This window comes from Toxotes jaculatrix, chromosome 13 (genome assembly GCF_017976425.1).
Source record: "Toxotes jaculatrix isolate fToxJac2 chromosome 13, fToxJac2.pri, whole genome shotgun sequence".
Classification (NCBI taxonomy): domain Eukaryota; kingdom Metazoa; phylum Chordata; class Actinopteri; family Toxotidae; genus Toxotes; species Toxotes jaculatrix.
In genome coordinates, this window is record NC_054406.1 from 7,892,317 (window position 1) to 8,018,591 (window position 126,275).

General features: G+C 35.8%; 3 protein-coding genes across 11 annotated transcripts; 2 read left to right on the forward strand and 1 right to left on the reverse strand.

The window, feature by feature from the left end:
* The first annotated feature begins 24,125 nt into the window (after positions 1–24,125).
* Positions 24,126–30,206, forward strand: si:ch211-288g17.3 (origin recognition complex subunit 4). Its single transcript, XM_041053892.1, has 2 exons — positions 24,126–24,261; positions 25,859–30,206. Exon 2 carries the CDS (start codon positions 25,900–25,902, stop codon positions 27,670–27,672), a length of 1,773 nt encoding a protein of 590 aa, XP_040909826.1. The 5' UTR covers positions 24,126–24,261; positions 25,859–25,899; the 3' UTR covers positions 27,673–30,206.
* Positions 30,207–30,952: 746 nt separating this feature from the next.
* On the forward strand, positions 30,953–80,411 carry LOC121192404 (transmembrane protein 79-like). 5 transcript variants are annotated; one of them, XM_041054090.1, is made up of 7 exons: positions 31,023–31,086; positions 31,389–31,458; positions 32,306–33,126; positions 76,267–76,461; positions 76,580–76,802; positions 78,714–78,926; positions 79,943–80,411. In XM_041054090.1, the coding sequence occupies exons 3-6, from the start codon at positions 32,400–32,402 to the stop codon at positions 78,904–78,906; spliced, it is 1,338 nt and encodes a 445-aa protein (XP_040910024.1). In that variant the 5' UTR covers positions 31,023–31,086; positions 31,389–31,458; positions 32,306–32,399; the 3' UTR covers positions 78,907–78,926; positions 79,943–80,411. The 5 variants fall into 5 exon arrangements, with proteins under 5 accessions (XP_040910021.1, XP_040910024.1, XP_040910025.1 ...); XM_041054091.1 differs by having other exon boundaries at positions 79,995–80,013; XM_041054086.1 differs by having other exon boundaries at positions 31,026–31,086; positions 78,714–80,410.
* A 5,562-nt stretch (positions 80,412–85,973) lies between these two features.
* Positions 85,974–109,866, reverse strand: LOC121191484 (myocyte-specific enhancer factor 2D homolog). Of its 5 annotated transcripts, XM_041052642.1 has the most exons (13): positions 109,671–109,866; positions 101,438–101,826; positions 98,490–98,693; positions 97,974–98,111; positions 96,983–97,199; positions 95,918–95,974; positions 95,083–95,264; positions 93,757–93,786; positions 90,991–91,120; positions 90,584–90,788; positions 89,457–89,525; positions 87,832–87,882; positions 85,974–87,326 (listed from the first exon to the last, which is right to left on the reverse strand). In XM_041052642.1, exons 2-13 carry the CDS (start codon positions 101,489–101,491, stop codon positions 86,846–86,848), a joined length of 1,818 nt encoding a protein of 605 aa, XP_040908576.1. In that variant the 5' UTR covers positions 101,492–101,826; positions 109,671–109,866; the 3' UTR covers positions 85,974–86,845. The 5 variants fall into 5 exon arrangements, with proteins under 5 accessions (XP_040908576.1, XP_040908577.1, XP_040908578.1 ...); XM_041052643.1 differs by lacking the exon at positions 93,757–93,786; XM_041052644.1 differs by lacking the exon at positions 87,832–87,882.
* Between the last annotated feature and the right edge of the window lie 16,409 nt (positions 109,867–126,275).

A 126,275-nucleotide genomic window follows, 5' to 3' on the forward strand; every position in this document is an offset into this window, starting at 1 on the left:
TGTTCTTTCTGCTCGCTCTTTGTCTGTCTCTGTCTCTCTCTTGTGTGTCTCCTTTAGTTAATCTGTCTGTCCGTCTTTCAGTCACGCCATCTATTTTGCTGTCCTACTTTGCCTCATATTTTTCCCACTCCTCTTTCTGTCTTTTATTTGTCCCTGTGCACTTTTTGCTGGCGTTTTTCATCTTCAAATATTCATGACTTTAGGTATTTATACTCCAGACATCATTATTCTGTCATTGCTGTCTGGTTTATCCATTCTCCATCCCTTCACCCTCCTGTCTTTCTTTTGTATTAAGTCTGTTCCTCCCTTTCTGTCTCACTCTTTTTCTGTGGCACATTGAGTTCAGTGCTGCAGGTGCTTTCAAGAGGACATGTCGGGAGTGCAGGGGAGTGAGACAAAAGAAGATGGAGACATTTACATTCTCTATATGCTTGTGAATATGACACTGGCATGCTTGTTATTAATGCAGTGCTGTAGCATGCATATGGTGCCTGGTGGTGCTGGTCATGTATGATTTATATAGCGCGTTCCCACACACAGGCCGAGGGCTTTCATACCAGCTATCAGTATTCCTGAGTGAGGGAGTTTGCAGAGTCTCACCTCGTCATTGGCTGACAGCGGGGGTGACAGACAGACCCCCATGTACAGGAGTGTTTCCGCTGATGGCAGATGTGGTGATTTGACACAGTCTGAACCTTGCCCACATGTTCTCTGAATGGAAGCACATTTCTCCCTTTCACACAGATGTAGAGTATGCGCAGCTTTATACCTCATGCAGAGGCAGATTCATCTGGAGATTCTCATGTTCTTTTGTACACTACATCCATACACATGTGAAGTGCTTGTGGAACATGATTTATTGTTTCGCTTTACTCCACAGACAGATGTTCATGGTTTGCTATATTAGGACTTATAAGGACTGTGAAATTAGAAGTCTCAGATTTAAAAGTCATTTTAGTCCGTTACTGACAACATACCACACCACCTGAACTACTCTTTGTTTCCTATATGAACAATTTTATCATTTTAAATTATTGAATGTTCTGTCATGCCCACCTTGTAGTTAATTTAGGTCAAGACTATCTGAATTCCAAAAAAAACATATTAACCATTTCAGAAACTGACATTTAAACACTATACTGCTATAACAAAAACTTCTATCAAAGCAAGAGCTTAAACAATTTGTCAGTCATTTGGTTTGTCAATTGTTAGAAAATTATCACCAACAATTTTTACTTTAACTGATTAATTGTTTGAATTAATTATCAAGTGAACATACGAAACTTATTCTCTGGTTCTAGTTTCTCAGATATGAGGATTTATTGCTTTTCTCTGTTTTAAAATACTGTAAATGAAATATCTTTGGGTTTTGCACTGTTAGTCGGACAAAAAAAGGCATTTGAAGATGTGAGTTTGTCCTCTGGGAACCTGTGAGGTGCATAATACATACACCTATACATGCACTACTCATTTTAACATAATTTGCCGTTTAACTATTCTGTCGTGTTGAATTATTGACTGCGCTGTCATGTCCATCTTGTAGTCCTTTTAAGCTAAAACTAACCAACTGAATTATTTAGTGAAGATATCAGCACATTTCAGAAACTGACATTACATTAGGAGCTGGAACGATTAGTTGATTAATCAGTTACTAGATCAACAGAAGATCAATCTGCAACTGTTTTATGAGTTATGAATCGTTGTATTTTTAAGCAAAAATTTAAAAATTTCACTGGCTTCAGCTTTTTAAATATTAATATTTGCTGATTTTCTTGGTCCTCTATAATAGTAAATCAATTATTTTCTCTATTTTCAAACATTTTACTGCCTGAATGATTAATGGATTCATTGAAAATTAGATTGCAGATTGATAAATAGTTAAAGTAATGGTTAGTTAGCCCTAAAATGTGTGTATGCATATAAAAGTCATTTTAGATACATTACTGTGATTGACAGTGTCATAACTGTTGTGCCATGTTAAATTATTGATTGTACTGCCATCAGTGTTTTGTAGTCCATTTAAGTTAAAACTAGTTATCTGAATCAATAATTTAACTCCTTAAAAAATATTTTAAAATTTGGAAACCGTGACACAGTGATTGCTCTTAGTGAAGCACTAATATTTGCATATACCACGCTAAAATTATTTGTGTCAACTGTATGCGTGAGACTGAACTACTTTAGGCAACAAAAATCTCCAAATGGGATTCAGAATTCTGAGCTCTTCAAATAGTATTTCATTTAGCTCTGACAACATGGGTGAAAATCTGTGTTTGTTTGTTTGTTTGTTCATCGGCCCGCCACCAAGCACCTAAAGCCCTGGCAGTTTCAGACAGTGAAGGGAGGTGAGACGTGAGTAATAACAGTGACTGATGATGTCACAGACAGCATCGCGCCGCTTCAGCTACCCCCATGACCCGGCTTTAGGATGGCGGCAGCAGCATGCAAGCACCCGAGGCTAACACACGCCAAAGCACATTAGAGGCAGGGAGATGGAGAGAGGCGGGGATGGAACACACAGAACACAGCTCAGGGGGACAGAGAGAGAGAGAGAGGGACAGAAAGACAAAGAGAGACAGAGAGACAGACAGTGAGGGGAGGAAGCTGTCACATTAAAGAGGGGAAAGAAGAAGAAAAGCTGAGAGACATGCCGATGTTTGCCTCTCCATGCTTTTTTTTTTCTTAGCAGACTGTCTGGTTGGAGTTGATGTCCTACATCACTGCCTCAAGTGTCTCTCACTGTCTTTCTCTCTCGCTCTCTCTATTGGTCTCTATCTCTCTCGGTAGGTTTTTCTCTTCCTCTATCACTTAAGTTGACATAGAGAATGAGTTTTTTGCAAGAAAAGAAATAAAGGAAACAACAACCTTTATGTTAAATAAATTAACATTTGCTGGTTTCAGATTTGCTGGTTCTCACCTTTTGGCATTATTTGAAAATGGACACCAGCTGATTAATAGAAAAACAATCAATGGATTAATAGTTGCAGCCCTACATAGGGTGTGTCTCACTCCACTAGTCCTTTTTGTACAAATAACACACATTTTATCTGCAGCATCTTTGTCTCTCTCTGCCTCTCTCTTTATCTCGTTTGTCTCCATGGTCACTGTTTCTCAACTCCACTCGCTGTGCAAAATTGCCAAAGGTGAAAATGATAGTGTGAGTTCAACAAGGGTGAAATGAGCAACAGTGATGTAGTTGAAGGACTGCTGATCTCACTGTTTCAGACATTATTCTCCACACAAGCCAGTTAGAATTGACTCAGAAGGCAGCTGTCACTGGCTGCAATGCCTCTTACCAAGACCCTCCTTTGCTCCTCCGGGTCCATTGTGTGCTACAGAATATGCAATTTATGATGATTCATATGAAGCAGGAGTAGCATCTGTGTGGCTCAGAGATACACTGAAGGACAATTTAATGTATTATCAACATCTAGGTATGATATACGAGTCAATATTTTGATGCATATAAAGTGAGTGAAATTTAACATTATTTGATATTGCTGTGGCTAAACCCAAAATCCACATTATATGACTACAGAAGATCTTATACTAACGTTTAATTTAGAGCTTAAATAATTTGTTGATAAATTGATTTGAAAGAAATTTTATCTGCAACACTGATTGTTTTTTGTTTCACTGGTTCTAGAGTTTCAAATGTTAAAATTTGCTAGTCTTCTCTGATAGTAAATTGAAAAACTTTGGATTTTGGGCTGTTAGTATTCAAGTCAATACAGGTATCCTCTTGAACTAAACAATATCACTTACACTATACGGAATATTCCCTACATTATAGATAATGTATTCAGAGGTAACTGAGACATTTATCATTGAAATCCACCTCAAGAGCCGAGGAACCTTGAGCTGGAAGTGAAGAGTGCCCGTTCACAAGCACTCAGCAGCCATGTGTTTGTTTTCGCCACTATCACTTCAAAGTCTCATTCAGTTCTGACTCCCAAATGGCTCTTGATGCTTTGATCTCAGAGCCGAGAGATGAGCAGATACACAAAGCCAAGCAATCCTGTTTGCAATTTCGAGGCGATACTGCAAAGCAAAAGAATCAAATACTTTACAGCATAGGTGGGAATCGCTGCTCTGCTATGTTACACTGTATCTCTCCAATAAATGGACGTAATGCCGATAAATGTAGCTGAGATAATGAATATACAGTAAATGAATTAAACAAACCACATAAATCGATGTAATTGGTCTAAATACTATGAATATTTTGCGACACTCAAAAAGACCAAGAGGATGATATTGATACTTCTGCAATCCATTGCATATATATTGCTCAGCTCAAAATAATGTACTCTACTCAAGAGAAATATGATCAAATCTCTGATGATTTCTCACAGTCTAGACAAATATAGTTGACTGGTATATCATATTTCACCAGAGGAGATAACATGTGCTGTTAGGCAGAAATACAGCGTCAATCAGGAATTTTAGACAAGAAATCTGTGCCCAAACCCAAGTATTACGTTTTTTTTTGTGTGTGCAAAACAGATTAAAACCTAATAATTATAATTGACTATCGATCTAATTCAACTATTGTAAATTCAGTAATTTTTCAATCAAAGTTCCTCAAAGATCTGCTGATTTTCTATATTTCATTTTTTGTGAACTGAATATCTTTGGGATTTAGACTGATGGCCTAAATAAATGAATAAATAAAAATGAAAGAGGTCAGGCTCAAAAAAATTTTAAAGCCATTTTTTTGCTATGTTCTGGCATTTTATAGACCAAATTGATTAAAGCAAATCATTGACAGAACAATCGACTATAATTATGATTGAGAGATTGATCAAAAATAACATTGGCAAAGATTGTTTGGCAGTAGTGTAAATAGTTTTTGAAGCAAAATGGTAAACAAATGAAAAACAATGAGAAATCTGAAGTCTGGCCCTCTTCCAGTCTGAGCGCATTATGTCCTTATAGGTTTGGCTGTAAATGTCAAACTCCAACTGGGAGTTTAAGTTGAAAGGTCATAATTAAATCCTGTCTGGCCTGAGATTTCTAATCTTACCATGCTAGGCGAGAATGAAATGTGTTATTTAGGTGCAGAATAGAAGCAGAAGGGTCAAAGTTCACTTTGACTACAGCTGCTGTGTGCAGACAGTGGCAGATGTTGTTGCTGTGAGATCTGAGATTGAGGTTTGTTTATTTACAGCCATGACTCTCTCACCTCAGTCATCACCAGATTTGTCTCTGACAAAAAATAGGCAGTTTAATTGTGTAATAGCAGTATAATACTAAAATACTATAATATTAGAAAAACACTCTCAATCGTTGATTATTGACAGCTGCATAAAGCATTAAGAGCATGAAAAATAGTTGAAAGACCGAAGAAAGGAAAATACTAGTTAAAATGTTAATACATTGAATTATTTTATTCAGGCATCATTTTTAGAGCACATTTTAAATGGCTTTGTGTGAATAATAAAATGCAACAAAGAGAGAACAAATACGTAACTTTATTTAACCAGGAAAGGGTCTTCTGTATGAAGAATTAGAGACACTATCTAGCCTTCTTTCACTGCTACTGTCCACTAAAACCAAACACCACCAGTGATGCAGGAATTTCGGACTTATCTCCAGTGCCCTGCTGCTCTCATGTCTCTTTCTGTTTTCTCTCTAACTCGCTTAACCATCCATTTTAACCATCAGTGACCTCAGAGCGCTGAGGTTTTGGCTGTAGAACTGAGTGGTCTTTCCCAAGTGTGCAGTTAGTCGCTGTGCTGCTGGTAACACATCACCCCTCCAACCCACCAACACCACCCGTCCTCCACTTCCTCCTCCTCCTCCTCTCTGCCGCATCACCCCACTCACTCGCTTTCAATCTCTCCTTCTCTCTCTTTCACTCCCTGGCTTCATATTGATCTGAATTCATTTGTTTCCTATTGATCTGCCACTCCACCCTCTGCCGCATTGAACAAACACAAGGACACACACCATGTGCACACAAGCCTCATACACGCACTCGTACAGAGAGAAAACACCCATTTACAATACTGTTATACATAAGCTGCTTTGGAGGTCAATATGCACACTCATACGCTGCCGACAGACACACCTGCAATCACCTACTCTTCATGTGAGAGATTTCAGAGGCTGAAAACAGGAAGGTTTGGAGAGGTCTCAGCTCAAGCATCAAACAAGCTAATGACATACAAAGGAACCTGGATTCCATATTGATCCAACACCTCAGGAGGGAGATGAAAACACAGGCAGTCTAGGGCTGGCACCGACAGGCAACACAATTACAGCTGCAGTTCATTTCTCAGGTCTGCTGAATTGTACTCAGAATAATTAGTACAACAAATGAGAGGAATGCAGTTTGGTGCCAATTATTCAGAGAGGTATGTGAGCCAAGGCATCATTTGTGGCAGTAATTGTGTATTTCCTGGAAATCATTTATGGTCTTCAGAATAAAAAAAACCCCATCAAATTAAGTCATTCAAGTTTGAAGCTACACTACGTTCATTGATGGGCTTTCCCAAAACCGTATCATAAGGAATGGAAGATGCTGGAATGTAAGAATGGGATTGTACTGAGAGTCCACAGCACAAACCTAAAAAAATCACAATTTTATAGAAATAATATGTAATGTATAAACTTGTTCAATTTATTGCAAGGTTAAGGCTCACATTATTCTAACCGTCGACAAATCCCATAGAAAAGCAAAAATCAAAAGTGTTAGCGGGTGTTGAGACTGAAAATAGCCTGGCCTTGTATGTTGATTCTGGTATTGAGCCAGAAAATCCAGTTTAAGTAACAGTCTGTGAATTTGAAGGCTTATTGGATCCCAAAACACTGCACAATGGTTTTTAATACTCTGACAAACACAATGATCACTGATCACGGCGGAAATTATTTTATCTTTTGTTGCGACAATCGCACAGTTAACAAAACAAATACTGTATTCACATTAAAAAGTAATTTACGAGGAATGTTCGCTTTCATGTATGTGATTTGCGTTTTGTGGGAGCTGTGGTCCGTCAAAGTTGAGCCCTGTTAAAATTTTTAGCTGGATGGTTAGATTTTGGATTTTGGACTGTTGGCTGGACAAAACAATGCATTTGATGGCATCTCTAGGAAACCCCGATGGACATTTTTCACTTTGTAAAAATATTTGATTGATAGATTAATTTTAAAAAAAACTGATGAAACCACAAGCACCTCCAGTGCATCGCCAGATTGGCTTAATTCAAATAAATGAGAGGCTGTTTTTTAATTTTTTTTATTAATTATTTTTTTATTCAGACTTCAGCGCTTTGTAAAAAAAAAAAAAAAACGGCCTTAGTCTCAGTACTTTCCAACGTCCTTCCCCTTCCCTTCCCATCTCTGACTTTATCCCACAAGTCTTAGTTTCTTCTGAAATAGTAAATCTTTAAAAATGGTTCACAAATGTACACTTAAATAATTTTCTAAAAGAGCTGGGCAATTTGATTTTAGGAAATGTTACTCAATATAAACACACGTAAATAGTGCGTTTATATTGAGTTACAGATGTTATGTCACCATAACGTTGTATGTGTGGTCCATTCAAAATTAGCTATGTTCATGATAATGAAGGAACATGTCATCCAGTGCAACAGTGAGCTTCACTGATGTGTTTTTAATAGTTTTTCTAAAGCAGTGGAGGTTTACTGAGGAATAAAATCATTAGTCATTAGGATCAATTCAGAGTTGGTTGTGGTCTTTCCGTGGCACCTTTTCATACAAAAATTCATCCTTTCAGTCTTAGTGTTTAATTCAGCATCTCTGTCTTCAGTAACCTGTGGCAGTTTGACCAGCCTTTCCTGCAGCCCCTCCAGCCACTCTCAAGTTTTGGTTGGTGGCATCAAGTTGCCATGACACCAGACTGTTTGTCCTGCCCTCTGACCTCCTTTCAGGACATGCTGTGCTCAGTCAGACTGCATCTCCAGCAGCGGCTTGAGTTCAAAGGGCCGGGGGGAAAAGAAGCAAGGGGAGAGGCTGTGGCTCCTCTTGGTAATATTAGATAAGATGCACCACAGGCAATACTCGCTCTCCTTAAGTGCATGCAGACTCATATATACGTACACATGTGGAAATTAATGAGCACACACCAACACAAAAGCCACAAATCTCCGTCTCTGTTGTCTTTCATTGTGTTGCAGTGTCATAATTATTGCATTTGTTTGGCTCACTGCTGTTTAATTTATGATGTCTGATTGTATTTTCAAGCATTATTAATGTATTATTCATCACCATTGTCTTTAACTGTCTCTGCTGTACATGTATTTTTGTACCACCATCTCATTCATGCTTTGTTGATGGCACAGTATTCATTCTTACCATTATGTCCTACTTAGTTAATCCATTTCATACTCCGCACACGACGTTTTGATGCATTCTCCGTCATAAATGCATGCGTTTCCATTCATTTCTTTGTGCTGCCAAGTGCTTCATCTCTAATCAGGGATTGGTCCATTATGATTTAATTGTCTTGGAGTATTCTTTCTTGGTTGAGTCCAAAATAATTTTTGCTGAAAATGGCACCACTAGGCTATGTGGCCTGGACAAAAGCCCAGATATGGTTTTGTCTGGGTGGCTGACTTTATTTATTTACTTATCCCAACTTCATGGCTCAGCGTGTTTATTGATGTTCCCCTTCCTATCCTGTGGTATGCTAATAATCTGCATGATGCTCTGCTGATTTCAGGAATGCCGTGGTCAACCATAGAAGCTCCCCAGTGAGAAGAGAGCCATGGGAAAAACCTCAGACTAGATCCCGGTTGTGAGGTAAATGCTTTGGCAACATCTGTTCCTTCCCGTTTATACCAACAAAGACTCTTTGAATCTGACTGAAATGAAAGAGAGAGCAAACAGCTTGAGAGATCAGAGCTAGTGATGGAGAACGTCAGCTCCAAGTATACAGAGAGACACTAACATTTCTGTGTCTCTCAGGTTCTTTTTTTCTTCTCTGGCAGTCTCTTTCTGTCTCCTCTCGTCTCTTTTATTCTTACTCACATCATAAAAAGCAAGTTTGTTCTTCTTGACAATGCATAATGAAGCAAAATTGTTATATTACCTCCTCTATAAACTACTTCCCAACTGTTAGCTGTCACACAATAAAACCTGTTGAAAAAAAGACTAAAGCTCTGAACCATCATGCATGTTATTCAACATAATTGCATATATATGGGACCTCATATAACTGCTTGCATGATTATTCTCTCTCTCTTTGTTTCTCTTAGACAAACACACACTTGAGCAAGAAAAAAAAAGATTAGAGTGTATTATCCAACAAAAGCTGCCTCCCATCATTTGTCACCCACAGAGTCTAACCAGCAACGAGAAAACCAATTCAAAATGGTACAGATTATTTAAAATAATGATATATTGGATGCATATAAAGCCCACATTATGGAATAAGAACATTAAATTTTTATGTACACTTTTTTCAGGCTGAGACGTGGTGTGTGCATTGTCCACTTTTGAGAGCATACATACACAAATGTGCACACACTGCCTCTCCTACTCTCACACAACAACACACACATACATGCAGGACATGCACACACACATACTGGCCCACACAACCCAATAGCCACTGACAACAGTGCCCTAGCAACCATTGGGCATCATGCCAAGCCACTGAGGTTGCCTAGTAGTGTGTTCCCATGGTAACGTTTTCTGCCTTTGTAAATAAGGTACGAGGAGAGTGAAGAGGGGGTTTGGGAGAAATTGCACTACAGAGTCTCATTCTATCCTGAGAGAGCTAATAATTTATGGTTGGTGAGTAGCAGATACTTATCCTGTCCCTGCACCAAGCTGTCATCTGACTGAAGAGGTGTATTAGCATCAGTGGGGATCTCAGGTCCAAATCCTCACCATACGGGGTCAGATTTAGGGGGACCAAGGAGAAGCACATAATCCCTAAATGACTTACTTCTAAAAAAATTTACTGGCAAAGAACTAATCACAGTCTGCTGTAGGCACTGGTAAAGTTAAATGTCAATTTTTGAACATGTTTTCTGAGAATATTTCATTTATGGATTTTTGTGTGTATTTCTGTTTGTTCATCCACATCTTCATTTTTTTCTCATCACGTCATCACTCATTCTGGTTTTATTCTGTTTTATTGTAGTTTTCATGAGATTTTTTGGAATTATCTTGATTAAGAACAATTGTGTTTACCAAAATAGCATGTATCCCTCTGTAAAATCAACTAGACCAGCGGCAGTCTTTGGCCTAGAGTTTGAGAACCGCTTTCTGAGGCCCACATTCCTGTTGAGGCGGCACTTGCCAGACGATTCATAGCTGCAGTTAACAGTTTATTTGCTGTCACTGGGCAGATTTCACTCCTCTGTGCCCCTACATTTTTTGAATGGTAGTCTCTGTGCGTCACTTCTCAAAGACGATGAGTGATTGAAAGCCGACTAAAATCGTTGTTCTATCTTTGACGGCAGAGCCTAAATGTTTTAGGTATTTTCTTTTAATAGTGGTTTCTTTAATTGACAGAAATGTCTTGTTGCGAGGCAGCGTTGTGCTCGATTTAATCCTCTCTCATTAATTATCTCTCCAGTTAGTCAATCACACAGTTTTGTTTTTTTTTTCACGTTTCTCATGTAAAATACTATGAGGTCTTTTCCAATTGATGGCTCTCCTTTCTGACTCTAGACTGTTGTTGAAACAATTTTCAGTTCATTTTCAACAAAGAAATTAATTATAACCTTTCATGAGTATGTTTATTATAAATTATTTACCTTACTTGTCAGTTAAAATGAATTAATCAAAATCCTTCTTATCTAAGAAGCAGAGACTTTGTTGAAGTCCTAGTGGATAAACGCCTGTTGCCAGTTTTCATACAAAATCTGAAATGCATTCAGTGGATATTCCTTCAGAATACACCAAATTATTTTAGAAATAATGACTGAGAGAGCGTATGTTGTCACTCGGTTTTGTCTCAGCTGTTGTTAGGCAAGATTAACACATGATGATCATGTGCATGATAATCCATATCCCCAGAGTCATTATTGGATGTGATAAAAACAATTTAAATTAAATTAACAAACTGAATTACTGATAAATTTAATTTGAGAGGTTTACATAAACACAGTATTTGTTATGATGCTCATAATGTGGGCCAGACCGTTTCTTGTCAAATACTTTGTTGTTATAAATGATGAAGATGATATATATATATATATATGTGTGTGTGTGTGTGTGTGTGTGTGTGTGTGTGTGTGTGTGTGTGTGTGTATGTATATATGTATATATGTATGTTTGGGACTGTGATGCACTGGTAGCACAAATTTCAAGTTCAGTACAATTTTGGTGATTTTAGGCGTACCTAGATATATACTTTGGCTCAAAATGATTAATTTTTTTTTTACACTCTCAAGAGGGCGAATTGTAATCCTCACAAAGCTTCACCTGACCCGACACCAGCCGAGCTTCGGGCTTATATGCCACCCTGGCCTCCAATGCAGGGGCTTCCCACCAGACTCACATTGGCAAACAAACACACCCAGGCAGATTGGCAAAGAGCTGGCATTGGCACAACCATGCCGCATTCATGCGTGATTCGACTGCGAATGAGACGGTGAGAGAGGTTTAAAAAGGGGAGGAGAGGAATCTAGGGGATGAAGGGGGGAGACTTAGTTGGTATGAACAGAGAGATTGTCTGAGAAAAAAAAAAGTTGTAAAAGATTTTGAGGCCTGAAATGTTCAGTGATGAAGGACAAATAAGAGGAACTTAGATAGGCAGGAGGACGGCCAAAGAAAGAAAATGAAGGGTAGGCGGAGGGTGGGCTTTTAGCATGGCAGAGGGCAGTGGAGAGAGGCGAGGTGAATGGGTTTGCATTTGGAAGCTGGCCAATTAAAAAAAACAATCTATGTCTCCATTAAGCATATGGTGCTGCCGTACCTTCTGAAATTAAAACTTAGTTCGCTCATTTTTCACTTAATGATAGTTAAATGGTAAATCTTTAGTAGAGTTAACAGGTTTAAACTGATTTCAGATGGCTTTTATCCCCATAATGTAATTGAACAAGCATCTTGCACACATTTACGTGCAAACATATTAATATGCAGTTCTGGTCCTGCCAGGCAATAGAGGGAGTTACCTTTTTGAGGAGTCACTGATATTTCACTAGCGTGTTTGAATGCAGCTTCGTCAGTGAGGCCCCATGACTTTAAGGTTGTATTTTTGGTGCATTGACCAGGCTGAATAAGAGGCCTAGCAACTCTGCTGTGCAGCAGCTATCAAGTAATCAATGAGTCCTTGAGGCACACAGAAGGAGTGTCAAAACACCGCCATTGACTGCTAACAACAGCCAATTTGCTGCTTTTGCAGGAGATCACCTCAGCTAGATGTCGAATGTGTGGGTGTGCCCCATTATTTATGGAGCATAATGAGGAAGATTGACTGGATAGTGCTGTTATTCCAAATTGTCATCCAATTACTCACCCATTAGATCCTAGTTGTTACATTGAAAACTGCTCCACAATACTTCAGTTTCTGCCATACCCTGAATGTTCCTTGTTAAATAGTTTGAATCAGCTTATCGTGTTTAAATGTGCCGAGAAATCTGACACCATTCCTGAGATTCTGATGAAGGAAGAAGTAAAAAAAACCAAAAAAAACAAAATGGCAGACTAAAACTGGACACAGTCTAGATAAATCCTAAATTTATTTGTATTTACCAGCTGAAAATACAAAGTTAATTCTTCCACTTATTCATGCACTCGCTCCAGCCTCTCTATGGCTAGTAAGATGCATGGCCATTTTTACAGGCGACACTCAGCCAGCATCATTTACTGGCTTCTCTCTAGCACTGCTTAACTCTGTAAGGTGCTTCACATCTGTGACACAGTTTGGCCTTGTTAATACAAAGACCTGAGGGCAGTGATGTGTTCACAACTGCAGCTATTCTGTTAGGTAACACTTGATGATAATCCACCGCCACAAGGTCAGTTGTTCCTTTTTAGGAACACAAAGCTTTTTGAAGAATGTTTTTACCTTGATGTGGTTGCTAGGTGGAGACAGAATATGAGAAAACATACAAAAATGGTCTTAGAATACTTCAAAGGAACCAGGGGCCTTTCTTATAAAAGTGATCTGCGAGCATGAAAATTTCAGACAATGGCAGCATCATGTTTCATAAATATCATTTTCAATTTACAGATAAATTTGTAAGTCCTACAGGGCTCTCACATGCTCATGCATGTGTCACAAGTGTGATGTTTGTTTTCTAAAGGACCACACCTGAAGGAGGAGCAAAAAGCTGGTCATAGAGACGCAATGAATCGTACAAATTTGGGATAATGAAACACGCTTTCGTCCAGTCTCTCCTCAAAGGCATTCGTTTGCTCTGCTCACTTGTACACGTATAGAATTAAAAAAAAAAAAGCTTGCGAGAGAAGTTCAAACCCTGCCTACTTTCACAGCTCTGCACACATGGCCACATGGGTGTGATGTCTGTTTTGGAAAATTACAAAAATGTTTGGACACTGCTTCAGGTGTTTCAGACGATTAGACTAGCACTTAATTTGAATCCTAAACAAGGGAAGGCTTGTTTTTAATAGCACCTTTCAACAGGGCAATCAATGCTTCACATAAGACATAAAAAGACATAAAAGCAAGATATAAAAAAATACAAGGTGATATATAGTAGCCAGACACATATAAATAGAATGGAATAGATAGAAGATAAAAATAAGCTAAACTTAACCAGTGGGGTTTAGTTACCTATTTGCTGGTTCCAGCTTCTCAAATGTGAGGACTTGCTACTTTTCTTTGTCTTATAGGAAACTAGAATAAATATCTAGGATTTGGACTTCTGGTTAGATTTCACTGGACTTGTGGTCGACATTTTTAGCTATTTTATAGGCAAAAAGTTCCATCCAAAAAAAAAAAAAAAAAGGGAAATCAACAAATCCGTTGATAATGAGAAACCATGTGCTACTGGTGAAAAGTTTTCTAGTTTTTGTTGAAATTTAAGATCTTCAAGTCCAGTGGAAAAACTTGTGATAAATTGTCCAAGGTATAAAAAACAGTTTAGGTCACCAAGAACTGAAAAACAGACCTTTTCCCACAGATTAAGAAACTGGTCAGCTGTTACTACACCTTCGGATGCATTATTAGGACAATACTGCACTGCAGGACATAGTACTGTATATTTCTATCAGGTGAGAAAAAGGCGAGTAACAAAGGAAGACTCTTCCTACAGCAAGATAATTACCCAAGACATTAGAAGAAAAGAACTAGACAGTGACTTTAAACGATGGAAGACCAGCATGGTCTCCAGACTTAAACCCCATGGAGCTGGTCTGGGATGAACTGGACAGAGGGTGAAAACATAGAAATCTGCAAGTGCAACACATTCATGAGAACCTCTGCAACAGTGTTGGGACGAACTTTCTGATTAATATTTGATTCCCATTGTAGAAAGATTGTCACGAGTGTGTTCGGCTTCCATGATTCCTTTTAAAATCTCCAATTGTTTATTTGGTCAGTGCTTTAATTTCAGAAACACAGACATTGAATTATGTAAATTTAAATAACTGGAATAATTGAGGTGTTCTAAAACATTTAACTGGTAATGTAGACAAGTAAAGAATCCACAGAACAAAGAGAAACGATGCTCCTTTGACCAGCTAAAGATGTGATATCTAACTTAACTGATGTTTTTAGTGAAATTAAAACAGAAGAAGAGTATTTGACTTTAACCTCAGAATGACAATAAAATACTGCTCAGTAGTGCTGAATGGAGTCTTTGAGGATATGGAAGATTCCACCAGCTCCACTAGCAGAAGTAGGTCAGGCAAACGCCTACAGTAAGCAACTGCAGGTTAAGTGCTTGTCTTTGTATTCAGAGACAGCCTTGGCCTCCAGTGGGAGGGGGGTGGTCTATGTTCCGTGTCTACCCACAAGAGGGAGACAAGTCCGCAAAAATGGTAGTTAGTGAGTCTCAGCTATTATTCCCTTAAATTCCAGCAATATCACTGTGTTAAACTTTAATCTTGTAGCCACAGACTAAGCTTTTAAAACAATAGCTTTCCAACATATTATTTTATTTGATTTTGGGTGGAGCTGCCACAGTCCATTTTTTGTGATAAAGATAATATTTTAATATTCTTGGAATATATACTCAAATATGTAGTGACTATGTTAATCTGAAACATAGCTTTATATTGAATGTCAACAGTTAGGAATGAAATGTGAGATAAGGGTGGGACATATGTCAGGTAGAGACAGGCAAAGACAGACAGATAGACAAAAGTAAAAACAAGAGGTCTGCGTGGAAGAGGAACAGACTCCAGCATTGACCCTGCTCCGGTGCTCTGCAGTGTGAGGTAGTTGGTTGTATGGTTTCGCATAATAAACAGCCTGGAGATAACTGTACAACCTTCTAGCTTTCCCTGCGGTGTCACCCAGACTTCATATGAATGCCATCGACCTTCATGCCTCTTGAAGTGGTAAGTACGAAGACTGACATGAAAAAGGACAAAAAGTTCTAGAAAATACCAACTTTTTATAGGAATAAAGCTAATAATTATGTATTTTTAAAAAATAATTTACAGTACAGTTTATATTAAAAAAAACCCACAAAGTAACACAGAAAAAGCATATCGGGGTTTTTAGAGCAGTAAACTACATTACACAAGATAATATGAGGTTAATCCTATTTTTAAGGTGTGAAGTTTCATACCTACAATGGTTTTGCCTCTATTACTTTTTCAAGGTCAGTTTTACTAAATGTCTAGTGGATGTATTTTCTAGTGATGGACGAAATGAATGCACTGACAGTTACTACCATAGAGATCACATCCATTATCAGATCTGAAATAATTCTACATTCTTCTACATTCCTTCATCAGATTAGTTTCCAAACCCATAATAATAATGACAGAAAAACAAGCTACAAACTTGTTTCTGCACTGACTTTAAATCTAAAATATCTGAAATACAAATCAGGTTTTGCTGTCGAGGTCCAGCTAATCCAGACATCAATATACCCACCTTGCTCTGCAGAGCTGTTTGATTTGTTATTTGGTGCAGTCCAATGGGGTATAGAGCGAACTATCAATAGCTGTTTGTTCCTTATCATGCCGAGCAGAGAAACGCAGAACGTCTTCTCCCCCCCCCCCGTAGAGAACTCTCTGTTTAAAATAATTACATTGTGTGACAGGAGCATTTTTGTTGTTTGTAAAGTAAGAAGTGTTAGTTTGTTCATGTTGTACATCAGGTTTGGATCAGTTTCAAGATAGAAAATTTAAACTGCAGCCTTGGATTTTTTTAAATTTTCATTGCATTGAATACTACACAAATATATATAGTTTTATTTATATTTAGTTTTGCAAGCTGTTTTCTATGTGTATTTATCCATTTGATTTAACAGTCTCCAGAGTTAACTGTCCGTGCTGCTCTCTGTCGTGGCACATAATGACAGAGTGCTTGCATATTAGTATCACTGTGTCCTGAAACTCGGGGCTGTATGTGAACTTGCTTACCGCCTCCGCCTCCTTCCCTTCTCCTTCCCCTCTCCTTCCTGCAATCCCCCCACCTCCCCCACCCGCCCCTCGCTCGCCCCCCACCTCCCTCGCTCACCCCCCACCCCCGCTCTGTCCCCCAGTGTGTCTGGCTAGTGGCTCAGACACTCAGTATCCGCATTGCGTTGCAGTGCTCCAGCGAGGAGGGGAAAAAAAGAGCATATATCAGCAATCTCTGCCGAGCACTGCTCTTTTCTGTACGCACACAAAGAAACGGCTCCCTGGCATGTTCCAACTCAAGAGGAAATATAGCCGTCACAATAGAGCCGCCTGCCACTCTCTATGTTATAAAAGGTGGCCGATTCTTGCATTTGTTTTTACATTTAATGCTAACATTTCATATATGATGCTGACTGATTTTTTTTTTCTAAAAACAGCTCTATTTTCTTGTTAATTCCTCTTAGGCTTATTGTATTATATTCTGTTTTATCACTGCACAACTGCAATTTTTATTTTATTTTATTGAAAATTGTCACAACAGATTTTAAATTCTCACACACATTAAGTGTAATTTTTTGAGTTTTTGTTTTAAATATACAAAGTTCACCCTAATGGATTAAGCAGTATAGAAAATGGATGGATGGATATACAAAGTTCAGCCATGAGATTTCACAATTACCAACAGTTTTCTTATCACTCGCCATATGATTGTGAATGTTTGGGAATTTGTGCAACAAAGGCAGATAGATAGATATGTGATGAACTGTGCAGATAGCAGACTGCTGTGTTAATGAAATATGGAAGAAGAGCAGCAGTGTTGTGGTCAGAACGGCTGGGAGGTTAATCACCTTTGGGCTTGCTGTGGCTTTGATCCTCATGCTGTGTAAAATCCACAGCCTCCGTCTATGAGATCCCCCCAACCCCCTTCCCACCCCCACCCTCCGTTCCCTCCCTTCCTCACACACACTCCCTCTCGCACAGATGCATGTGTGCACAGCGGTGCACGAGGACATGTGCGCACACACACGCGCCTCCCTCCGAGCACGTTGACTCTCTCTCCTCCAGATGCACGAACATAGTTCAAACACACACAAACAAACACAAGAGTAACAGACACCCATGTAGAGAGGCACGGCATCGTGTGAACGTAGGCTGCAGGATGGGCGAGACGGGACGTCACGCCTGGAAAAAATGTAAGGGGTTAGAGTAGGAGAGAGAGGGGAAGAGAAGGGGAGAGACGAGGAGGGAAGGATGAAAATGAGGGGAAGGGCTGAGACAGAGCAGGGGGAGGCGGGGACAGAGGGATAGAGAGTGTTCCGGCAAGAGAAGAAGAAAGAGCGATAGCTGGAGATACTGCATGCTTGCATAAGTGGCTGTGAGTGTGTGTGTGCGTGCATGTGTTTGTGGGTGATGTATGTAGGTGACACAGATTTATGAAAGGAGAGGGTCATAGATGGAGGCGCTGTTGGTGGTTGTTGGGGGTTGGGGGAAGTGGGGGTGTTGGTACAGCACCAGATAATGGAATCAATGCAATTGTCTGTGTGTATTTTGGTGTGTGCGTGTGTGCGTGTGTGCGTGTGTGTGTGTGTGTGTGTGTGTGTGTGTGTGTGTGTGTGTGTGTGTTTGTGTGTGTGTGTGTGTGTGTGTCTGCGAGTGTGTGTGTGTGTGTGCAGCGTACCTGCCTCATAGACATTGCTTGCTCGGACTCTAATCGCCTGGAGAATTAGTGATGTGACTTGGCAGAGGGAAACAGGCACAAAACAGAGCCAGGGACAGCGCCTGAGAGAGGGATAGAAGAAGAGGAGAGACAAAAAGAGGAGAGCGAGAGATGGAGGGGTAGCGAGAGGGGAATAGCTTTTCTGTTCGCCGCCGTGTACAGCGCTCAGAGAAAAGGAAGACTGAAGATGGGGCAGGATAGGTTTTATCAAACGATATTTTCTTTACCACTGGATTAATTGATGGTTTTTTTCTCTCGGGGGGAAAACGGATCAATAACTCATCGTAAGAGTGTGTTGCATTATATGTGCGTGTGTGTGCTTACCTGTTTTATGTACACGCACTTGTTGTATGCATGTGCACATGGACATGAGTACAAATGTGTGTGTGTTCATGTAAGGAACACCAGGCAAAGGCAAATGGTGAGTTCAGAATGACTTGAACGGGCCAGATAACAAATTGAGACAATTCGACTGACCACGTCCACCCGCCATCTTCCTTTCGTTTGTGTCAACCTTTCGTTTGTGTTTATTCTTTTTGACATAGGTTATTTTTTACATGAGAATGTTTCACCTCATTCTCCCTTTTAGCCTCTGGTTTTCATCCTCCGGTCTTTGTCTCTGGTGCTTTAGAGAGCAGCAGAGGAGCTCATAAAACTGGGACAGAGGAAAATATCTCAAAGCACAGAGACAAAGAGGAAACAGAGAGAGGCAGTTTAATTTTTCACACAGGCAGCAAAAGGCTTCATGTTCTGTGTTCCTTTGTGGAGTTGCATGTTAGTCTGCGTGTGTGTGCACCTGGCCACAGACAGATTTTTTTAAGTTAGAGACATGTTCGGGATTGTTGGTGGACGATAAAGCTGTCGTCTGCACAGACTTGCGCGTGATGCAAACAGAGCTTTTCAGCTGTGTACCAGTTGTTTGAACCCTGGCTTATATTCTTCATGTGGCATCTGCAGTGTCAGGCTTGTGTGACATTTATTTTGTCTGGGGAAGAGTAAATCAGTGTTACTCCCTCAAGGCTGAACATCTTTGTCATGGGGAAGTGATTGCATAATCCTGTGAGATCACAAGGCCTGTAGGAAATATAAGACGACAGTGTTGTCTGCGGCTCCAGGCACAGCTGTCTGTGGATGTTTCATGCATGTGCACAAGCAACGAGTTGAGTATGTGTGTGTGTGTGACTATGAACTGTATGACCGCTCGATTGGAGCTTAATGCTCATACAGGCCAAACGGCCTTATGTTCATCCCATATGCAAATCCTGATTTATACATTAAATTTGAGCATTTTCCTCTGCGTATGTGTGTCTGTCAGATGCTTTGTCTATCTGTCTGCCAGCAGGGGGCATTTTGTTTGAACATCTTAGTGCACAGACCTGCACTGAATAACAGGCGCTGGCTATGTCAGGAGGAAAGACAGTGAAAGGGCCCCGAAAATGAAATGAACGGATAAATAACACTATGAGAATTGATATTTATATATTGAGCAATGTATTTTAGCATCTTTCTCCTTCTTTTGCAGGGTGTGAGCCAGTCCGGTTTGTGCAGACGTGCCAAGACGAAACATTTCGAGTCGGACTGCATTCTCATCGATAACAAACAACGGTAACCATCAAATATGACGTATAAACTGTTTCTCATTTTAGAGTCTGTTTTTCTTATAAGATTCTCTGTATCTATCAGTAATTAAAATTTTTATATGTGGGTTTTATAAAAGTTAATCTCACTGAGCTTGCATAACAAAATATTTTTACAGTGAATATACCTGACACATAAATACGTCACTGAAATATATTTTCTCATTTTAAAATATCACATCTTCCAGTAGTATTTAAGACTTCGGATTTGAACTGCGGACGAGGCGGTCTGAGCAGCTGATTGTCAGCTCTTGTCTTTTCAGTCCAGCAGTATCTGTCGGTGTGCTTCATTGTCCCTGAGACCCTTAACCTGTGATGATATGAAAGGTCACAGGTGAGGTCCTTGGGAACAAAGGTGCATGCAGCTGCTTCTGGAGACCACAACACCTCCTGTCATTAGACTGAGAGAAGACTTCTTAAATTGCCAGACAACACAGTATGTACTTTTCAAATCATGGGATTTTGACAAATATCAGAAATATATAATAGGTCCGAGTCACTCCGCAGAGCAGCCAGAGATTTAGACGTTTTGACTGCATGAAGTCATCTGGAGAGAATTCCCCAAACTTTCCAGACATCAGGGAACGCCAAGGAGAGAGAACGTGGTTCTCTGGAGGGGGCAGTACCTTTTGGCCGACTTTGTGCGATGAACGCTTACACGGTTCAATAAGAAGACAGCCAAGGGTCGTGACCCCGATATATGATTCACATGGGATTTTTAAATCTGTTCACAGACTCTGAAAATTACAACACTGAAGACCTGTAGTCAGGACACAAGAAACACTTTGATGGTTCCTTTTATATAAAGACAGACCAAGTATCGTCACCTTGATATTTATCAGTAGAAATTTTCCTCACAGTCCTCACAGCAACTGATATGTATTTAGTTATTGTTAGACAGAGAAAAAAATGTGGATTTTCACAGGGCTGCAACAAACAATAATTATAAATTAATCTACAAATCATTTTCTCAATATAGAATGTCACCAAATAGTGAAAGATCCCTGTCACAGTTTCCTAGAGCTGAAAGAGACATATTCAGTTCAAACCGAAAATATATTTAGTTTACTATCTGATAAGACAAAGAAGAGCAACAACTGAGAAGCTGAAAACACATTTGTGAACATTTTTGAATGATACTCTAAACAGTTTATTGATTATCAAAATAATTACTTATTAATTTTCTGTTGTTTCATTTTCATAATTTCTATGGATAGTGATTTGCACCTTTTTTTTATTCAGTGAAAATGTGACAATAAAATTCAAGAAATGGTAAAAACTTGTTGTATTGTTTTTTGATTTAAATTCCATGTAAATCCAATAAATACTGAAAAGTATCTTTAAAAATGTAATAATCTGTTTTCTTTCAGTGGTCTTGCTGGTATCATTGTGGCACATAAGCAGCGTAGGAAACGTTCTTGCTCAACCAAATGTAAGACACACGTTGCAGATGAGTGTAGTAAAGCATCAGCATGTGATCCTACAGAGAGCACAAATCACGCGTCTTCACTGTCTCATTTTTCTGACCACTTAACAAACCGCCACAGCTGGCAGTTTTCAGGTGAATAAATGAAAGTGACGTGGTCTTTTTTCAGGCTCTCGTCCTGACGCTCAGCCAGGGTCTCTCAGTGTTCCCTGGCTCTCAGCCCTCCATGTGTTTGTGCATCCCAGGACAGTTGACATTGATTGTGCAGGAGACAGACTGAGACACATTAGTACCCAGCTCGGGACTGCTGCTGAAAAACACATTAACTGGCTGCATTGGGAGCCCTGTCTGGTAACCATGGCAAAGCACACAGGGAGGGAGGAAGGGAGGGAGAGAGGAGGAGGGGGAGGAGGGTTGAGACAGGGCAGCGGGTTCAGCGCACAGTCTCTCAGGGGTTGTCTTTCTCAAACGCTCCTTTCCTTTCCTCCGGCCACGTCTGTCATTTTCTCTCAGCCCCTCTCTCCTTCTTTTGAACTGACAGCTTCTCTGTCTCTCCCGTCCTCACACACATATAAACACAATTTGCATATTTCTTTCTCTTCTCTTGCATTCTTCTTATTGATGCTGACCTCATCACTCTGCCCTTACCTCATCCTCCGCCCCCTTAACCAACTACCCTGTGCAACATAATCTGCCTCTCTCTAATTTGCCTCTGTTTCCTAACCTTTACCCCCGCCACCCCCCCCCCCCCCCAGTTCTTTTTCTTTCATTGTCAGTATGATTCCCCTCTGCATAGAGGCACAGGAAAGGAGCTGATACTGACAAACCATCTGAAGAAGGACAGATAAGCTGAGCTTTTCCACAGTCAAACTCATAATATCATTGTATAGAGTTAAATTCTTTTTACATTTGTTTTTTCAAACTTAAAATATAAGACAAGGTGACTTTTTAAGGTGTCTAATCTATAGTATTCATCTGCTGTCCTTCTTCAGCTGCTGTGACACTTTACTTTCCTTGTGTGGATCAATAAAGTTTATCTTATCTATCTAAATCAGTCACACCCTCTTTAAATAAGAACTGGGCTTGTCTTTTGTCATGTCATGTAGATTGACTCTTTTAACGGAAATATGCATCTCAGAGCTACACACAGACTGACTGACTTAAAATAAAAATTCTTTGGTGCCTCTAGTTACGGGAAAAGTGGTGAAACACTAGCTCAGTATTTATTGTCAGTTACACATTAATATATAAAGTTTGTAATAAAGATTTGTTTTATTAGCCACCCTAAGTCACTGGTGATACCAGACCAAATAAGGCTGGTAGCAGCAGCCTGGGTGTATTGAATTCACCAAGGGTTGCTGTGCAAACAACTCCCGTTCCTCAAATAAAATCTGCCACAAAAAAAAGATTCCCCTCCTAGAATACGACTGAAGTTTTTCATAATCTTCCAGCTAGAAGAACTAGAAGCTAGAAGAATTTTACCGAAAGGTAAAGCCCTTAAATCATGGACTTTGTCTTAGGTTTTCCTTATTTTCCCCAACAAACAGCCTTTTCTCTTTAGTGAAACCATTAAACTGATTTTGAGACTATGTAATTTATTTTTTACCAAACATTAACAGACCACGTTTTCTTAAACTATTGTTAATATTAATATATTAATATTAGGAATTCTTATTTTTAGTACTAGGGAAATAATGACATAATGTAAACATGTTCCTTTGAGTAGAAGTCAGAGTTTTTATGATTGTGTTACAGAGTTAAATCAGAATATTTCCGTTACTTTCCTCCATAATGGTAAATGTTCCACATTATATTTTGTCCCTCTGTGCACCGAGCATAATGATATCACTGCTGTCCAATATTTTTTTACACTTAACAGATTCATCTGTAGGGGGCAGCGCTGAGTTACAGTCCCACAGTGACAGTGCTCCGTTGGTGGAAAAGAAAGTAAAACATTGTATGCAATTCAAATTTTAATTTAGATAAATAGTAAATAAATAAAATAATAAATCAGTACATAATATTTCACCTATGTATATCAGTTTGTGATACCATTTACTCCATATTAGACCCAGAGCCAGACAGATAATGAAGAGGAACAGACTGGGCTACCTTACATCCTGGGTAAGTTGTAACAGGTAAAGTATAACATAATCAGATGCTGATGAAGTGGATATTTAAGATAAAAACACTTTTATAAAGCAAATATTGAAGAAATTTCAATTTGCTCTCCACAGAATCAGAAAAGACTGTTAAACGTTTTTTTCTTACACTATGTGAATATCCAAGACCAAATGAAGCATCTTGAACTGATCACAATTTTTTTTTTTTTTTTTTTTGCCTGGGTTAGGATTTTACAGCTCAGTTTAATTTCAATCACATTTTACTCCTGATAGGTCCATGTGTGGTCTTCTTTAGTGCAGCCTACTGCTGCACACGATGTCTGCAGGTATTATAAGGATCATTGCATCAAGTTTGGAAGGATGTTCTCACTCCTGTGACTGTGCAGGTGTGGGCCTTGGTTAACTATCTTTTAACATAAGTGTTATGGAGGTGTTGTATCCTTTCATGTTTATAGACGAGCTAAGATAGGATAAGATGAACTGAAAAAAATGAAGCTTGAAAAAAAGACGGTAAATGACGGTACTAATCACTGTCCACACCTACACAAACTTTAAAACTGTAACTTTAAAGTGTATTTGAGCAAAATAATCACAAAATGAGGAGACAAGGAAATATCTATGGAGTAAAGAAGTGACATTACAAATGCGGGTATAAATTCTGCACGTGGGCAACAGTGTATATGCGAGGTCACAGTAGCAGCCTGGGTGGGGAACTGAAACTGTGAATTGCTGTTTCCTACGGAGCCTCTTAAACGTCACGGACGACCGGAAGCGGTCGCAAATTTAAACAGCCACCGCAGCAACAATAAAGGCGTACTTTCACTTTACGGGCAGTCTGATGAATCAGTGTTTGGTGAAAAATTAAACTAAAACCGAACAAAGGATTTCTTTAAGGTGAGATATGAGCTCTGTTAATTGCAGTATTTTATCTGATTTGCGCCGCTAGCTACTCTTTCCATCGTCGTCGATTTTGAAGCTGACTATTACCTGGAAAACAATCTGGTCCGCAGTCATCGCAATTGTTTAGGGCCCTACATTTGACCAGATTTATAGTCCTTCAGTTACCGCTGACAATGCATGGGGTCTATAGGATTTTTCAAAAAAATTGCATGTTTTTCCCATGTGTAAATATGCAGCCTAAGAACACAAAATTGCTAGTATGCTAGTATGCTAGTATGTGCATGCAGCGACGTTAACTGTGCACATGTTGTTGCTAGCCTCCTGAACACTTGACCATCGTACGCCTTCCCGCCGTTGGAAGATTGTAGTCCAGAACATAGACATAGCCAAGTAAAACCCAGCTTTGTAAATAATAATAGCAACTATGCATATTTTATTAAATGCTTTCCAATTAATATTTAAAATTCTGCACGTGTTTTCTGTCTCACTCTACAGAATAGGTTTTTTTCTGTAGATAACATTTGCTCCCCTTTCTTTTGTTAAGCTTAAGAGTAATAATAATTGTATATCTAGAAAGGTGCTGTTTAAAAAAAAAAAAGTTTTTCTGAAATTGAATATTGTTTTCAAGTTGTTATGAGTGCAAAGTATTTGGTTGTTATACTCCTTAACTACAGACAGTATTCAGGTTTATAGTTTGAAAATTTTTTTTAATTAATTATAAATAATCAATGTGTTGATACAAGTTAATTGGTTTATGAGGACACAGATTTAGATTGTTAAAATGGTCTATATTACTTTTGAAACAGGTGTCAGGTTTTTATCCTACTACATATTTCAAATATACTAGATGTTAAATTTGACATTTAATTTTTCCTGATTAATACATCATATTGCCATCACAAAAAAAACAAGATAATTTGCTCAGTCTCTCATTACAAGAGTATTTTCTTGTTTTTGTAACACCATATTTGTTTGTCATTTTATTTAAGTTTAACAATGTTTTTTGCTTTTTAAAATATCTATTTTGTTATATTGCGTTACTTCATTACACGTCTACTTAAAATTTACTTAGTAAAAGTAACTAGCAGTTACTTTTTATGATTGATTAATGTGCAGGTTATTCTCTTGATTAACTTAAAAAAAGCATCAGAAAACCGAAAAATATTTTTCACAATATCCTAGAGCACAAGGTGCAGATGTCTTGTTTTGTTGGACAAACTGTCCAAAACCCTCAAGTATTAAATTTACTAAACATCAAGTGTTTGGAATTATTGCTTGAAAAATTACTTAATAATCAAAATCAAAATAATCAAATGATTATCAAAGTAGCTGTCAATTAATTTTATTTCAATCAACTAAGTGATTACTAATTGCTGCAGCTCTATTTTAAACAAGGAACAGTTTTTTATTTCAGTTGTTTGATTTCATGACTTTACTATTGTTCTTCCCATATTTTGTTATTTTCATGACAAATAAAGAATTGTGAATGTAGTTATCTAATCAATATTAAATGTTTATTAAATACTTTAATGTTCTCATTAACTTACTATTAATTGTATATTCATTGTGGTTTTCAATGTTCAATTTACAGGTGCCAACCTAACAGACGTAGTCCAAGCTGAGGGCAGAAGGATGGAAGAAGAAATACGGATGGAGACAGAACAAGGAGATGGTGTGAGCAATGAAGGAGAGCCCAGTGTGGACATGTCCAACAACAATCCAACTAAAAGAGGAAGGGGGAGGCCACAAGGCTCAAAGAAGCTGAAAGTTTGTGTAACAGACGTAAACCTAATGGAGCTGGTCTCAGGCATTTCCAATGGTGGGTCTACACAGCCCCAGAGGGGAAGAGGGCGTCCAAAACTCTTGGGCACAAAAAACACAGTGCAGGAGGGATCAGGAGACGACCATGCTGATAATTCTGTGCAAACTCATAGAGGTAAAGGGAGGCTGAAAGGGTCCAAGAAACAGGCCAGTAATGGAGACAATACTTTGTCAGACCATTCGCCTAAGAGAAGAGGCCGGCCCAAAAAGTCTTTCAGCAAAAGCACCCCTGAAAAGGCTGCCACTGAAAACTTACCAAACGGTGGCTCTGATACACCAAAAATGGGAAGGGGTCGCCCAAAAGGGTCCATAAAGCGCAAGTCAGAAAGTTTAACAAGTGGTGAGGAGGATGAAGGTAGTTCTGTAAAACCTAGGAAAAGAGGTCGGCCGAAGGGCTCTATCAATAAGAAACCCAGACTGGTGAGAGACGCAAGCAGTGAGGGGGAGGCAGAAACTGATGGAAGCCTTAACTCACCAAAAAGGGGGAGAGGTCAGCTCAGGAAGGCTGAGGTGAATAACACTGGGAGGACGACACAAGATACATCGAATGGTATCTCAAACATGCCTCAGAGAGGGAGGGGAAGGCCAAGAAAAAGTATACAACAAAAGAGCAGAGATCAACAAGAACTGGTCACAGATGGTTCCCAGCCAGCTAAGAGGGGAAGAGGCCGACCCAAAGGCTCTTTAAACAAGAAACCACCTTCATACAAGGTGCACAGTAAGATTGGCCGGCCTCGGAGAGTACACATCCCACCCACAAAAGGGAAGCGTGGTCGTCCAAGACAACAACCAGCCAAAAGGGGAAGGCCAAGGAAGTACCCTCTGCCATCACCTGAGGAGCTGAAAAAGCCAAAAGTATGGAAGCCGCTTGGGCGGCCGAGGAAATACCCACGTGTTGATCCTCCAGAGGGAGCTCCACCAGTCCCTCGCAGAAGCCGCGGTCGGCCTCGCAAGTCTGATTCTAAGAAAGGTGCGCACTTGCGTAGGAGTTCGCCTAACACTCCATCCTCGCCACGCAACCCTGGTGATGGACCCGGGAGAAAAATTGGCCGCCCCCCTAGCACTGGAAGAAGTGAGGATGTCATGCCACGGAAAAGGGGCCGCCCCAAAGGTTCAGTCAACAAAAATAAAGCCAGTGAAAGTGAAACACCGCTCGACAGTGCACTCCCCACTGCACTCGACAGTGCACTCCCCACTGCACTCGACAGTGCACTCGACAGTGCACTCCCCACTGCACTCGACAGTGCACTCGACAGTGCACTCCCCAGTGCACTCCCCAGTGCACTCGACAGTGCAGTCGACAGTGCACTCCCCAGTGCAGTCGACAGTGCACTCCCCAGTGCAGTCGACAGTGCACTCCCCAGTGCACTCGACAGTGCACTCGACAGCGCACTCGACAGCGCACTCCCCAGCAATTCAAAAGAAGAGAGTATATCATCTGCTGTTGGGGTGGAATGTGAAGGAGAGCCGGTAGAAGAGGAGGTGGAGCGTGACACGCAGACGATTCCCACCGAACACGGTAACAATACTGAAGAAACGCTCATCGAACAGGATGCAGGCTTTGAAGTTAGTAACCAGGCTTGATGAACGATCCCGGTCTGACCAAAAAAGTTGCTGTAGTAGTTGCCGTTTAAAACATAGAATACAATCTTTGTCAATGAAAAAACACGTTTTTAACATTTTGTCAGTCGGGTAGGCTAGATATTCAGCAGTTGCTCTCTTTTCCTAACTAACTTGTTCATCTAGTTTTACTGTGCTTGATTATTTTTAAGAAACTTTATTTCTGTCATCTGAGTAAGCAGTAGTATTAATAATCTTTTACTAGAACTGGCATGTAGAGTTTATTATTATAGACTGTTCCAGTTTTAATTTAGCTGTCAGTGTTTGTCAGTTTAAATGTGACAGTAAAACAGTTGCTAGGGAATGACTTGGAGGGGAAAAAAGTCCAAACAGATGCTGGAAAGATAAGAAAAAAAAGAACAGTGAAAATATAGAGAGCCAAAGTCCTGGCGTCACATTCGGGCTACGGCCTCTGTTCCACCAGCTTCTGTAACTGTAAGTGTAATCTCTCATGTCTTTCATTGGTATTTCTGGAAAAAATAAAATGTGTTTCTGGGATTTACTTTCCATATTCTTGGATAAGCTACCATATGAATATAGGGTAATATGCGCAATATTTGCTAACTGACATCCACACACTCTTCCTTTTGTAAGGTTATGTAAATCCCCTTGAGTTTAAAATGAGCCAGCAAAATATTTTTGTGTTTTACAGGAAGAGAGAGTAGAGGAATATTGACAGAAAGATACTAAAAATTATTTTTTTAACCTATATTTGGTACATAACAAGAGGTGAATTAAATTTGGACTCGAGAGGGCAACCCAGTTTTCAGGGTGCATACCACATGGGTGCAAAACGTCTTGAGCAATGGTCCCCAGTTCGACTCCCGTCCAACTGGGCCACTACCGTGCTGCATATCATTTCTCTACTCTCTTTCCCTTTTTTTCCCTGTCTGTCTCCACTTTTGGTATCTAATGAAGGTATAAAAATTCCCCCAAAAATTGACACAAGGACACAGGATTGGAACTTGCAATATGTGGTTTTTTTAAATTAATTAATTTACTTTTTATTTCACTGTCTTTAAAGGGGCTATAATAATTATTTTTATAATAACATCATATCAAATGATTGTGAAAACAATGTCACAGTGTGAAAGGGGACTCTTATGTTTAACCTACAGAGAATTATTTCCTGAATCTTCCCTCTGCCTTACAGAGCTTTATAGTGAGTTTCAGCTCATGTAAATTTACTGTTGTGGTTCACTCTCACCACTCTTGTAGCATCTTTTTCAGTTGTTTTTGAGACACTGTACGCCGACTGCTGTCCACAACGCAGCGCACACAGAATCAGTGAGCAGCTAAAGAGCCAGACATTACCCCCAGGAGTTGATAGAGACCAAAACCAGAGCTAAAAGAGAGTGAATTTTGGACTTACATTCACTAAACTTGACTCCAGATGAATGAATGATCATGTTGCTCCATAAGTGCTGGGTATGTAAATAGTTCAACACTATCAACTTAAAAAGCGGTAGTATTTCAATGTTGTGTCTCCGCTGCACCAAAGGGGCTAAAAAAAACGGTTATAGCAGATCCATGATGGTCTGTGGCTTATGAGAACTTAAGGGCAGGTTAAAACAGAAATACTGACAACAACAATTTTAAAACCAGACTCTGTTCTGAGACCAGACTTTTACTTACGCCTTATGTGATTTCTGAATGAGGTGGAACAGAAGCCGTAAGCTGCGGTTTCACTTCGGCTCTCTATTGAGTATCTGTGGGGAGAGTTTTGGGGTTTTGAAGATGAAATATGTCTAAAGGATGTCCTTGTTTTTCTTGATGCTATTTTACAGTTTATCATGTCATCATATTTGTTTTGCCTTAATTGTCAAAGCTTTGAATGTACCATCAGTTTCCATTGATTTCAATCAATGAGTTGTCCTTCTCAGAGCAGCCTCTCAACTTTTGTTATGTGCATTCCTCGACTGGACGACGAGCTCCGTATCAGACGCCTTCCCGCCGCTTATAGTCGCCTTCAAGATTTCCTCCTCCACTTGTAGCATTTACTTTTTTTAGTTTCTGCTGTTATCGAGTTGCAGTCGTTTTTTCACCCTTTTCTCTATTGTTTACATGTAGCTGTGAAACCTTTTTTTTTTTTGTCTTTTGTTTTTATAACTTGGGACTGTCATGAGATTAAATTCAAGTGACTGGATTGATTTCACAAATATTAATTGACTTGTTTTTGAGCACCTTGTGTAAAAAAACTTGTGTCATGACTTGCAGATCGTTATTCCAGATATTAACACCTTTATGTTTGGGTCAAACAATTGAAGTTTCCAAATGCCAAACTGTGCTTCTGTGTGTCCAGTTAACATATGTAAAATAATGTGAGATTAGGATGGAAATAGCTTAAGGTTTTTTAAAAAATCACAATGAAATTCGATCTGGCTCTGTGAAGTCAAATCATTTTAAGTGGACATATTTGGATTTTGTGTGTTTTGAACAAGAAGCTGATAATTTGTGAGATTATGGTCTTGAAATAAAATGTTGATCTTGCCGTTTTATTTTTCACAGTTTGGTGTGATGTTTGGATCAGGTATGAGTGAAGTACTTTCTTTTCCTGTTTATTTTTACTCTGTTGAATAATTTAACTCCAGACAGTTTATATAATGGCGAGGATGATGATGCAGGCAAATCCATAGGCAGTAATTAGCTGTGCTGTAGCTTTGTCCGCAGCATCTACACCCTCACATCTCCTGCTGACGACTTGCTGTCAAGCCAAATCAAAGGTTGTGTGTGTTTGACAGATGAATCACTACAAACTGTAAAACGAGTACAAGTCAGGGTCTGTGAAGTGAAAAAAAAAAGTCAACTTGAAAGAATAAATTATCATCATGAATTACAAATTTGAAAACCGATTATTAAATGGAAAATGCAAACGATTAATTCAAGAACAAGGAGTTTTAGATAGAGTGTGAACTATTTAAACATAAGCACAAATTATTAGTTCAAACATAAAATACCAGTTAAGGATAAAATTGTATCAGTTACTAATTCAAGAGCTGGTTTTGTAATTAGAGCACAAATTAGCTGATTAAATGGAAATCACAAATTATTAACACAAATTAACCCTTCAAGCACAAATTACAAATTTAAGCGCTGATTGTTAAATTGCGAGCATCAGCGACTAATTTCCGAGAACAAATTGTTAAATGGAAAATAGCACCAATTACCTACGTGACGTGTTTTTTTTTTTGTTTGTTTTTTTTTCACCTGGAAATAGAAGCAGAGTGATGCCTCTTTGCCGTTTCCTGTTCAAGAGTGGCTTGAGCAGCTGGTCACACCTGCCAGGTAACTTCTTAGTTCCCGAGAGAGAAACAACCGAACTCGTGCTTTTAAACAAAGTGACGGATTGTTTCGGTGATGTGACCGAAGTTAAAACAGGTACGTTAACCATCAACGATCAATATATTTCCTCTGTTAAATTATCAAAAGTGTCGGTCGTAAATAGGAAGTTGCTAAACAAGTTTTAGCTCCAGCCCGAAACTGCATTCCTGTGTGCCCTGCCTCAGGTCTAATTCACTACACCTCAGTGTGTACACGGGATTAAAGAAGCTGTGTTAGACCTTCACTCGTCGCAGCAGTCTCTGGATGATATGATAAACAAAGGCCTGTTTTTGAGTGAAAATCCAGCAGTGGACTGTGTTGACGGTAACAAGCTCACTGTGTTTTCTGTGTTTGTAAAGCACTGCGTGGTATTAATGTAGGGCTGACTTGAACAGAAGGCAAGAAAAGCTGTGTTAAGTAGACACTGAGGTAAGGAAATACATTATAAAAGCAAGGATTACCTGCAGGTTCATTAATAGTCCCATTTTTTAAAATGGACAAAGCTCTCCTGAAACTAGACACAAGCAGTGGTTAAACTTGTATATAAAGATTTAGATCAAACATGAAAAAAACTGCTCTTTCCAGCCACAGTTTTTACCTTCATCTTACAGGTACAAGAACTTTATTGCAATTACCATAATTTTAAAGATATTTTAGCTGCAGCAGTATTAGTCTAAAGTATATACTTGTACTGTAGCTGATAACTGTAGTCCAGAGAGTTGCTTGTTTTCAGAGAGAGGGAATGTGGCTGTGTTTATATCACTTGTTTTCTGTTAATAATTGGCTAGTTAGAATAACTTTAATGATATCTCAGTGTGGGGGAGAGACTGGTTTTACACACAGGAATTTCCTAGAACGCCTCTGCATTGTTCTGTAAAATCTAGTCTAGTTAGTGCTTCTGTAGTTTTAATGGAACTAAGATTTAGTGTTGCCTGTCTAGTCTGAAAGCAGGGATCAGGGAGTGTTTGCCTGATATATCTGAGAATGCAGTCTGCTAATTTGAAAGAGGTGGCATATTTTACATATTGTTTGGGGTCTTAGTTTTGAAGAGTGCTGAATCTGTTTTAAATAGATTTGCCTGATTTCAAACAGGACTGACAGCTGAAAAAACCCGAACTTACTCTGTACACTCTGCTGGTTGGTGTGAGGGCAGAACAAGCCATATAGGGCAACACACCCATGATAAACAGTGGACTTTGATTTTTTTTTTTTTTTGTGCAGCTGAAGGCAGAGCAGGATGTCGTTTGAAACTTTTTTTTTTTTTTTAACCTCACAGGGAATTACCAAAAATGACTTTTAGCAGCTGGAAGAAGCTTTGCTAAGAATCAGACTCAACAGGTATTGACTGAAAAGAGAACAGTTTTACAATAATGTCTGGCCTTGGTGGTTTAACCTCAGAATTAACTGAAGATGTGACACAGTCACCTGATGGTCCGATTGCAGAGCCACCAATAGCTGCAAATAAAAAGCCACAAGAAAACAACAGTGTTGAGGAAACAAACAAGATTACACATGAAGAAGAAGAGTCATTAAAGGAGGAGGAAGATCAAGAAAAAGAAGAGGAGGAGGAAGAGAAAGTGACCAGCTCTGCTCTTCTGGAGCCGAGCACTTTACCATGGCCTGGAGACAGAGACAAGAGGCCTCAGGCGGACATTGATGATGGAATCTGGTCAGAAAGAGGAGTTTCAGAGCCTGAAGAGAGGGACACGGGAATCAGTGGAGGAAGTCAAGACCTGTCAGAGAAACAAAGTCAGGCAGAGAGTGACAAAAAGATCAAAGCCAAGTGGAGGGAGAGCATGCCTGAGGGAGAGAGGTGGAGGGATGATGAGATCAAGGTGCATCGGGACAATGAAGGGGACAGCTCAGAGGCAGATGACGAACACGAGGAGGATGAAGCAGAAGAAGAACTGGATTGGATCTCAGAGAAGGCTGCTCTGGGTTTCACTCCACAAGTCACCATTGTGCGACCGTCCAGCAGAGAACATCCTGAGGAGAGCCTGCTCTTCATAGAAAAGGACATCGAGAAGGAGCTGCAAGTGGAGTCTGACTCAGCAGTGCAGGTCTATGCAGAGTGGACGGAGCAAGATGACAAGTACTGTGAGTACACAACGCTCACCAGGCCCATATTTATTCACAGTTTCTGTAGCATTCCTTATGACGTTTTTTATGACATTTTGAAGTCATGCTAAAATATGACTTTTTTTTGACCGATTTTGACGCCTTCCTGTACTATGACGTTTTTATTGACATTTTGAGATCTTAAAAAAATATTACTTTTTTGGCCGATTTTGACGCCTTACTATACTATGACCATTTTTATGACATTTTGAGGCTAAAAAAAATGTTGACTTTTTTTGTCCCATTTTGACGCCATACTATACTATGACGTTTTTTATGACATTTTGAGGTCAAAAAAAATTTTGACTTTTTTTGTCCCATTTTGACGCCATACTATACTATGACGTTTTTTATGACATTTTGAGGTCCAAAAAAATTTTGACTTTTTTTGTCCGATTTTGACGCCTTACTATACTATGACGTTTTTTATGACATTTTGAGTTCAAAAAAAATTTTGACTTTTTTTGTCCGATTTTGACGCCTTACTATACTATGACGTTTTTTATGACATTTTGAGTTCAAAAAAAATTTTGGACTTTTTTTGTCCGAAAAAAACGCCATACTATACTATGACGTTTTTTTATGACATTTTGAGGTCAAAAAATTTTTTGACTTTTTTTGCCCGAAAAAAACGCCATACTATACTATGACGTTTTTTATGACATTTTGAGGTCCAAAAAAATTTTGACTTTTTTTGTCCGGAAAAAACGCCATACTATACTATGACGTTTTTTATGACATTTTGAGGTCCAAAAAAATTTTGACTTTTTTTGTCCGATTTTGACGCCTTACTATACTATGACGTTTTTTATGACATTTTGAGGTCAAAAAAAATTTTGACTTTTTTTGTCCGATTTTGACGCCATACTATACTATGACGTTTTTTATGACATTTTGAGGTCCAAAAAAATGTGGACTTTTTTTGTCCGATTTTGACGCCTTACTATACTATGACGTTTTTTATGACATTTTGAGTTCAAAAAAAATTTTGGACTTTTTTTGTCCGAAAAAAACGCCATACTATACTATGACGTTTTTTTATGACATTTTGAGGTCAAAAAATTTTTGTACTTTTTTTGCCCGAAAAAAACGTCATACTATACTATGACGTTTTTTATGACATTTTGAGGTCCAAAAAAATTTTGACTTTTTTTGCCCGAAAAAAACGCCATACTATACTATGACGTTTTTTATGACATTTTGAGGTCAAAAAAAATTTTGACTTTTTTTGCCCGAAAAAAACGCCATACTATACTATGACGTTTTTTATGACATTTTGAGGTCCAAAAAAATTTGGACTTTTTTTGTCCGATTTTGACGCCTTACTATACTATGACGTTTTTTATGACATTTTGAGGTCCAAAAAAATTTTGACTTTTTTTGTCCGATTTTGACGCCTTACTATACTATGACGTTTTTTATGACATTTTGAGGTCAAAAAATTTTTTGACTTTTTTTGCCCGAAAAAAACGCCATACTATACTATGACGTTTTTTATGACATTTTGAGGTCAAAAAAATTTTGGACTTTTTTTGCCCGAAAAAAATGCCATACTATACTATGACGTTTTTTATGACATTTTTTAGGTCAAAAAAATTTTTGACTATTTTTGTCCCATTTTGACGCCTTACTATACTATGATGTTTTTTATGACATTTTGAGGTCCAAAAAAATTTTGACTTTTTTTGTCCGATTTTGACGCCATACTATACTATGACGTTTTTTATGACATTTTGAGGTCAAAAAAAATTTGGACTTTTTTTGCCCGAAAAAAACGCTGTACTATACTATGACGTTTTTTTATGACATTTTGAGGTCAAAAAAAATTTGGACTTTTTTTGTCCGATTTTGACGCCTTACTATACTATGACGTTTTTTATGACATTTTGAGGTCAAAAAATTTTTTGACTTTTTTTGTCCGATTTTGACGCCATACTATACTATGACGTTTTTTTATGACATTTTGAGGTAAAAAAAAATTTTGACTTTTTTTGTCCGATTTTGACGCCATACTATACTATGACGTTTTTTATGACATTTTGAGGTAAAAAAAAATTTGGACTTTTTTTGCCCGAAAAAAACGCCATACTATACTATGACGTTTTTTATGACATTTTGAGGTCAAAAAAAATTTGGACTTTTTTTGTCCGATTTTGACGCCTTACTATACTATGACGTTTTTTATGACATTTTGAGGTCAAAAAAAATTTGGACTTTTTTTGTCCGATTTTGACGCCTTACTATACTATGACGTTTTTTATGACATTTTGAGGTCCAAAAAATTTTTGACTTTTTTTGCCCGAAAAAAACGCCATACTATACCATGACGTTTTTTTTGACATTTTGAGGTCAAAAAAAATTTTGACTTTTTTTGCCCGAAAAAAACGCCATACTATACTATGACGTTTTTTATGACATTTTGAGGTCCAAAAAATTTTTGACTTTTTTTGCCCGAAAAAAACGCCGTACTATACTATGACGTTTTTTATGACATTTTGAGGTCAAAAAAAATTTTGACTTTTTTTGCCCGAAAAAAACGCCATACTATACTATGACGTTTTTTATGACATTTTGAGGTCCAAAAAAATTTTGACTTTTTTTGTCCGATTTTGACGCCATACTATACTATGACGTTTTTTATGACATTTTGAGGTCAAAAAAATTTTGGACTTTTTTTGCCCGAAAAAAACGCCATACTATACTATGACGTTTTTTATGACATTTTGAGGTCAAAAAAAATTTGGACTTTTTTTGTCCGATTTTGACGCCTTACTATACTATGACGTTTTTTATGACATTTTGAGGTCAAAAAAAATTTTGACTTTTTTTGTCCGATTTTGACGCCATACTATACTATGACGTTTTTTATGACATTTTGAGGTCCAAAAAAATTTTGACTTTTTTTGTCCGATTTTGACGCCTTACTATACTATGACGTTTTTTATGACATTTTGAGGTCCAAAAAAATGTTGACTTTTTTTGTCCGATTTTGACGCCTTACTATACTATGACGTTTTTTATGACATTTTGAGTTCAAAAAAATTTTTGACTTTTTTTGTCCGATTTTGACGCCTTACTATACTATGACGTTTTTTATGACATTTTGAGTTCAAAAAAAATTTTGGACTTTTTTTGTCCGAAAAAAACGCCATACTATACTATGACGTTTTTTTATGACATTTTGAGGTCAAAAAATTTTTTGACTTTTTTTGCCCGAAAAAAACGCCATACTATACTATGACGTTTTTTATGACATTTTGAGGTCCAAAAAAATTTTGACTTTTTTTGTCCGATTTTGACGCCTTACTATACTATGACGTTTTTTATGACATTTTGAGGTCCAAAAAAATTTTTGACTTTTTTTGTCCGATTTTGACGCCATACTATACTATGGCGTTTTTTTATGACATTTTGAGGTCAAAAAAAATTTTGACTTTTTTTGTCCGATTTTGACGCCTTACTATACTATGACGTTTTTTATGACATTTTGAGGTCCAAAAAAATTTTGACTTTTTTTGTCCGATTTTGACGCCATACTATACTATGACGTTTTTTATGACATTTTGAGGTCCAAAAAATTTTTGACTTTTTTTGTCCGATTTTGACGCCATACTATACTATGACGTTTTTTATGACATTTTGAGGTCAAAAAAATTTTTGACTTTTTTTGTCCGATTTTGACGCCTTACTATACTATGACGTTTTTTATGACATTTTGAGGTCCAAAAAAATTTTGACTTTTTTTGCCCGAAAAAAACGCCATACTATACTATGACGTTTTTTATGACATTTTGAGGTCCAAAAAAATTTTGACTTCTTTTGTCCGATTTTGACGCCATACTATACTATGACGTTTTTTATGACATTTTGAGGTCCAAAAAAATTTTGACTTTTTTTGTCCGATTTTGACGCCATGCTATACTATGACGTTTTTTATGACATTTTGAGGTCAAAAAAAATTTGGACTTTTTTTGCCCGAAAAAAACGCCATACTATACTATGACGTTTTTTATGACATTTTGAGGTCAAAAAAATTTTGGACTTTTTTTGCCCGAAAAAAACGCCATACTATACTATGACGTTTTTTATGACATTTTGAGGTCAAAAAATTTTTTGACTTTTTTTGTCCCATTTTGACGCCATACTATACTATGACGTTTTTTATGACATTTTGAGGTCAAAAAAATTTTTTACTTTTTTTGTCCGATTTTGACGCCATACTATACTATGACGTTTTTTATGACATTTTGAGGTCCAAAAAAATTTGGACTTTTTTTGTCCGATTTTGACGCCTTACTATACTATGACGTTTTTTATGACATTTTGAGGTCCAAAAAAATTTTGACTTTTTTTGTCCGATTTTGACGCCATACTATACTATGACGTTTTTTATGACATTTTGAGGTCCAAAAAATTTTTGACTTTTTTTGTCCGATTTTGACGCCATACTATACTATGACGTTTTTTATGACATTTTGAGGTCAAAAAAATTTTGGACTTTTTTTGCCCGAAAAAAACGCCATACTATACTATGACGTTTTTTATGACATTTTGATGTCAAAAAATTTTTTGACTTTTTTTGTCCCATTTTGACGCCATACTATACTATGACGTTTTTTATGACATTTTGAGGTCAAAAAAATTTTTTACTTTTTTTGTCCGATTTTGACGCCATACTATACTATGACGTTTTTTATGACATTTTGAGGTCCAAAAAAATTTGGACTTTTTTTGTCCGATTTTGACGCCTTACTATACTATGACGTTTTTTATGACATTTTGAGGTCCAAAAAAATTTTGACTTTTTTTGCCCGAAAAAAACGCCATACTATACTATGACGTTTTTTATGACATTTTGAGGTCCAAAAAAATTTTGACTTTTTTTGCCCGAAAAAAACGCCATACTATACTATGACGTTTTTTATGACATTTTGAGGTCCAAAAAAATTTTGACTTTTTTTGCCCGAAAAAAACGCCATACTATACTATGACGTTTTTATGACATTTTGAGGTCCAAAAAAATTTTGACTTTTTTTGCCCGATTTTGACGCCTTACTATACTATGACGTTTTTTATGACATTTTGAGGTCAAACAAAATTTAGACTTTTTTTGTCCGATTTTGACGCCATACTATACTATGACGTTTTTTATGACATTTTGAGGTAAAAAAAAATTTAGACTTTTTTTTCCCGATTTTGACGCCATACTATACTATGACGTTTTTTATGACATTTTGAGTTCAAAAAAAATTTTGGACTTTTTTTGTCCGAAAAAAACGCCATACTATACTATGACGTTTTTTTATGACATTTTGAGGTCAAAAAATTTTTTGACTTTTTTTGCCCGAAAAAAACGCCATACTATACTATGACGTTTTTTATGACATTTTGAGGTCCAAAAAAATTTTGACTTTTTTTGTCCGGAAAAAACGCCATACTATACTATGACGTTTTTTATGACATTTTGAGGTCCAAAAAAATTTTTTGACTTTTTTTGTCCGATTTTGACGCCATACTATACTATGACGTTTTTTATGACATTTTGAGGTCCAAAAAAATTTGGACTTTTTTTGTCCGATTTTGACGCCTTACTATACTATGACGTTTTTTATGACATTTTGAGGTCCAAAAAAATTTTGACTTTTTTTGCCTGAAAAAAACGCCATACTATACTATGACGTTTTTTATGACATTTTGAGGTCCAAAAAAATTTTGACTTTTTTTGTCCGATTTTGACGCCTTACTATACTATGACGTTTTTTATGACATTTTGAGGTCAAAAAAATTTTTGACTTTTTTTGTCCCATTTTGACGCCATACTATACTATGACGTTTTTTATGACATTTTGAGGTCAAAAAATTTTTTGACTTTTTTTGTCCGATTTTGACGCCATACTATACTATGACGTTTTTTATGACATTTTGAGGTCCAAAAAAATTTGGACTTTTTTTGTCCGATTTTGACGCCTTACTATACTATGACGTTTTTTATGACATTTTGAGGTCCAAAAAAATTTTGACTTTTTTTGCCTGAAAAAAACGCCATACTATACTATGACGTTTTTTATGACATTTTGAGGTCCAAAAAAATTTTGACTTTTTTTGTCCGATTTTGACGCCTTACTATACTATGACGTTTTTTATGACCTTTTGAGGTCCAAAAAAATTTTGACTTTTTTTGTCCGATTTTGACGCCTTACTATACTATGACGTTTTTTATGACATTTTGAGTTCAAAAAAAATTTTGACTTTTTTTGTCCGATTTTGACGCCTTACTATACTATGACGTTTTTTATGACATTTTGAGTTCAAAAAAAATTTTGGACTTTTTTTGTCCGAAAAAAACGCCATACTATACTATGACGTTTTTTTATGACATTTTGAGGTCAAAAAATTTTTTGACTTTTTTTGCCCGAAAAAAACGCCATACTATACTATGACGTTTTTTATGACATTTTGAGGTCCAAAAAAATTTTGACTTTTTTTGTCCGATTTTGACGCCTTACTATACTATGACGTTTTTTATGACATTTTGAGGTCAAAAAAATTTTTGACTTTTTTTGTCCGATTTTGACGCCATACTATACTATGACGTTTTTTATGACATTTTGAGGTCCAAAAAAATTTTGACTTTTTTTGTCCGATTTTGACGCCATACTATACTATGACGTTTTTTATGACATTTTGAGGTAAAAAAAAATTGTGACTTTTTTTGTCCGATTTTGACGCCATACTATACTATGATGTTTTTTATGACATTTTGAGGTCAAAAAAAATTTTGACTTTTTTTGCCCGAAAAAAACGCCATACTATACTATGACGTTTTTTATGACATTTTGAGGTAAAAAAAAATTTGGACTTTTTTTGTCCGATTTTGACGCCTTACTATACTATGACGTTTTTATGACATTTTGAGGTCAAAAAAATTTTTGACTTTTTTTGTCCGATTTTGACGCCTTACTATACTATGACGTTTTTTATGACATTTTGAGGTCCAAAAAAATTTGGACTTTTTTTGTCCGATTTTGACGCCATACTATACTATGACGTTTTTTATGACATTTTGAGGTCAAAAAATTTTTTGACTTTTTTTGCCCGAAAAAAACGCCATACTATACTATGACGTTTTTTATGACATTTTGAGGTAAAAAAAATTTTGGACTTTTTTTGCCCGAAAAAAACGCCATACTATACTATGACGTTTTTTATGACATTTTGAGGTCAAAAAATTTTTTGACTTTTTTTGTCCCATTTTGACGCCTTACTATACTATGATGTTTTTTATGACATTTTGAGGTAAAAAAAAATTTAGACTTTTTTTGCCCGAAAAAAACGCCATACTATACTATGACGTTTTTTATGACATTTTGAGGTCAAAAAATTTTTTGACTTTTTTTGTCCGATTTTGACGCCATACTATACTATGACGTTTTTTATGACATTTTGAGGTCAAAAAAAATTTGGACTTTTTTTGTCCGATTTTGACGCCTTACTATACTATGACGTTTTTTATGACATTTTGAGGTCAAAAAAAATTTTGACTTTTTTTGTCCGATTTTGACGCCATACTATACTATGGCGTTTTTTTATGACATTTTGAGGTCAAAAAAAATTTTGACTTTTTTTGTCCGATTTTGACGCCTTACTATACTATGACGTTTTTTATGACATTTTGAGGTCAAAAAAATTTTGGACTTTTTTTGCCCGAAAAAAACGCCATACTATACTATGACGTTTTTTATGACATTTTGAGGTCAAAAAATTTTTTGACTTTTTTTGTCCCATTTTGACGCCATACTATACTATGACGTTTTTTATGACATTTTGAGGTCAAAAAAATTTTTTACTTTTTTTGTCCGATTTTGACGCCATACTATACTATGACGTTTTTTATGACATTTTGAGGTCCAAAAAAATTTTGACTTTTTTTGTCCGAAAAAAACGCCATACTATACTATGACGTTTTTATGACATTTTGAGGTCCAAAAAAATTTTGACTTTTTTTGCCCGATTTTGACGCCTTACTATACTATGACGTTTTTTATGACATTTTGAGGTCAAACAAAATTTAGACTTTTTTTGTCCGATTTTGACGCCATACTATACTATGACGTTTTTTATGACATTTTGAGGTAAAAAAAAATTTAGACTTTTTTTTTCCGATTTTGACGCCATACTATACTATGACGTTTTTTATGACATTTTGAGGTAAAAAAAAATTTGGACTTTTTTTGCCCGAAAAAAACGCCATACTATACTATGACGTTTTTTATGACATTTTGAGGTCAAAAAAAATTTGGACTTTTTTTGTCCGATTTTGACGCCTTACTATACTATGACGTTTTTTATGACATTTTGAGGTAAAAAAAAATTTGGACTTTTTTTGTCCGATTTTGACGCCTTACTATACTATGACGTTTTTTATGACATTTTGAGGTCAAAAAATTTTTTGACTTTTTTTGCCCGAAAAAAACGCCATACTATACTATGACGTTTTTTATGACATTTTGAGGTCAAAAAATTTTTTGACTTTTTTTGCCCGAAAAAAACGCCATACTATACTATGACGTTTTTTATGACATTTTGAGGTCAAAAAAATTTTGGACTTTTTTTGCCCGAAAAAAACGCCATACTATACTATGACGTTTTTTATGACATTTTTTAGGTCAAAAAAATTTTTGACTTTTTTTGTCCCATTTTGACGCCTTACTATACTATGACGTTTTTTATGACATTTTGAGGTCCAAAAAAATTTTTGACTTTTTTTGTCCGATTTTGACGCCATACTATACTATGACGTTTTTTATGACATTTTGAGGTCCAAAAAAATTTTGACTTTTTTTGTCCGATTTTGACGCCTTACTATACTATGACGTTTTTTATGACATTTTGAGGTCAAAAAAAATTTGGACTTTTTTTGTCCGATTTTGACGCCATACTATACTATGACGTTTTTTATGACATTTTGAGGTCAAAAAAATTTTTGACTTTTTTTGCCCGAAAAAAACGCCATACTATACTATGACGTTTGTTATGACATTTTGAGGTCAAAAAAAATTTTGACTTTTTTTGTCCGATTTTGACGCCATACTATACTATGACGTTTTTTATGACATTTTGAGGTCAAAAAAAATTTTGACTTTTTTGTCCGATTTTGACGCCTTACTATACTATGACGTTTTTTATGACATTTTGAGGTCAAAAAAAATTTGGACTTTTTTTGTCCGATTTTGACGCCATACTATACTATGATGTTTTTTATGACATTTTGAGGTCCAAAAAAATTTTAACTTTTTTTGTCCGATTTTGACGCCATACTATACTATGACGTTTTTTATGACATTTTGAGGTCCAAAAAAATTTTGACTTTTTTTGCCCGATTTTGACGCCTTACTATACTATGACGTTTTTTATGACATTTTGAGGTCAAAAAAAATTTGGACTTTTTTTGTCCGATTTTGACGCCATACTATACTATGATGTTTTTTATGACATTTTGAGGTCCAAAAAAATTTTGACTTTTTTTGCCCGAAAAAAACGCCATACTATACTATGACGTTTTTTATGACATTTTGAGGTCCAAAAAAATTTTGACTTTTTTTGCCCGAAAAAAACGCCATACTATACTATGACGTTTTTTATGACATTTTGAGGTCCAAAAAAATTTTGACTTCTTTTGTCCGATTTTGACGCCATACTATACTATGACGTTTTTTATGACATTTTGAGGTCCAAAAAAATTTTGACTTTTTTTGTCCGATTTTGACGCCATGCTATACTATGACGTTTTTTATGACATTTTGAGGTCAAAAAAAATTTGGACTTTTTTTGCCCGAAAAAAACGCCATACTATACTATGACGTTTTTTATGACATTTTGAGGTCAAAAAAATTTTGGACTTTTTTTGCCCGAAAAAAACGCCATACTATACTATGACGTTTTTTATGACATTTTGAGGTCAAAAAATTTTTTGACTTTTTTTGTCCCATTTTGACGCCATACTATACTATGACGTTTTTTATGACATTTTGAGGTCAAAAAAATTTTTTACTTTTTTTGTCCGATTTTGACGCCATACTATACTATGACGTTTTTTATGACATTTTGAGGTCCAAAAAAATTTGGACTTTTTTTGTCCGATTTTGACGCCTTACTATACTATGACGTTTTTTATGACATTTTGAGGTCCAAAAAAATTTTGACTTTTTTTGCCCGAAAAAAACGCCATACTATACTATGACGTTTTTTATGACATTTTGAGGTCCAAAAAAATTTTGACTTTTTTTGCCCGAAAAAAACGCCATACTATACTATGACGTTTTTTATGACATTTTGAGGTCCAAAAAAATTTTGACTTTTTTTGCCCGAAAAAAACGCCATACTATACTATGACGTTTTTATGACATTTTGAGGTCCAAAAAAATTTTGACTTTTTTTGCCCGATTTTGACGCCTTACTATACTATGACGTTTTTTATGACATTTTGAGGTCAAACAAAATTTAGACTTTTTTTGTCCGATTTTGACGCCATACTATACTATGACGTTTTTTATGACATTTTGAGGTAAAAAAAAATTTAGACTTTTTTTTCCCGATTTTGACGCCATACTATACTATGACGTTTTTTATGACATTTTGAGTTCAAAAAAAATTTTGGACTTTTTTTGTCCGAAAAAAACGCCATACTATACTATGACGTTTTTTTATGACATTTTGAGGTCAAAAAAATTTTTGACTTTTTTTGCCCGAAAAAAACGCCATACTATACTATGACGTTTTTTATGACATTTTGAGGTCCAAAAAAATTTTGACTTTTTTTGTCCGGAAAAAACGCCATACTATACTATGACGTTTTTTATGACATTTTGAGGTCCAAAAAAATTTTGACTTTTTTTGTCCGATTTTGACGCCTTACTATACTATGACGTTTTTTATGACATTTTGAGGTCAAAAAAAATTTGGAAATTTTGTCCGATTTTGACGCCTTACTATACTATGACGTTTTTTATGACATTTTGAGGTCAAAAAAATTTTTGACTTTTTTTGTCCGATTTTGACGCCATACTATACTATGACGTTTTTTATGACATTTTGAGGTCCAAAAAAATTTGGACTTTTTTTGTCCGATTTTGACGCCATACTATACTATGACGTTTTTTATGACATTTTGAGGTAAAAAAAAATTGTGACTTTTTTTGTCCGATTTTGACGCCATACTATACTATGATGTTTTTTATGACATTTTGAGGTCAAAAAAAATTTTGACTTTTTTTGCCCGAAAAAAACGCCATACTATACTATGACGTTTTTTATGACATTTTGAGGTCAAAAAAAATTTGGACTTTTTTTGTCCGATTTTGACGCCTTACTATACTATGACGTTTTTATGACATTTTGAGGTCAAAAAAATTTTTGACTTTTTTTGTCCGATTTTGACGCCATACTATACTATGACGTTTTTTATGACATTTTGAGGTCCAAAAAAATTTTGACTTTTTTTGCCCGAAAAAAACGCCATACTATACTATGACGTTTTTTATGACATTTTGAGGTCCAAAAAAATTTTGACTTCTTTTGTCCGATTTTGACGCCATACTATACTATGACGTTTTTTATGACATTTTGAGGTCCAAAAAAATTTTGACTTTTTTTGTCCGATTTTGACGCCATGCTATACTATGACGTTTTTTATGACATTTTGAGGTCAAAAAAAATTTGGACTTTTTTTGCCCGAAAAAAACGCCATACTATACTATGACGTTTTTTATGACATTTTGAGGTCAAAAAAATTTTGGACTTTTTTTGCCCGAAAAAAACGCCATACTATACTATGACGTTTTTTATGACATTTTGAGGTCAAAAAATTTTTTGACTTTTTTTGTCCCATTTTGACGCCATACTATACTATGACGTTTTTTATGACATTTTGAGGTCAAAAAAATTTTTTACTTTTTTTGTCCGATTTTGACGCCATACTATACTATGACGTTTTTTATGACATTTTGAGGTCCAAAAAAATTTGGACTTTTTTTGTCCGATTTTGACGCCTTACTATACTATGACGTTTTTTATGACATTTTGAGGTCCAAAAAAATTTTGACTTTTTTTGCCCGAAAAAAACGCCATACTATACTATGACGTTTTTTATGACATTTTGAGGTCCAAAAAAATTTTGACTTTTTTTGCCCGAAAAAAACGCCATACTATACTATGACGTTTTTTATGACATTTTGAGGTCCAAAAAAATTTTGACTTTTTTTGCCCGAAAAAAACGCCATACTATACTATGACGTTTTTATGACATTTTGAGGTCCAAAAAAATTTTGACTTTTTTTGCCCGATTTTGACGCCTTACTATACTATGACGTTTTTTATGACATTTTGAGGTCAAACAAAATTTAGACTTTTTTTGTCCGATTTTGACGCCATACTATACTATGACGTTTTTTATGACATTTTGAGGTAAAAAAAAATTTAGACTTTTTTTTCCCGATTTTGACGCCATACTATACTATGACGTTTTTTATGACATTTTGAGTTCAAAAAAAATTTTGGACTTTTTTTGTCCGAAAAAAACGCCATACTATACTATGACGTTTTTTTATGACATTTTGAGGTCAAAAAATTTTTTGACTTTTTTTGCCCGAAAAAAACGCCATACTATACTATGACGTTTTTTATGACATTTTGAGGTCCAAAAAAATTTTGACTTTTTTTGTCCGGAAAAAACGCCATACTATACTATGACGTTTTTTATGACATTTTGAGGTCCAAAAAAATTTTGACTTTTTTTGTCCGATTTTGACGCCTTACTATACTATGACGTTTTTTATGACATTTTGAGGTCAAAAAAAATTTGGAAATTTTGTCCGATTTTGACGCCTTACTATACTATGACGTTTTTTATGACATTTTGAGGTCAAAAAAATTTTTGACTTTTTTTGTCCGATTTTGACGCCATACTATACTATGACGTTTTTTATGACATTTTGAGGTCCAAAAAAATTTGGACTTTTTTTGTCCGATTTTGACGCCATACTATACTATGACGTTTTTTATGACATTTTGAGGTAAAAAAAAATTGTGACTTTTTTTGTCCGATTTTGACGCCATACTATACTATGATGTTTTTTATGACATTTTGAGGTCAAAAAAAATTTTGACTTTTTTTGCCCGAAAAAAACGCCATACTATACTATGACGTTTTTTATGACATTTTGAGGTCAAAAAAAATTTGGACTTTTTTTGTCCGATTTTGACGCCTTACTATACTATGACGTTTTTATGACATTTTGAGGTCAAAAAAATTTTTGACTTTTTTTGTCCGATTTTGACGCCATACTATACTATGACGTTTTTTATGACATTTTGAGGTCCAAAAAAATTTTGACTTTTTTTGTCCGATTTTGACGCCATACTATACTATGACGTTTTTTATGACATTTTGAGGTCAAAAAATTTTTTGACTTTTTTTGCCCGAAAAAAACGCCATACTATACTATGACGTTTTTTATGACATTTTGAGGTCAAAAAAATGTTTAACTTTTTTTACCCGAAAAAAACGCCATACTATACTATGACGTTTTTTATGACATTTTGAGGTCAAAAAAATTTTTGACTTTTTTTGTCCCATTTTGACGCCTTACTATACTATGATGTTTTTTATGACATTTTGAGGTAAAAAAAAATTTAGACTTTTTTTGCCCGAAAAAAACGCCATACTATACTATGACGTTTTTTATGACATTTTGAGGTCAAAAAATTTTTTGACTTTTTTTGTCCGATTTTGACGCCATACTATACTATGACGTTTTTTATGACATTTTGAGGTAAAAAAAAATTTGGACTTTTTTTGTCCGATTTTGACGCCTTACTATACTATGACGTTTTTTATGACATTTTGAGGTCAAAAAAAATTTTGACTTTTTTTGTCCGATTTTGACGCCTTACTATACTATGACGTTTTTTATGACATTTTGAGGTCAAAAAATTTTTTGACTTTTTTTGCCCGAAAAAAACGCCATACTATACTATGACGTTTTTTATGACATTTTGAGGTCAAAAAAATTTTGGACTTTTTTTGCCCGAAAAAAACGCCATACTATACTATGACGTTTTTTATGACATTTTGAGGTCAAAAAAATTTTTGACTTTTTTTGTCCCATTTTGACGCCTTACTATACTATGACGTTTTTTATGACATTTTGAGGTCCAAAAAAATTTAGACTTTTTTTGCCCGAAAAAAACGCCATACTATACTATGACGTTTTTTATGACATTTTGAGGTCCAAAAAAATTTTGACTTTTTTTGCCCGAAAAAAACGCCATACTATACTATGACGTTTTTTATGACATTTTGAGGTCAAAAAAAATTTAGACTTTTTTTGCCCGATTTTGACGCCTTACTATACTATGACGTTTTTTATGACATTTTGAGGTCAAAAAAAATTTAGACTTTTTTTGTCCGATTTTGACGCCATACTATACTATGATGTTTTTTATGACATTTTGAGGTAAAAAAAAATTTAGACTTTTTTTTTCCGATTTTGACGCCATACTATACTATGACGTTTTTTATGACATTTTGAGGTAAAAAAAAATTTGGACTTTTTTTGCCCGAAAAAAACGCCATACTATACTATGACGTTTTTTATGACATTTTGAGGTCAAAAAAAATTTTGACTTTTTTTGTCCGATTTTGACGCCTTACTATACTATGACGTTTTTTATGACATTTTGAGGTCCAAAAAAATTTTGACTTTTTTTGCCCGAAAAAAACGCCATACTATACTATGACGTTTTTTATGACATTTTGAGGTCCAAAAAAATTTTGACTTTTTTTGTCTGATTTTGACGCCATACTATACTATGACGTTTTTTATGACATTTTGAGGTCCAAAAAAATTTTGACTTTTTTTGTCTGATTTTGACGCCATACTATACTATGACGTTTTTTATGACATTTTGAGGTAAAAAAAAATTTTGACTTTTTTTGCCCGAAAAAAACGCCATACTATACTATGACGTTTTTTATGACATTTTGAGGTCAAAAAAATTTTTGACTTTTTTTGCCCGAAAAAAAACGCCATACTATACTATGACGTTTTTTATGACATTTTGAGGTCAAAAAAATTTTTGACTTTTTTTGTCCGATTTTGACGCCATACTATACTATGACGTTTTTTATGACATTTTGAGGTCAAAAAAAATTTTGACTTTTTTTGTCCGATTTTGACGCCTTACTATACTATGACGTTTTTTATGACATTTTGAGGTCAAAAAAAATTTGGACTTTTTTTGTCCGATTTTGACGCCATACTATACTATGACGTTTTTTATGACATTTTGAGGTCAAAAAAAATTTTAACTTTTTTTGTCCGATTTTGACGCCATACTATACTATGACGTTTTTTATGACATTTTGAGGTCAAAAAAAATTTTGACTTTTTTTGTCCGATTTTGACGCCATACTATACTATGATGTTTTTTATGACATTTTGAGGTCAAAAAAAATTTTAACTTTTTTTGTCCGATTTTGACGCCATACTATACTATGACGTTTTTTATGACATTTTGAGGTCAAAAAAAATTTTGACTTTTTTTGCCCGAAAAAAACGCCATACTATACTATGACGTTTTTTATGACATTTTGAGGTCAAAAAAATTTTTGACTTTTTTTGTCCGATTTTGACGCCATACTATACTATGATGTTTTTTATGACATTTTGAGGTCAAAAAAAAATTTGACTTTTTTTGTCCGATTTTGACGCCATACTATACTATGACGTTTTTTATGACATTTTGAGGTCCAAAAAAATTTTGACTTTTTTTGCCCGAAAAAAACGCCATACTATACTATGACGTTTTTTATGACATTTTGAGGTAAAAAAAAATTTTGACTTTTTTTGTCCGATTTTGACGCCTTACTATACTATGACGTTTTTTATGACATTTTGAGGTCCAAAAAAATTTTGACTTTTTTTGTCCGATTTTGACGCCATACTATACTATGACGTTTTTTATGACATTTTGAGGTCAAAAAAATTTTTGACTTTTTTTGCCCGAAAAAAACGCCATACTATACTATGACGTTTTTTATGACATTTTGAGGTCCAAAAAAATTTTGACTTTTTTTGCCCGAAAAAAACGCCATACTATACTATGACGTTTTTTATGACATTTTGAGGTCCAAAAAAATTTGGACTTTTTTTGTCCCATTTTGACGCCATACTATACTATGACGTTTTTTATGACATTTTGAGGTCAAAAAAAATTTTGACTTTTTTTGTCCGATTTTGACGCCATACTATACTATGACGTTTTTTATGACATTTTGAGGTAAAAAAAAATTTAGACTTTTTTTTTCCGATTTTGACGCCATACTATACTATGACGTTTTTTATGACATTTTGAGGTAAAAAAAAATTTGGACTTTTTTTGCCCGAAAAAAACGCCATACTATACTATGACGTTTTTTATGACATTTTGAGGTCAAAAAAATTTGGACTTTTTTTGTCCGATTTTGACGCCTTACTATACTATGACGTTTTTTATGACATTTTGAGGTCAAAAAAAATTTGGACTTTTTTTGCCCGAAAAAAACGCCATACTATACTATGACGTTTTTTATGACATTTTGAGGTCAAAAATTTTTTTGACTTTTTTTGCCCGAAAAAAACGCCATACTATACTATGACGTTTTTTATGACATTTTGAGGTCAAAAAAATTTTGGACTTTTTTTGCCCGATTTTGACGCCATACTATACTATGACGTTTTTTATGACATTTTGAGGTCAAAAAAATGTTTAACTTTTTTTGCCCGAAAAAAACGCCATACTATACTATGACGTTTTTTATGACATTTTGAGGTCAAAAAATTTTTTGACTTTTTTTGTCCGATTTTGACGCCTTACTATACTATGACGTTTTTTATGACATTTTGAGGTCCAAAAAAATTTTGACTTTTTTTGTCCGATTTTGACGCCATACTATACTATGACGTTTTTTATGACATTTTGAGGTCAAAAAAATTTTTGACTTTTTTTGCCCGAAAAAAACGCCATACTATACTATGACGTTTTTTATGACATTTTGAGGTCCAAAAAAATTTTGACTTTTTTTGCCCGAAAAAAACGCCATACTATACTATGACGTTTTTTATGACATTTTGAGGTAAAAAAAAATTTGGACTTTTTTTGTCCGATTTTGACGCCTTACTATACTATGACGTTTTTTATGACATTTTGAGGTCAAAAAAAATTTGGACTTTTTTTGTCCGATTTTGACGCCATACTATACTATGGCGTTTTTTTATGACATTTTGAGGTCAAAAAAAATTTTGACTTTTTTTGTCCGATTTTGACGCCTTACTATACTATGACGTTTTTTATGACATTTTGAGGTCCAAAAAAATTTTGACTTTTTTTGTCCGATTTTGACGCCATACTATACTATGACGTTTTTTATGACATTTTGAGGTCAAAAAAAATTTGGACTTTTTTTGCCCGAAAAAAACGCCATACTATACTATGACGTTTTTTATGACATTTTGAGGTCAAAAATTTTTTTGACTTTTTTTGCCCGAAAAAAACGCCATACTATACTATGACGTTTTTTATGACATTTTGAGGTAAAAAAAAATTTTGACTTTTTTTGTCCGATTTTGACGCCTTACTATACTATGACGTTTTTTATGACATTTTGAGGTCCAAAAAAATTTTGACTTTTTTTGTCCGATTTTGACGCCTTACTATACTATGACGTTTTTTATGACATTTTGAGGTCCAAAAAAATTTTGACTTTTTTTGCCCGAAAAAAACGCCATACTATACTATGACGTTTTTTATGACATTTTGAGGTCCAAAAAAATTTTGACTTTTTTTGCCCGAAAAAAACGCCATACTATACTATGACGTTTTTTATGACATTTTGAGGTCAAAAAAAATTTAGACTTTTTTTGCCCGATTTTGACGCCTTACTATACTATGACGTTTTTTATGACATTTTGAGGTCAAAAAAAATTTAGACTTTTTTTGTCTGATTTTGACGCCATACTATACTATGATGTTTTTTATGACATTTTGAGGTAAAAAAAAATTTAGACTTTTTTTTTCCGATTTTGACGCCATACTATACTATGACGTTTTTTATGACATTTTGAGGTAAAAAAAAATTTGGACTTTTTTTGCCCGAAAAAAACGCCATACTATACTATGACGTTTTTTATGACATTTTGAGGTCAAAAAAATTTTTGACTTTTTTTGTCCGATTTTGACGCCTTACTATACTATGACGTTTTTTATGACATTTTGAGGTCCAAAAAAATTTTGACTTTTTTTGCCCGAAAAAAACGCCATACTATACTATGACGTTTTTTATGACATTTTGAGGTCCAAAAAAATTTTGACTTTTTTTGCCCGAAAAAAACGCCATACTATACTATGACGTTTTTTATGACATTTTGAGGTCCAAAAAAATTTTGACTTTTTTTGCCCGAAAAAAACGCCATACTATACTATGACGTTTTTTATGACATTTTGAGGTCAAAAAAAATTTAGACTTTTTTTGCCCGATTTTGACGCCTTACTATACTATGACGTTTTTTATGACATTTTGAGGTCAAAAAAAATTTAGACTTTTTTTGTCTGATTTTGACGCCATACTATACTATGATGTTTTTTATGACATTTTGAGGTAAAAAAAAATTTAGACTTTTTTTTTCCGATTTTGACGCCATACTATACTATGACGTTTTTTATGACATTTTGAGGTAAAAAAAAATTTGGACTTTTTTTGCCCGAAAAAAACGCCATACTATACTATGACGTTTTTTATGACATTTTGAGGTCAAAAAAAATTTTGACTTTTTTTGTCCGATTTTGACGCCTTACTATACTATGACGTTTTTTATGACATTTTGAGGTCAAAAAAAATTTGGACTTTTTTTGCCCGAAAAAAACGCCATACTATACTATGACGTTTTTTATGACATTTTGAGGTCAAAAAATTTTTTGACTTTTTTTGCCCGAAAAAAACGCCATACTATACTATGACGTTTTTTATGACATTTTGAGGTCAAAAAAATTTTGGACTTTTTTTGCCCGATTTTGACGCCATACTATACTATGACGTTTTTTATGACATTTTGAGGTCAAAAAAATGTTTAACTTTTTTTGCCCGAAAAAAACGCCATACTATACTATGACGTTTTTTATGACATTTTGAGGTCAAAAAATTTTTTGACTTTTTTTGCCCGAAAAAAACGCCATACTATACTATGACGTTTTTTATGACATTTTGAGGTCAAAAAAATTTTGACTTTTTTTGTCCGATTTTGACGCCTTACTATACTATGACGTTTTTTATGACATTTTGAGGTCAAAAAAAATTTGGACTTTTTTTGTCCGATTTTGACGCCATACTATACTATGATGTTTTTTATGACATTTTGAGGTCAAAAAAAATTTGGACTTTTTTTGTCCGATTTTGACGCCATACTATACCATGACGTTTTTTTTGACATTTTGAGGTCAAAAAAAATTTTGACTTTTTTTGCCCGAAAAAAACGCCATACTATACTATGACGTTTTTTATGACATTTTGAGGTCCAAAAAAATTTTGACTTTTTTTGTCCGATTTTGACGCCTTACTATACTATGACGTTTTTTATGACATTTTGAGGTCCAAAAAAATTTTGACTTTTTTTGTCCGATTTTGACGCCATACTATACTATGACGTTTTTTATGACATTTTGAGGTCCAAAAAAATTTTGACTTTTTTTGTCCGATTTTGACGCCTTACTATACTATGACGTTTTTTATGACATTTTGAGGTAAAAAAAAATTTTGACTTTTTTTGTCCGATTTTGACGCCTTACTATACTATGACGTTTTTTATGACATTTTGAGGTCAAAAAAAATTTGGACTTTTTTTGTCCGATTTTGACGCCATACTATACTATGGCGTTTTTTTATGACATTTTGAGGTAAAAAAAAATTTAGACTTTTCTTGTCCGATTTTGACGCCATACTATACTATGACGTTTTTTATGACATTTTGAGGTAAAAAAAAATTTGGACTTTTTTTGCCCGAAAAAAACGCCATACTATACTATGACGTTTTTTATGACATTTTGAGGTCAAAAAAAATTTGGACTTTTTTTGTCCGATTTTGACGCCTTACTATACTATGACGTTTTTTATGACATTTTGAGGTCAAAAAAAATTTGGACTTTTTTTGTCCGATTTTGACGCCTTACTATACTATGACGTTTTTTATGACATTTTGAGGTCAAAAAAAATTTTGACTTTTTTTGCCCGAAAAAAAACGCCATACTATACTATGACGTTTTTTATGACATTTTGAGGTCAAAAAATTTTTGGACTTTTTTTGCCCGAAAAAAACGCCATACTATACTATGACGTTTTTTATGACATTTTTTAGGTCAAAAAAATTTTTGACTTTTTTTGTCCGATTTTGACGCCTTACTATACTATGACGTTTTTTATGACATTTTGAGTTCAAAAAAAATTTTGGACTTTTTTTGTCCGATTTTGACGCCATACTATACTATGACGTTTTTTATGACATTTTGAGGTCCAAAAAAATTTTGACTTTTTTTGTCCGATTTTGACGCCATGCTATACTATGACGTTTTTTATGACATTTTGAGGTAAAAAAAAATTTAGACTTTTTTTGCCCGAAAAAAACGCCATACTATACTATGACGTTTTTTATGACATTTTGAGGTCCAAAAAAATTTTGACTTTTTTTGTCCGATTTTGACGCCATGCTATACTATGACGTTTTTATGACATTTTGAGGTCCAAAAAAATTTTGACTTTTTTTGCCCGAAAAAAACGCCATACTATACTATGACGTTTTTTATGACATTTTGAGGTCCAAAAAAATTTTGACTTTTTTTGTCTGATTTTGACGCCATACTATACTATGACGTTTTTTATGACATTTTGAGGTCCAAAAAAATTTTGACTTTTTTTGTCTGATTTTGACGCCATACTATACTATGACGTTTTTTATGACATTTTGAGGTAAAAAAAAATTTTGACTTTTTTTGCCCGAAAAAAACGCCATACTATACTATGACGTTTTTTATGACATTTTGAGGTCCAAAAAAATTTTGACTTTTTTTGCCCGATTTTGACGCCTTACTATACTATGACGTTTTTTATGACATTTTGAGGTCAAAAAAAATTTGGACTTTTTTTGTCCGATTTTGACGCCATACTATACTATGATGTTTTTTATGACATTTTGAGGTCAAAAAAAATTTTAACTTTTTTTGTCCGATTTTGACGCCATACTATACTATGACGTTTTTTATGACATTTTGAGGTCCAAAAAATTTTTGACTTTTTTTGTCCGATTTTGACGCCATACTATACTATGATGTTTTTTATGACATTTTGAGGTCAAAAAAAAATTTGACTTTTTTTGTCCGATTTTGACGCCATACTATACTATGACGTTTTTTATGACATTTTGAGGTCAAAAAAAATTTTGACTTTTTTTGCCCGAAAAAAACGCCATACTATACTATGACGTTTTTTATGACATTTTGAGGTAAAAAAAAATTTTGACTTTTTTTGTCCGATTTTGACGCCTTACTATACTATGACGTTTTTTATGACATTTTGAGGTCCAAAAAAATTTTGACTTTTTTTGTCCGATTTTGACGCCTTACTATACTATGACGTTTTTTATGACATTTTGAGGTCCAAAAAAATTTTGACTTTTTTTGCCCGAAAAAAACGCCATACTATACTATGACGTTTTTTATGACATTTTGAGGTCCAAAAAAATTTTGACTTTTTTTGCCCGAAAAAAACGCCATACTATACTATGACGTTTTTTATGACATTTTGAGGTCCAAAAAAATTTTGACTTTTTTTGCCCGAAAAAAACGCCATACTATACTATGACGTTTTTTATGACATTTTGAGGTCAAAAAAAATTTAGACTTTTTTTGCCCGATTTTGACGCCTTACTATACTATGACGTTTTTTATGACATTTTGAGGTCAAAAAAAATTTAGACTTTTTTTGTCTGATTTTGACGCCATACTATACTATGATGTTTTTTATGACATTTTGAGGTAAAAAAAAATTTAGACTTTTTTTTTCCGATTTTGACGCCATACTATACTATGACGTTTTTTATGACATTTTGAGGTAAAAAAAAATTTGGACTTTTTTTGCCCGAAAAAAACGCCATACTATACTATGACGTTTTTTATGACATTTTGAGGTCAAAAAAAATTTTGACTTTTTTTGTCCGATTTTGACGCCTTACTATACTATGACGTTTTTTATGACATTTTGAGGTCAAAAAAAATTTGGACTTTTTTTGCCCGAAAAAAACGCCATACTATACTATGACGTTTTTTATGACATTTTGAGGTCAAAAAATTTTTTGACTTTTTTTGCCCGAAAAAAACGCCATACTATACTATGACGTTTTTTATGACATTTTGAGGTCAAAAAAATTTTGGACTTTTTTTGCCCGATTTTGACGCCATACTATACTATGACGTTTTTTATGACATTTTGAGGTCAAAAAAATGTTTAACTTTTTTTGCCCGAAAAAAACGCCATACTATACTATGACGTTTTTTATGACATTTTGAGGTCAAAAAATTTTTTGACTTTTTTTGCCCGAAAAAAACGCCATACTATACTATGACGTTTTTTATGACATTTTGAGGTCAAAAAAATTTTGACTTTTTTTGTCCGATTTTGACGCCTTACTATACTATGACGTTTTTTATGACATTTTGAGGTCAAAAAAAATTTGGACTTTTTTTGTCCGATTTTGACGCCATACTATACTATGATGTTTTTTATGACATTTTGAGGTCAAAAAAAATTTGGACTTTTTTTGTCCGATTTTGACGCCATACTATACCATGACGTTTTTTTTGACATTTTGAGGTCAAAAAAAATTTTGACTTTTTTTGCCCGAAAAAAACGCCATACTATACTATGACGTTTTTTATGACATTTTGAGGTCCAAAAAATTTTTGACTTTTTTTGTCCGATTTTGACGCCATACTATACTATGACGTTTTTTATGACATTTTGAGGTCCAAAAAAATTTTGACTTTTTTTGTCCGATTTTGACGCCATACTATACTATGACGTTTTTTATGACATTTTGAGGTCAAAAAAAATTTTGACTTTTTTTGTCCGATTTTGACGCCTTACTATACTATGACGTTTTTTATGACATTTTGAGGTAAAAAAAATTTTTGACTTTTTTTGTCCGATTTTGACGCCTTACTATACTATGACGTTTTTTATGACATTTTGAGGTCAAAAAAAATTTGGACTTTTTTTGTCCGATTTTGACGCCTTACTATACTATGACGTTTTTTATGACATTTTGAGGTCAAAAAAAATTTTGACTTTTTTTGCCCGAAAAAAACGCCATACTATACTATGACGTTTTTTATGACATTTTGAGGTCAAAAAAATTTTGGACTTTTTTTGCCCGAAAAAAACGCCATACTATACTATGACGTTTTTTATGACATTTTTTAGGTCAAAAAAATTTTTGACTTTTTTTGTCCGATTTTGACGCCTTACTATACTATGACGTTTTTTATGACATTTTGAGGTCAAAAAAATTTTTGACTTTTTTTGTCCGATTTTGACACCATACTATAGTATGACGTTTTTTATGACATTTTGAGGTCCAAAAAAATTTTGACTTTTTTTGTCCGATTTTGACGCCATACTATACTATGACGTTTTTTATGACATTTTGAGGTCCAAAAAAATTTTGACTTTTTTTGTCCGATTTTGACGCCATGCTATACTATGACGTTTTTTATGACATTTTGAGGTAAAAAAAAATTTAGACTTTTTTTGCCCGAAAAAAACGCCATACTATACTATGACGTTTTTTATGACATTTTGAGGTCCAAAAAAATTTTGACTTTTTTTGTCCGATTTTGACGCCATACTATACTATGATGTTTTTTATGACATTTTGAGGTCAAAAAAAATTTTAACTTTTTTTGTCCGATTTTGACGCCATACTATACTATGACGTTTTTTATGACATTTTGAGGTCAAAAAAATTTTTGACTTTTTTTGCCCGAAAAAAACGCCATACTATACTATGACGTTTTTTATGACATTTTGAGGTCAAAAAAATTTTTGACTTTTTTTGTCCGATTTTGACGCCATACTATACTATGATGTTTTTTATGACATTTTGAGGTCAAAAAAAAATTTGACTTTTTTTGTCCGATTTTGACGCCATACTATACTATGACGTTTTTTATGACATTTTGAGGTCCAAAAAAATTTTGACTTTTTTTGCCCGAAAAAAACGCCATACTATACTATGACGTTTTTTATGACATTTTGAGGTAAAAAAAAATTTGGACTTTTTTTGTCCGATTTTGACGCCTTACTATACTATGACGTTTTTTATGACATTTTGAGGTCCAAAAAAATTTTGACTTTTTTTGTCCGATTTTGACGCCATACTATACTATGACGTTTTTTATGACATTTTGAGGTCAAAAAAATTTTTGACTTTTTTTGCCCGAAAAAAACGCCATACTATACTATGACGTTTTTTATGACATTTTGAGGTCCAAAAAAATTTTGACTTTTTTTGCCCGAAAAAAACGCCATACTATACTATGACGTTTTTTATGACATTTTGAGGTCCAAAAAAATTTGGACTTTTTTTGTCCCATTTTGACGCCATACTATACTATGACGTTTTTTATGACATTTTGAGGTCCAAAAAATTTTTGACTTTTTTTGTCCGATTTTGACGCCATACTATACTATGACGTTTTTTATGACATTTTGAGGTCAAAAATTTTTTTGACTTTTTTTGCCCGAAAAAAACGCCATACTATACTATGACGTTTTTTATGACATTTTGAGGTCCAAAAAAATTTTGACTTTTTTTGCCCGAAAAAAACGCCATACTATACTATGACGTTTTTTATGACATTTTGAGGTCAAAAAAAATTTGGACTTTTTTTGTCCGATTTTGACGCCTTACTATACTATGACGTTTTTTATGACATTTTGAGGTACAAAAAAATTTTTGACTTTTTTTGTCCGATTTTGACGCCATACTATACTATGACGTTTTTTATGACATTTTGAGGTCAAAAAAAATTTTGACTTTTTTTGCCCGAAAAAAACGCCATACTATACTATGATGTTTTTTATGACATTTTGAGGTAAAAAAAAATTTTGACTTTTTTTGTCCGATTTTGACGCCTTACTATACTATGACGTTTTTTATGACATTTTGAGGTCCAAAAAAATTTGGACTTTTTTTGTCCGATTTTGAGGCCATACTATACTATGACGTTTTTTTATGACATTTTGAGGTCCAAAAAAATTTTGACTTTTTTTGCCCGAAAAAAACGCCGTACTATACTATGACGTTTTTTATGACATTTTGAGGTCAAAAAAAATTTGGACTTTTTTTGCCCGAAAAAAACGCCATACTATACTATGACGTTTTTTATGACATTTTGAGGTAAAAAAAATTTTTGACTTCTTTTGTCCGATTTTGACGCCTTACTATACTATGACGTTTTTTATGACATTTTGAGGTCCAAAAAAATTTTGACTTTTTTTGTCCGATTTTGAGGCCATACTATACTATGACGTTTTTTATGACATTTTGATGTCCAAAAAAATTTTGACTTTTTTTGCCCGAAAAAAACGCCGTACTATACTATGACGTTTTTTATGACATTTTGAGGTCCAAAAAAATTTTGACTTCTTTTGTCCGATTTTGACGCCATACTATACTATGACGTTTTTTATGACATTTTGAGGTCCAAAAAAATTTTGGACTTTTTTTGCCCGAAAAAAACGCCATACTATACTATGACGTTTTTTATGACATTTTGAGGTCCAAAAAAATTGTGACTTTTTTTGTCCGATTTTGACGCCATGCTATACTATGACGTTTTTTATGACATTTTGAGGTCAAAAAAAATTTTGACTTTTTTTGCCCGAAAAAAACGCCATACTATACTATGACGTTTTTTATGACATTTTGAGGTCAAAAAATTTTTTGACTTTTTTTGCCCGAAAAAAACGCCATACTATACTATGACGTTTTTTATGACATTTTGAGGTAAAAAAAATTTTTGACTTTTTTTGTCCGATTTTGACGCCTTACTATACTATGACGTTTTTTATGACATTTTGAGGTCAAAAAAATTTTTGACTTTTTTTGTCCGATTTTGACGCCATACTATACTATGACGTTTTTTATGACATTTTGAGGTCCAAAAAAATTGTGACTTTTTTTGTCCGATTTTGACGCCATACTATACTATGACGTTTTTTATGACATTTTGAGGTCAAAAAAAATTTTGACTTTTTTTGCCCGAAAAAAACGCCATACTATACTATGACGTTTTTTATGACATTTTGAGGTCAAAAAATTTTTTGACTTTTTTTGCCCGAAAAAAACGCCATACTATACTATGATGTTTTTTATGACATTTTGAGGTCAAAAAAAATTTTGACTTTTTTTGCCCGAAAAAAACGCCATACTATATTATGACGTTTTTTATGACATTTTGAGGTCCAAAAAAATTTTGACTTTTTTTGCCCGAAAAAAACGCCATACTATACTATGACGTTTTTTATGACATTTTGAGGTCCAAAAAAATTTTGACTTCTTTTGTCCGATTTTGACGCCATGCTATACTATGACGTTTTTTATGACATTTTGAGGTCAAAAAAAATTTTGACTTTTTTTGTCCGATTTTGACGCCTTACTATACTATGACGTTTTTTATGACATTTTGAGGTCAAAAAAAATTTGGACTTTTTTTGTCCGATTTTGACGCCTTACTATACTATGATGTTTTTTATGACATTTTGAGGTCCAAAAAAATTTTGACTTTTTTTGCCCGAAAAAAACGCCATACTATACTATGACGTTTTTTATGACATTTTGAGGTCAAAAAAAATTTTGACTTTTTTTGTCCGATTTTGACGCCATGCTATACTATGACGTTTTTTATGACATTTTGAGGTCAAAAAATTTTTTGACTTTTTTTGCCCGAAAAAAACGCCATACTATACTATGACGTTTTTTATGACATTTTGAGGTCAAAAAAAATTTTGACTTTTTTTGCCCGAAAAAAACGCCATACTATATTATGACGTTTTTTATGACATTTTGAGGTCCAAAAAAATTTTGACTTTTTTTGTCCGATTTTGAGGCCATACTATACTATGACGTTTTTTATGACATTTTGATGTCCAAAAAAATTTTGACTTTTTTTGCCCGAAAAAAACGCCATACTATACTATGACGTTTTTTATGACGTTTTGAGGTCAAAAAATTTTTTGACTTTTTTTGCCCGAAAAAAACGCCATACTATACTATGACGTTTTTTATGACATTTTGAGGTCCAAAAAATTTTGGACTTTTTTTGCCCGAAAAAAACGCCATACTATACTATGACGTTTTTTATGACATTTTTTAGGTCAAAAAAATTTTTGACTTTTTTTGTCCCATTTTGACGCCTTACTATACTATGATGTTTTTTATGACATTTTGAGGTCCAAAAAAATTTTGACTTTTTTTGCCCGAAAAAAACGCCATACTATACTATGACGTTTTTTATGACATTTTGAGGTCAAAAAAATTTTTGACTTTTTTTGTCCGATTTTGACGCCATACTATACTATGACGTTTTTTATGACATTTTGAGGTCAAAAAAAATTTGGACTTTTTTTGTCCGATTTTGACGCCTTACTATACTATGACGTTTTTTATGACATTTTGAGGTCAAAAAAAATTTGGACTTTTTTTGTCCGATTTTGACGCCTTACTATACTATGACGTTTTTTATGACATTTTGAGGTCCAAAAAAATTTTGACTTTTTTTGCCCGAAAAAAACGCCATACTATACTATGACGTTTTTTATGACATTTTGAGGTCCAAAAAAATTTTGACTTTTTTTGTCCGATTTTGACGCCTTACTATACTATGACATTTTTTATGACATTTTGAGGTAAAAAAAAATTTTGACTTTTTTTGTCCGATTTTGACGCCTTACTATACTATGACGTTTTTTATGACATTTTGAGGTCAAAAAAAATTTTGACTTTTTTTGTCCGATTTTGACGCCATACTATACTATGGCGTTTTTTTATGACATTTTGAGGTCAAAAAAAATTTTGACTTTTTTTGTCCGATTTTGACGCCTTACTATACTATGACGTTTTTTATGACATTTTGAGGTCCAAAAAAATTTTGACTTTTTTTGTCCGATTTTGACGCCATACTATACTATGACGTTTTTTATGACATTTTGAGGTCAAAAAAAATTTTTACTTTTTTTGTCCGATTTTGACGCCTTACTATACTATGACGTTTTTTATGACATTTTGAGGTCCAAAAAAATTTTTGACTTTTTTTGTCCGATTTTGACGCCATACTATACTATGGCGTTTTTTTATGACATTTTGAGGTCAAAAAAAATTTTGACTTTTTTTGTCCGATTTTGACGCCTTACTATACTATGACGTTTTTTATGACATTTTGAGGTCCAAAAAAATTGTGACTTTTTTTGTCCGATTTTGACGCCATGCTATACTATGACGTTTTTTATGACATTTTGAGGTAAAAAAAAATTTAGACTTTTTTTGCCCGAAAAAAACGCCATACTATACTATGACGTTTTTTATGACATTTTGAGGTCCAAAAAAATTTTGACTTTTTTTGTCCGATTTTGACGCCATGCTATACTATGACGTTTTTATGACATTTTGAGGTCCAAAAAAATTTTGACTTTTTTTGCCCGAAAAAAACGCCATACTATACTATGACGTTTTTTATGACATTTTGAGGTCCAAAAAAATTTTGACTTTTTTTGTCTGATTTTGACGCCATACTATACTATGACGTTTTTTATGACATTTTGAGGTCCAAAAAAATTTTGACTTTTTTTGTCTGATTTTGACGCCATACTATACTATGACGTTTTTTATGACATTTTGAGGTAAAAAAAAATTTTGACTTTTTTTGCCCGAAAAAAACGCCATACTATACTATGACGTTTTTTATGACATTTTGAGGTCCAAAAAAATTTTGACTTTTTTTGCCCGATTTTGACGCCTTACTATACTATGACGTTTTTTATGACATTTTGAGGTCAAAAAAAATTTGGACTTTTTTTGTCCGATTTTGACGCCATACTATACTATGATGTTTTTTATGACATTTTGAGGTCAAAAAAAATTTTAACTTTTTTTGTCCGATTTTGACGCCATACTATACTATGACGTTTTTTATGACATTTTGAGGTCCAAAAAATTTTTGACTTTTTTTGTCCGATTTTGACGCCATACTATACTATGATGTTTTTTATGACATTTTGAGGTCAAAAAAAAATTTGACTTTTTTTGTCCGATTTTGACGCCATACTATACTATGACGTTTTTTATGACATTTTGAGGTCAAAAAAAATTTTGACTTTTTTTGCCCGAAAAAAACGCCATACTATACTATGACGTTTTTTATGACATTTTGAGGTAAAAAAAAATTTTGACTTTTTTTGTCCGATTTTGACGCCTTACTATACTATGACGTTTTTTATGACATTTTGAGGTCCAAAAAAATTTTGACTTTTTTTGTCCGATTTTGACGCCTTACTATACTATGACGTTTTTTATGACATTTTGAGGTCCAAAAAAATTTTGACTTTTTTTGCCCGAAAAAAACGCCATACTATACTATGACGTTTTTTATGACATTTTGAGGTCCAAAAAAATTTTGACTTTTTTTGCCCGAAAAAAACGCCATACTATACTATGACGTTTTTTATGACATTTTGAGGTCCAAAAAAATTTTGACTTTTTTTGCCCGAAAAAAACGCCATACTATACTATGACGTTTTTTATGACATTTTGAGGTCAAAAAAAATTTAGACTTTTTTTGCCCGATTTTGACGCCTTACTATACTATGACGTTTTTTATGACATTTTGAGGTCAAAAAAAATTTAGACTTTTTTTGTCTGATTTTGACGCCATACTATACTATGATGTTTTTTATGACATTTTGAGGTAAAAAAAAATTTAGACTTTTTTTTTCCGATTTTGACGCCATACTATACTATGACGTTTTTTATGACATTTTGAGGTAAAAAAAAATTTGGACTTTTTTTGCCCGAAAAAAAACGCCATACTATACTATGACGTTTTTTATGACATTTTGAGGTCAAAAAAAATTTTGACTTTTTTTGTCCGATTTTGACGCCTTACTATACTATGACGTTTTTTATGACATTTTGAGGTCAAAAAAAATTTGGACTTTTTTTGCCCGAAAAAAACGCCATACTATACTATGACGTTTTTTATGACATTTTGAGGTCAAAAAATTTTTTGACTTTTTTTGCCCGAAAAAAACGCCATACTATACTATGACGTTTTTTATGACATTTTGAGGTCAAAAAAATTTTGGACTTTTTTTGCCCGATTTTGACGCCATACTATACTATGACGTTTTTTATGACATTTTGAGGTCAAAAAAATGTTTAACTTTTTTTGCCCGAAAAAAACGCCATACTATACTATGACGTTTTTTATGACATTTTGAGGTCAAAAAATTTTTTGACTTTTTTTGCCCGAAAAAAACGCCATACTATACTATGACGTTTTTTATGACATTTTGAGGTCAAAAAAATTTTGACTTTTTTTGTCCGATTTTGACGCCTTACTATACTATGACGTTTTTTATGACATTTTGAGGTCAAAAAAAATTTGGACTTTTTTTGTCCGATTTTGACGCCATACTATACTATGATGTTTTTTATGACATTTTGAGGTCAAAAAAAATTTTGACTTTTTTTGTCCGATTTTGACGCCATACTATACCATGACGTTTTTTTTGACATTTTGAGGTCAAAAAAAATTTTGACTTTTTTTGCCCGAAAAAAACGCCATACTATACTATGACGTTTTTTATGACATTTTGAGGTCCAAAAAAATTTTGACTTTTTTTGTCCGATTTTGACGCCTTACTATACTATGACGTTTTTTATGACATTTTGAGGTAAAAAAAAATTGTGACTTTTTTTGTCCGATTTTGACGCCATACTATACTATGACGTTTTTTATGACATTTTGAGGTCCAAAAAAATTTTGACTTTTTTTGTCCGATTTTGACGCCTTACTATACTATGACGTTTTTTATGACATTTTGAGGTAAAAAAAAATTTTGACTTTTTTTGTCCGATTTTGACGCCTTACTATACTATGACGTTTTTTATGACATTTTGAGGTCAAAAAAAATTTGGACTTTTTTTGTCCGATTTTGACGCCATACTATACTATGGCGTTTTTTTATGACATTTTGAGGTAAAAAAAAATTTAGACTTTTCTTGTCCGATTTTGACGCCATACTATACTATGACGTTTTTTATGACATTTTGAGGTAAAAAAAAATTTGGACTTTTTTTGCCCGAAAAAAACGCCATACTATACTATGACGTTTTTTATGACATTTTGAGGTCAAAAAAAATTTGGACTTTTTTTGTCCGATTTTGACGCCTTACTATACTATGACGTTTTTTATGACATTTTGAGGTCAAAAAAAATTTGGACTTTTTTTGTCCGATTTTGACGCCTTACTATACTATGACGTTTTTTATGACATTTTGAGGTCAAAAAAAATTTTGACTTTTTTTGCCCGAAAAAAACGCCATACTATACTATGACGTTTTTTATGACATTTTGAGGTCAAAAAAATTTTGGACTTTTTTTGCCCGAAAAAAACGCCATACTATACTATGACGTTTTTTATGACATTTTTTAGGTCAAAAAAATTTTTGACTTTTTTTGTCCGATTTTGACGCCTTACTATACTATGACGTTTTTTATGACATTTTGAGGTCAAAAAAATTTTTGACTTTTTTTGTCCGATTTTGACACCATACTATAGTATGACGTTTTTTATGACATTTTGAGGTCCAAAAAAATTTTGACTTTTTTTGTCCGATTTTGACGCCATACTATACTATGACGTTTTTTATGACATTTTGAGGTCCAAAAAAATTTTGACTTTTTTTGTCCGATTTTGACGCCATGCTATACTATGACGTTTTTTATGACATTTTGAGGTCAAAAAAAATTTAGACTTTTTTTGCCCGAAAAAAACGCCATACTATATTATGACGTTTTTTATGACATTTTGAGGTCCAAAAAAATTTTGACTTTTTTTGTCCGATTTTGACGCCATACTATACTATGATGTTTTTTATGACATTTTGATGTCCAAAAAAATTTTGACTTTTTTTGCCCGAAAAAAACGCCATACTATACTATGACGTTTTTTATGACGTTTTGAGGTCAAAAAATTTTTTGACTTTTTTTGCCCGAAAAAAACGCCATACTATACTATGACGTTTTTTATGACATTTTGAGGTCCAAAAAATTTTGGACTTTTTTTGCCCGAAAAAAACGCCATACTATACTATGACGTTTTTTATGACATTTTTTAGGTCAAAAAAATTTTTGACTTTTTTTGTCCCATTTTGACGCCTTACTATACTATGATGTTTTTTATGACATTTTGAGGTCCAAAAAAATTTTGACTTTTTTTGCCCGAAAAAAACGCCATACTATACTATGACGTTTTTTATGACATTTTGAGGTCAAAAAAATTTTTGACTTTTTTTGTCCGATTTTGACGCCATACTATACTATGACGTTTTTTATGACATTTTGAGGTCAAAAAAAATTTGGACTTTTTTTGTCCGATTTTGACGCCTTACTATACTATGACGTTTTTTATGACATTTTGAGGTCAAAAAAAATTTGGACTTTTTTTGTCCGATTTTGACGCCTTACTATACTATGACGTTTTTTATGACATTTTGAGGTCCAAAAAAATTTTGACTTTTTTTGCCCGAAAAAAACGCCATACTATACTATGACGTTTTTTATGACATTTTGAGGTCCAAAAAAATTTTGACTTTTTTTGTCCGATTTTGACGCCTTACTATACTATGACATTTTTTATGACATTTTGAGGTAAAAAAAAATTTTGACTTTTTTTGTCCGATTTTGACGCCTTACTATACTATGACGTTTTTTATGACATTTTGAGGTCAAAAAAAATTTTGACTTTTTTTGTCCGATTTTGACGCCATACTATACTATGGCGTTTTTTTATGACATTTTGAGGTCAAAAAAAATTTTGACTTTTTTTGTCCGATTTTGACGCCTTACTATACTATGACGTTTTTTATGACATTTTGAGGTCCAAAAAAATTTTGACTTTTTTTGTCCGATTTTGACGCCATACTATACTATGACGTTTTTTATGACATTTTGAGGTCAAAAAAAATTTTTACTTTTTTTGCCCGAAAAAAACGCCATACTATACTATGACGTTTTTTAAGACATTTTGAGGTCAAAAAATTTTTTGACTTTTTTTGCCCGAAAAAAACGCCATACTATACTATGACGTTTTTTATGACATTTTGAGGTCAAAAAAATTTTGGACTTTTTTTGCCCGAAAAAAACGCCATACTATACTATGACGTTTTTTATGACATTTTGAGGTCCAAAAAAATTTTGACTTTTTTTGTCCGATTTTGACGCCTTACTATACTATGACGTTTTTTATGACATTTTGAGGTCAAAAAATTTTTTGACTTTTTTTGTCCGATTTTGACGCCATACTATACTATGATGTTTTTTATGACATTTTGAGGTCAAAAAAAATTTTGACTTTTTTTGTCCGATTTTGACGCCTTACTATACTATGACGTTTTTTATGACATTTTGAGGTCAAAAAAAATTTGGACTTTTTTTGTCCGATTTTGACGCCTTACTATACTATGATGTTTTTTATGACATTTTGAGGTCCAAAAAAATTTTGACTTTTTTTGCCCGAAAAAAACGCCATACTATACTATGACGTTTTTTATGACATTTTGAGGTCCAAAAAAATTTTGACTTTTTTTGTCCGATTTTGACGCCTTACTATACTATGACGTTTTTTATGACATTTTGAGGTAAAAAAAATTTTTGACTTTTTTTGTCCGATTTTGACGCCTTACTATACTATGACGTTTTTTATGACATTTTGAGGTCAAAAAAAATTTTGACTTTTTTTGTCCGATTTTGACGCCATGCTATACTATGACGTTTTTTATGACATTTTGAGGTCAAAAAATTTTTTGACTTTTTTTGCCCGAAAAAAACGCCATACTATACTATGACGTTTTTTATGACATTTTGAGGTCAAAAAAAATTTTGACTTTTTTTGCCCGAAAAAAACGGCATACTATATTATGACGTTTTTTATGACATTTTGAGGTCCAAAAAAATTTTGACTTTTTTTGTCCGATTTTGAGGCCATACTATACTATGACGTTTTTTATGACATTTTGATGTCCAAAAAAATTTTGACTTTTTTTGCCCGAAAAAAACGCCATACTATACTATGACGTTTTTTATGACGTTTTGAGGTCAAAAAATTTTTTGACTTTTTTTGCCCGAAAAAAACGCCATACTATACTATGACGTTTTTTATGACATTTTGAGGTCCAAAAAATTTTGGACTTTTTTTGCCCGAAAAAAACGCCATACTATACTATGACGTTTTTTATGACATTTTTTAGGTCAAAAAAATTTTTGACTTTTTTTGTCCCATTTTGACGCCTTACTATACTATGATGTTTTTTATGACATTTTGAGGTCCAAAAAAATTTTGACTTTTTTTGCCCGAAAAAAACGCCATACTATACTATGACGTTTTTTATGACATTTTGAGGTCAAAAAAATTTTTGACTTTTTTTGTCCGATTTTGACGCCATACTATACTATGACGTTTTTTATGACATTTTGAGGTCAAAAAAAATTTGGACTTTTTTTGTCCGATTTTGACGCCTTACTATACTATGACGTTTTTTATGACATTTTGAGGTCAAAAAAAATTTGGACTTTTTTTGTCCGATTTTGACGCCTTACTATACTATGACGTTTTTTATGACATTTTGAGGTCCAAAAAAATTTTGACTTTTTTTGCCCGAAAAAAACGCCATACTATACTATGACGTTTTTTATGACATTTTGAGGTCCAAAAAAATTTTGACTTTTTTTGTCCGATTTTGACGCCTTACTATACTATGACATTTTTTATGACATTTTGAGGTAAAAAAAAATTTTGACTTTTTTTGTCCGATTTTGACGCCTTACTATACTATGACGTTTTTTATGACATTTTGAGGTCAAAAAAAATTTTGACTTTTTTTGTCCGATTTTGACGCCATACTATACTATGGCGTTTTTTTATGACATTTTGAGGTCAAAAAAAATTTTGACTTTTTTTGTCCGATTTTGACGCCTTACTATACTATGACGTTTTTTATGACATTTTGAGGTCCAAAAAAATTTTGACTTTTTTTGTCCGATTTTGACGCCATACTATACTATGACGTTTTTTATGACATTTTGAGGTCAAAAAAAATTTTTACTTTTTTTGCCCGAAAAAAACGCCATACTATACTATGACGTTTTTTAAGACATTTTGAGGTCAAAAAATTTTTTGACTTTTTTTGCCCGAAAAAAACGCCATACTATACTATGACGTTTTTTATGACATTTTGAGGTCAAAAAAATTTTGGACTTTTTTTGCCCGAAAAAAACGCCATACTATACTATGACGTTTTTTATGACATTTTGAGGTCCAAAAAAATTTTGACTTTTTTTGTCCGATTTTGACGCCTTACTATACTATGACGTTTTTTATGACATTTTGAGGTCAAAAAATTTTTTGACTTTTTTTGTCCGATTTTGACGCCATACTATACTATGATGTTTTTTATGACATTTTGAGGTCAAAAAAAAATTTGACTTTTTTTGTCTGATTTTGACGCCATACTATACTATGACGTTTTTTATGACATTTTGAGGTCAAAAAAAATTTTGACTTTTTTTGCCCGAAAAAAACGCCATACTATACTATGATGTTTTTTATGACATTTTGAGGTAAAAAAAAATTTTGACTTTTTTTGTCCGATTTTGACGCCTTACTATACTATGACGTTTTTTATGACATTTTGAGGTCCAAAAAAATTTTGACTTTTTTTGTCCGATTTTGAGGCCATACTATACTATGACGTTTTTTATGACATTTTGATGTCCAAAAAAATTTTGACTTTTTTTGCCCGAAAAAAACGCCGTACTATACTATGACGTTTTTTATGACATTTTGAGGTCAAAAAAAATTTGGACTTTTTTTGCCCGAAAAAAACGCCATACTATACTATGACGTTTTTTATGACATTTTGAGGTCAAAAAATTTTTTGACTTTTTTTGCCCGAAAAAAACGCCATACTATACTATGACGTTTTTTATGACATTTTGAGGTCAAAAAAATTTTGGACTTTTTTTGCCCGAAAAAAACGCCATACTATACTATGACGTTTTTTATGACATTTTGAGGTCCAAAAAAATTTTGACTTTTTTTGTCCGATTTTGACGCCATGCTATACTATGACGTTTTTTATGACATTTTGAGGTCAAAAAAAATTTGGACTTTTTTTGCCCGAAAAAAACGCCATACTATACTATGACGTTTTTTATGACATTTTGAGGTCAAAAAATTTTTTGACTTTTTTTGCCCGAAAAAAACGCCATACTATACTATGACGTTTTTTATGACATTTTGAGGTAAAAAAAATTTTTGACTTTTTTTGTCCGATTTTGACGCCTTACTATACTATGACGTTTTTTATGACATTTTGAGGTCAAAAAAAATTTGGACTTTTTTTGTCCGATTTTGACGCCATACTATACTATGGCGTTTTTTTATGACATTTTGAGGTCAAAAAAAATTTTGACTTTTTTTGTCCGATTTTGACGCCTTACTATACTATGACGTTTTTTATGACATTTTGAGGTCAAAAAAAATTTTGACTTTTTTTGTCCGATTTTGACGCCATACTATACTATGACGTTTTTTATGACATTTTGAGGTCCAAAAAAATTGTGACTTTTTTTGTCCGATTTTGACGCCATACTATACTATGACGTTTTTTATGACATTTTGAGGTAAAAAAAAATTTTGACTTTTTTTGCCCGAAAAAAACGCCATACTATACTATGACGTTTTTTATGACATTTTGAGGTCAAAAAATTTTTTGACTTTTTTTGCCCGAAAAAAACGCCATACTATACTATGATGTTTTTTATGACATTTTGAGGTCAAAAAAAATTTTGACTTTTTTTGCCCGAAAAAAACGCCATACTATATTATGACGTTTTTTATGACATTTTGAGGTCCAAAAAAATTTTGACTTTTTTTGCCCGAAAAAAACGCCATACTATACTATGACGTTTTTTATGACATTTTGAGGTCCAAAAAAATTTTGACTTCTTTTGTCCGATTTTGACGCCATGCTATACTATGACGTTTTTTATGACATTTTGAGGTCAAAAAAATTTTTGACTTTTTTTGTCCGATTTTGACGCCTTACTATACTATGACGTTTTTTATGACATTTTGAGGTCAAAAAAAATTTGGACTTTTTTTGTCCGATTTTGACGCCTTACTATACTATGACGTTTTTTATGACATTTTGAGGTCCAAAAAAATTTTGACTTTTTTTGCCCGAAAAAAACGCCATACTATACTATGACGTTTTTTATGACATTTTGAGGTCCAAAAAAATTTTGACTTTTTTTGTCCGATTTTGACGCCTTACTATACTATGACGTTTTTTATGACATTTTGAGGTAAAAAAAATTTTTGACTTTTTTTGTCCGATTTTGACGCCTTACTATACTATGACGTTTTTTATGACATTTTGAGGTCCAAAAAAATTTTGACTTTTTTTGTCCGATTTTGACGCCATGCTATACTATGACGTTTTTTATGACATTTTGAGGTCAAAAATTTTTTTGACTTTTTTTGCCCGAAAAAAACGCCATACTATACTATGACGTTTTTTATGACATTTTGAGGTCAAAAAAATTTTTGACTTTTTTTGCCCGAAAAAAACGCCATACTATATTATGACGTTTTTTATGACATTTTGAGGTCCAAAAAAATTTTGACTTTTTTTGTCCGATTTTGAGGCCATACTATACTATGACGTTTTTTATGACATTTTGATGTCCAAAAAAATTTTGACTTTTTTTGCCCGAAAAAAACGCCATACTATACTATGACGTTTTTTATGACGTTTTGAGGTCAAAAAATTTTTTGACTTTTTTTGCCCGAAAAAAACGCCATACTATACTATGACGTTTTTTATGACATTTTGAGGTCCAAAAAATTTTGGACTTTTTTTGCCCGAAAAAAACGCCATACTATACTATGACGTTTTTTATGACATTTTTTAGGTCAAAAAAATTTTTGACTTTTTTTGTCCCATTTTGACGCCTTACTATACTATGATGTTTTTTATGACATTTTGAGGTCCAAAAAAATTTTGACTTTTTTTGCCCGAAAAAAACGCCATACTATACTATGACGTTTTTTATGACATTTTGAGGTCAAAAAAATTTTTGACTTTTTTTGTCCGATTTTGACGCCATACTATACTATGACGTTTTTTATGACATTTTGAGGTCAAAAAAAATTTTGACTTTTTTTGTCCGATTTTGACGCCTTACTATACTATGACGTTTTTTATGACATTTTGAGGTCAAAAAAAATTTGGACTTTTTTTGTCCGATTTTGACGCCTTACTATACTATGACGTTTTTTATGACATTTTGAGGTCCAAAAAAATTTTGACTTTTTTTGCCCGAAAAAAACGCCATACTATACTATGTTTTTTATGACATTTTGAGGTCCAAAAAAATTTTGACTTTTTTTGTCCGATTTTGACGCCTTACTATACTATGACATTTTTTATGACATTTTGAGGTAAAAAAAAATTTTGACTTTTTTTGTCCGATTTTGACGCCTTACTATACTATGACGTTTTTTATGACATTTTGAGGTCAAAAAAAATTTTGACTTTTTTTGTCCGATTTTGACGCCATACTATACTATGGCGTTTTTTTATGACATTTTGAGGTCAAAAAAAATTTTGACTTTTTTTGTCCGATTTTGACGCCTTACTATACTATGACGTTTTTTATGACATTTTGAGGTCCAAAAAAATTTTGACTTTTTTTGTCCGATTTTGACGCCATACTATACTATGACGTTTTTTATGACATTTTGAGGTCAAAAAAATTTTTTACTTTTTTTGCCCGAAAAAAACGCCATACTATACTATGACGTTTTTTAAGACATTTTGAGGTCAAAAAATTTTTTGACTTTTTTTGCCCGAAAAAAACGCCATACTATACTATGACGTTTTTTATGACATTTTGAGGTCAAAAAAATTTTGGACTTTTTTTGCCCGAAAAAAACGCCATACTATACTATGACGTTTTTTATGACATTTTGAGGTCCAAAAAAATTTTGACTTTTTTTGTCCGATTTTGACGCCTTACTATACTATGACGTTTTTTATGACATTTTGAGGTAAAAAAATTTTTTGACTTTTTTTGTCCGATTTTGACGCCTTACTATACTATGACGTTTTTTATGACATTTTGAGGTCAAAAAAAATTTGGACTTTTTTTGTCCGATTTTGACGCCATGCTATACTATGACGTTTTTTATGACATTTTGAGGTCAAAAAATTTTTTGACTTTTTTTGCCCGAAAAAAACGCCATACTATACTATGACGTTTTTTATGACATTTTGAGGTCCAAAAAAATTTTGACTTTTTTTGTCCGATTTTGAGGCCATACTATACTATGACGTTTTTTATGACATTTTGATGTCCAAAAAAATTTTGACTTTTTTTGCCCGAAAAAAACGCCATACTATACTATGACGTTTTTTATGACGTTTTGAGGTCAAAAAATTTTTTGACTTTTTTTGCCCGAAAAAAACGCCATACTATACTATGACGTTTTTTATGACATTTTGAGGTCCAAAAAATTTTGGACTTTTTTTGCCCGAAAAAAACGCCATACTATACTATGACGTTTTTTATGACATTTTTTAGGTCAAAAAAATTTTTGACTTTTTTTGTCCCATTTTGACGCCTTACTATACTATGATGTTTTTTATGACATTTTGAGGTCCAAAAAAATTTTGACTTTTTTTGCCCGAAAAAAACGCCATACTATACTATGACGTTTTTTATGACATTTTGAGGTCAAAAAAATTTTTGACTTTTTTTGTCCGATTTTGACGCCATACTATACTATGACGTTTTTTATGACATTTTGAGGTCAAAAAAATTTTTGACTTTTTTTGTCCGATTTTGACGCCTTACTATACTATGACGTTTTTTATGACATTTTGAGGTCAAAAAAAATTTGGACTTTTTTTGTCCGATTTTGACGCCTTACTATACTATGACGTTTTTTATGACATTTTGAGGTCCAAAAAAATTTTGACTTTTTTTGCCCGAAAAAAACGCCTTACTATACTATGACATTTTTTATGACATTTTGAGGTCAAAAAAAATTTTGACTTTTTTTGTCCGATTTTGACGCCTTACTATACTATGACGTTTTTTATGACATTTTGAGGTCAAAAAAAATTTTGACTTTTTTTGTCCGATTTTGACGCCATACTATACTATGGCGTTTTTTTATGACATTTTGAGGTCAAAAAAAATTTTGACTTTTTTTGTCCGATTTTGACGCCTTACTATACTATGACGTTTTTTATGACATTTTGAGGTCCAAAAAAATTTTGACTTTTTTTGTCCGATTTTGACGCCATACTATACTATGACGTTTTTTATGACATTTTGAGGTCAAAAAAAATTTTTACTTTTTTTGCCCGAAAAAAACGCCATACTATACTATGACGTTTTTTAAGACATTTTGAGGTCAAAAAATTTTTTGACTTTTTTTGCCCGAAAAAAACGCCATACTATACTATGAAGTTTTTTATGACATTTTGAGGTCAAAAAAATTTTGGACTTTTTTTGCCCGAAAAAAACGCCATACTATACTATGACGTTTTTTATGACATTTTGAGGTCAAAAAAATTTTTGACTTTTTTTGTCCCATTTTGACGCCTTACTATACTATGATGTTTTTTATGACATTTTGAGGTCAAAAAAATTTTTGACTTTTTTTGTCCGAAAAAAACGCCATACTATACTATGACGTTTTTTATGACATTTTGAGGTCAAAAAAAATTTGGACGTTTTTTGTCCGATTTTGACGCCTTACTATACTATGACGTTTTTTATGACATTTTGAGGTCAAAAAAAATTTGGACTTTTTTTGTCCGATTTTGACGCCTTACTATACTATGACGTTTTTTATGACATTTTGAGGTCCAAAAAAATTTTGACTTTTTTTGTCCGATTTTGACGCCATACTATACTATGACGTTTTTTATGACATTTTGAGGTCAAAAAAATTTTTGACTTTTTTTGCCCGAAAAAAACGCCATACTATACTATGACGTTTTTTATGACATTTTGAGGTCCAAAAAAATTTTGACTTTTTTTGCCCGAAAAAAACGCCATACTATACTATGACGTTTTTTATGACATTTTGAGGTCCAAAAAAATTTTGACTTTTTTTGTCCGATTTTGACGCCATACTATACTATGACGTTTTTTATGACATTTTGAGGTCCAAAAATTTTTTGACTTTTTTTGTCCGATTTTGACGCCATACTATACTATGACGTTTTTTATGACATTTTGAGGTCAAAAATTTTTTTGACTTTTTTTGCCCGAAAAAAACGCCATACTATACTATGACGTTTTTTATGACATTTTGAGGTCCAAAAAAATTTTGACTTTTTTTGCCCGAAAAAAACGCCATACTATACTATGACGTTTTTTATGACATTTTGAGGTCAAAAAAAATTTGGACTTTTTTTGTCCGATTTTGACGCCTTACTATACTATGACGTTTTTTATGACATTTTGAGGTCAAAAAAATTTTTGACTTTTTTTGTCCGATTTTGACGCCATACTATACTATGACGTTTTTTATGACATTCTGAGGTCCAAAAAAATTTTGACTCTTTTTTTTAAAGAGTATTCAATTCAATTCAAAATTATACATATATAGCGCCTTCCACAATCAAAATTGTCTCAAAGCGCTTTACAGAGACCCAGAGCCTGACCCCAGAGCCTGACCCCAGATCAAGCACTAAAGGCAACAGTGGCAAGGAAAAACTCCCTTTTAACAGTAAGAAACCTTGAGCAGAACCTGGCTCAGATGGGGGACCCTCCTGCCGATGGCCGGGCTGGGTGAAAGGAGGAAAAGGAGGAAGATAGGACAGCTAGGAATGGGGGAGAGGAGGAGAAGGACATGCAGTATAATACAATGAACAATGTTAGAGGGCCAGCATTTACATTACAGTTAGTGAACAATTAGTGGATAATGTGTGCTCAGCAGATTACAGTTATGATAGGAAACAGAGCACAGAGGCAAAAACCTGTCATGACTGGTAATTATTTACATTACAGTCTGCAAAGAATATTAATCCAATATTTATCTGTAGCAGAATGGAACATTAAACATGTTAGAAATGCATCATTGTAAACAATAAACAGCAGCAGGTGGGTGGAGCCAGGACCATAGAACATGCAGCTCCGGAGCCAGAGATACCTGCAGAAAGGTACAGAGAAAGAGAGACCAGAGAGAAACAAACACAGGACTACGGGACAGAGAGGACAAGAGTAGAGAACACAATCGCTTTGATTTAAAATTTGAGGAACACTGGAAGTTGCTGCATCGTGAATTTTATGCAGTTTAGTTAATACAACATGGTGCTGTTACATATTTTTTGAAGTAGATTTTTAATTGAGAAGAGTTTGTGTTTAACAGGACATATCAGATTGCTATGTTTATGACAGGTTAAAGTGTTTTCTGCCGCACATTTTCCCTCAGTAAGTACCTGCTCTCTTGAGTAATGATCTCTTGTCTCCTTAATCAGATAAAATTACATATCTTGAGATGAATCATGCAGTGACTTCAGTCTGAGTCTTGCCCTCTTTGTCCCGCTGTCACCTTCCTGTTGCAGTATGTGTGTATCTTTTGTATTAAAAGAAATTCTTTGTATACTCCTTCCTCAGATCTGTGTGAACATCTGTGCAATGAAAAAGTGAGGCTAGCTCTTGCGACAGTGGCTGCAGGGCTCCTTTTCCCTCTCCTGGTGTGGGGAGGTTATGAGCTCCTTCCCTTCGACTCACCTCTCGTGGAGAGCGCCCCCCTCAGAGTGGTGTACACACTACGCTGCTCCTTCTTCGCCACCATCCCTCTCCTGCTCGGTAAGACCTTAGTATGTTCATGTGTTAACTTTATCATGCATTGAAACAAACACCTAATATGATTTAAAACTCCATAAACAAATCAACACCTGTAATGATGACCGTTGTCTCTCTGCAGGCCTGGTGGTGCATGGCGTGGCCCGGCTACGGTACAGTGCACTGACGCCGCTCTATGAGAGTAAAGTGGTGAACAGAGAGGTTGCCGTGCACTGGCACTACGTCAACCAGTCACTGGCCCTCTTCCTCTTCTACTTCCTGCAGCTCACCGTCATGGCAACCTACATCAGCCAGGATCTGGTCAAACTGGTGCCGCTGCTCACCATCATCTTTGTTTTTGGCAGGTAGGAATGTTTTCCGTCACACATAATTTGATGTTTAGGATCCACATCAGGGGTGAATGAGGGGGTTGATGATTCTCCAGCTTGATGACTGAGACGGACCCTCAGTAAATAGGGTCAAAATTGTGGTTGACAAAGCACATTTGATGACTGTGATGCTTGTGCATTAGTGCAACATGTAAGGAAAAACAGAAGAGCAACTCTTCTTCAGGTGACCGAGAATGTCACTGTAAGACATGATCAGACTGTGTCAGCAAGAACAAACCTTCGACAATTACATAGAGAGGGTTGTTATAGCAGGGTTGCAGTGCATAAACCCCTCATTACAAAGATAAATGAACATTTGAGAGTTCAGTGGTGCAACAACCATCAGCACTGGTCTGCAGAGATGTGGAAAAAAGTGAAGTGGTCAGATGAGTCATCCTTCACCAAGGCTGTCATAGACCAAGAGAATATTACAGGCCTGAATGCTTGTAATGCAATGAGGGGATCTGGTGGCTTTGTTACGCTTGTAGGGGCATTTCTATCTTGATGGTATTGGTGTCTTCCAGGATGACATTGCCCCCTCTCCATAGGGCATGAGGGGTCACTGAATGGTTTGATGCTCTGGCTTTCGCAGTCACCAGATCTCAACTCAGTTGACCATCCATGAGAAAGTTTGGGCCCACTTCTTAGTTAGCGCTCTCCACCACCATGAGCAAAACACCCAGTCCGGGGAACTGTAAAAAAAAAACAAAGTAAAGGACTATAAAACTGAAATATAACTTTTCTCAACCTGTAGCTTTAGCTGTTACTCAGCATGCCTGAAATACACAAACATGACACTGCTGGGCGCAGCCTTACAACATACAGTGCACAGTCAAACCATGAGTGATCAGAAAGGATAAAAACAAATCCACATTAACAATATTTTCTAAAGCAGTATGTGGGAGTGAACATGTAGGTGAATGTTTATCTTATTACATAATCTGTCCATTGGTGTTTGTTGCATTTTGCAGAGTTACTTCCTGCTGTGACTTTGATCAGTTGTATTTTTCATGCATGCAAAGCATGAAAAATACACTGAACCTTTTCAGCCTCTACATAAACTACTTAAAGTGGGGATTTCTTTTAAACCTGCCTGATCATGTTTCTTTTGTTTTTTTATTTTTATTTTTTTACTGTTGCATTAAGACAGGATTCTACTTTAAGGAATAACACCCAACATCACTAAGTACCCCTTAATTAAAGATGTTTTTAAGTTAACATTTTAGTTATCTGAAGTGGAGATCAGTGAAGTCTACTTGAGCTCCAAAATCATCTCAGATACAGACAGAAAAACGAGGATGATACCACTGGGATGAGTTCATCACAGAATTTATCATGCTGCATTTAAATGCAGATCTGTGTTGTCAAAAGCCACAATTAATATCATTTATAAGACCTGCAGTTCTTTCCATACCAAAAAAATTGAAAAGTCACAAAACCAGTCTTCTGTCGAAACACAACAAAGCATCGAAGATCTAATCTTGTGTTCTACAAATCAGACTCTGGATTCCTTTTTTCATTTCAGCACCAAGTTTCAGTTGTGACTGCTTGGGCCTCTGAAAAAAAAATAGTCTCTTGCAGACTCAAATACATGATGAGGGAAAATTAGAGCAAGTAAAAAAAAAAAAAGCTTATATCAAGATCATTAATCCAGCTTTGAGTCATCAAGCACTTGATACAAAAACTGATGAAAGGCATGAAAAAAGCTAAGCCGTCTAATGTTCCTGCTGAAAAGGGCGAGTGGGCGTATGGGCTGATGTGGGTGGTGATCAGATCTTCAGTCATTATTTATCTAAATCAAGCTGATTATAAATGTGGATCAAACAGAAAGGAGATGAGTGCATCCATCTCATCGGCCTCTTATTTGTGTAATTTTCTGTGCTGCAGGCTTATCTACTGGCTCTGCCTCTCTCTGGGCAGCAGCTTCAGAGCCCTCGGCTTCGGCTTCTCCTTCTTCCCCATACTGGTCATGCTGGGCGCCAACCTCTACTACGTCTGCTCGTCAGTCGGACAAGGGGCAGTTTTCGACGTTGCACCGCCCACGACGGCTCCTCCTCCCAGGCAGCGTTGGTGGGGTTGAAGGGCCGCGTCCAAAAAGTGGTGAGGAGCTAAGAAACAAATGACTGCAAACACGTTAAACATGACAAAACAACAGACAAAAAAACTTGTCTCGTTCTTTTGTTGTCTTTTAAAGTTGTAATCCTTAAGATTTCAGTCCTTCTTGATTTGGTGACACCTGTGGTTGCTGATGGTGACAGCAAAACACTCCTTGATCTTTGTTGTCAGAAATACAACAAAAGAGGAAAAGGTTTATCTGTTTACAGGGCAGCTAAACAAACTTGTTTTTTTAATTAAGACGTCAGTCAATATAAATTGATCAGACGATCTGCGGACAAAAACATGTTTCCAGGGTCTGCTTTACAGTAAAACTCACTCTGTGTTTTGCTGGTTGAATGCTTTTAATTTGAAGAAGCAGAAGGGAAGCAGTAACTTAATACTTGATCAACTAAACACTCATTACTGAACGTAAATACATTAAATGGCAATTACAGAAAAAGCATAAATACTATCGAAAATGGGAAAAATCTTAAGGATTATAACTTTTAGTATTTGATTGTTTCTCTGTTCACAAAGAAATCAAAGATGTGAATATGGTTGGGAGTGAATCTGAAGCTCCAATCATGTTCTCTGTGTGTACAAAATTTGATCTCTGATGTTGTTCCAAATTAAAACTCCAACGGAGGTGTGACCTGAAGAAGGCCTCTTTTCACAATGTATGTTTACTGGATTTGTGCCATGTATCTTCCATTACAAACCTTTAAACGACCTCTAACTTCAGACAGGGAGTAACAAACACATGAAACCTGGAAGCTGTCAGTTAAAAACACTCTATCAAAAGAGCAGTATATCAAGAGTAAATATTTAAGGGTTTGATTTTTTTTTTTAATGAGGTTGAATTATTACAAGCATTAAGTTGTTTTTTTATAAATTCTATCATTTTATTTTTTTTTTGTCATACAACCAGTACTAGTGGTTGTCTTTAAGCTTTATATTTATAACTGAGACTGTTAAATGCATCTTTGTTTTATTGATCAAAGGCTTTTCTTTGTTTATAGCAAAATAAGTTGCTGGGCTATTTTTGGAAAGTTTCTTGTCTTTCTGTTGAAGAATCCTGCATGGATGGATGCATTGAGGAGTAAATATGATCAATATTTGGGACCTGGAATGAGTAAAATAAAGCTTCATTACCAAATATGATACTCAACAGTTGAGCTGATGATTCAGACCCAAATGACTAAGGATGGGGGACACGTAATAGCTTTTAAGTGGTATTGGTCCAGCTGAGAGGGGGCACAAAAAAACAGAGGAAATGCCACATGAAAAATGAAGTTAATCATGATTATAATTTTAGTTCAAAGAACATCATGATTTATGAGCCAAGTCTGAGAAACATCAAATAGTCTGAGCCCATATTCAGACCCAGTCTCAAGTGACAACAAATGAGGACAAACTGCACAGAAGAAGAAACGGCAAAGTCAAGGTTGACGCTGATAAAGACAAACACCGCAAGAAACGTTGCATCAAAACAAACAAAAACCCAAAGAAATAAATAAACTCTGACAGTCTACAACAAAGTCAGTGCGTTAATTTCACTGAGCGAGGATCCAATAATGTCTCTCTACTGTTAGACAGATTTATTTTTAGAGAAACTCAAAATATGTCTGCACTCCACAACTTTAAAGTTATACCACCCTCTGCTCCACTCACAGGACCCCCAGCACTATGTTGAACTTTAACAGACCATTAGTACTATAGAAGGTCACATGAGTATCAACATTTAGTATATAAATCAATAGTCATTTAAAAAAAAAAACAACATTATTTTGTGATCAAGCTGAGTATAAAATTGAAAGCTTAAAAATGTAACTTCTCCCTTCCTACAAAGCAATCAGACAGTCCAAAAATATTCTAAATCTTTGAAAACTTTATGTCCTGCAAGGGTTCATTATTTAAAAAAACCCCCAAAAAAACAATTTTAATTTCATGTAAAATCACCATCCATGTAGCTTCGCATTAACTTCCCTTTTTCGTTGAACATTTAAGATGTTAGAGACTAACATAACTTTTGAAACAACAAAACTTCACTCAAAAATAAAAAGTTGAACTCATAACTTCTTACAGTTACAGTCTCACTTTAATCTATACACACAGCTCAGGATTCATCAGCATTGAAAGGACCGAGGCTACTGCAAGGGCACAAATGAACCACTGTCTTATCAGACACTTTATATTCTGTTAGTTATGTCTCAGTTGTTCAGTTTCTCCTGCTTTGACCTTGTGTAACTTTATGCTTGAGATTAACGTACATGACAGACGGGCCTGTTAGGACCTGCGCAGACATTCCACCGAACTTGTTCTCTCTACCTGAACAGATGCTTGTCTCGGATAAGAAAATTATATGATCAAGTTTATAGAAGAAACTCAAAACATTCAGCAACAGGACTTTCACTTTAAATCAAATGTACCTTAGACCAACAGTAAATCTAAAATTTTAATATATATTTTAATAGCAATAAGATTTAAAATCTAGATTACTGAACACAACAGTGCTGGAGAGAACACAACAAATTAGAAAACATTTCACAAAACACATCAGAATCAAAAACACTTTTGAAGAAACTGTTCTGTTTTTGTGTTTTATAAAATATTCAGTTTTGTTGTTGTGTTAGTTTTCAGGTATAGTTGTATTTTACTTCAGTATTTCCATATTGTCCTTTGCCACTATTTTTATTTGATAGTAATTACATTGCAGGTTAAGACTTCATACAGGAAACCAAACATCAAACAACCTTGTTATATTTAAACTACGCAACAGTATAATAAGTACCACTAAATGCAACAGTGGAGAGCTACATACACATTTAAGCACCAGTAAATATGATAAAATATTAGGGCTGCTGTTAATTAGTATTTTCATCATTGATTAATCAGTCCGTTATTTCTCAAGTGATTATTTGGTCCAAGAGATGTGAAAAGAAAATAGTAAACTTACGATTTGCCAAGTATCTTTGTAGCACAAAACCCAGAGATAATCAGCTTAGTATCCTAGAAGAGCAAGAAAACAGTTAATCGTCAGATTTCAGAAGCTGGAACAAGAACATTTTTAACGTTTTTACTGAAAAAAAGACTTAAATGAACCAGTTAACATGGAAAAAATGCAAATTAATGTTCTGTCAATTAACTAATTGATTAATCATTTCAAATATATAAAAACAATGTCAGAAGCAAGTTGAGTGCAGGACTTTTACCTGTAATTAAGTAATTTTCTTATTGTAGTATTGATCCTTAGGTAAAGGATCTGGATTTCTTCCACAGCTGCCAAGGTTTTAATCAAAAGTTAACAATATCAGCACAAAACAGAATAAGGCGATATAATAGTCGGATAAAAGATCATAAATTGGATTTTCCTTTTGGAGGCTGCAGTTCATTATATTTTCCGTCTCAGTATATCAGACGTTGTTGATTTGCTCACACGGTTGCTGCTTACCTGTCAGCTAAATTTAGCCGTTTAGTTATCACTGAATGTGTGAAATGAAGCTGCATCGCACGTGTTTGTAACTGTGACAATGAGCAGGAGATGGAGAGGAAAAACTGAAAGAGAAGAAACACTCTGATGCACCTTATTTTTATGTCAGTTAAGAAAACAAACCACAGATCCAAGTTAATTTCACTCAATTTGTCTATTTAATATATAAAATACGGTAAAACATACGCAAAAAGGATAAGGTTTCAAGGGACTTGGATACTTTGGTACAACAAACACTTTTTTGTAAAAGCGGTATAGAATTTCAATAACATATCAGTGCATACTTTGTATATGAAAATATACACAAACTGTATATCATTCTCAAAAAACAACAAAAAGAAATATTTTCTTTACAACAAAAACCCAAAGCAGACTAGCTCAACACAATATATTAGCTATAAATTTCATCTTTAGTATTTCATATGCTACATTACTCTGAGTTTTAAAACTCATTTGTGATGCATGTCCTTTATCATTACTGTACGTAACATAACTTTTGTTGTTACCTGTATCCCATGCATTTACATTTTTCAAATTTCATGAATTACTAATTTCAGTTGTTTCCCATTTTTATAAATATATTCTATATTCTTAATTAAAATTGCAGCATTTAACTGGTATTTCCTTCATTGCATTTGCTAATACCACAATAACTGATCGTGCAATTTTCAGCAAGTTGTTTCAAAAAAGGAACCCAGTACTATATGTTTATGATAAGGTAAAGTAATAGAGAGAAAATAAAAACAGTTGGCTATCCTACACAAAATAGCAATAAAATAAAAGCTCCATAATAATATCATTATAATAATCGACAATGGAACTGTCACCAGCACAAATTAATCCAAAAATAGTGAGATTCTAAAAAACATTGTACACAACAAGTAACAGGGTGCAGGTTTTCATTTCTCATATAGATTGTCTTGTGACTACACTGCTAGATTGGACAGAGAACCGTTTTGTACATGAAAAAACCTGCGAGAGGCAGGATGCCAAAGCCAATCGGTGTGGTGTCACATTTCAGTCAACCATCAGTGCCCACAAACACACAGAGAATTTCCATGGAAATAAAGTTTTGTAAAAATGTAAATGACTGTGTCGTAGAAGAGGAGATCATTAGCTTTCTGAGGGCTGGCGCCGCTCATCAGTTGAATCTTTAAAGGAATAGTTTGACATTTTGGGACCTATGCTTATTTACTTTATTGCTGAGAGTTAGATGAGAAGATTGTTGCCATCCTCATGTCTGCCCATTAGTTAAGAAGCTACATCCAGCAGGTGGTTAGCTTAGCTTAGCAAAGAAACTAGAAATAGGGAGAAACAGTTAGTCTGGCTTTATCCAATCTACTTAATAACGCCTCTAGAGCTCATACTTAACACGCTGTATCGCTTGTTTGATCCGTACAAAAAAATGGTTATATTTGTGGTATTAGAGAGTGTTAAGTGCTGTATAGTTTCTTGGCCAGATAGTAAAATTTCTGGAGAATCAGCTGAATGGGGAGAACAGGAAAACCTCCTGTTATTCCAATTTGGAACTGTAATGTGTTCACATATTACAAAATGGTAAAGCCTTGTTGCTATATCATTTAAATAGTCTAAATTACTGATATCTCTAATGTCTCTAAGTGAGTTTACATCTGCCAAAATATTGCGAAAAAATATTTTTAGCTGCTGCTTAGTCCTTTTTAGTTGGTTTATCAATAAAAACAAAATGCAAATAAGTGCAATTGAAAGAGACGGCAAATAAATCATAACCTACATGAAGAATGTGACTTAAACCTAACAAAATTACGTTAGACACTTTACGTTTCTGTTAAGATAACCATCTGCTAGCTGTAGTTTCAAATGTACCGCATACACGAGTGGTATAAATCTTCTCATCAAACTCTGGATAGAAAATGAGTTTCCTGAAACTATTCTTTTAACGATTTAAGAGGCAAATTTACTCCAACATGGATTTACTGAAAGTGTTGGTTAAATTGTTTTCCAGTGCTGAGTGAAAGAAGAAAACACTATTAACCTGAAACTAGCAGAGTTAAAAAAGCTATCTGCTACGCTGTCGAACGACGGACGGAAAAATGACCTGACCACGGAAAACATCAACAACACCAGCATTAGACTTGTGGTCGCGTTCGTGAAAAGGTCACACAGCACGGTGATGTTTTTTTTTGTTTTTTCCGGGCACACTCCACAAACCCACAGCAACAGTATCAAACAATGGTTTCACACTCTGCACTGTGGGCTGCGACTCAACGCTCCAAACAGCATCTTCTCATAAAGCAGCCACCTCACCCACACTGACTTTAAAGTGTAGGATTGCTTAAGTAGATGATAAACAGTCAGCGAACAGCAGCCGACACACCAGTCTGCACTTACAGCATCGACTCAAGGGAAAAAAAGAAAGTCAAGCAATCAGGAGCAACTTCCTGTTTGCAGGCATAAACAACCTGTGTACACACACTCATACACAAACTTGAAATGCTTGAGACAAAACAAATTTGTACTAGAAAACATACAATTAAACAACAAACACAGCACTTCGTAGCCAATTTCTTGACTTAATTTCAAAGTGAAAAAAGGCATAATCTGTGTCTGTTTAATGTGGAAAAGATTTTTACATGATTCTGTCAATCAAAATATGCGTAAAATGTGTGTATTATCCATAAGTACACTATAAGTGAATGGCAGTGTCCTAATAATGACTTCATATTAAGGTGGACAATTTCACTTTGATCGTGGGTTTTAAAAAAACGTGTGGTAGGAGAATATGATGACACCACAACCAAGCAGGCCTCTGTGAGTGAGAGACAGAAAGTGCACACACCATCAACACTAGCATAAAATAGGTTTACTGAAACAAGTCCGATCCACCAGCACTACCTAGTGTGGCGAAACCCCTGCACCGTAGCTCGAAACATATCAAATTCACACTCATATATGCAAACAGATCCACTGAGAATCAACACATTGCTTGTTTTTAGGGATACCTAGCAAAGTCTATGCAAATATATTCATATGTACATACACGTCGTTGAAGCTGAAAAGCTATTGTACTTTGTCGCCAACTGAAGCGGTAGAAATATAGAAAATGTCTTTTTCCTTTCACTTTTTGAAACACAGCAAAGAGCTAAGGAGAGCTAGAGAGAGCTAAAGAGGACATCAAAGCTTTTTGTATAAGGAGTGATTTTTATACAAAGTCAGAATTCCTACTTCTGGACGACTAACGGACCTTCAAAACAGATTTTTAAAATACCAACAGATAAAGAACACTTGGACTGAAAGAACCAAATACCTCCCTACCCCCCAAAAAAGCCACCAGAGGCTCAAAAAACTCATACTATGCTTTTAACTGGATGGCATCTACTCCTGGTAATAAGCTGAGTGACTGGCTGGATTTCTGGTGCAACAATTTCCATCCATGTTCCAGAGGAGATGAGGTGAGAGGACGGGAGGAGCACCCAGTCTGAGGAGAGAGTGATGACGAATTCAAAGCCTGAAAAGCATCGACAGTTTTCTAGTTCTTGTCGTTTTCCGTGAGTGATCATTCGTCAGTGTCCCTGCACCGCGTGCGAGAGGCATTTGGCATTTTTTTTTTTTTCCTAAAGAGAGGTTGATATTTGGCACTCTGGCAAGGTGCTCGACTCCACAGCTGCAGAGCGCCACCTGAGGGCTCGGGCCTGCCTGGGTGTACGAGGTTGGTAACTCTGGCAGCGGAAAGATTCATTCATGGTGAAGTATCCTTACTTAGAAGACCCGGTTTGAGTCTGTTTTCTCAGTGCCAGATAGATGAAGTTCAGTCCTGAAACGTGTCCAGATAAAGTAATCTCCAATAGTGCAGTTTGGAAGTGACTTATGGAAGAATGGACAGCACACAATCCGTATGGATTTCAAGCAGGAAGTGGCGAGTCATACGGCCAAAGTCCCATAATGTCGACAAGCCACCAATCACATTGTGAACAATGTAGCAGAGCTCAATGTAAATACATGATGGTGATGCAGAAACCACGTGAAAGAGAAAGGTTTTTATGGTTTCGTCAAATTGCAAAAAAAGGTTCAACACCTCATTTCTACCAAAAGAAATTACTATACGGGAGTCCATTCAAGCAAGAAGGCCTTAAAAATCTACTATCCCTCTATTCAAGGGGCCTAAATATCCAGCTGAGCGCTAAACCATCCTTCCCTCACACAGAGCGAGATTCCCCAAAGGATTTTTATTTTTTTTATGTTTTTCTTTCTTTTTTTTTTTGGCAAAGCCTCATAAGTCTGGGTGACGCAGCTGAGTTGTATAATTTTGGAAAGAGGCAGATGTGTGATGATAGTGTCACGTGGCAGTGGGGTTGGGGCAGTGGAGGTTTAAGGATGAGTGGGGGTGTGTGTTGTGGGTGTTTAAGTGTCACCGTAACTTCACAGAGGGTGCAGAGTGGTGGTGTTGGCGCCTCTATGTCACCCAGGTGTCCAATCTCATGCGCTTAATGTTTCCTCCTTCCTGCTCTGGTTCGTTCGATGCCCCGAGGAGCTCGGCTGAGGTGTTGAAGTCAGGTGGCACCGACCGGCTGGTGGAACGCGTAGTGCCAGCCGTGCTGCCTCCGCCGCCACCTCCACCAGCACCTCCACTGCCACCGCCGCCACCAGCTGCAGCTGTGTCGTCGCGATCGCTGCCTTCGAAGGAGCTGGCATTGCTGCTTACGCTGTCTGCAGGCGAGCGGCCGGTCGGAGGCTCCAGGCACAGCAGGGAGCCGGGGTACTGTGGCGGAGCGGTCAGGATGGCTCCTCCTGAGGTTGAGGACGGTGTGGAGGAGGAGGGAGCGGGGCAGGGGGTGCTGCGATCCCGGCCGGGTGAGATGGGCTCTGACTTTATGCTCACGCTGGAATTTGTGTTGACGGTCAGCATGGCGCCTTGAGGTATATGGGTCACCGGCCTGAGAACAAGGTCATGGAGGACAGAGAGAGGAAAAAAATAGAAGATAAGGGACAGAACAAAGAGGAAAGGCAAGGAAAAAAACCCCACAATTGATTAGCCACTTCACAAAGGCATATAAGAAGCTGGAAAGCCACTAGCGTCAAGACAAAAACCCACATTACAAGGCACAGCACCAACAGGGAAAAGCCACACTCGATTATTCAACAGTCTAATAATTTCTGAGCCTTTTCAAAGCAGAAGTAACATCCCCACTGCTCCCATAAGATCAACAGGACAGCCCAGGAAGCATGAAATGATTAGTGTGACAGGGTGGTTCGCAGTGAGTCAGCTATGATGTGAAGAAACTACAAATGATAAACAGAAAATAATCTCGGGTTAGAGAACATGGCGGAAACCGGAACTACGTCTCTTTCCTGTTTGACTGCAGACAGCACCAGACATGCTTACGGGGAGCCAGCCAAAAGCGCACAGACACACAGGAAAAAGGAAGTGTGATACAGTACCGGCCCAACCACTCATCTCTACCCAAGAGCAGGTTGGACGGAGAGCCAACACTGTGGGGAGAAAAATATGTTGGAGCCCAAATCAAAAGGGAAGACGTGGATTAGAAGGCATGTGTGGAGAAAAGTGTGAAACATTATTGCGAGCAGGGTTTCTTCAACAACAGCAATAATGTTAATAATGTTTTAGCATCAGAAACACAAAGAGCCAAATCTTCTGAATTTTTGTTCCAGTTAAATTAAAAATTCAGATGTGAAACGCTTGTTTTCTGATCTGCTAACACGTGCATTAAGCATTTACACAAGAATAAAGGTATCAGGACAGTAACACTCTTCGTACTTTTGCCTTACTAAACAGTGTGTGTGGTGGCCCTTAAGGACCAAAATGAACGAAGCGTGAATGCAAAAATTTTCACATCTAAGACGAGTTTTTTTTAACACTATCCTGTCTAAATAAAGTATTATTCCTATCAAGAGAAATGCGCTCCAAAGGCTGCAAATACTAAAATACAAACAATCCAAATGTGAAGGAACGTGGGGGAGGGAAAGAGCAGCAAAAATACTGAATTTTCCCATCAAGGCAGAAAGATGAAATACGGGACCAACAGTGAAAAACAAGATGAGCAAACAAATTATGTGATTTGTGTTTCTGTATTTGTATTTCTTTATAACTCTGGAGGGCATTTCTCTTGAAGTTCGTGCTTTTGCTTTTTTCACGCGTTTTAGAATTTGGGCTGTTTTAGGATTTTGAACACAGGGCTTTTTCCTCTTGGTCCTTAGAGGCCACCATATCTGTGAGTGTTACAGGGCTGTAGCATAAAAGAGGAGGGAAAAAAATGAGGAAATTTGAAGCTTGATATCTCAAAGCAGGGGACTTTAAATTATTTAAGTACACTCAAGTAGATTAAAAATGGCAATATTCATAAAATCCCGCATATAACATTGCTGCAGTGTTCAAGTGTTATAACAGAATGGTTTAACTGCAGAAAAACATTATTAAATATCTTATTTGTGCTGCTAGCAAAATCAAAATAATCTAAAAATACATCGTGTAGTAGTGATTAAAGGATATACAGTTTCTATACAGCAAAGTATACTGTACTGATAACAACAGCCTCATAGCATTCACAATCTGTCTCATATTTTCTAAGGTGTCATCACCATGAAAGACGTAGTAAACTACCTCATGACTTCTCAGATTACTTGCATCCAAAGTTACATTAAAATTATAATTACAATTAAAGCTCAATCCTCAATACTGCAATTATTTTATTATTATTATTGTTATTAATAATTTAAACCAGATATTTTTATCCCATCGAGCTTGAGTCTTTTATCTTTAAGAGCATGACTATCATTTAAAAGCCCTTACTGAAAAGTTCTAGACCTTTGTTAACAAAATTAATAACAACTTTCATATTTTCAAGAGTTAAAGGTTCAGAAAGTATTTTTTTGTTGTTGTTCTTATATGTCAACAAAATACATGTACAGCTGCTTTTATGGCAACATATACTGTGTGTAGGCAGGTTTTAGACAGGAGCCCGTCAAATACAAAATGGACTACAAACCCCCCCTACAGACAAGGTCATGACATTTCACACACGCACACACTAGTAGTGGCTTTTCACCTCAGATTGGCAGCCAGACTGGACACCTGGCTAGACAGCTCGCTGCTCTGTTTGTCCACGCCCCACATGCTGTGGACAAGAGGAGAGAACACACTTCAAGGATCTGGTGTTCATGCCACCAAAAACCCAACCTGAAACCAGCAGTGTTTTGTCACACTGCACCGCTTCAATAGTAATTCTTAACATGTTCTCTAATGCAGTACTTAGTCTTTAAATATCTGCTACTGGTGTTTCCAGTGTAACTAAACTTTAAATAAATACTTCCTTAACTAAAGTGCCATTTAAATGATTCTGCCTTTTTTTCTAGAAAGTTACCCAGCAACGGTGTTACTGCATCTTTTCATCATCAGTTTTTCACTTCCTCACAGAAAAGTATGAATTTGTGAAGTCCTGAGCTTTCAAGGTCATAAAACAACAGCATATGTGTAACTTTAGATGGGTGTCTTACCAACATGAGGATTGTGACAATATTGTCCCAAAATATCTGAATTGTCAAACATTATTTTCATGCTTTACCTTTATTACTTACAGACTACGTTATTTGTTCAGCCTTGATTGAGAAAAAAAAACATTGAATCTGCAAAGACAAACCTCTGTGGCTCTTTCAAATTCACATTCTTAGTTACAATACTGTCATTTTAAGCTCCCGGTCACTGTCATGTCACATTTTAATATGAATGACGAGAGAAAACTTTATAAAAATCTTCACTAACTAAACCTTTATGAAGTTCACTGAAGTTAATGAAACCTGCACATCATTTCATCCTGCTGAAGTCTATCAACTCCAGAGAAACTGAATCGTGTTCAGATTGATGTTATGAAGACGCTGAGATGGTGAGATGCTGGTGAGAGACCAACTCACTAAAAAAGGAGTGTGAATCGCTTGCATATAAGGTCATGGTATGAATATCATGCAAGCTGCCTGGGAGGGTCAGTAGTAAAGTATTTCAGCATTAAAGAAGGTTATCAGTACACTGAGAGCTATCACACCAGGCTGTTTACCAGAAATATCTCCATCATGCCACCACCATCATCCCTGGCACGGCATGTGAGCGATGGCAGAACTTTTTGGAAACCAGGTTTGAAGAAAGACCCAGCGCAGATGAAGAAATTAAGATAAGACTTACACCAAGTTGCTGAGTGACGCAAGATTAAGTTGCTGTTGCTGCTGCTGTTGTTGCTGTGTTTGTTGTTGTTGCTGCTGCTGCTGCTGCTGCGGTTGTTGGGACACAGCTTGCTGCTGTTGCCATGTGGACACACTGGTTGGCAACAAGCCACCGGGTGACGCCAGAGCATGTAAAGCAGTGATGTCTGCACTGGTCAGCTGGTACTCTGAGAGAGGACAAAGGATAGAAGAGTCACAACAACAAAACCTCCTCTGATTTATTAGCTAGGAAATATTTTCAGTACTGTCAGATGTGACTCTGTTCAATCTTTACTGAACCATGGAGGTAAAATAGTTATTAATGTAATGTTATTTTTGGAGTTGCATCTTGCTTTCTCTCTCTGCGCTCATACAGTATGTGTAGTTCACCTGAGTTGTATGCTGTGGGCATGGCGGAGAAGGGCAGCCCCTGTGCCAGGAGGCTCGGTGTGGCTACAGAGACCACCGGTGTGGTGAGGGTTTGTGCCACCTGGGCGCCAGCTGCCAGCCGCTGGGCATTCTGTCAGAGAGGACAGCAACGTGTTAGTCCCAGCAGAAACAAACAACTTTCACGTCACCTCGCACTAAGGCTGAGACTCATTTTGGTAAATTCCGACATGCTGGGAATGACAATGTGCTTATGGCTGAATTCATAATGATGCAACGAGTCGAGTAAATCTCAGAGTCAAATGGATTTACTGTCAGGAGGTTCTTGATGACATGCATCAAAAACAGTTTCCTTGTTTTGAGTGAGCCATAAATGCTGTAGCTGTATTACATTAAAGGCAATTTATTCAACACAACCAGTTACGCTTACATATTAGGGTAGGTTTATTTTTTAAAAGTTGAATACTTTTCAAATGAAATATTTTAAGTTAAGCTTACAAGCTTGGAATTTTGTTTTACACTGTGGTAAAATTCCACAGAAATGGTCACACCAGCAACTCTCAGCTGATGTACCATCATCTAAATGTCCATTTTTATTTTTATTTCAATCTGTCTCCTTTGCTACTTTAGCTTCAGCTGTTCTGTACTTGTCTTTGTGTATTATTTCACATGTAAATGTTAACATTTTAAAAAGCAAAATAAAATATATATATATATGTATAGAAAAATTAGGCCTGTAATATAATAATAATATAATTTCACATTAATTATTTCCATCATATATACTGCCGTGTGATAATATCTAGGGCCGCAACTAACAATTATTTTTTTGATTAATCTAACTAATCATTTCAGCTCTAATACTATTTACCACACACCATGTACTATACAGTACATGGTGTATTTTATACTCTACTTTCATGAGAGTGACATTTCATAACAAAGTTCTGAATAAGCACTGGAGGTTTTCAGCTAAGGTGACTCAGAACTTGTTTAACTTTTAACTGAATATGCAGCTGATCTCATGTTTCTCCAGTGGATGTCAGTAAAGAACTAGCAGTACGCTGCCTGAGTGCGCTCCACAATGGCAAGGTATACTTCATATATTTCAGTTATTCACTCTAAGCGAAGGCTAATGGGGTTCAAGCCTGCTGCTTGCTCAGTGTTTGTTTATTAAGTCAGACATTTAGATGACAAAGTATTCAGCACAAGGGCAACAGACATGCTGTTAGATCTGAGAAACTGCTACCATGAGGTTTTATTATTATGTACCTGTGCTGAAAGGCATAAATCTCTGAAGAAGCACAATACTCCAGAGCCTGGTTCAGCTGAATTATATCACAGCAAACCTAGGTTCTTTGTGACAGGGAAAAAACAAAAGGTCTGCATATAAAAGGCCAAAGATGAAATAATTCCGGTCTGGAATTACTCTTCTATATTGTGAGACTGATTATCCTGAGAGGAAACAACATTCAGCCAGAGTTGTGACTGTAACGCTGAATTTACAAAGAGAGAGAGAGGAGAGATAGACCGGAGAGAAGGGCCAGATTCAATTAACTGCCTTTGTGAAGAAGTGAGGAGGGGCGACGGGGTGAGAGTGATGAAAATGAATCACTATCCTGTGGAAAATGAGATTCTTGCCTGTCAACTTTGAGCGGAATTGCGAAAGAGGGAAATGACAATCGGCACCAGTAGCAGAAAGCGGCGACTACCATCCCTCTCTCAGTAAATTCAGCTTAAATTAAAATGAGATTTTACAGGATAACAAGCTTTTCATAGATACTAAGTTATACTCTCAATTTTATTTTAATGTTTTAAATCATTTTTGGTGTAAATAATATTTTTCTGCACTATTAATGCTATTTTATGACAAGTACCAGGTTTATGGGGGCTGCAACTAGAGATTTTCACTCTCAATTATTTTGTTTATAAAATGTCAGAAAATAGTTGAAAACCTTAATTATAATTTTCCAGAAGCCAAGGTGACTTCTTTAATTGCTTGTTTTATCTGACCAACAGTCCAAACCCCAAAGACATCCTGCTCATTCTCAAATTTGACAGAGAAATTTGAGAAGCTGAAACCAGAAAATGTTGCTTGAAATATATTAATGGATGGACAGTTGTTACTGTTAGTCACATACGAACTGATTAATCAGATATTTGGAGGCACACAGTCCTGAAATGTTCAACACTTAGTTAAAGGCCATGTTAAGTTTTAAAGACGTAACTGGGGAAAACATTGAGTGAAATGCCTTTAATGTAATGCCTGTTAGTTTAAAAAAAAAACAAAAAAAAAACATCTCTAATTGACAATTTTGGTGAAAGGTGAGAATGAGAGTCGGTGTGAGTGTCAGTGACCGGGGGAACATGCTCTGTGGTGTATCGCACCACAATGCCAAGTGAAAAGACACCCATGCTTTAAGTGGAATCATATGATGAAGTAAATGGGCCTTGTTGAAAACTGACAGGTTCACTCAAGGACAAATCTGCTGCTTGCTGTGACAGTCTACATTACACAGACTTCTCTGGATTGTCACTGAGAAGATTATGATCCTAACACTATAACAATGCTAAAAAACAACACAACCATGAGCCCTGAACGACATGCAGTCAAGGTGGAAACCAAAAACTGAAGACTATCCCAAGAAATGTCAGTGGAGCAAGACCGAAACAATGACAAACTCTTCTACAGTATTGTAACCATGCTAATAATGTGCGAACAGTCGATAGTCATCAACTCATGCGAGTGACTGACGTGGGGAAAATCACCTCGTTTACCAATTCCAGCTCATCCTCTGTCTGCAAAGGGTGGTAACAAAGAGGGTTACAACTCTGATTCAGGTGTGTAACTCAAAGTGAATATTAAAAAAAAACAACAACAGGAAAACAATAATAAATCTACTTACTACAGTTTGGCAGATTAATCCATTGATGTTACCGGTTTGTTTAGCAAAGTTTACAATAAAATAATTCTGTGTGGGCTAATTGTTAAAGGCGTGGGACCTAAAGTCAGAAGGCGTACAGTGCCATCGCTCTGCCTGCTTACACTCATCATGGATCAAACCAAAATGTATAGTTGATAAAACAGTCTCCTGGTATCTGTTCTGGAGCTTGTGATTGTATCACAAAATCTTCCTCAAAAGTTTTCTACTTTTTCAAAGGTCAGGAATGAATGTTTAAGTTGTAATTTTGAAGCAAACATGGAGAAGTGCATTAAACTGCAATATAACAGATTTATTTGGCCACTGGGGAGGACAGCAACAAAATGTAAACACAACAGTGCCTCAGTCAGTCACTTGATCCACAGTGAGAATAAAAATATTGATTAAAGCAGGTTTACAGTGCTCAGAAAAACTGGAAATCTGAAAATATACAATGCCACGACAACAGGACAAACTCATCTGCTAAGGAAACTGTGCGATATCATCAAAAGCTCCAGTGACACTGTTTTGGCAACTACTGTTTCCAAGGTCAAGAATGAACTTTAAGTCTCAAAGGAAGTAATGTTTTCACCTACAACTGTTGGTGGTTAACATACACTGTCAAATAGTGGCTATAAGTATAAATGGGCGCGTCTTTAGTTCAAAGAGTTATGAAAATGCTCAGTTCTGAGAAATCTCATCAGTATGTCAGTGGGAGTTGGCTGATTCATCCAAGACTTTATAAACTTTGCCAGAGTAAATAATGAGATGTGTGACCCCGAGTGTCTCTGCCCCCAGGTCTCCACTAAAAACACAAAAATGATGGAAAACAGCCTCTGACACGATGTTCACCTTCAATCCAATCCTTGATTTTCATTTGAGACATCAGTATAAATTCCCTGAGTTTCTGTGTAATTTTCCATCTCACTCATTTGCCAGTGAAGCGATGCTTTTCTGAGACAAAATTAAAGTCCCTTCTGTCTCCTCATGTGCCTCGTCAGATCTTCTAGGCTTCAGGTTCAGGTTCTTTTCTTTGTTATCCTTAGTTTTTAAACAGTTTCACCTAGCTTAGCTTTTTGATAGAGGTGAGAACAGTTATGCCGTCATTCTTTCAAGGACCAAAATGTTAACTAAAAGGACCCAGACAGCACAAGTTCGGCTTGGTTAAGCTCACCATCTGCATGAGGCTCTTTCCGCCCTGTGAGGTGATGACTCGGAGGTCTGGCTTGCGGCTGTTGACCATCTGGGGGCTGGGAGGTGGGGGTGGAGACTTGGCCGGGACTACTTTCCCCAGACTGTTGCCGTTGGAAACGGTGAGGAGGCCTGGGGAGGCCCTGGCACTGGTGTATCCATTAGCTGCGGGGAGACAGAGGTGCAAATGGACAGAAATCAATAGGAAAATCAAACAGGTGAATGCAGACAGCGGGGTACAAACACTGTGTGCACACTCAAAGTTGGGTTAAAATAATCCTCTAAAGGTTTCTCTTCTATTCTGAGAGTCTCTAATTTAAAAGGCATGTCGATGTCGACAGAGTCAAAGTCTTTAAAAAGCCAACATCATGTCATGCAAAGTACAATTCTCATCTAATGAGACTTAAATAGATGATGTTCAATCCTTTCTGTGTTAGAGACAGATTATTGGACAAAATATCAAGACAGATTTATATTAATCCTTCCTCTAAAATCTTATGCAATCTTTTCTTCGAAATAACTACATTTCCACAAATAATAAAAATAATTTTGGAGCCAAAAGACATTTCTGTTTTACTCTAAATATCAGACAAAAGTTAAGTACATGCATGGGAATCCCATGCATGTCTGTTGATGTTATTGGTGGCATCCCCTGTTCCCTCCAAGGCACAATCACAGATGTTGCAGAGGAGGAGAGGAGGAACCTTGGAAAGGATTTAGTACAGTCCAGACAACAGAAGAACAGTTGGCGATGAAAAAGAAGAAATAACTAAAGGACAAAGCCTGCTCAGGTTTTGAACAAATCCAATAGTACTCACGGACTGGACTTGGGCATCCTCCATTTGAATTATTCAGGTCGCCTCCAAGAAGAGCACCTATTGATAAAAGATTATGTGAAAAAAAGGATCATTACTGTGCAGCCTCCACAAATCAGTACTTGAGAACCAAAAAAACACTAAGGGTTTTAACATTTTCTGAAATATAGCATACATTTTATTATTTCTATTATTTGTGATAAAATCAAATAAGGAAGAAATGAAGTATGGAAACTTGCAGCTGCATAAAACATACATCCACTCTGAAATTTATGACACAACCAGTGAATAAAGTTGAACTTTCAATCTCAACCAATTTTAAATATTTTACTACAAATTGTGAATGGAAATCCTTAATAATGTAAGTGCCCAGGCCATGTACAGTACACACTTCAGCATTTTAAACACTTACTACATATTTTTTTCTTATCTAATTTTTAACTTTTATGTTTCTTTCTAATTATTAGTTTTGCTCTTGATCCAATTATTATTCTTTATTGCACACTGCACTTTTTTAATACAGCCTCAAAAGTATTTCATGTTGCATGTCATTGTACATACTGTTTATCTTTCAATCTTAAACAATCCAGAAAAAGAAACTTTAAGGTAATTAGAAGTCAGTTATTGACACCACTTGTCTCCTGCTTGATATTTGTTTGATACTGCTATAAGTTAATAATTAAAAGGTATTACAAAAGAAAGAGAAAAAAATCTAAGTAGGAGTAGTTGTCACACACAGTAGATTAGCCCAGAGTAAAGGAATTAAGCAGCTCGTTACATGTAATTACAAGGAGCTAGACAGATACAGTATTTTCTGTAGGCCTGTTAATATCTGATGTATAACATCATTATATCATTATAAAGTTATTCTTGAGAAGGTAAATACAAGGAGGATTTTTAGCAAGAGCAGATGGTGTGAAAGTAGAAAAATGACTGAACTAAAGGAAGAAAATTTAGTTTTGAAGCTTTACCTACAATGATTTATTGTAGGTGCCTTTTTCTGCTGATATTTGTTAGTCTAGGGGCGACTTCAGTCTTGCCACGCTCAGCAGAATATCACTAGCTCACCTGCACTGGCTGGTCGCTGTGGCAACCCAGGAGACACCGTATTTCTCTGAAGAGCTGGTTGCTGTGGTGACAGGAGGTGGGTATCTGTGAGCGACGATGATGTTACATAGGAGGTAGTTACCAGTGCGTTGCCAGGGTTACTGAATTGCAGTGTGCTTTGATTTGACGCCTGGACAGTGACTGGCATGGAGAACGTCTGGGGCGGAGCTGTCGACTGCTGCAAAGTGGAAAGACAGAATTTTACTTTTATTCTTAACTGTGTGAAAACTGACCACAAATGCTCCACTATGTTCACCAGATGGTCTCTCACTGTGTATGTCTGCCATTTGGTGCAGAGCAGGTACTGTACAGAAGATTTTAGAGATTTTTAGAAGTTAAAAAAAAAGCTGTCTCTTGCGACTGAAAATTACATCACGAGAACAGTGAGAATGTCGCTCACTTCTAAATAGAGCACAATCAATGCACTGGCTATAAAGCCTTGACATTTATTGGGCTCTATTTAGAAGTGTTGGACCACCAAATCTTCATATCTTTCTTTCACCAAACTGCATTATCTTTATTTTATGTTCACTTTTTCTACATTTAAGTGAAGAAAGCTTAACTTGACTTAAAGTGCAGCAATAATTCAGTTCCACTGGGTCAGTTTGATTTAACTGAGCAGTGGAGCATCATCGTCATAAAAGTAAAAGTAAGCAAAGTAGAAGCAGTTGTGAGGACTGAAAACAGAAGCCGAATGAAAAAAAAAAAACTCCTGTGATGATCCAAAGTTTCGGGCCTTCTGCAAAGGACTTAGCGAAAAAAAAAAAAAAAAGTGTGAAACAACCAGTTAGAGGAACTGCACATCAGTAGCTATTTCCTGTAGGCAAGCTCAAGCCAGAGTAATGACAGGCAAATGTCTACAGTCAAGAGAAGCAGGACAAACAGTGACTGAATCATATTCTGTATGAAATATGAGAACATGTAAGTGTCAAGTGCAGGTTAGATGACTTACTCCATAGCGTTTGAAGAGAACATCCAGGTCCTCTGTGGTCTTTCGGTACTTGTCATCATTTAGGGGACTTTGGTCAATGGAGTCTTCACCGTCTGGCTCTGGACTGTCACAACCGTTGAAGCCTTTCTTTCTCAAAGTCTATGATAGTAAAAAAGAAAGGAGTGAGGGTAATGTAAATTCAGTCAGTAAAGTTGATAAGAATTTATATTTTTCAGAATATACACAATATAAACAGGACATTATCTAGAGGGCAAACATATCCCAGTGTGGAGAGTGCAATTAGAGTAAGAACTGTGATACTTTCACTCCTGTGCTTTTAGTCGGTAGAAAAAATATCAGATGTTACCATTTGCCGATCAGACTGATTCATAATATCTGTGATCAAAGTTCCAGACTCTTACTTTTGAGATATCATGATGCTGGTACATTTTTGTAAATACTTTTACTACTTTTACTTTAATAAACTGAAATTTAATTCATTTACATCGCCTGACACCGCTGATGTGAAGGATTTACCTCAATGATATCTGCATTGGTCCGGCTCTCATGAGGCTCGTTGTACTCTGTGTATTTGAGCAAGACCTTGTCCATGTCGGTGCTGGCATACTGGAACAGCTTGTTTGCGTGGTTGAAGATGATCAGAGCAATCTCACAGTCACACAACACACTCAGCTCGTAGGCTTTCTTCATCAAGCCAAACTTTCGCTTTGTGAATGTCACCTGAAAACAGCGGAGAAAGATGGAGAAGGAGGCACAGGGCAGAGGGTGGGGGAAAAGTATATAAGAGTTTTGGTTAAGCAGGACTGCAGTGTAGTCATGCACTTTTTTTTAAAGACAAAACTCACTGAAGGTCAGAAATTCAGTTAAACAGCTTGAATTTTTTTCTTTATAAACTTTTCTCTGGTCATATTCTCTTTTCTCCAGTCTCTCACATTTCGTTTTCAGGGTCAACACATTAAAAAAAAAAAAACACTACAGCAAAGGATCCTACATATGAAATTCAAAATTGAGGAGAAGAAAGAGCTGGCGCCCTGTGAATAATCTTTCTGGTGCCTTATAATACATGCAGTCACATTACTGGCAGACACAATAAGTAACATATCCAACAAGTAGTGTCCAAATGGTATTACTTTTTATTTTTTGGTGCTGTCAGAACAATTATTGAAACACATAAGTCAGTTTTTGGCATCAATAAATGAAGCATCCTTTTGTGTAAGTTTTATGAGTCACAACTACTAGCACAACTGAGACTTGGACTTTTAATCAACATGGGATCACTTATCATTTTCTATTTTTCATTTTCTATACTGATTCAATAGTTTTCCCAGCCTGTACAGCTATGTACTATACGTGCACTGAGAGGAGCTGCCGGTGTCAAAATGTTGAGCTGTTTTGAGTAATTTTATTGACACCATCAATTAAATTATGCTGCAAACAAATTATTCTAAATAACCTAGGTCACAAAAATTTGACTGGAGTTCACTTGTGATCAATTTACTGATTTAAACTGGAACAAATACATTATTTACTGAATGAAAGTGTCCAAGATCTGTCTGCAGAATTTAAAGTCAGGGCTGTGAGGAGAGGGAATTGGGATTAAAACTAAAAGAAAAAAAAAAGGAAACATTTGTTGATATTTCACAAAAACAGTGATACCAGGGGAAAAAAAAATTAAGAACACCAAATTAACATTTTTGTAGGACTACTCATCAGGCCCAAGCGAGCGAACAAGAAAAATCTTGGTCAGGAAGGAGAAAAGGAGCCCCCCTAAATGAGCTACAGAGCTAACAGCTGTGACTTTAGATCTATCCAAAAGAGCAACAATCGATGCAGCTTTTACAAATCTGCGCTACAAAACAAAAGAGCCAAAAGAAAGCCACTTGTGGAAAAAACTGATACATGACAGTGTGTTTGGATAAAATCAAAAAAAAAAAAAAAGTGGAGGACTGAGAACATGAGGCAAAATGTGATGAAACTGAACTTTTCAGCAGTGACACAAAGCACTCCATTTGGCAGAACCCAGACTCATCTCATCACCCATCCAACACCCTCCCTACTGTGAAGTGGGGTAGCAGCCTCAAGCAGTGAAGACTTGTGATGAGAAAGGAAGCAACAAATGGAACTGAAAAAAAAAGGCAAATTCTTGAGGACAGTCTGTGTTACAGTACTTGAGACCTTTCACTGCAGAAAATATGGATGTCTGAGTGAGACACTGACACAAGCATAAATCAACAAAAGAGCAGCTTCAGCATGAGAAAACTGTGCAGGGCCAGACCAGAACCATGACCGGGCTCCAATATATCTGGTCCCCAAGTAAAATGTTCCCAGTGCCTCAGACATGTAGTGAAAAACAAAAACCTCTGGACCTCAATACCAAAAACCAGGAGGTATGACATTAGTAAAGTGTACACAACAAGTTGTATGACGTTGTTATGAAATGCTGATGCTTGGTTTCTTTTCATTTCACATACTGACTCACATACTGCAAACCATATTTCTCAGTACTGTTTTGGAAAAATGGAGAAACGCTGCCATTAATTCAGTGCTCTAAATGTAGAAGGTTTAATATTTTTATTTTATTCATGGAATTAACTTATTTTAAAAGCACTCAAAGCAAAATGTAATGATAAAAGAGTTAGGGTATTTTATACATTTTCTAAATGAAGTCTCACTGGGCACACAACTCTGAATCAATAAAATTAATTTTAGAAGTATTATGAATATACTTACTTTGTCTTTACAAAAAGAAAATGGTTTACTTGTGCTCTCATTTTAACTGCAATATTTATTTTAATATATACAGACTGAGCAAAACATTTTACTTACAAGTTAGCTTACCATGGAAACATACTGTATTTTATTATTAATCCATATTGCTGCATTTAGTAAATAGTTTGCTTTTAGAAAAATATACTACTACTAATATAATCGCTATAAAAATAATCACAAATAAAATAACATATAAAAGAAAATCGACCCAATCAGTTCAAAGAGAATTAAGACAAAACCCAGCCCAAAGATCATCAAGCTCTGTCTGATAATCTAAGTGCTTTCGTGGTTAGTGGTTAGTGAAGAGGCCTCACTCTTCATCAAGTGAAGAGTGAGGCCTCTTCACTAGTGGGTGTTAACTGTCTTCACAAGTAGACTTGTTTCTACAGACGTGACATTTTAAAACACAGATAAAGGCCATTGGCGAATAGAACCTCTACCAACAAAAGTGACAGAATTAAGTCCATTGTTTTAAGTTTTAAGAAATGTTGAAGGTGTTGTAATACTAGTGCCAATATGATACTTGAGTTTTAGTTCCAACAATACTTTTTCAGAATCTTATTTTGAGATATGTTTTTCTATCAAAACCTTTTTTTCCATTTAAGAAAAGTTCTCAAAGTTCTCACGTGTTACATGTTGACTGAGAAGACTTATAATAACTTTCACCATAAAAAAAACTATAAATTAAGACTCACCTGCTTGTTCCTTTCGTCTGTGATCCGTTGGATCTGAATCTTTTTCCTACCCATGATGCTTTGCAGTCGCGGAGACGAAAGTCGTAGTCAGTCAAGTAGAGAAGTGCCTCTCGGAGGGTGAGAGACGAAGTGCAGACTTCTACCTCTTACTTCAGCCCAAAGACACTCACACAGTCATGCATCAGAGGATACGCGCACACACGCATTTCTCTGCCCAGGTGTGGTGAGGCAATGTAGTCAACTCCCTTTACCAACAAGCAATGAGTGAAAAGTGGGTGATGCAGAGATGTGTGAGGCTGAGGAGGTCCTCAGTTCATCATTTGTTCAACAGGGACAAAAGTGACAAACTTGTTTGCAGCTGCTGTGGTGAGGAGGACGTCACTTCTCTCCTGCATAAGACAAAGAGAGAGAGACACACACACACACAAACATCAATACAAGACAAGATGTGTGAGGGAAATAAATTGGTCATATCTGATGATGTGGGTCACGCATTCATAAATTAATATATTACCATATCCTTTTTGTGTGAGAGAATGTGTGAGAGAATGAACAATGTAATCTGTCATGTTCAGTCAAATTCATTTGACAACAATGAAGAATGCTGTCTGATTATGAGGACAGGGGGGCACAGACAATTAATCCCGTCAACAATCTTTACCAGAATCACAGGTTAAATTCAATGCCTTCCAGTGGCCAAGTCTGTTCAAAGCCTCACAAGACATGAAAACTTTCAGGAGGTCAAAGTTTTGCTGAAGACTCAGTTTAGATAGAGAAAGACAGATTTGCTTCATTCTAAGCCTCACCATCAACAAACAGCAAACATGTCAAGTGGAACGGCAATTAATTAAACAGATTTTTGATTTAATCGGAGTCTTTGAGAACTTCAAATTTTTGCTTCTTTCTAGCTGTGTCCTAAAGTACTCCTTACCTGTTACTTATAGCACCACTTTACAACAATTAATCTGTCAGGTGTCTGAAGGGTAAGTGTTATATGATATGTAAGTTCCCCACAGTGGCACGCAAAACTTAGTGTACATGCTATGGAGACGACTTTCCACTAAAAAGCCCAGAATGCATACATTTAGTATTATGTGACACATCACTTGTCACAGGTGAAGCAAAAAATGGTTTTATAACTACATAACATACAAAATAAGCCACTCTAACAAATCTCTTTGTGTAACTTGTGAAAATCATTAGTCATATAACATTTTTTTTTCAGCTAAATAGAATAGATTGATGAATTGATCCATTCTAAAACTAATTTATTGCAGCCCTACATGGAACTAAGACTTTAAAGTTATGAGTCATCAGAATGTGTACGAGAAAAACAGTCAGCATGTTTTTGTCCACAAGTATAATGCTTCAGTCCCTTTAGGGCCATTCAGGGACAACACTGAAATAATCAATGATTTTTTTCTTGTTGTTGTGTTTTGAAGGAAAACATCAGAGGAGCTCTTCATGAAAAGGATGTCAGAGAATATGAGTCAGTATGGGCAGATAGAGACCTTTAACAGAAATCAGAAAATAGATGCAGCGGCAAAAGTAGAAGTCAAGGTTGCTCTACAATGCTGTCAAACCTGAGTGGACTTTGGTCCTGAACTGAAGCTGGGCTAAACTGACAAAACAGGTATCAAAACATGTTTGACTGAAAACGTTGATGCTAACAGAAATTGTTTTTGTAAATAACTATTAGTGCTTTTAAAAGTTTAAACACGTGGATATGATCTCAGCACAGGTGTTCCACTGTTTGCTTCACTCGCAAAAGTCCAAGTTGTAGAGCATCACAGGGAGAATATTAATGACTATAATGGCTTTACGCTTCTTTGTAGGCGGTGCTGTAGACTGGCTCCTCATCTTTGTGTGTACTCTGAATCACTCTCTGGTATTCTTTATATTGGCCATATAATGAAATCCTCCTCCCCATTTGTATGAAGGTCCGAGCTCCGTCATGACAAAGAAATGAAAATAAAGAAGAAATGGTGAATAAGAAAGCCTTGAGAACTGAGCTGGAGACACATATGAAACTGAGGAGGGTTCAAGATTGATATTTTTTTTATATGTATCAATGCTGGCAAGAATAAATATTCATAAATGTGAATTTAGGACTGTACAATTAAAAATATAGTGCTTTTAGCTTCAACAATTTATTAAATTAAGTCAAGTGTAATGCTGATGCTCTACTTTTTGGGTGGCTGCTCTGATCAATCAAGTGCTGCCTGATCACAGATGCTTAAAAACTATTGTTGAGGATCAATTCATCATTTTAGTAATGTTTTTAAATCAACCATTCAACTATCTCCTATGTGATGAGATGTAAATTTCTCTGTTTCATTCCACAGCAAACTGAGTATCTTTGAGTTTTGGACAAAACACAATATCTGAAGGCATCACCCTGGACTCTGAGAAACTGCAATGGTCATTTTACTCAACTGTCTTATGATAGTTAGTTTCAGGCCTAAATGCTTGTTTCCACTATGATCAACTGGTCTAAGGCAAGTACATTTTTAAGTGCATTTTCTACGAAGGGATAAAACCCTTTCATTCAGTTTCATGCTTGACTTTATTAATTTTATTAGATCCCAAAAGCAAAATTTAATCCAGTCTCACTGCTGTACTGAAAACTGCTGCATTAAAACTCTCAAATAATGCAGATGAAAGAGTGACAACAACAAACTAGTTAGTTTTACCATCATTTCGCTATTTCAACTCTCTTCATACAAACTAAACCTACATCTCTTAAGACACCTTTGCCAAAAACCCAATGCTCCTTCCTACACACAGACACAGCCCTGTGGCAATTGTGTTAAGTTTTCCCTCCAGTCATGACCCTTCACGTCCATGTTTTCCTGTGGGATTGTTGCTAGGCCAGACGGAAAAAATGAAAAACGCCACTGGAGTGCACATGGGGCCTCCACAAACCACATTTCAACACTTCAGAGAGTGGTCAGCCTGAGAATTAATCAGAAGTTGTAATAAAATCCAGCATATTAGGTTCAACTCCAAAAATCTCAGTGTAATTTATCAGTGCCATGTGTTCCATCGACAGCAGAACATAACAACTCCAAAAGTACTGCAGCTTAACATGGTTGCTGATCAAGTTCAAATAGTAATAGGTGCTTTGTAACAGTGGTTCCCAACTGTTTTCGCCCACTTACCCCCTCAGGTCTATCAGATGAGGTCAAGAACTCTTTCAATAGATGAGAAAGCTTTTCTTGGAATTGTTCAATAGCAATTCACCACAGAGAAAACAGTGGCTGGCATGGATCTGTGGTTGCACGTATGAATTAAGAATGACCCTGCTATTGTCTAGAGCTGTATAGAGTTGGTCTTTTTTGTAGTATGTTTGTGCTATCACTTGGAGGGGCAGCAACTTTCAACCATTTGTCACACTTTGACTTTTCTGCCTGCTTGCTAGCTAGTTTTCACTACCGACTCAACACACCGAAACAGTATCTGCTCCAATATACCAATTATTAAGCAGTCTATTAAGCAGACTGGGTGTTGCCCATGATAAATACAGTTTCTTCATCAACGTCAGTATAAAAATTTAGTGTTTTCGGTTGCATTCATTCAGTCACATCTTACACAAAAATGACTTCTATTCAGTGAAGTATACAGATTTTAATTTTGTGGAAAAGCAGAGCACTGGTGTCGGATTATTACCCTGTACTGAGTTGAACTGAGGTCTCAGAAGGTGGGAGAGACAAAGTTGGATCGGTGCATCCCTACTTTTCACACACTCTGAATCGCAACATTTGGTGTTAAAGCTGTTACAGCTGACTCAGGTTGGTTGGAAACTGAGGCGTTTCCTGTGAAGTCAGTCTATTGTAGCTGGAGCATGATTGTGACGACTGGAGCTGAAGGCAGAGATGAAACAATTGGTTGGGTTGTGGACTTTTGCTCAGACAAAACAAGAGATTTGAAGATGTCATATTGGTCTTTGCGAGGTTTTTGACACACTATTTTCTAACATTTTTCAACATTTCATTAGAAAATTTTCAGTTTATATATTGTAACAAATGACAAACATCCATCACAATTTCCCCGAACCCAATATAATGCCTTCAGTCCAAAACCCAAATGTATTTGATTTACAGTAATGTAAAACTAGTGAATCTTTAAGTCAGTTAACAAGCAAAAATGCAAATCAATTATCATAACCTCAGTGCCTCATTTCCATCTCACTTGGTAGACATCAAAAGCATCAAATGAATAAATGTAAATTAAATAAGTTTGATGACTAATTATCTACCAATTGAGTGATTATTTAATCCACTAATTATCTCAGCATAGCTTTTATTTCAGGCTGCAACATTATAATTCTCATCATTGATTAATCTGTTCTTTATTTTCTCGACTAATCAATTAATCCTTTGGTCTATGTTACGTCAAAATAGTGTGCATCACAGTTTTCCAGAGCCCAAGCCGACATCTTCAAATGTCTCGTTTCCATCCAACTAACCCCTAGACCCAAAGATGCTGATAATATCTTTATATAAAACAGAGGAAAGGATGGGAGGTGAAGACAGTAGCGGAGCAGTCGGTCTGGCCAACAAGAAGTTGACCCAGGGACAGAGTTCTATGCCAATGTGGGCCACAGCCGGTAAATTGTGACAGTGACAATGATAAAGGGATGGTCATTATCAAACAATGTTATTTGATAGTCTGAAAACTAACATACTCCGTGATGTGGTTTGTTCAGTCCAAAGATGGAGCTTTTCATACATTAATCTGTATTCACAGCAGTACTGAGCTAATAGATCATTTATTAGCTGTAACTGTTAGGAACCAAGTCTAAACAATTATCACAACAAGACATGTAGAAATATCCCACTGCTAGGGGAAATAAATGATTTTAAAAATGCTCTTCCTTCCTGACTCCACTAACTTTGCCACTGTCAGGCAACAATATTATCTTTGATTAGGCTTGAATTGACCAGAATGGGGTTACACTGCAAGGCTTCTGTCTAGCCTCCCTCTCCCTGACTGCCCTCTGCATGCCTGTCCCCTCATTACTGTAATTGACACGTTCTTCCCTCCACTTCCCCCTTAAGGCGCTGATGGCTCAATTAGGAGCTGGCCGGAGGACTGATTGGACGCCAAGATAATGAGGTCGCCACTTGGCTAAAACTGAGCCCTGCATCCAGCATCCAGCCTCGCTCTGTGACAAACAGGAGGCCAAACAGGAGCATAAAAGACAAGTCAATCTAAAAACCCATCCAAAGACACTATAGATAGGAGAGTATAATGATGGCAAACAAGTGCCTTCTGGCTGGGCCTGGTTTGACTCATTATCTTAAGAGGGCAGGCATTTGGTCACTTTGGTTAAAAAATAAAAAAAACGTGTCATATGTTATTTGAATCATCCAAGTGATGGTTATGCAACCCTTGAATATTCTTCTGACAAAAGAGAGCACAATCAAGCTCAGGGTAGGCATCTGTCTGTTTTGGAGTAGTTTAATTAGTGGCAGTGACCTTTAGCGGATTATGCACTAGCCAATGAAATGTGCCAAAGCCCTGAGATAAATAATGGTTGGAGTCTCAAACGTGACATGCACTGGGGTTTGCCCATCCACAAGTCTGAAACAGGGGTTTAGGATGGCCTTAATGGCTCAATCACTGCTCCCAAGATTGAGCTGCACTCACATCATGTTGTGACTCTGCATGATCCTTACACCTGAACGTCCAAATATATTTGTTGCCTTCAAGCATTACTCAGTATTACAGCTGTCACTATCATTTTCATTATCAGTTCAGAAGCCAATTATTTTCTTGACCATTCTGTTTATTAAATGCCAGGAAATTGTGAAAAATATCTACTATGATTTCCCAAAGTCCATAGAAAACAAAAACAGTGTGATTAATTTGCTGTCAATCAACTAACTGATTAACCAACGATAATTTCAGCTCTACACACTATTCGCTTTGTATAGACTGCCACTTTTCACAGAATATCACAATGACTGATCGTTCCTTGAACCATCAGTTGACTACACAGCAATTTTAGAACCATATTTTCAATATTGAGTATTTTCAGTACTGTATAAATGCCATTTTTAAAGTTAGTGTCACACAATATGTCTCTACTTGACAACAGGCTGCTGTGACCACCAAAGATGATACAAAACATTGCAGAGGAGGAGAAAAATTACAAGATTACTGCTATCAAAAAAACACCAATTTAACAAATCATTTTTCTGCTTATATGCCAAGACAGTTAATAGATGTTCTGTATCTTGCAGAAAGGAAACTTTGGAAAAAAAAAAAAAAGTTACAGTTGTTGAGATTGGACATGTTCCCAATAAATGCTCCTGAAGTCGCTGAGTGGAGTGTTAATGTGAGCCTCACTGTTAACATGTTTGGATGGAAAATTCTAGTCTTTCTTAAGAGGGCAAATGATGGGAACTCAGTTTCCGACCCAACAAAATAGAAAATAAATTACAACTGTCTGGACATGCCTGAAGTATTTAAACCAACATAAAAGAATGAAACTTAGAATGTTTTTACTGCATACAGTAAATTTAAGGTGTCAAGTTGTGTTTTTGTGTAATTTTAAAAATCTCATCTACTCTGGTCTTTCTTCTGACTTTCTTCACCTTAGTTGGAAAATATCTTTTGTCTTATTTTTAAAGCAATGCAATTCATATTGCAGCAATGTGTATTGCTGCAATATGAATCCATGCTAAATCAAAAAATATTATCAAAAATAAATATTGTTTCTTTGTGTAAGCTGCAAGGTTTTATTTGAATTGAGGCAAAAAGGTGAAAATTCCCATGATGTAAATGATACTAACAACTGAAGCTTCAAGTGATGTCTTAAATAATTGCTGAGAACTCCGAATACTTTTGTTCATCTTGGCAACAACTCACAGCCTTGTCAGCTCGAAGTCCTACCAATAAGAACTGCAAGCTTCAATAACACTGTTATTTTAGGCCTTTTGTTGATGACTGGAAGGTTTAAGGCAGCCAATATGTTGATATGCTGTGTGGCCAGCAGAGAAATAGGACTTGGCCATTTCAAATAATAATGTGTTATTTAACGACTTGCAGAATGTAGCTTTAAGCTTTTAAAAATCAGTGACTTTACACTAATTCCACTACACCTTACACATTGCAATAATCACACTGGTGGCAGAAAACTGAGTGGGACAGCACTACCTGCAGATGCTGACATGAATCTATCTGTAGTAACGGCACATAGTGTTGGATCACTCTGTCAAACTGGCCTACTTCTAAACCCAACAGCTTTGGTATCTACCCTGGGATGGCACACAAAAAAAGAAAAAAAAAAACATGGCTGCTAATTTCCAATGCATCAGCCAGCTACTGAATATATACAACTCCATGCTAAACCACAGCCAGTGCCCTAATTTGGCTGAGTGACCAGGTTTGCTATTAGGGTCTATGTTTATGAATATTTACAGTAAATAAAGTCATGCAAATGCACCATCCTCTTGCCTATTTGCGTGTTTTATACAAAATCTATGCTACTTCATCACCAAAATCTCATCAAGTCACCACACACACACACACAGAAACTTAAACCAGAACAGGAGAATATAATTTTTCTTCAGGCTCTTGTTAAGAGTGAGGCGGAAAAATGCAGCTGGATGAACAGCTTTGAACAATGAGCTCCCTTACATGTGTAGTTAGTCTGTTTTCTCCTGAATGTAATCACTCCACTGACCATGTTGGATCCGGTACGTGGAGGCAACATAATGTTAAAATGACACTGTATTTAACAAAGTAGGAGCAGGACTCGCAGCTACCCTATACACATTATGACAGATGGAGTCTGGAGACAGAGTAGGCCCACTGACGGCAGACAGGTACCCTACTGGGTCTAATTTGACAGGTTGGAAGATCGTGTGTCCTCATTTTACCAAAACTAAAGGACGCCTTTAAAGCACCATAAACGAGGCTGATGTACAGAGCAAAGGACGAGCTACTCTAAACAGGCCATTTCACAATTTTCTAGCTACGAGTACGACGGACAGCCATTACCTTCCTTACACTCTCCATATAACTCGGCTAAGCGAGCTGGGGCACGCACTACTTTAAAACACATTATGGATGTATTTCGTATTTAAATGAAGACCGTTCTTCAATGTTATATAAATCAGTACAGTGTCGCTTATTACTTTACCACATTTAAATAATAAAGCAAGCAGCTCTGCTCCTGTGCGAGGAAAAAAGACGCAGGAAGGAAATGTATCACTCCACTTACCCTGAAATATTGCTGATAAAAATCGAAAATAGGCCTGCCACCACCCGCTCCAGAGGTGAGCTGTCTTAATTAAGAAGTATTAATTAATCACGCCGAAGCAACGTCTCTGTTTACATAAATCCTCGGCATTTTATTCCATTTAATGTTGAAGTAACTATACTGTCCACCCAGGCGATACAGTTGTACCCAGTGTACGATCGACGTCATTGACATTAGCCCGTGATTGACCCGTCGAAAATCCAATAAGAAGCTGACGTGAGAACCTCTCGTCCAATTAGCGTGCAGTGTCACCGAAGTGGGCTTGCCCGCGAGAGAGGACATGACGGAGGTGACGGCCATGTTCTGTGATAGTGTTTGTATCCCTCCGCCTCAGTATTTACCTTTTGCATGATTTTGCATGTGGGGAAAATGTCACTGTAGCCCCACTGTGCCCTGCCTGTTTTCCATAAGAGAGCCCGCTAGGCCATTTGGTTTTCACGTCTATACTCACCACAGCAGTGCGAGCGGGGAGTTTACCGCCCGTTATGGACTGTGAAGGTTATCAAAGAGAGAAACGTGGAATGGTGTGACTCGTTTAACGTCTAAATTGTCATCCTACACCGTCTTTTATCATGCCTTCAAACGTTATGGCATCATGACCACTCACCATTTGAAAAAAAAAAAAAAAAATGCATATATAGAATAAATATAGAGACACATGAACAGTTGCATCAGCCAGAGGTTTTAGAGGATGTGTCAAATGAACTGAAACACAATCATAAATTGCACTCATTGTGCACTAGTATGTACTGTAGTCATATGTAAATCTAATCTGGTTGTATATCGGCCTACTGCACATATAGTCTCAATATATGCACAAAAAAACACCCCTGTATGCAGACTAATTTATAATCCATACAATAATTACAGAGCCGGATTAACCCACTAGAGGGCCCTGAGGGAAAATGACCTGTTGGCTCCTATCCCAGCCCATCTACACCCTCAGCACCCTTATAATTTCTGTTTAGAAGGTGTCTTAGTAGTTAATATTCCCCCCAAAATTTTCAATGAAATCAAATTACCACAAAGTAACTTCTAATCAATGGCCTTTGGGCCCCTTGCAGGGCAGTTGTCTGCTTTACCTAGTCGGTAATCCAGCCTTGAATAGTTATTACAACATTCTTTGCACTGCTATGGACTCTTGCATAACCTGTACCATAACCCTGTGTATACAGTACATAGTATATACACTAAATAGTTGTCCAGCTCATGCCTGCATACTGCATACTGCATACATTTAAGTTTGACTATACTTGTTAAGCTCTATGTCTGTATTTGTATCTTCAGATCCTTGTGAATGACAACACACTGGGCCAGTAAAACTGATTCTAATTTAAATTCAAAACATATAGGGGTACAGGTTTGATTAACTATTTTATATTGCTTTACTGTCTTTAATCTGTGATGTTCTGTAGGTACTGTGTGTCATATTCACATAAAGCAAAAACTGCTTTTACATGTGTTGTTTCTGATCATCATGAACAAGCAGTTTGTGGCTATCATATGTGCTATCAGTTGGAAACCAGTATGCACAGTTCATCCTGTGAATACTGAGATGGCATGGATGTACCCTGACTCTCCAGGGAGTTTTTAAAAAAATGCTTTCAAAAACATTGCATTTCTAGTAACATGCTGCCCACATTATTCTTCCTTCCTCTGAGTTTATAGGCAGACTTGTGTCCTAGTTTTAAATGTGTGTGCTGTATCAGACCCAGTGCTGGGGACTACTGGGAATAGAGAGGCTGACAGAGATAAAACATATGACATCTTGGAAAAATGCCTCATAAGGGACATCTTGGATTAGAAACACACTATCAAAGGCTGGCTTGATTTGTTGGATTCAAACCCATAAACTACAAATAGGTATAAAGATGAGTCATAGACTGATGTCACAACAACCACCTCAGGCAAGGACATCACTATGAACCAGGAGAACAGTTTGGTAGGACAGTTAAACAGTAGAGGATATTAAGAATCAGGCCTGCTCTTGTGGATGGAGGAAAGAAACCACATTAAAGGGATCTCACTGCCGCCAAGAAAAGCAGTTAAGGGTTGTAGAAATCATGTGATGACCTGTAAGTTTTGATAAGTTCATAGAAGTTGTTTGGATAAAGTCCAGGAGTAAGTAGAAACTCAACCTCTCTGTAGCATAGTGGTGTCCAGAGGCCAATATAAAAATGAAATGCAGGCCACGGAGGGCAGAAAGATGAGGCAGCAAAGGAAGGAAAAGATCTGTTGAAGAAACTCACGAAAGAATTGGCCTCGGACTCCTTGAAAGAATATAAGCATCCGTTAAATGTCCTATAGCTGAGGAAAGCTTTAAAGAGTTAAACTGCTTGAACTACTTAGCGTGGTGGCTGTAGATCAATTGGTAAAGCAGGTTAATTCTAAATTCCCTCTGTTGAAGTGTCCTTGAGTTAGACACCCCTCACTCAGTCACTGCTGATGAAAATGTCCGACGAATAAATTCAATGTTATGAAACTAGTTAAACTGCATAAACTGTCACTATGAGTGGTGACTCTTTGATTTTCAAATGGACAGAATACTTAAAGCAGTGAAACAGAGGAGGTAGCTCTCACACATCATATATATATAAACACACACATACATACATTTTTTTGTATACACATGTGATATATAAGTACAATAGGTAAATAGGTACCATCACATACATGCAACCTGAACAAAGGGCAGCATAACAAGCACGTCTATTGTTTGACAAATGTGTTTCCACCCTTCTGACCGACCAAACCTAAGGGGTCATCGCATCCCATCTGCATGCCTGGAAATGTGCTTTACTCTCACCGTGGTAATGATAAAAACAAGCCAAAGTGCTCTCCATGCCGGTCTACCCCACTCTGCTGCCCACACACTCTCCATGCTGCCTCCCACATGTACTCCACTCTGCAATCATGTTACTTTTTTCTAAATCTCATTTTATAGTAGCGATTAGAGCTACTTACCGTTCTTATTATTCATGAGGGTTTTTTTAAATATTAAATTTCTGTAATGATAAATAGGTTAAAGTCTTGGTTTACTTTCTTCCTCTTCTTATATATTAGCAATGCTGTGCCTAAATACAGTCTCATAGAGCAGCTAGCATGATTGAAGACTTGGTCCAATATCTAACCCTCATTTCATGTGTAAGTGATTATTCATGTACCCTTACAGAAGTCAGTGTAATGAAATACTGTATATGTTGTGATCATTTATTCATACCTCTAAGGAAACTGGTTTGAGGAAAAAAGAAAAAAAAACTCTGATGTCAAGTCACATAAGAATCATGATCAAAGCTGAGAAACCCGTTTTGCATAAAAAAATATTCTCAGCGGTAGACAGTTTGACACAATGTACTACACATTTCAAATTTCCTTTTTGTCCCTGTATGTTGAAACGAGGCCCCAACAAATGACACCATTAGGCAACTCTGAGCACTGTGCTCTCTCACTCTGCCTTCATTTTATTACTGCAGGGAGTTTGTGTTATTCATAAATGTATTTTCACTGATAAATGTGTGCATAAATGTGCAGACCTACAAAGAGAGAAATCTCATACTTCAGTTGCAAGTGATTTCACAGATACAGCGACAGTGTTTGGCTCAGTCCACAGAAAAATCCCTGAATCTGGACCAAATAACATAGATAAAACAAGATTAATGACACCAAGTAACAAACTCATTCTATGCTTTTCCGTTTAAATGCTTCATAATGTGGACTTTTCACTAAATAATATACAAGCATATATTTTGAGGTCATTTTTCCACCTTGATGTTATTTCACATACTTGGAGAAAGTTTTATAATAACGCATTTTACGTTTATGCCTTGAAGCTTCCTAGGTGATATACTGCCATAGTGTCAGTTTGACAGCTTGCATGAACCAAAAAACATTTTTGACAAATATTATTGTATGTTTGCTCTGTTGTGAACAAAACATACCAAAACGTTGCAGATTTTTAATGTTACTTTTTCCTACAAGAACAGACCTGAGTTACATCTCTTGTTCTGTCATTTAATGGGATGAATATGAAATATAATATGAATATCAAAGATGCTTTGAGGTATTTGTAACTTAAAAGCTCTTTAACTACAGTGTGCAGCAAAAAAAAAAACTCTGAAAAAGGGAATTCATTTCTTCCTCTCCACAGTTCCAACAACCACTGCCTGTTAAAGATAATGAATACTGATGTCTATGATACAGTAACTGTAGAAAGCTAAAGAAAAAGTGTTTGAACATTAGTTTCAGGATTTGTGTGAATCAGATGTGAACTGCAAACAGATTTTTTTTATGCCTCTGGAGGAGCTGTATGAGTATGTGACAGTCTGAAACACCAAGATAATTGAAATGGGCAGCTGATTTGTAAGAGTACTGCTGTAAGATTTACTTTACTTATTAGAGGAAACAATAATAATAAATACTATAAACAGTATGACCAAAGTGACCATGTGCACTGTTTGAACAGTAAGAGAAATAAAAAGAAGAAAGGTTACACATATAGCACCAATTTTAAGTCCAGGAGTGAGTATGTGTGTGTTTTGTGTGCATGTGGTTTGCTCAGCACAGCTGGTTGTAAAGTCTAACAGCAGCAGGAAGGAAGGACCTGCGATAACGCTCCTTCACTGTCTTGGGGTGAAGCACCCTCTCACTGAAGGAGCTGCTCAGTGCTGTCAGTGTGTCTTACATGGGGTGGTACTCATTCACCATCATTGATGATAGCTTTGCTACCATCCTCCTCTCTCCCACCACCTGCACTGGGTCGAGGGAGCAACCCAGGACTGAGCTGGCCTTCCTGATCAGTTTGTCCAGTCTCTTCCTGTCTGCCGTAGAGATGCTGCAGCTCCAGCAGACCACACCATAGAAAACAGCTGATGCCACAACAAAGTCAAAGAAGGACCTGAGGAGAGCCCCCTGCACTCCAAAGGACCTGAGTCTCCTGAGAAGGTAGAGCCTCCTCTGACACCTTCTTGTACAGGGCATTAGTGTTATCAGTAGTACTCATTTGTGCAAATTTGCAAAGTGCTGCTAGAAGGAAAGACTGCTCAAGGGTCCACCAGTGAAACACTAAACTGACGTCGTTGTTTCAGGTCTGACCATGACCTCTAACCTGAGGGCAAGAAAGCTGTGGGAATATAAAGAAAAGCGAAGCAAAATGTGTGTCAATGTGATCAGTTCGGTCTGACCTCAACTTTCTGTGAACTGAAGCATTAAACATCAGCCAACACCACCTGCAGAACAGACAATAAAAGCAACTTCAAAACTGGCCAAAAGCAAAACATTTTTTTCCGTTACAGATCCTTCCTGCTACATGCTAAATTGAGAACTGCTTTTATTTATGCTTTTATTTATTTTTGGCAGTCATGGCTAACTTCCATAAATTGGTGGTGATGGATTTGCAGATACTGAAAAGAGATGAGGCACATGTGGTTCTATGTCTGCAGTTAGTGGCAGTCACGACATCTTGAGGAAATATTGACATGGAATCTAAATTCCTCCTGTTCAACCCCACCTGTCTTAATAAGAGCCTACCAAAAAATATATTTTTGATCTTTTACATTGCATTAGAATTCATTTCACTGTTCATGTACATTTTCAATGTTATGTTCCTTGATGAGGCTAAAAATACTAAAAATACTAAATCCTTTTTGGTGTTTACTTTTTGCCTAAAACAGTAAACAGTCATTATAAGCTCTCAAGCCCACCATGTCTGATTTGTTTGTGATTACACAATATAAACTCTTCCTCAGCCCTTATCATAAACACATAACAACCCTATTTGTCAGGGGAGGAAAAATCAAGAAGCATTTGTTTATGATAATTAGAGTCTGTATATTAGAAGCTGAACATTACTGAGTTCCTCGTTTAGTCCAAAAGCCCTGAATTCACACGCTTTGGCCGTGTGGGGCAGCAGTTAGTCAGAATTCAATAATCCACGGTGGTCTGGGTGTAATGCGCAAAGTGTCCACACGATGGCATCAGTGGAAAAGAAAAAAAAATGCATTTGGCTGTGACGGTCTTTTTTTTTTATTTTTTTTTTTATTTTTTTTTTTAATCAAACTGATTTTGTAACTACTACCACTTCCCTGATGAAACTATGAGGCCAAATCTCTCACTGATATTTTTTATATTAGTGTTCAGTAAGTGATTGCGCATTAAATCCCCTTTTAGTAAAAACATCAAACACTATGGCAGAGGTTTGTGAGAGATCAAAACACCAGTACTATTATGACAGCCGCCTCTCGGATCTGTTTGATTTGCTATGAAATAACTAATTTTACTGATATCACCTATAGGCTTTTATAGGTATACTGTACCCACAATATATACTGGATACTGTGCAGTAAATGAATCTACTGTAAACGAACATATGCAAACATAACATGTAAAAAAGAAAACGTCTCAATAAAGATTTCCTCGTTATGTTTCTCCTAAGCTTAAACTTGTTTTGCAGCATGTTCCAGGAGACCTGAGGGGAAATATATTGAACAGTATTCCACTAATCTGCTGTAGCCTTCTCCACAGTCCTGACAGCACCTGTTAGAATAACGGTGTTTGAATTGCAGTACTGAAATCGTAACTCGTGGTCGAATCTGTTTGGTTTCAGTTCAGTTTTAATTTGGCTTTGAAAATTATCCTAACACTCGATGGCATCTTGTGCATAAGATCAAAACCGGAGCATTAATTTTAAAGACTGGAAGTTGTTTTCTTTTTTTTTTTTTTTTTTTAATATACCATGAAACAAAATGAGCGGTACAGCTGGAAACATCTCACTAAGCTTGTTGAGAGTACTTAACAATTTACGCCACATTCATGTAAAGGTTTCCACTATTATAAGGCTATGAGCCAGTTTCTAATTGGGAATGTGAACTATAATCGATACAATTCATAGTTCATACAAAAAAAGATCTGAATGACAGTGGAGCGATAGAAATACTCATTAAAAATGTGCAAAGCCTATTTTAAGTTTCTAAGCTTTTATGTTGTGACTTTAAAAATGTTCGGAGCGGAGCAATCAAACTCCTCAAAAACACCTCAAAATGAAATCAAAAATATCAGTCCGCCACTTCATTCAGAAATCCGTTGTTTTAGAAAAACCTAAAGGAAAAATTTAGCTTGAAAACGATTAAAAGATATCTTCAACTGAAGATTAGATTGAGGATGATACTCAGTTAAATATGTGGGTTATAAGGACTGTGAGTTCAGTGAAGTTCATTCATTTGCTGTTTTCATGTGCTTTCTATGGTTGTGGGAAAAAAATCCTGTAAGTAATATCTTACTCTTTTTCTTTCTTTTTTTTTTTTTTTTTACTTACAGGCGATATTATTTTCCTAACTTATTAGGGAATTTTATTATCTGTGTCTGTCCGTTTTGCTGTCATTAGATGTTGCAGCCTTATTATCTGCATCTGTATGTTTGTGGTCATCAAGGGAGAGCTAAAAAAAAAAACATCTATACTAAATCCCACAGTGAGTAAAAACGACGGCGAGAAATACTTTTTTCTGATTTTCACAGACCAAGTAAAGAATAGACACTTGAAAGCACACTTTGAAAAACTACTTTAAGGGAGTTGCATTTCCTATAAAACATTCACAAGTAATGACTATAAAATCCAAATCAATCAATTACTTTTTATCAATAATCTTCCTGGTTATTAAATATTTTTTTCCTTTCATTTTTGTAGAGGATAAGTGTAATGACCTTAAATCTGTATTGGTATATTTTAAAGTATAAATGTTTTTGTAACGTACAAGTGTATGAAAGGCACACATAGTGGTTCAAATCCTAACACTCCTCCATGTTCATTTGGCTGAAGCAAAAGAAGAAGACTATGTAAATACTCTGCACCACGTTTGACAAGTGCTCTGACCCTGAAAGGGTGATGGAGAGCTTGCTTGAGGTCGTCTTGATGGAGCACCAGTTGAATTTGTGCATTTCTCTGAAGAAATAACACTTGAAAGACTCTTCGGTCTGATGAATGAATGAATCATTCAACTCTGCTTACACTGAAAGATGCTGCATTTTGTCTTGTGCGCATCAGGAATCGACCAGTTGGTGCAGTTAAGGTGGCAAGTTTCATCAGCACAGTCCTTCTCATATACCTCCACACTTCTATGTAGCCCCGTCTTAGCATATTTCTATAAGCATTTATATTTGGTTGCATGGTGTCAAGGATTTTTTTTTTTAAATATTCTAACATATATTTCTGAAATAACTCCAGTAACTCTGCAGCATGCCTTCAATCTCATGAAGTACCCCACTTTCATTTATTATACACCACCATGTCTCATTAAGCTCTTATTCAAATCAGAGGATCCCAATTTGAATATTGGCGCGACACGGGGGTGAAAGGGTGCCAGGTCTGAGTGCATGCATGCATGGGCACAAACACACACATACTGAATCCTTGCGGGCAGGCGAAAATATTACAGCTCACATTTACAGTAATAACAGGTGAGGCTCTGTACAAATCGGATGCACTGACATGTTGTTCGTCAGCGTGCGTAAAAGCTGATTTTGCCGCTATACGTGCGCCGCCCGCTTGCTCAGTGAGGCGCTATATGGTGTCTGGACTGGCAGCAGTAAAACAATGGAGTGATGCCGAGGGTGGTTTACTGCTGTCGGAAGGTCTGAGACAGACTGTGACCCACCAGCCAAAAGACTGTCTGCTTCTCACGACCTGTGTAACGTGTTATAAGAAGTAACGGGGGCTACTGGCAAATGAATACCTATGCCACAAACATGTGGGGACACAAGTTGGATTGTGTTGTTACCTAACAAGTGCAGTCAAACCACTATAACCACAAATATCACAGAGAAGTAAAACATTTAACAGACGTTGGCGCGAGGAGTCAATTTCGTATATCAAAGTTCGAGTGATCCCATGAAGAGAAATGCAAACAAAACTATTCTGCATTTCACCAGCTGGTATGTTGAGTATGACACTCAACTACATTTGATTAAATACTGTACTGAAGTACATTTTCAAAGAAGGTTGTTCTTCACTGGAACATTTCCACTGAATGGCATTTTATAGATATATTCTATGCAAAACGCGTGCTTAGAAAATAAAACATGATGTATTCCTATAGGCTGAACAAGCAATATTATTATGAGCTCCATCTTGATAAGAAGTAAATGCTGCTTCCACATTAAGTTTTACATTATAGTTATATAAATCCAATTGGCCCATGACAGGAACAGGAGCTTTCTTCTACATAATGTACACTTTTACTGTTGATATTTTAAACAGGCCTCGCTATATTTTTCTGGTAAGCTAAAATGTTTTCAAAAACAAAGAACATAACTTCTGCGTTAAGTATTTTTACACTGTGGGTTTACTTTTACTTAAGCTAAGCATCTGGAGTACACGATTGAAACGTACGGTACACTGTAGAATATATACTGTATAGTCTATAGGCTTTATTTTGATTCTAAACAAAGTCCTTGGTGGTTTATTGCAATTGTGCTAAAGGGGCTAGTTCTGTAATTCTTGGTTGTACTGTATTGCTGTTTCATGCTATACTGCAATTCTACTTTTCTATTCCTCTTTAAACACTGTTTCAGCTTGAACTTAAAAGGATTCCAGACATTATCCATTTGAGTTCTGAGTGTAAGGAGTTCCACATCTTGATCCCAGGAACAAAAAAAGACATGGGTCAAAATGAGGATCTACTTTTGTCTACATAGGCTACATGTAGCTCAGCATCTTCATAGGTCCTGGAAGAGGGATATCCTCCTTCAGTCCGTCTTCCATAAGTTTCTCCATTGTTTTCCAGATAAAGTTGTATTTTGGAGTTTTCTCTTCTCTTTTCTCTCAGACAAACATGTGATCTGGGACTACATTAATAAACCAGACTTGGCTTGTCTTTGATGGTAAGTTAAATTTACACTTGGTTGGTTAGAGTAGCCTTGGGCTGCAGGGTGCTGTGCAGTAGTTTAAATCTGTAGGCCTACTGTACATTTGGCTAACGTAACAGACTAAAAGCCCACAAACACTGGAATAATGTTGACTTTTAAAAGGCTTAAAGTAGCTTAAATGAAAGTGGCCCAACAGTTTCCTGGCAACAAGGTGCGGGAGCATGCCTGTGTGCACCGTGAAGCTTGGTGGTGGAGGGTCTCTGTTAGTAATAAATGTTAGTTAGTTATATAGAAAATGTGATGCATTGTTAAAGCTTAAACTGCCCAAATGGATAGGATTTAGTTCAAAATGTATGTGATTTGCAGACATCCTTTGCTGGTGTATAAATGGTCCTATCAGTCAGTTTTTCACAGCAACCTCTCACTTGTGCTTAAAACATCAGTAAATAGTTTATCACCCATTAGTTACAAGGTTACAATTTACACCTTAAACTTTTATTTTAAGCATCTTATTACAAAGTGTTACAGATAAGCTATAACCAGCTATAGACAGACTAGGCCTAACTGCTGGCCATTTATATATTCTTGCAGTATTTGGAAAAAAGACATGCAACAGTGCAGCTTGTGTGTGAAGGCATCTCCACACATTGATGTGGTCTAGACAGATCAACGTGACTGAGTTAACTTTATTTAATGCAAATGATGAGCACGTCTAGGCTATGCATACACACAGACTGAGCCCTTATACAATAACGTTTGAGAGGATTCGTCTTTTAGTGCATTCAAAAGATTTCTGGTGTGATTATCATGATAATTAGTCAAGCCGGAGCGCCTCTCAAGTCTGTCTCATACAAGTTTCAGCTGCAGATACCAACATCTTTGAGATGGCGCAATACTCAGTGAGAAGCCAAATTCAAATACATGACTTTCTACATTTTATAGGGATATTCCCTCAGTTTTAGTGTATGCTGCACTACGGCATTGAATAAAAGCCCCTATGGACCTACAGTCAACTTTTAAAGGTACCAGGGCCCACAAATATAACAGCAAATTAAATATCCTATAGTGGCCTATTATAGGAACATTATAGCACAATAAAAGAACGTTTAAAACCATGCACTTTTAAACCATGAACACAATAGACTTACAAAGAGGCTGTATGCCTTGGTGTATCATAATTTAAGTAGGCCTATCTCTTTACTGGGATCTGAGAAGTGGCTTATAATCACATTGTAAGGGCATATAAAGATATTTCAGGGATAACATACAACCAGCACGACAAAGTCACGCATGTTGAAGCACACAGACTGACTGAAAGCCTCTGTAGGAATTAGAGTGATGTTTGGTGGACGGATGAGTGATGGTGCCACCTTGCACTTCTGCATATGTCTGTAGGGGGGCGTGAGAGGCGCTGCCATAGGTCCATATTATAATTACATAGACCGTCTTGCATAATATCAAAAATCTCAGAGGGTGGGAACAGTGTTACCTCACTGACTCACAAGGGGGTGGGCCTTGGACGGCGTATATGATTTTGGACAAACGAGATGTTAAACCATTTGGAGACAACGGTGCTGGAGATGTAGCCATCCAGGCGGACAGCCCCAACTCCCCCGTTTGATGAGGGGAGGACCGGGGCTGTGGATGTGGAGGACGGCCGTGTGACGATATGCGAGGAAAAAACAAGGGGACCCGTTAGATTAAAAAAATGGACGGGGCCGGCGGGACGTCACGATGCGCCGTCGCCACAAAGCTCAATACGCCGCTCATGAACGCGCTCATTTGGCTCCCAGCGTGCCGCACGTCCGGAGGGACCGCTGGTTACCAGGAGCTCATCCAAGCCCGGTGCAACCCATCCTGCTGCATCTGAGGAGGAAACAGTAAGAAACCTTTTTTTTTTTAAAATTATTTTAAGTGATCTTGTTTGGTATGAGTCTGAGTTCTAACAGAAACCTACAGGAGAGGGTTTATGGGGAGCTTGGGCGCGTTGAGGCTATAACATGCTGTATTGTGCGTTTAACCCTATTGTGAAGTAAGTGAGGATTTATAGGCCGAGTAGCTGTTTCAGACTAAATCTGTTCTACATTTTCTTCCAGTGAGCCCTGCTCTGTTTTCAGACCAGTTTAAGATACGTGAATGGTGCGAAGCAGCAGCATCTGAGATAAAAGGCTCAGCATCATCTGTGAACGGCGGTACAGACGTGTAGTTTCACTTGTGGCTGCAGCCACTTTTGTTTGGCACTAGACATGTGTGTCCAAGGGAGTTTGTTAAAATCTGACTGAGGGACTAAGAAGCCAGTCAGCAATTTCACTATGTAGTTCAGTGGTCTTTCCGCTGACATGTCACAGGTTGGTCACAGGTGATCTCCGGTCTCAAATAAGGCCTTTTGATCAGTTTTAAGTCAGCTTTAGTGATATTAATGTTGATTACAATATTACACCAAAGAATGAGGATCTACTTTTTTCTGTGAACGCCCCCCCCCCCCCCCCCCTTCCTCTCCAGTCCCTCAAGCCATTTAACCTACATTTCACTAAAAGATGAATCCCAGAAAATACCACACTAATGAGCAGGGGTTCTTTACTTTAAATACTGCTTGTGCAACATAGCTTTAGTGTCTTTGATGTCAATAAAGCGATGCTGAATTTAGATTTGAATTTTAATCTGTCCTGTGCTGCTGACCCCGGATCAGCCATATGCTCTGTTGTTATCCCCAAGTATTACATAAGTTCATGTTGCACCATTTCCACGAGTTTAGGTCACAGACTGGAGGGATATTAATATGCACTGCCTCTTCTTCCATAAGGAATCTCATTGTAGGGTTTTAGGAACTGTAATTGCAACGGTGCACTGGGTCTATAACGCCGGCTTGTGGTGGTGCTGGTGGTGTCAGAGTGGCCTCGGGCGGTGCAACCTTTCACAGCGCAGTGTTGTTTTGTGCTGGGCCTGTTTGCTGTCAACAGATTACGCACTGAAAAGACTAAGCAGGGGGGAAAAGCATGCTTTTTAAAAAAAAAAAAAAGTGATTATTGTACATGAACCCCAGCGTGCGGCTCTAACACGGCTTCCTGCAGCCTGGGATTATACAGCACGGTGCCAGCATAGCGCTCTGCACGGGGAGCTCTTACATAAGGCCTTCTTAATCTGTGTGAGAGGGTATCAGACTTCCCTCTCATACATGTATATATATGTGTTTTATTTCTGTTATAATTATTACTTTGTAATACTGACCATATAATTACAGTGAAAGAATTCATGGTTGCTGCGCCATGCTGTAGCGGTCAGTGGGAAAGCCATAGAGAAGTTTTCCAGTTTATTTGCCATATTTTTGGACTTCCTCTATAATAAAACTGATACACAGAGATTTTCTTAAAAAAAAAAAAAAATAAATAAATAAAGTTTACTCCTGCAATGCACTACTTTTTGTATTTTGCGTCACGAGGCCCTGAACAATATAATTCAGAGTACAGGGTCCAGAGTCGGATGACGCACAGCAGAAATTAGTCGAGTCCTCCCCCAGAATGAAGACATGAAAGGAGGCCACATTATATGCAGGGAATAAGACTCTAAACTTAAGTCTTAACAGGTAAAATATACGATCCACTATGAGTTGATCTCGTCCATTAAATCTCCCTTAAAACCACAAGGGAGAGTCGGGAATGATTACGTGTGCAAAGTTAGAAGACACGTTAGGACAACTTAGACCGTGCTGTGAGACACAAGTCAGTAAGATGCTGTAATTTGAAATGGGGCCGCTGTGAATCTGCAGCAGCATCTCTGGAGCCTCACTGGTGCAGAGTCAGTGAAGCTGCAGGTGCAAAGCTCCGACTGAACGACCCTGCTGAGCAACACAAACTGGACTAGTTTGAGGCTATCAGTGACCTAGTAGGCACATTTCCCAGGTAGGGTGTTTTCCAGGGATTTTCCAGAGAGAGGGAGGAGAGATTTCATTCACGTGGATGAAATGCTGAGTCTATGTGTTACTATTTCAGCCTAGTAGATTTTTTTTCTTATCCCCAAGTCTTTTTTTTTCCTCCCCCAGAAACTTACACCCAAAAGCACCAGCAATGAAGATCAAGGCTTCCTTCCAACTCCCAGGTGAATATGAACGATCTCACGTTTGGGTTGTCATGGATTCATGGATTACCATCGACACTGATGACCCGGTGTGTTAAACCGGCTGTAGCTCTCACAGCAGCTAAAAAAAACCCAAAAAACATTAGGAACATTCATATAGTACGTCTTTTTCTCACACACACACACCACACACACACACACACACACACACACACACACACACACACACACACACACACACACACACACACACACACACACAAAGTGAGCACGCTGCAGCAGCACGCTGTGTGGAACTAATTGATTACTCCTGGAAATCATTTTTAAATCCTTTCGGGTTCCTTTTTGTGGACGCGACTGTTCCGCTTAAATTTTGCTCCATTTACAGCAGCCTTTTATGGTCCTGACAATCTATTAAAGTAGAACATTTTTCACTGTATCGCTGCCAAGTTACAATGAACGAAAACTTCAGTGTAATTTCCCAACAGAGAATGAGAGACAGTGGTACCTACAGTCAGTTTGGACGTTAACGATGTTTTTCTTGTTTTGTTTTTATCATATTTTAATGTACCACAGTAGACTATGGGCTTCTTTAACAGCGCCTGCATAGTGTTTCACTTCTTTCTCTGTTATATCCTACTGGTCTCTGCATTGCCTGCGTCCGGGAAATGCATCGGATCAAGATCAAATTAAAACTAGCCATTTTTTTTTCTTGGAAAGTATTTAGGACAAGTCGTCTTATTTGAGCCGTCAATTACAGTCAGCGTTGATCAGTAATCAATAGCTGCTTTATTTGAGTAAGGCTTTGACAAAATCTAAAATGAGCCCCTGACTGAGAGACATAAGCAACACAGAAATGAACAATAAAAAAAAGTAAACAAACTGTTGCAAATAATAATTATAAAATTTAGAGGGACATAAATCTACATACTCCTCACAATATAAAGCGAATTCCATTGTAATGTCCATTTTTACGCAGCTAATATTTTGTCAACTGTAGCAGCTGCAGACAGCCTACTTAAAATTTCATGCAATTCAAAATATAGAGTCTAAATTTAGGTTTTTTAAAACTTCAAACACACACACACTTAGACTTGATTGGGACACATCTCTGTAGCCAGATAATTCAATTCTATACAACTTTATTTAAGTTCACTTAAGTATGCGCCCAGATAAACAGATAAACTCAGAAGATAGGAAAATAGAGGGAAAAGATTATTAGTTACAAAATTAAACACGTTAAAAGGCTTTTATATTAAAAACAAACTGTAGGTGGAACTGGTAACTAATGCATCAATAAACGCAGAAATGCTGGCTGTCTGGGAGCTATGGAAGCTGTGGGAGCTGAAGTCGTCAGTAGGTGTAAATGTGAAGCTTATGGCTGTGAGCTCGTGTTAAAACGTGTGTGTCACGGCCTGCAAACGTAAAACAGCAAAGTGATCTCCACTAATGGATGTTTGCTGGCAAAAATCCAAAGGCCGCGTGTAATTCATCCGTCTTTCATTTAACGGGAGAGTAGCTGTAAAATAAAACGTAAAACATGTAATTATATGTATAATATCTTCGTCTGTGGGTCTATTTTTTTTGGTACTTTTATTTCTTTTTTTAGAGGTTTTCTGCAAACAACATTAACTGCTCAGTCAGGGCTGTGTATTTTACTGACTGGTCTGTGGACAGAAGCAGTGGCCTATTTTCACGATGTTGCAAGATAGAGCATCATCTTCATAATGGCATGTTTGAGACGTGTGTGTGTGTCTGTGTGTGTTAATTAGGTATCACACCTCGCTGCTAATGCATTAATTGAAAGCCAGCGACGCCTGTGACGTCACTCTCAGCAGTTCATGGAGGAAAAAAATAGAGGAAGGCTTTAAAAAATAAAAATCACATTTATCATTTATCGTTTTAGAGCAAGACTCACAAAATTATTTTTTTCACATAATTATATATTATGGAAATTATATCTAAATGTTTAAAAAAAAGTGAAAAATATGTTACATCGTAATAAACTAGAGGCTCTTACATGTGATAAAGGTCAGGGTTTAAAAATATATTGCCTCATAATACAAATTAAATTAATAACAGAAACTTCACCACAATAAATGCCACAAATGTGCTGAGTAAATTTATACATTTTCTAATTTAATCAGTTTTTATGCAGTTAGGTGAGGATATGAGTCTCCTGTAAAGTCAGTGTAAGTTACACATCTGTCAGAACCAGATTTTTTTCTAACTGGTGTTGAATCTGAACTGAAATGCTGGATAGAATATATATTTTTCACTGTTTTTAAGCAGTATGTGACCAGGGAATATTTCTAGTCTGTGAAAGTTTATGATAATAACATTCAGATAATAATGTTAAAGAAGAAAAAACAAACAGATCTGTAATTTAAGGTGTGAAAAGACAAAGGATACTGCAAAAAATGAACATTTAAGAATTGGTTTATGAATTTATTTAGCTTGCAGCACAGGAACAATGGTTCCAGATGGGACTTTAAAATAGATTGAATGTCTTTATATACCTTTGTATAGTAATTGAGTATTTACCAACTGTAAAATGAGTATATGCATTACATTTTCTGGGGATTTCTCTTTTACATTCTGCTATAATATTTTCTTTATAGGAGTATTTGTGTAAAT

What these genes read in the sequence shown, in the direction of transcription:
- LOC121191484 (XM_041052642.1), bottom strand. Translation starts at nt 101,491, where the DNA reads ATGGGTAGGAAAAAGATTCAGATCCAACGGATCACAGACGAAAGGAAC. An exon ending in CAGACGAAAGGAACAAGCAG is followed by an intron (nt 98,694 to 101,437) that starts GTGAGTCTTAAT and finishes CGCTGTTTTCAG; the next exon opens with GTGACATTCACAAAGCGAAA. An exon ending in GCGTCACTCAGCAACTTGGT is followed by an intron (nt 89,526 to 90,583) that starts GTAAGTCTTATC and finishes TCTTGTCCACAG; the next exon opens with CATGTGGGGCGTGGACAAAC.
- LOC121192404 (XM_041054087.1), top strand. Translation starts at nt 32,400, where the DNA reads ATGTCTGGCCTTGGTGGTTTAACCTCAGAATTAACTGAAGATGTGACA. An exon ending in CACCATCCCTCTCCTGCTCG is followed by an intron (nt 76,462 to 76,579) that starts GTAAGACCTTAG and finishes GTCTCTCTGCAG; the next exon opens with GCCTGGTGGTGCATGGCGTG. An exon ending in ATCATCTTTGTTTTTGGCAG is followed by an intron (nt 76,803 to 78,713) that starts GTAGGAATGTTT and finishes TCTGTGCTGCAG; the next exon opens with GCTTATCTACTGGCTCTGCC.
- si:ch211-288g17.3 (XM_041053892.1), top strand. Translation starts at nt 25,900, where the DNA reads ATGGAAGAAGAAATACGGATGGAGACAGAACAAGGAGATGGTGTGAGC.